The 144,179-nt window shown below is 42.3% G+C and overlaps 4 protein-coding genes and 1 non-coding gene across 20 annotated transcripts; 2 read left to right on the top strand and 3 right to left on the bottom strand.

Annotated features, from left to right (window-relative positions):
• The first annotated feature begins 24,362 nt into the window (after positions 1-24,362).
• On the top strand, positions 24,363-46,949 carry ALAS2 (5'-aminolevulinate synthase 2). Its single transcript, XM_002720030.4, has 11 exons — positions 24,363-24,466; positions 29,309-29,504; positions 30,137-30,259; positions 30,996-31,106; positions 33,354-33,576; positions 34,129-34,313; positions 37,286-37,465; positions 40,001-40,165; positions 40,731-40,999; positions 43,495-43,657; positions 46,664-46,949. The coding sequence occupies exons 2-11, from the start codon at positions 29,324-29,326 to the stop codon at positions 46,825-46,827; spliced, it is 1,764 nt and encodes a 587-aa protein (XP_002720076.1). The 5' UTR covers positions 24,363-24,466; positions 29,309-29,323; the 3' UTR covers positions 46,828-46,949.
• Positions 46,950-47,874: 925 nt separating this feature from the next.
• Positions 47,875-56,124, bottom strand: APEX2 (apurinic/apyrimidinic endodeoxyribonuclease 2). Its single transcript, XM_051827717.2, has 6 exons — positions 55,854-56,124; positions 55,080-55,163; positions 53,670-53,850; positions 53,023-53,169; positions 52,326-52,395; positions 47,875-49,179 (listed from the first exon to the last, which is right to left on the bottom strand). The coding sequence occupies exons 1-6, from the start codon at positions 56,008-56,010 to the stop codon at positions 48,262-48,264; spliced, it is 1,557 nt and encodes a 518-aa protein (XP_051683677.1). The 5' UTR covers positions 56,011-56,124; the 3' UTR covers positions 47,875-48,261.
• Positions 56,125-57,946: 1,822 nt separating this feature from the next.
• Positions 57,947-126,207, top strand: PFKFB1 (6-phosphofructo-2-kinase/fructose-2,6-biphosphatase 1). Of its 8 annotated transcripts, XM_008272669.4 has the most exons (15): positions 57,980-58,355; positions 91,089-91,180; positions 92,427-92,552; positions 94,712-94,805; positions 95,652-95,718; positions 97,271-97,345; positions 97,810-97,866; positions 100,685-100,806; positions 102,507-102,714; positions 105,677-105,823; positions 111,587-111,691; positions 122,218-122,347; positions 124,430-124,492; positions 125,495-125,559; positions 125,899-126,207. In XM_008272669.4, exons 3-15 carry the CDS (start codon positions 92,459-92,461, stop codon positions 125,956-125,958), a joined length of 1,287 nt encoding a protein of 428 aa, XP_008270891.1. In that variant the 5' UTR covers positions 57,980-58,355; positions 91,089-91,180; positions 92,427-92,458; the 3' UTR covers positions 125,959-126,207. The 8 variants fall into 8 exon arrangements, with proteins under 8 accessions (XP_008270889.1, XP_069923455.1, XP_008270891.1 ...); XM_008272667.4 differs by lacking the exon at positions 91,089-91,180 and having other exon boundaries at positions 57,947-58,355; XM_070067355.1 differs by lacking the exon at positions 125,495-125,559 and having other exon boundaries at positions 58,065-58,355.
• Positions 126,208-127,488: 1,281 nt separating this feature from the next.
• LOC100350354 (trophinin) lies at positions 127,489-138,637 on the bottom strand. Of its 9 annotated transcripts, none has more exons than XR_011385677.1 (14): positions 138,557-138,633; positions 137,166-137,239; positions 135,696-136,877; positions 134,924-135,028; positions 134,753-134,816; positions 134,408-134,487; positions 133,829-133,920; positions 132,725-132,804; positions 132,590-132,632; positions 132,131-132,193; positions 131,452-131,566; positions 130,537-130,644; positions 127,880-128,224; positions 127,489-127,720 (listed from the first exon to the last, which is right to left on the bottom strand). XR_011385677.1 is itself a non-coding variant. In XM_051827708.2 (13 exons), exons 3-12 carry the CDS (start codon positions 136,788-136,790, stop codon positions 127,891-127,893), a joined length of 4,491 nt encoding a protein of 1,496 aa, XP_051683668.1. In that variant the 5' UTR covers positions 136,791-136,831; positions 137,166-137,239; positions 138,557-138,637; the 3' UTR covers positions 127,489-127,720; positions 127,880-127,890. The 9 variants fall into 9 exon arrangements, 7 of the variants coding, with proteins under 7 accessions (XP_051683668.1, XP_051683666.1, XP_008270892.3 ...); XR_011385676.1 differs by lacking the exon at positions 138,557-138,633 and adding an exon at positions 138,001-138,258; XM_051827708.2 differs by having other exon boundaries at positions 127,880-130,644; positions 135,696-136,831; positions 138,557-138,637.
• LOC127485065 (small nucleolar RNA SNORA11) lies at positions 131,802-131,930 on the bottom strand. Its single transcript, XR_007912264.1, has one exon. It is a non-coding gene; the product is annotated as a small nucleolar RNA SNORA11 (small nucleolar RNA).
• Positions 138,638-144,179: the final 5,542 nt, after the last annotated feature.

Here is a 144,179-nt window from a genome sequence, read left to right as displayed (position 1 = left end):
TGCGGGAGGGGGAAGCCATTGTAATCCATAAGCTGTACTTTGGAAATTTATATTCATTAAATAAAAGTTAAAAAAAGGTAATTTAAAGTGAAAAAAAAAAGAGAAACCAAGAGACAAAATAAAGAGAGAAAGGGGGCCAGTTTATCCCATTTTCCAGGCTATTCCTTCCCAGGTGTTAGGCATGTGAATGCATCCATATCAGACCATCCACACCAGATCAGTGACCTTCTGGAAACAGTTTGAGACATAAGAAAACTGAAACAACAGACCCCATGACTCTGCTCTGAATAGTCTAGTCATTATGATCTTTATATTGACAAATAAATTTGTGCAAAATCTCTCTCTAGTAAGAAAAAAATCAAAGTTATTGAAATCAAATGGTATCCAAAGATGTCTGGAATTCCAATATTTAGGTCACAAATAGAAGAGAAAAAGTGATGAGGCCCTTTAGGTAAGAGAACTAAAAACTAATCTTCCAAAATAAGAAGTAAACACATGTGTCTAAAATTGGAATTGATGAAATATTTTCAGAAATTTAAAATTTATAAAGAAGAATACCAGAAGAAATAACTAAAAAATTAGGTTGAAGAATATGAGGATGAGGAAGAATGACATGGCAAATTGCTATTTTTTGAGCTATTTTAAGCTTTGTCATAGTTTTAAACAGCACTCTGGCCTCAGAATCAGCCCTTAAGGCATTCGGATCCAGCTAAAAAGCCTGTGAGAGTTTCTCAGGCATGGAAAGCCAAGACACTCTGGCAAAAAAAAATTACCTAAATGAAAGATCTCTGTGAGTGAGATCCCAGCAGAAAGATCGGGCCATCAAAGAAGGAGGTACCTTTCTCTGAAGGGAGGAGAGAACTTCCACTTTGATTATGGCCTTGTCTAAATAAGATTGGAGTTGGTGAACTCAAGAGGCTTCCATAGCCTTGGCAGCTTATGACAAGAGTCTCAGGTGATTACTGACATCATAAATAAGAGTGTCAATTGTTAAATCAACAACAGAAGTCACTGTGCACCTACTCCCAATGTAGGATCTCTGTCCTTAACGTGTTGTACTATGCGAATTAACGGTACCCTATACTTTGTGTGCCTTTGTGGGTGCAGTCTGTTGGAATCTTTACTTAGTATGCACTAAGTTGATCTTCTGTATATAAAGTTAATTGAAAATGAATCTTGATGTACAATAGGATGGGAGAGGGAGTGGGAGATGGGATGGTTGCAGGTGGCAGGGAGGTTATGGAGGGGAAAGCTGCTATAATTCAAAAGTTGTACTTTGGAAATTTATATTTATTAAATAAAAGCTGAAAAAAAACTTCTGTGCATCTTGGTAAAATAAACATATTATATAAAATGCACCTTAAGATAATCAGTAACAATTAGCATAGCTACTAATTCATCTCTGTCAACTGATATAATTTTTTATGTAATCTTGAATTTTCAGGCTGACTATTGCTTAAGTTTAGGCAATTTTCTACTCAATGTTTGATAGATCTTAACAGTAACTCAGATATAAAGGACTTTCACATAGAAAAAGGAACACATTTCATTATCAAAGTAATGACTTTTACTTTCCAGACCTAAGATTTTAGGAACTTAAAGGACATCAAGTTCAATGTAGTTGGGAAAAGCTTTACTTGAAAATTTTTCTCAAATAGATCTAGCATGGTATTTAGTACAGGTCTAATTTTTAATTCTTTCTGAATATTTGTTTTTGTTTCCACAGCTGCCATCTAGGCTTTCCATACATGAAGCTTTTTTTTTTTTTTTTTTTTTTGGTTTTTTTTTTTTTTTTTATCTTTTATTTAATGAATATAAATTTCCAAAGTACGACTCATGGGTTACAATGGCTTCCCCCCCCATACCGTCCCTCCCACCAACAACCCTCCCCTTTCCCACTCCCTCTCCCCTTCCATTCACATCAAGATTCATTTTCGATTATCTTAATATACAGAAGATCAGCTTAGTATACCTTAAGTAAGGATTTCAACAGTTTGCTCCCACACAGAAACATAAAGTGAAAAATAATAGATGATTTTTTTTAATTGATGATGAAATCAGATCAGACCTATTGTCATGTTTAATCCCAGTGAGAGTCAAGTTGGGAATTGAAAATTTCTTTCTTTCTTTCTTTTTTTTTTTTTTTTTTTACAGAAGATCAGTTTAGTGTACATTAAGTAAAGATTTCAGTCGTTTGCACCCCCATAGAAACACAAAGTGAAATATACTGTTTGAGTACTCGTTATAGCATTAAGCCTCAGTGTACAGCACGTTAAGGACCGAGATCCTACATGAGGAGTAAGTGCACAGTGACTCCTGTTGTTGACTTTACCAATTGACACTCCTGTTTATGGCATCAGTAATCTCCCTATGCACCAGTTATGAGTTTCCAAGGCTATGGAAGCCCCTTGAGTTCTCCGACTCTTATCTTGTTTAGACACGGTCATAGTCAAAGTGGAGGTTCTCTCCTCCCTTCAGAGAAAGGCACCTCCCTCTTTGAAGACCTGTTCTTTCCACTGGGATCTCACTCACAGAGATCTTTTTGCCAGAGTGTCTTGGCTTTCCAGAGGCATAATGTTTTGCATGGATGCTAATGGACAACTTAATACATTATCCCTCATAGTATTTTTTTTGTCTGTTCTACTTAATATGACTGGTTTAATTCTGTAATTATCACACAGTTATTCTTAAGTGTTGAAAATTAACCGAAATGTGATCCCTGTTAAACATAAGAGTGGGAATAAGAGAGGGAAGAGATGTATAATTTGGGACATGCTCGGGCTGACTTGCCCCAATTGGTAGAGTTGGAAACATACCAGGGGATTCCAATTCAATCCCATCAAGGTGGCATGTGCCAATGCCATCTCACTACTCCAAGTGATCAATTTCAGTTCACAATTGATCATAATGAAAGGACTAAGAGTCAAAGGGAGCACATAAACAAGTCTAGTATCTGCTAACACCAACCGATAGAATAAATAAAGAGGAGAGTGATCCAACATGGGAAGTGAGATACTCAGCAGACTCATAGAATGGCGGATGTCCTAAATAGCACTCTGGCCTCAGAATCAGCCCTAAAGGCACTCGGATCTGGCTGAAAAGCCCATGAGAGTATTTCAGGCATGGAAAGCCAAGACACTCTGGCAAAAAGATCTCCATACATGAAGCTTTAAAGTAATGATTATTCCAGGGCAATACCTACTAAATCAGAATCTATGGGGATGGATCCCAGACATTCCATTTCTCCTTTTTCATATGCCCAATAGAAGATTCTGAGCACAGCTGAGGTTGAGAACCAAAGAGCACACTCCATTTATGTCATCTTGATTTTGTGGCTATAATCTGATTCTATATCCAAGTTTGTTATCATGGTAATATGTGAGGGTAGTTCAGAAGGCTCATAGAAAAATGGAATTAAAAGATAAGTTCAGGGACCAGCATTGTGGTGCAGTGGGCTGAGCCACTGCTTACAACACCCATATCCCGTATTGGAGTGCCTGTTTGAGTCCTTGCTGTTCCACTTCCAATATATCTCCCTGATAATGCACCTGGGAAAGCAACGGAAGATGGCCCAAGTACCTGGGCACCTGCCATCCACAATGAAAGACCCGGATTTAGTTCTAAGCCCCTGGCTTTGGCCTGGACCAGTCCCAGCCATTGCAGCCATTTGAGGAGTGAACTAGCAGATGGAAGAGCTCTCTCTCTCTCTCTCTCTCTGCCTTTCAAATAAAGCTTTTTTAAAAAATATAAATTTACTTTTTAATTTCAAAGTTTTTGAAATCCATGCAGAGTACTTTCATAATATGCTTTTTTCATGAACTTTTTGGAGTGTCCTCATTATTTCATTATCAAGGTCCCCTTTCAAGGGTCATTTTTGCTATTTATATAGCTCTTCTAAGTGAAAAGACATCATTATTCATATTTTTAAAAAGAATTTCTAAATAGTTTCCCTTTTCTTACTTGAGAGTAGGGAGTGGGACAGAAGGGCCTCACAGGTGGAAAGGGAACTGGCATTCCGTTGCCTTGGTAACCACACTGCTGCTCATTTACACTGAGTCACTCAGCTCAGGCAAGGGGCCCTTTGAGTGAAGACCAAGGACAGGTGGAAAAACAATGCTCCCTCCTTCTCTTTCTAGCCTCATGTCTATAAACTGAAGCAAACAGCTAAGGATGGTTGCCAGGGAGACTGAAGCTGAGTCTATCAAAGTCATGAGGGGAACAAATGTTCAGCACAATATAAAATGGAAGGTGGATTATAGTGATCCACCCACAGACATGGAATTGTGACTCATGTTTTCATTCCAAGGATTCTTGTACATGTACATATGAGAGTACTTCAAAAAGTTTGTGGGAAAAGGAATTTAAAAAGTTTATTTGAATGTAAAAATATTTTAAAATCCATGCATAGCTTTTTCATAATATACATTTTATAGGCTAGATTTCAAAATTATTTTGCACCATGGGGCATGGATTTGGCCTAGCACTTAAGACATTTATGTCCAACATTGTAATACCTGAGTTCAAGTCTCAGCATCACTCTTGACTCCAGCTTCCTGCCAATGCAAACCCTGAGGGATAGCAGTGATAGCTCAAGTAATTTGGTCATACCACCCATACAGAGACCTGTATTGTATTTCCATCTCTCAGTTTTGGCCCAGCCCTGGCCATTGTAGGCATCTGGGAAGTAAACCAGCAGATGGGATCTCTCTCTCGTTCTATTGTTCTCACTGTAACTCTATCTCTTCCTTTATGCCTTCCCCAATCTCAAATAAATTTAAAAGTTTTCTACACCCAAATAAACTTAATAAAATTGCATTTTAATTCAATTTTGCACAAACTTTTTGAAATACCCTTGTGTACATATTTACACACAAGCAAATCTTACTGCACAGGATTATCACAGTGACTCAGATTAGCCAAAGCATAAAGTACCAAAGTAGGGAGTAGGGAAGACAAAGAGAATTAAAAGATAGGTACCCCAGAAAATTAATGGGTAGAAGTACTTTTTAAAAAATCTTACTTGGGGCCAGCACTGTGCTGTAGTAGGTAAAACTGTCATCTGCAGCACTCAGCACCAACATCCCATATGGGTGTCCATTCCAGTCACAGCCACTCCACTTCTGATCCAGCTCCCTGCTAATGGCCTGGGAGAAGCAGCATGTAGGAGACCCGGAAGAAGCACCTGACTCCTGGCTTTGGATCGGCCTAGTTCTGACTGTTGAAAGAAATATCACTTTTTCTTTGTATTTAATAATCATAATAGGACATATCTGAGCTTCAGGATCCTGTGATAGCTTTGTGGTAGCTCTGGTGTTCATCAGATATTGAATGACACCTGCACAGAAGTGTCAATCAGACCAGTTGATCTTCATTTATGCCAGCCTCTAAGCAAAAGGGAAGAGAAATCTTTGTATCCAGCTACAGTTCGCTATTGGGCCTCTGGAAATTCCTAAACTACAACTGTCTTACATTTATCTTATCCTAAATTCTGAGAGAGGTGAGAAGAAACAGCAAAACCTTCAGCCTCCTCTCTTAGTAATAATGTATTCTTCCTTCCTGCCCTCAATTTGTTCTACCTTTGCTCTACCTCATTAAGATCTGAGGAACCTTTGACCATTCAGCTGTCCCTGAAATTCTTCCACTACCAGGATCCCAAGGAGAAGAGAAAAGAAAACAAGATCCAATGAGTTCCCAGACCCATGCTCTATAAAGAAGCTCTGCATTTCATTTTCTGGGAAGCCACATTCACTTTTTTACTTCGTGTTCACCATTTAGAACTCTGCTTTGCTGTTACTTCCTTCAGGGCACCTTATCTGGCCTCTGCCTCAAGTTATGTACAGATAACCTTCTTCTGTGCTCCCGCAGCAACTTAAATTTCCCATATCACAGTTCCAACCCCAATCTGCTGTAAACACATGGCTACTCTTTTATTCACACACTAGCCTAGAAGCTGGTAGAAGCAAGGCACTCTTGTCTTATTCACAATTGTACCACAGCACCCAGTAGAGAAGCCTAGATCTTAGTAGATACTCAAGTAGCCATTGATTGAAATAATCATGTTCAGTACTTTATAAACATCTCATTAGTGCACTGACCATGAATAATTCATATTATTTTACATATTAATAAGAAATAAAATGTAATTCAAAGTGTTTTTAAAAGCATACCCAAGGACATACAGCCAATAAAATGCTAAAGGACAGAATTGCTTCCAGGTCCGCTTATCTGATTCTCAGCCCCTCAGGAAACTTGCAGAGACAGACATCATGATTGAGAAAAATTCACACAGTCCAAAGAGGTAATATCACATGTCCAGCTTAGTCCCAGGGATCAAGTATCTCTTGTAACAAATCTTTATTGATCACTTACTATTCAGGTTTTATTTTCTGTGCAAGAAATAGAGCACAGAACAAAGCATGCAATTGACTTCTTTTAGGTAAACTGGAACTGAAACAACACTAGAAAAACAGATAATAAATACGGAGTGTGAATGGATCAGTCAACCACAGATAGAGCAACAATCAAGGAGTCAAAGGCCTGTCTTCTGTTCCTGCTGCTAACTTATCCTAGCTCTGCGGCTTGATGGAATACTATCAGATGACCTAACATATGTGTCTTAGGAGTTCCTGAAGGTGTAGAAAGACAGAATGGATTAGAAGGCCTATTCAGTGAAATAATAGCAGAAAACTAATTTGGAGAAAGATAGGGACACCCACATAGAACTCCTAATAGTCATGACCAGAAAAGATCTTCACCACAACACATTGTAGTCAGACTTTCAATAGCAAAATATCAATAAAAGATTCAAGGGCTGGCACTGTGGCATAATGGGTTAAGCAGGCCTGCAACACTGGAATCCCACATAGGCAATGGTTTGAGTCCTGGCTGCTCTGCTTCCAATCCAGTCCTCTGCTGATGTGCCTGGAAAGGCAGCAAAGGATGGCTCAAGTCCTGGGGTCCCTGCACCCATGTGGGAACCCAGGATGGGGATCTTGGCTCCTGGCTTCATCCTGGACCAGCACTGGCAATTGTAGCCATTTGGGGACTGAACCAGCAAATGGAAGATTCTCTCTCTCTCTCTCTCTCTCTCTCTCTCTCTCTCTCTTTCTCCCTCCTTCCCTCCCTCCCTCCTTCCCTTCCTCCCCTCCATCTCTACCTAACTCTGCCTTCCTAATATCTAAAAATAAATGTTAAAAAAAGGACTAGGGCCGGTTCTTGGCTTAGCAAGTAAAACCACCTCCTGCAGTGCTGGCATCCAATATGGGTGCAGGTTCCATTCACGGCTGCTCCACCTCTGATCCAGATCTCTGCTATGGCCTAGGGAAGCAGTAGAAGATGGCCCAAGTCCTTGGGTCCCTGCACCTGCATGGGAGACCCAGAAGAACCTCCTGGCTCCTGGCTTCAGATCAGCTCTGCTCCAGCCATTGCACCCATTTGGGGAGTGAAGCAGCGGATGGAAGACACCTCTCTCTCTCTCTCTCTCTCTCTCTCTCTCTGCCTCTGCCTTTCTGTAACTCTGCTTTTCAAATAAATATATGAATCGTTTTAAAAAAAAAGGGGATTCTAAAATGTGCACGAGAGAAACACCAGATTACCTTCAGAGGTTCTCCAATTAGATTGACAACTGATGTCTCATCAGAAATCTTACAGACTAGGAGAGAATGGAGAGACATAGTCCAAGTCCTAAAAGAAAAAAAAAACCTATCAATCCAGAATACTATACCAAACAAAGTTTTCATCTATAAATGAAGGTGATATAAATAACTTCTAAAACAAACAGAAGTTGAAATAATTTGTTACCAGCCATCTAGCCTTACAAATGATACTTAAGGATGTGCTACAAACAAAAACACAGGAAGATATTATTATCATCAAAGAATGTGAAGGCAGAAAATCTCCTAATAAGGCTGGTGCTGCGGCTCAATAGGCTAATCCTCCACCTGCGGCGCCGGCACACCAGGTTCTAGTCCCAGTCAGGGCACTGGATTCTGTCCTGGTTGCTCCTCCTCCAGTCCAGCTCTCTGTTGTTGCCCGGGAGTGCAGTGGAGGATGGCCCAGGTCCTTGGGCCCTGCACCCTCATAGGAGACCAGGAGAAGCACCTGGCTCCTGGCTTCGGATCAGCGCAGTGCGCCGGCTGCAGCGCACCGGCCACAGCGGCCATTGCGGGGTGAACCAACAGAAAAGGAAGACCTTTCTCTCTGTCTCTCTCTCTCACTGTCCACTCTGCCTGTCAAAAAAAAAAAATCTCCTAATAAAAGTACAAAGGAAATCCAAAGCAAACAATAGGAATATTTATGCAAAAATGGCAGGGCCAAGTCATTACTTATCAATAATAATCTTGAATGTAAGTGGTCTAAATTCTCCAATGAATAGGTACCAACTGGTTGAGAGGATTAAAAAACAAGACCCATCTACTTGCTGCCTACAGGAAATACATCTCACCAACAAAGATACACGCAGACGGCAAGTGAAAGGATGGAAAAAGATATTCTATGTAATGGAAAGCAAAAACGAGCAGTGTAGCCATCCTAATAATCAGAAAAAAATAAATTTTAACATAAAAACTATTAAAAGAGACAAAGAAGAGTGTTATGTAATGATTAAGGGATCAATTCAACAGGAAGATATGACTATAGTAAATGTATATACACCCAATGCCAGAGTGCCTGGCTATTTAAAACAAATGTTAATGGATCTAAAGGGAGACAAACTACAATACAATAGTATAGGGGGAATTCAACACACCACTTTCATCAAAGGACAGATCAACTAGACAAAAAATCAACAAAGAAACAACAGAGTTAATCTACACTACAGATCAAATGGACCTAATTGATATCAACAAAACATTTCATCCCACAACTACAGAACACACATTCTTTTCATTAGTGCATTCTTTTTCATCAGGATCATTCTCTAGGATAGGCCATATGCCAAGCCATAAAGGAAGTCTCAAAAAATCCAAAACTATTAAAATCACACCATGTATCTTTTCTGACCACAATGGAGTGAAATTGGAAATTAACACCTTAAGAAACTCTAGAAAATAAACATCCTTTCATGATAAAAAATTTTCAGCAATTGGGTATAGAAGAAACATTCTTCAACAAAATCAAGGCAGTTTATGAAAAACCCAAAATCACCATCATATTGAATGGGGGAAAGATGGAAACACATCCACTAAGATCCAGAACCAGACAAGGATGCCCACTTCTACCACTGCTATTCAACATAGTTCTGAGGGTATGAGCCAGAACAAATAGGCAAGAAAAAGAAATCAAAGGGATACAAATTGGAAAGGAGGAAGTCAAATTTTTTTTAAACTTTTATTTAATGAATATAAATTTCCAAAGTACAGCTTATGGATTACAATGGCTTCCCCCCCATAACGTCCCTCCCACCTGCAACGCTCCCCTTTCCCACTCCCTCTCCCCTTCCATTCACATCAAGATTCATTTTCAATTATCTTTTTATACAGCAGATCAGTTTAGCATACATTAAATAAAGATTTCAACAGTTTGCTCCCACACAGAAACATAAAGTGAAAAATACTGTTTGAGTACTAGTTATAGCATTAAATCTCAATGTACAGCACACTAAGGACAAAGATCCTACATGAGGAGTAAGTGCACAGTGACTCCTGTTGTTGACTTAACAAATTGACACTCTTGTTTATGGCATCAGTAATCACCCTAGGCTCTTGTCATGAGTTGCCAAGGCTATGGAAGCCCCCTGAGTTCACTGACTCTGATCATTTTTAGACAAGGCCATGGTCAAAGTGGAAGTTCTCTCCTCCCTTCAGAGAAAGGTATCTCCTTCTTTGATGACCCGTTCTTTCCCCTGGGATCTCACTCGTGGAGATCTTTCATTTAGGGTTTTTTTTCCCCAGAGTGTCTTGGCTTTCCATGCCTGAAATACTATCATGAGTTTTTCAGCTGGATCCGCATGCCTTAAGGGCTGATTCTGAGGCCAGAGTGCTGTTTAGGACATCTGCCATTCTATGGGTCTGCTGTGTATCTCACTTCCCATGTTGGATCATTCTCTCCCCTTTTTATTCTATCAGCTAATATTTGCAGACACTATTCTTGTTTATGTGCTCCCTTTGGCTCTTAGTCCTATCATTATGATCAATTGTGAACAGAAATTGATCACTGGGACTAGTGAGATGGCATTGGTACATGCCACCTTGATGGGATTGAATTGGAATCCCCTGGTATGTTTCTAACTCTACCGTTTGAGGTAAGTCAGCTTGAGCTTGTCCCGAATTGCACATCTCTTCCCTCTCTTATTCCCACTCTTATATTTAACAGCGATCACTTTTCAGTTAAGTTTCAGCACTTAAGAATAATTGTGTATTGATTACAGTATTCAACCAAAAGTATTAAGTAGAACAAACAAAAAAAATACTAAGAGGGATAACATATCAAGTTGCTCATCAACAGTCAGGGTGAGGGCTGATCAATCACCGTTTCTCATAGTGTTCATTTCACTTTAACAGGTTTCCTTTTTGGTGCTCAGTTAGTTGTCACCTATCAAGGAAAACAAGTGGTATTTGTCCCTTTGGGATTGGCTTATTTCACTCAACATAATGTTTTCCAAATTCCTAACAGAGATCACTTTTCAGTTAAAATTTAAACACCTAAGAATAATTGTGTGTTAATTACAGAGTTCAACCAATGGTACTAGAACAAAAAAATACTAAAATGGATAAAGTATTACATTGTACATCAACCGTCAGGACAAGAGCTGATCAAGTCACTGTTTCTCATAGTGTCCATTTCACTTCAACAAGTTTCCCCTTTGGTGCTCAGTTAGTTGTCGCCAATCAGGGAGAACATATGATATTTGTCCCTTTGGGACTGGCTTAATTCACTCAGCATGATGTTTTCCAAATTCCTCCATCTTGTTGCAAATGACCAGGTTTCGTTGTTTTTGACTGCTGTATAGTATTCGATAGAGTACATGTCCCATAATTTCTTTATCCAGTCTACTGTTGATGGGCATTTGGGTTGGTTCCAGGTCTTAGCTATTGTGAATTTAGCTGCAATAAACATTAATGTGCAGACAGCTTGTTTGTTTGCCAATTTAATTTCCTTTGGATAAATTCCAAGTAGTGGGATGTCTGGGTTGAATGGTAGGGTTATATTCAGGTTTCTGAGGAATCTCCAAACTGACTTCCATAGTGGCTTAACCAATTTGCATTCTCACCAACAGTGGGTTAGTGTCCCTTTTTCCCCACATCCTCTCCAGCATCTATTGTTGGAAGTCAAATTATCCCCATTTGCAGATTACATGATCCTATACATAGGAAAATCAAAAGACTCCCCAAAGAATTTTGCAACACATAAGAGAGTTTGGTAATGTTACAGGATATAAGATCAACATATAAAAATCAATAGCCTTTTGTATATACAAACAATGCCATTGAAGAGAAAGAACTTGTAAGATCACTATCATTTATAACAGCTACAAAAAAATCAAATATATGGGAACAAATTTAACCAAGGATGTGAAAGATCTCTGAGGCCGGTACTGTGGCTCAGCAGCGCAGCAGGTAAAGCCTCTGCCTGCAGTGCCAGCATCCCATGTGGGTGCTGGTTCGAGTCCCAGCTGCTCCACTTCTGATGCAGTTCTTTGGTGTGGTGTGGGAAAGCAGTGGAAGATGGTCCAAGTCCTTGGGCCCCTGCACCCAATGTAGGAGACCAGGAAGAGGCTCCTGGCTCCTGGCTTTAGCTCAGCTCTGGCTGTTGCAGCCATCTGGGTAGTGTACCAGAGGATGGAAGAATTCTCTGTCTGTCTCTGCCTCTGCCTCTTCCTTTCTGTAACTCTGACTTTCAAGTAACTAAATAGATCTTTTAAAAAAAGAAATATACAGTGAAAATTACAAAACATTGGGATTAAACATGACAATAGGTCTGATCTGATTTCATCATCATTTAAAAAAAATCATCTATTATTTTTCACTTTATGTTTCTGTGTGGGAGCAAACTATTGAAATCCTTACTTAATGTATGCTAAGCTGATCTTCTGTATATTAAGATAATCGAAAATGAATCTTGATGTGAATGGAAGAGGAGAGGGAGTGGGAAAGGGGAGGATTGTGGGTGGGAGGGATGGTATGGGGGGGAAGCCATTGTAATCCATAAGTCGTACTTTGGAAATTTATATTCATTAAATAAAAGTTAAAAAAAAGAAAATTACAAAACATTAAATAAAGAAATAGAAGACATAAAAAAGAAAAATTTTCAATGTTTGTGGATTAGAAGAATTAATACCATCAAAATATCCATACAATCCAAAGCAGTGTATAGTTTCAACGGAATCCCAATCAAAAACCAAGAACATTCCTCTCAGATCTAGAAAATAACTTTGCTAAAATTCACACAGACACACAAGAGACCCCCTAATAGTTAAAACAATTTTAAACAACAAAAAACAAAGCTGGAGGCAACACAATACCAGATTTAAAGACATAATATAGGGTAGTTATAATCAAAACAGCCTGGAACTGCCATAAAAAGAGATATGTAGGGGTCAGCCCTGTGGTATAGCAGGTTAAGCTACTACCACTCGCAGCACCAGTATCCCATATGGGTGATGGTCCAAGCCCCAGCTTTTCCACTTCTGACTCAGCTCCCTTATAATGAGCCTGGGAAAGCAGCAGAAGATGGGCCAAATGCTTGAGCCCCCTGCAACCATGTAGGAGACTCAGAAGAATCTCTTGGCGCCTGGCTTTGGTCTGGCCCAGTTCTGGCATTGTGACCATTTGAGGAGTTAACTGGTGGATGAAATCTCTCTCCCTCTCTTTCTGTCTCTCCCTCTCTCTTTCTGTAACTCTGACTTTCAGATAAAATAAATAAATCTTTTTGAAAAAAGACATGTAGATCAATGTAACAAAACAGACACCCCAGAAATTAATCCACTCATCATCATCAACCAATATTTTACAAATGAGCTAAAATCAATCCCTGAAGACTAGACAGTTTCTTCAACACATGGTGCTGGATCAGAAGTGAAGCAGCCAGAACAGGAACTGGTGGTGCCTGCATGGGATGTCGACAATGCAGGTAGTGGCTTTCCCTGCTAAGCCACAGCTCTAGCCCCTTGTTTGTGACTTGCACACCCTGGGGAGTGGCAGGTAATGGTTCAAGTGGTTGGTTCCCTGTCACCTACATGGGATACCTGGATCAAGTTCCTGGCTTCTGGCTTCAGCCTGGCCCAGCCCTAGTTGTTTGTTTAAAAGTGAACCAGTGGATGGAAGTTCTGTCTCTCTCTATTGATCAAGTAAATTACATAATATGGGGGCTGGCGCTGTGGCGCAGCAGGTTAACACCCTGGCCTAAAGCGCCGGCATCCCATATGGGCGCCAGTTCCGGTCCCAGCTGCTCCTCTTCCAATCCAGCTCTCTGCTGTGGCCTGGGAAGGCAGTGGAGGATGGCCCAAGTCCTTGGGCCCCTGCACCCACATGGGAGACCCGGAAGAAGCTCCTGGCTTCTGGCTTCGGATTGGCGCAGCTCCGGCCGTTGCAGCCGATTGGGGAGTGAACCAGCCTCTCTCTGCCTCTCCTCTCTCTATGTAACTCTGCCTTTAAAATAAATAAATAAATCTTTTTAAAAAATTACATAATATGATAAAATAGAACATTTCCATCATCACAAGGATCTCTTGTGTTGTGTTATTATAGCCACATATACATCTCTTCTGCCCCTACCCTCTTTAACACTTGACAACAATTAATCTGTTATACAATTATATTTATATGTAAAAACATTAGTTATATATAAAAGATTAGTTCATGTTATTTTACAATTTTAAGAATGCTATATGAATGGAGTCTCACAATCTATAACTTTTGGCATTGATTTTTTTCTTTTGCTATAATTCTTTCGAGATTTATCCAAATTGTACCAATAGTCAAATTCTTTATATTGCTGAGTAATAGTTCATGTTATTGTTGCACCACAGCTTGTTTAACCAACGTTTATGTATATGCCACTGAACAATATTTGGAATATTAGAAACAATCCTCAATTCAGTGGTGCTGGCGGTGGAACTTAATGAGAGGGATTAAGCCACGAGGTAGAATGTATTAATTCTGTTATGGGAATGGGCTTGTTATTGCAGGGTTGAGTATGTTATAAAAGGTTGAACTCACTGATCCTTTAATTTTTCTCTCACCCTCTCTCTGTTGTTCTTCCATGGGATGATGCAGCAAGAAGTCCTTGCCAGATGCAAACCCCTTTATCTTGGACTTCCCAGCCTTCAGAACCATGAGTCAATAAATGTCTATGTGCTATAAATCTTTATTAAAAATTGTAAAAGAAAACATAGGAAGAAATCTTTGTGTCATTGGATTTGTTGATTATTTGTTAGATATGACAGATAAACTGGAATTCATCAAAATTAAAACTTTCAGCACCAGTGTTGTGACACCAAAGGTTAAGCTGCCACCTGCAACACCATCATTCCATATCAGAGTGCTGGTTCAAGTCTCAGATGTTCCGGTTCTGTTCTAGCTCCCTCTTAATGCACCTAGGAAAGCAATGTAAAATGGCTCAAGTGCTTGGGCCTCTTCCACCCACATGGGAGAGACTTCTGGCTGTAGCTTGGCCAAGCCTTGGCTGTTACAGCCCTTTAGGGAGTGAACCAGCAGGTAGAAGTTTCTCTCTCTCTCTCTCTCAAATAAATATAAATATTTTTAATATTAAAATTTTTCTTTACACAGCATTCAAATAGAAAAATTATGCTCTAACTTGTCTACAGCTGCCTAAAGCATGCATTCTACACTTGTTACACTAGGGGCAGCAAAGTATAAAGAAAGATGACAGTTTCCAATTACATTTCCTGGAACTCTTTCAAAATACTTGGCTAAAAACAAACATATTAATTGGACATTGAATATTTTATATTTTGGGGGGGCTTAGGGTAATTTATAGGGGCAGCAAAGTATAAAGAAGGATGACAGTTTCCAATTACATTTCCTGGAACTCTTTCAATACTTGGCTAAAAACAAATATATATTAATTGGACATTGAATATTTTATATTTTGGGGGGATTTAGGGTAATTTATAGGAAAACATTTCATGGCTGGCGTTTATACCTTTGTTTTAAAAGCTAAGTGAAATGATACCTTCTTTTTCTCTCAGTTTTCTCCCTGTAGCTCAGAAACGCTACATAGACACTATAAGATTGGAGAAAATCTTATTAAGGACTCCATCAGACTCAGACATGAGGTGTACTGGGAGATTGGCAGCATAGGGCCAGCAGAAAGAATAGAAGGCAGTAGGGGCAGGATTCGTGGCCATTCCATAGAGTGATTCTCAACTAAACCTCTAAGAAAATCTATGTTGTTTTTGTGTGTTTATAGCATATGAAAAATAATTGAAAGGACAAATGAATATGTGTTTGGTTAATACCCATCCTCCATAAGGTTTTGATTTGGAATAGCAATTTTGTTTTTATCTCAGAAGCTCATGAAGCAAGCAAGCATACTTAGCTTCAGTTTCCTTGGTAACCGACCTCTGCTTCCTGTCTAGACTTCTGGTCATGAGAGAAAAAAGAAAAACATAAAAGGGGGGAGGAAGGACTAGAAAATGTTGTCCCTTATCCCCTCTCTCCTTCCTTACCACAGTCCATTTCTGTATAACTGCAGTCATCCTCCACCAAAAATGAACAAAGTCTGTTGGTGAGGTTGAGTGAGATTAACCCCAGCTGTATATTCCCCAAGCTTCTTGCCCTCATTTCTGCATCAGTTTGGTATCAGCTAGTCAACTCACCCATCTGGGATTATATCTAAACTATTTTAACAGATCCAGAGACTAAGACTCCTTGGAAGAACAGATTATCTTTCTTTGTACCCCATCCTGCCTCTCGCTGCATCTGGAATATAGTATTCTTATCATTAATCATGGGTAAAAAGATCCATCTTTTCTTCTCCTGACTCCTCCCTTTCTATCTATAGAAATAAGTGAAGGCAGAGATGACAGCTGATACGAGAAGAGAAAGCCAGGGATATTCCTGGAACCACTCATTTTCAGGTATTCCAAAACTTAGACTTTGGGCTCTCCCACCACTGCAATCACACTGGATTCTGAAGAGAGGAGTCATTCTGGAGCCCTGCCCCCATATTCACCAGCCCAGCATTGTATTCTCACTCTAAATTACCTCCATATCACCATTCCATTCCCCAGCATCTATCACAACTCCTCCCACAGTTGCTTTCTCTGTGGCCCTTATCACATCCTGAATGTGCTTCCTATGACTTCTACTTTTTCCAATAAGTCTCAAAGCTAGCAAGCCCCAAATATGAGTATTCTGCCTTCAGACCAGCTCTGCAGTCCTGGCCTCAAGACTCTTCACTTCTGGAGGCTGGTCTTTAGTTGCCACAGGAGTCAAGCAAACACTCAGGTCCTACTTTTTCTGGGGACCTGGACCTCAGGAGTTCCAAATTCTCTCCCATCTCTCCCTTTTCTCTTCTTCCTGCCCCACACCCCCAGCTCTCCAGAGGGCCATAGGAAGATATTAAGATCAAGCTATCACTACCAATATCCTCCCTGGGGAAAACAGAGTAATGAAAGGGAGGGGACCAGAGGGTAAATTTTAAGGAAAGAGCTTGAAGAGGTCAGGCTATGTCCCTAACTTGTCCTCCACTCACAAATGACTCAAGTGTCTGTGCTCATACAAGTTCATGCCTGCCCTCTCTTTCAGAAGCCTACCTGTCCACATTCCTACACTGATGCTAGGACCCTGCAGTCCACTCCACATCAGCTACCTTAACCTACATCTGCAAATGAAAAACAACAACAGGGGCATATATTGTGGCACAGTGGGTTAAGCTGCTGCTTGGAACACCTGCATCCCATATCAGAGTGCCAGTTAGAGTTCTAGCTACTCAGCTTCCAATCCAGCTTCCTGTTAATGAATCTGGGAACCTGTAGATGATGGCGCAAGTAGTTGAATCCCTGCAGTGTACAGGGGAGACCTGAATTGAGTTCCTGGCTTCTGGCTTTGGCCTGACCCAGCCTCAGCTGTTCATTAGTGAGCATAAGCCAGCAAAAGAAAACTCTCTCTCCCTCCCTCTCTTCCTCCTTTTCTCCTCCCTCTCTGTCATTCTTCCTTTCAAATAAATAAATCTTTAAAACAACAATAAATTTCTCCTGAATTATCTTCGTATAAAGGTGAAATTCTAAAAATATAATGATATGATAATCTGAAATAGCATAAGTAAAAACATACCCAAAATCAAAGGAAGTATCCAAGTTCATACTTGGATTAATTTATATTTTCAAGTGTTTTCCTTTTAAATAAAACAAACTAAAATTAGATTATCTGAATTTTCAAAACTGTACAGCAAGCAAATCTAAGAAAAGCAAGAAAAATAGGGAATAGCAATCTTTTGGCTTAGTAAATGGAGAAACAATTGTTAACTATTTGAAAGAAAAAATATCTCATATAAGATACCAAAATAACTATCTAGTCTACTCAGAGATTTAAAATATAAGGACATAGCTAAAAGAAAACATAACAATGTGCATCTAACCAGGTAAGAATTCATTAAAAAGGAAACAAACCACAATGAAAATTATTGACCAATTTGATTTTGTAAGCAGAGATGAAGATGTGAAGCAACCAAAATCCTCATACAGTGCTGATGGGAGTGTAAATTTGATGGAGTGTAAATTGAAAAACTGCTTGGCAGTACTTACCAAAATCGAGAATATACATATCAGATATAACTCAACAGTTCATCTCCCAGGTATGCACACAACAAGTATGCACACATATGTTCATCAAAAGATGTGCACATGAATATTAAAGTGGCATAACTAGCTCTCAACTGGAAATTTCTCAAGTGTTTAGTAACAATAGAACAGATAAATAGAGGTATATTTACACACTGGAAAACTGTGAGATAAGTAGAATGAACATAATATTTAAGGATGGAATTTCCTTCATATGACAAAAGCCAGGAACAGATTCTTAGAAACATGGTATTGATACATTGAAGATGACACTAAAATTGTCTTTCAGTTTTGAGTCCATATTTAAACTTTAATCATATAGCAAAATCATCTATTTAGTATTAGAAATAGCTAGTTGACAGTTGATACTTTCCAAACTCAAGTTTTTATGTACAACACAGATTCAGTTGCTATATGTGAACAAGGTGAATATTTTAAACTTTAAAGCTGGAATCGGCAGAAACCTTAGGGAAACCATACAAATCATATGGGAAGACATGCTTTAAAAAAAATTGGGAGGCTGGTACTGTGGCGCAGTGGGTTAAGCCACCTTCTGTAGTGCCGGCATCCCATATGGATGCTGGGGAGACCTAGAAAAAGCTCCTGGCTACTGGCTTCAGTTTGGCTTAGCCACAGCCATTATGGCTATTTGGTGAGTGAACCAGTGGATGGACAATCTCCCTGTCTCTCCTCTATCTCTGTAACTCTTTCAAAAAATTTTTTTAATTTTTATTTCCACTTTATTTGAAAGGCAGAGAGAAACACACATGAGAAAAAGAGAGAGAGAGTGATCTTCTATCCTCTGTTTCACTCCTCAAATATCTGCAACACCTGCTGTTTCCCAGGGTGCATATTAGTAGGAAGGTGGATTGGAAGTGGAGTAACCAGAACTCAACTTAAGCACTCTGATAACAGATGTGAGTGTCCCAGGTGGAGTCCTAACTACTGCACCAAATGCCTACCCCAAATATAGACTTTAAAAAACTTGGGGCCAGTGTTGTGGTGCAGCAGGTTAAGCCACCAGCCATGCTGGCATCCATATGAACTCCCACTTCCTGCTAATTTGCCTAGGAAAGCAGCAGGGGGCCCTTACCATCCTCGTGGGAGATCTGGATGAAGTTCCAGGCTCCAGGCTTTACCTTGGCCCATTTGGGGAGTGAACTAGTGGGTGAAGATTCATATTCATTCTCTCTCTCTCTCTTTTTCTCTCCTCTCTCTCCCTCCCTCCCTCTCTGTAATTCTTCCAAATAAATAAATCATTTTAAAAAAAATTTTTTAAAAACTATTGAGGCAGGCATTTGGCCTAAGAGTTAAGACCCTTGTAAAACTCGTAGCCTCCAGCTTGTAGCATTTAAGACCTCTGTTTGCCTCCCAGTCCCCAACTCCTGACTCCAGTTTCCTGAGTCAGTACTGAGGCAGCAATGATGGCTCAAGCATTTGAGTTCCTGCCACCCACATGGGAGACCTGCGTTGAGTTCTCAGCTCCTGGCTTCAGCCTGGCCCAGACCTAGCTGCATGTGGAGGAGTGAACTAGCACTTGGAAGCCCTCTCTTTCTCTGTGCATCTTTGCTTCTGAAATAAAATTTTAAACATTTAATAAAATAAAATAAATTGTAGCATTCTGTTAGAACTAGAATTAGAATACTTATTACTCATTCACAAACCACTGTCATATATTCTTGTTATTTTTGATAATAAGTTTACTTATTTTAGGCCAGCTTATATTGTGAGAACACATTTAGTAATTGATACATTTGTTAATCCTATTCTTGTCCTTCAAATATCTTTCAAGTCTGTGAGGTCTGTCATTGAAAACTAAAAAAATTTTAAAAATGCATTATTTTTACAAGATAAATTTATTGGAATCTGAAAAAGAAGTCAGGATAGAGGCAGGGTAATTAAAAATGGACATTGGAGAGATATGGGGATGATGGTCATGTTATATTATTTTATTTATATGCTGCTTCCACAAGTATGCTGATGTGAAAATATATTGACCTATATACTTCTGACTTATGCACTTCTCTCTATATATGCTGTACTTAATACATAGCATTTTTAAAGAATATAAGTATATGAAAAATGCAAATAAGGACTTCAAATATATTGGCTACATTTTTGAAATACAAAAGACAAAAATAAAATTTTAAATGGCTACTAATAATCAATAAGCTTAAAAACCAAAAGAAAAATGTGTAGATAGTATAAATCAGCAGTAAATTAATAAAGGAAATAACTCAAATGATCAGTAAATTAGCTAAAATATTCAATTTACCCATTAACACAAAAACCTGAAAACAAAAACAAAGCATTACTTTTCTGGTAAATCGAGAAAAAGTTAAAAGTAACACAATTTTAATTATCAAGACTCTTTGTAACTATTTTTAAGTGATAATAAATTTTTCAGTTGGGTTCTTCAAAATATAAAGCTTAGTAAAAGAGAAAAACATAGTAAGGTATCATCTTACCCCAGTTAGAATAGCTATCATCAGAAAGTCAAAAAATAACAAATGCTGGTGAAGCTGCAGGGGAAAAAAAATGGAACACTAATACAATGTTAGTGGGAATGCAGATTAAGACAGCCATTATGGAAAATAGTATGGAGTTTCCTCAAAATATTAAAAATAAATCGACCATATGTCCACCTATCCCACTTCTGGAAAATATGCAAAGGAAATGAAATAAGCATATGACAGAGATACCTGCACTCTCATGTTTATTATAGTCCAATTCACAACAGCAAAGATGTAGAGTCAACCTAGATGCCTATCAGTGGATGACTGAATAAAGAAAATGTAGTTTCAAAATTTTCTAAGTATGATGCTCCAAATGCATTTAGATTCAATATTACATATTTGGAATTCATATATTGCAAATGTTAAAAATAGTTATTTTATGATTAGGAAATTTGTTGTAGAAGTTTAAGTATGAATTGATGGAACAGTGACATAATAATGAAGATGGTCAGCAGTGAATGGAATTGAGATATATTTTTAAAGTAATATCTGTAATATTTGTCAAAATAGCCAAAAGATGGAACAATCCAAGTATCTATTGAAGGATAAATGGATTTTTAAAATGTGGCATATACATACAACAGAACATTGTTAAGCCTCCTAAAAGAAAGGAATTCTGACACTTGCAACAACATGGATGCACCTTAGAAACATCATGGTAAGTGAAATAAGCCAGCCACAGAAGGACGAATACTGTGTGGTTCCACTTATATTAGTGTGGTACCTGGAGTAGTCTTATTTATGAAAATATAAAGTAGAGTACGTGTCAGGGGTTGGAAGAAGGAGAGATGGAATCAATTGTTTAATAGGTACAGAGTTTCCATTTGGGAATATGAAAAAGTTCTGGAGATGGGTGGTTATGATATTTTCACAACAATATGATTGCACTTAATGCTCTTCAACTGTACATTCTGAAATGGCAAGCATGGTAAATTTTCTGTTACATACATTTTAACACAGCAAAAAAATAAACAACAAAACCCAAGGTTTGTTGTGTTCTTCCCTCAAATATGAACTTGATCTCTGAACTTCAATAGTATTTTAGCTAGCATTTACTGCTTTTAATTTCTTCATTGAGAAATAGTATTCAGCATTACTAACCAATCAAGTTGACAGGACCTTTGGTGGAACTTAGTCTCCCATACAGTGTTGTACTCAAAGCTTTAGCCTTATTAGGCATTCGATTCTTGTTGGATTGTAAACACTATAATTATTGCCTTAATTTTATAATTTCTAATTTCGTTCAATAATAGATAAGTTAGAAGGTCTTAAATTGGTCATTTCAATCAATCCTTTCCTCCTAGTCAACTCTTCTTGTGCTTGTTATCTTAGTAAGTGGTACTGTTACCTACTCAGTCACCCAAGCAGGTGTATACAATTATAACATAATATGATAACTACTAAGATAGAAGTAAAATGTAGATATACATACACAATGGAATATTACTCAGCCATACAAAGGATGAAATCCTGATATTTACAACAGAATGGATGGAACTGGAGATCATTATTCTAAGTGAACTAAGAAACAGAAAGAGAAATATACCTCAAAGACCCAGTCACTTTCCTCCATGAAAGCACTTCACATTCTTCTCTAGGTCAGGTAGGAGGTCTGCCAACCTTAGTGGGTTTTGTCCTCACAGTGCCTTTCCTGAGTATAGGCAGAGCTGGGTGGGAGGATCGGAGAAAATGTAAATGAATTTAGCAATCATTTCTGGCATCTGCTGAGATTCCAGATCTCTATCCTCATTCCAGCTCAAAGTCTGATGGGGGAGGAAGACATAAAACAAGGTACTGACAGTACAGTGTGATAAATTCTGGGAGGGAAGATGTGAGAGCTCAGAAAAGGGGACCAGATCCAGTATGGGAGTTAGGGAGGGCTTCCCAGAGGCAATGCCATCAGAGCTCAATTTCCAATGTGACAAATGGTGAGCCAGCTAAAGACTGGATACCGGGGTTACTGCAGCTTTATTTAAAATGCCTTCCAGAAGAGTGAAAGACAATCTTCAATTTTTAAAGATCGTATGTATACCATGATATATTCCTATTCCCCAATTCTATGCAGCTGTATCTCCAGCCACTTAGTACAGTACCTGGCACACTGTGAAACTTGATACATATTTGTAAAATTAATGAATGAATCCAGAAAGAGTAATAAATGTCACAGAAAAAGAGCTGATATCCATATTATTCAATGGCTTTCTGCAACTCAAAAAGAAAATTATAAATACCAATTAACAATAGCTATACCTCATTCTCACAACACTCCTAAGGGGTACATTCTATAACTTTCCCATTTTATAGATGAAGAATCTGAAGCTTAGTAAACACCACAGCTACTAAGATAACTTGGATGAGTCTGACTCCAGAGCATATTCTTCTAGCCTTTTACTGCCAACCCACCCCAAAAATGAGCAAAAAGTGGATCAAATGATTTGGAGGAGAAATAGAAAAATGATCAAGAAACATATGAAAACATATTAAATCTAATTAATAATAAATGAATAGCAAATCAAAGGAACCAGTTTTTGTTCCTTTAAGATTAACAAAGATTCTAAAAATTGATAATAACAAATGGTAATGGCATGTTTGGGAGAAAACAGACACCAACAGCACTGCTGTGGATATACAACGTATGTACTGGGAAAATTGTTAGTATCAAAACTTTAAATGTGTATATGCCTTTTGACCTAGGAATTTTTTTAGGATGTCACCCTATAAAAGATACTGTCACATATGCCCAAGGTTATTTATTGCAACATTATTCATAATAGAGCAGGAAAGTCCCTGGGAATAACCTAAATTTCAAACAATAAGGTAATGTTTAAATAAATTATACTGCATTCAGATTTAGTAATATTATAACTGCACTACACAGAATGAATTAATATGGGAAGTCTTCTGTGGAATACTGACATGTGGCTGAACAGAAAAAAAGGAAATTGTAGATCAATATGTAGCTTATAATGTCCTTTTTTAAAGATTTATTTCATTTATTTGAAAGACAGAGTTATTAGAGAGAGGTAAAGACCGAGAGAGAGGGGTCTTCCATCTTCTGGTTTACTCCCCAGATGGCCGCAAAAGTACCTCCAAATGGTCACAAAGGCTGGAGCTGAGCTGATCCAAAGCCAGAAGCCAGGAGCTTCTTCCAGGTCTCTCTCACATGGGTGCAGGGACCCAAGGACTTGGGTCATCCTCTGCTGCTTTCCCAGGCACATTAGCAGGGAGTTGGATAGGAAGTAGAGTAACCGGGACTCGAACTGGTGCCCATAAGGGATGCCAGAGCTGCTGGCCCAGTCTTTAACCTGCTGTGCCACAGCTCCAGCCCCCATGATGTCCTTTTTGTAAATGTAATATTAATGATGATACTCTTTCTCCACAGATAAAATATAGTCTTGCTGCCTTAGAATTGAGGAGTGAAGCAGCAGAAGACAGTTAATAAAAGAGATAGGAAAAAGGTAATAGAAGACAGAGAACTTCAAACTTTAACTGCATATCCTGAAAGGGAAAGAAGTGGGTGAGTTTTGGCACAAGACTACATTAAGTTTATAGTCGGGTGCTATATTTTCTAGATGGATAATTATCAGTAAGTTGCTCCACCTTTCTGAGCCTCAATTTCTTCATGGGGATAACAGTGTCTATCTCTTAAGGTCTTTAGAAGGCTAAATTAATCCATGTAAAACACACAGAAAAGGCTCTTGTGCAGAGTAAGCACTGAGTTGAGTGTTTCCTACTAGTAATGTTATTGAATTGTTACAACAGCCTGGGATGTAAATTCTGGGGAAGCAAACACTGTATTTTATGGTCTGACTCCAGAGCCCTTCCCACTTGTGCTACAGTAGCTTCTGGGTTTTATTGCCCTCCTATTATGGTTGAGGAGATTTAGGGTCAGAGAGGTAGTTTTGCTCAAGGCCCCCTTGGTCTGTATGGAGGGTCCAATTCCGAAGCTCTGTTGAGCCCATTTTACCACTCCAGAGGGATAAGAGAAAGAAAATAGAGGGAAAAGCCATAGCTGAGGAAGGGGGAGGTGAAAGGGGACTCCTTTATGTTTTATCTCCAGCAGAGGCCTGAGATACCTTAGGGGCCAATGCAAGGCCTGGGCAACAGAAGGCAGGGTGGGTGGAGCTGAGGCAGGGAAGGGATAAATGCCAGATCCTAACCCACAACACCCACCCGTGGTTCGTTCGTCCTCAGTGCAGGGCAACAGGTAAGAGCTCCTTTCAGCCTGGTGCCCTCTATCTGGTCCGTCTGCCCTGTTCAGGGACCCCTCACACTGAATCTCTGGTCTGACCAGATCTTTCCCTTTGTCTGTTTCTTACCACCTGTCTCTTTGTCATTTTGGTGTTTGCTCCTCCCCCCCCCCATCTCTCCCTGCCATTTCTTGTTTTCCAGCATTTTCTCTTTTCCCCTTTTCTGTCTTTTGTTAAGTTTTCAAAACCACTCACTTCATCACTAACACTCTCGCTTGCTCTATTTTTCCTTCTTCTGAGTTCTCTACCTTTGCTCCTAAATTTCTCTTTCTCTACGCCCCCTCTCTCCCTCCTCTTTTCTCTTTCCTCAGTTTGTGTCTCTAGTATTTCTTTCTCTCTCTCTTCTGCTTCTCAATTGAGAAAGGTGTCTTAATATGTCTTCCTGCAATTCTCCATCCCTCCTACCTTTGACTCCTCTTTGTCCAGCTAGCAGCAGAGGGTCAGAACCTAGGGACCAGAGCTAGGAAGGGAAAACTGAGGGGATGTAGGAGGCATGGGAATGAAGAATTGAGTCATGAAAGACTTGGGAAGTCGAGAGACAAAATTGACAAAAATAAGGGGGGAGGTGGAAGAGGAATGTTGTGTCATTATGCAAAAAAGGCAACAGATTTGTATTCTCACCCTAAGTTGCTGCGAAAACTTCAGCTTTTCATCCTCTGAAAAAGAGGGCTTGGTCTATGATTCCCACAACTTTTCTCATTTTTATTTTGTGGTCTTCCAAATTTTTCTGTTTCTCAGAACGTCTGATTCCAGGTATTTAAAAAATCTGTATGTCTTTTTTAGCATGACTTGATCTTTGTTTCTTACCATCTGCCAAAAGATGGTGGGTTGAGGGTGCTAAGAAGGAAGTAAGACCTGATGCCTATGACTCCTGAAGGGAAGTGACCATTTCCCCTCCAGACTTAATTGATTCATGCAAAGCAGGGCACAAAAGGGAGACAGAGGAGCAAGGAATGCTGTATCGAATAGTTTTTGGTTCTCTGCTGGGGTAGAGTTGAAGTTGGCTCTGGTACTGTGGATTAGTTGCTGACATAAGGAAGCATATTAAAGGTGCAGGGCACTTCCTAAGACCTAAAATTTCACCATCATTTCTTTGGCTGAAAACATTGTTTTAAACGGACCCCTGGCAAGGATTACCACACAGTGGGTACATAAGTTGCTAAATGGGGGGATGAATGAATGAATGAATGTTCAATAGTACCTAATCTGTTCCATTGGTAAAGGCATTGGTCACAAAAGGCAAATGTCCTGGAAATTGACCTAAGTTAACAAAGCACAAGGGATAAATATCTGGATCAGGTCTTTAATCAAGAAAATGTGCAGTAACATTTGAATCATGGATGCACAGTCTCTGGAACAAGACTGCCTAGGTTCAAACCCTTCTTTTTCCGATTCTTAGCTCTTTGACATGGATAAGTTACATAATATTGGGGGTCCTTGGTTTTCTCATAACAAGGTTGTCATGAGGATTAAATAAGTTGAAGAATGTGAAGCATTTACAACAGAGCCTGGCACAGTGAGGGATCTGTGAGTATTTGATTATCAGAACTGGACGGGATCTATGGAATTATCTAATCCCCTGTCTGCAGAGAAACTAAGACCCAGAGAGGGCAAGTACTGTAAGTTAACACACTAAGTTGTAACAGGATTGAGACAGGAATCAGGTCTTCAGCTTTCTAGAACTGGCCTAGATGTGACTGACCTTGGCTGTACTTTATAGAAAGTGGAGAAAATAAAAACACTGGCTGATACTTGTTCAGTATTTATCCTGGGATAGGTACTCTTCTAAAAACACTTTCTATGGATTATATGACTGAATCCTCACACATCCCTGTAAAGTAGATAGTCCTTGTTATTATCTACAATTTACATAAATAAGATATAGAGCAGGGAAGTGACTTTTCTAAGGTCCCAAAGTTAGCAAGTGGTGGAGCAAGGCCTGATTCGAACCTAAGTAGTCTGGTTCCAGACTTTATGTTCTTAATACTCTAATTACCTAAAATGCTTCCTTGATTCAATTTTACTCACTCCAGTCTCTTGGCAAGTAGTAGGATAGAATGAAATAGATTCCAAGGTACTTTGACTCAAGGTTATGGGTCATAATGAGGGCTAGGCAAGTGAGGCAGGACAAATTCCAGGAAAGGAATATCAGAACAAGAGAAATCGGAACTGCAGCTTGAAAGAACTTGAGAACACAACAAATTCCAAGAAGCAGTCTATATTCCCCAGGACCCTGAGCATATTATCATCACCAAAAGTCTCTTAGAGGTGGTGAGCATATTAAACTCTTATTATTTTTATATATGAAAGGTGGGGCTTAATCTGCTACCATCCCAAGGCAGGATTGGACTTTGCCTCTAATCTTGGGATATTCCTCAATGTCGTTGTCATGTAAGTCTTGCTGTTGGGTGGAAGGAATGTACAGGATAATGGAAAATGGCCATCTGCCTTGCCTGTCTGTTCCTGGGTATCCAGCTCTTTTACCACCAGTACCAGGGCCAGAGCCAGCCCCAGCCAGATGCTCAGACATGATTCCAGGAAGGGGCTCCTCTTCTCTCCCACACCCTAGTCTCAGCTTAGGGAGTGGTCAGACCCCAAAGATGATAAACTCTGGGAGCTTTATCTGTGGTTTGCAGGCTCATCTCCCAGCGCTTCAGCCTTCACAGGCAGGCAGGGGTGGGAAACTTGTAATTCTAGATATGAGGTAGGCACTGGATCCAATCCATTACCTATCATGTAAAGTAGGCATAATTACTTTTTATTTGACAACTGATGAAAGCCAAGACTCAGGGAGGGGAAGTAACTTCTTCAAGATCATCCAGTTAGGGGGTTGGAATTTAAATAAGAAAACCTAACATCTACATTTATTGAAAACTTACTCTGTGCCAGGAACTATCCTAAAGGCTTAACATGGGTTATTTCATGTATCCTTTCAACAACCTTTCTACCTCTGCCAATTTCAAGACCAACATGCCCCCAGTTTACATACCAACCCAGGCTGCTATGGAAAGCTGTGAGAGTTGGGGAGGGGGGTAGGAATGCTCTGGTATAGAACATGGGAAGGAGACTGCTTTGCGAGGCAGGGGAGAGGACTTGCCCTATGAGATTAAGGAAAGAAGGAGGTTGCCATATGAGGACAAGGTCACAAGCTCCTCCTGTTCACCTGTCCCTCCCAACATAAGGCTCTATACACTGAGGGTACTGTTAGCATCTACTCAGTAGCTTTCTAAGGCTGTTCCAGGGTCTTAGTCTTCCCATGTGTTCCCATTATTCTATCCTTTATCTTGTTTCACCCTCTGATTCTGGCTCTCCAACTTGCCCTTTTTATTTAAATCTGTTTTTCTCTCTTGCTTTCTCCAGTTGTCTTTCTCTTGGAAACTCTCAGCCCCCTCTCCTCCCAACCCTCATCCTTCCCTGTAGCCACCTCTCAGTCTCTATCCTTTGACCTAATCATTTATTCTACTCCCTCTGCCCTTCTGTCTGTCTCTCCCTAACTTCTCTGCTTAGCCCACCCTAAGGCAGCATTTCTCCTTCATTTTTGTGTCTGACTGACTCTGTCCCTGCAGGATTCTTCTCTCCTGCTCTTGTTTTTATGACTCTTTGTATGAGCCTCCAGGCTCTTGGATCTTTCCTCATGTCCCTTTTGTGTCCTTCTGTCCCTGCTTCTCCTGCTGCACTGGCTAGTCTCCCATGCCTTCCCTCTTAACTAAGTCTCTTTCCCCATCCTTCTATATTTCTCATCATCTTCTTGTTCTCAGTTTGTGTCATTCCTCCTCTTCACATCTGTTTGCATCTCTATCCTGTATCCTTTCCCTCTGTTTTGACCTCTTTCTCTCCTTCAATTTCTGTTTTTCTGATTCTACCACCACCATACCTTTGTTCCCTACACTTTCCTCCTTTTATTTTTTCGAAATTTTATTTCCTTCTGACTACTCTTGCACTACTCTCCTTTTCGTTCCTCCATCAGAGTACCTGTTCATTCATTTATTCACTCCCAAATTCAACAGCTATTTCTTGAGCACCTATATGCAATTTGGTTTCTCTTTTCTTGATCTCCTCTCTGTCCACTTCCTCTCCTTTTCCTCTTTCAGTGACCCACAGAATATGTTTTTGTGTCTTGTCTTCCAGCTCCATTGGGCCCTGCTTTCACCTCCTCCTTTATCTATCTGTGCTTATCCAAAAACCAGAAGCAAATCCACAGGCTGAAAAATACCATCTGGGGACAGAGAGTCGGCAGTCCCTACTTACCCTTTTTTCCTGTTCCCTGGACTTCCTGAGGCTGGTCCCTGTGGTCTCAAGCTCCTTCTCCATCTCTGGCTAAGTTTGATTAGGAAACACCCTGGATAAGCCTCAGAGGTTCTGGCAAATGGCATCTGTTTGCACTAGCAGGCTGAATCTTCACTTGGCCGAAGTCAATATTCTTAGACTCTTGGCCTCACGGGTTGGTGGTTTGTCAACTCTCGTTCTGCCTTACACAAACACTTTGGTGATCCTCACCATCACAGAAGGAGTGGGTAGCAGAGTCTGAGTCAGAAGCCAGGCTTTCTGACCTCCAGTTCAAACTCTTTCCTTCACCAGTTTGCCTCATGGTCAGTTTCCTATTTCTTTCTCTCTGATACCCTAATGCTACATTTTAATATTGGGAAAGAAGTTCTTTCTTTGAAAGAATAGTAAAGGTATCTCTAAGGGCAGCAAGCTTTGGATGGGGAGCTAGAGACAAAGGATCAAACACAAGAATGATCCTTTGCTTTTGGTCAGGCCATCATAATCCAATCTCATCCCCTCCATGTCTTCTGCAGGACTTCGGGCTCAAGATGGTGGCAGCAGCCATGTTGCTACGATGTTGCCCGGTGCTTGCCCAGAGTCCCACAGGCCTCCTGCGTAAGGTGACTAAAGCTCATCAGTTCCTGTTTGGTATTGGACGCTGCCCCATCCTGGCTGCCCAAGGACCAGCATGTTCTCAGATCCACCTTAAAGCAACCAAAGCTGGAGAAAGTAAGAAGAGGCCACTGGTAAAAAGGGAAGAATATTTGGGCCCTCAAGACAAGGTTTCAAATCATACTGGCTATCACTGCCTAACAATTTGGAGAGTTCATGTGAAAAGTATCAAGGCAGAATAAAGTGGTCTAAATATTTACCCAGCATCTGTCTTCTCCCAGAATTTCTAGAAAGAGCTTCAATCCCATACCCCTCATATACTACACACTAACCATGCTGAAACTACTTAAAAATGCCCAAATCAACCCTATAGTTTCAAGATTCTGTGCCTTTGCTCCTGCCAGACTATTCTCTCTAATACTCTATGCCAGAGTAACTCATATTTCTCATTCAACACAGAACTTGAGCATCATCTCCTCTGTGATGCCCAAAAACTCCAGCTTGTCCCATTCTGATTCTGGGTCATGTCCCCTGCCTCTTCTAGACTTCTGTAGCCCCTGTCCTCTCTTACATCCCAACACTTCACACAACATGTCTTCAGTGTGTGCTATTCTCACCAGCTCAGGAGAACCCTCTAGCACAGAGACTAAACTCTATCTCTGTGTCTCCATTGTAAGTCTCAGTAATCATTGTTAAACTAAACTTGTGACTAGAAATGTACCCACAACTAATTTCTTATCTTTGCATAGACTCTTCATCTTGGGCCAAAGGCCACTGTCCCTTCATGTTGTCAGAACTCCAGGATGGGAAGAGCAAGATCGTGCAGAAAGCAGCCCCAGAAGTCCAGGAGGATGTGAAGGCTTTCAAGACAGGTTGGAGTCAAGTTCTACCTTATCCATTTTCTACTCCTAATGCATGAATCCACCTCATCATAGTCCTAAACTAGGTTAATACAAGGACAGCCAGTATGAATCCCATAATGGGAAGTCCAATCTTTTCCAGGTAGCATAGTAGGCAACACCTTAGACTGTGCACTGCATTATACCCTTCCAAACACACATATGTAACTTTTGAACCCTCTAGAGTTTTGCCTCCTCTTTCCCAGATAGCTAAATGGATCCCAACAGGCTGAGCTTCCATATTTAAGCAATTTTATAACAATCTAAACTTGCATAAAAGAGCAAAGGTTAAGGGTAGATATAGCCCTTAGAAAGGCAGAGAACCCTGAGTAAACTCAACTTAATCCCACTTGAGAGATGCGATATCATTAAGAACAAAAATTTCAAAATTGAAATTTAACAATGTTCAGAAAAGAATAATAAGGTACACTTCCCTGTATCTACCTCCCAAGTGCTAGACTCAGGACGGATGCCCATTACCTTACCTAAGGAAAAATCATAGTTGGGAGAAGTATGAAGTCATATTTCCTGACACTATAGGTCTTGCCAACTGGGGAGATGAGTAGGACCTCTTCTTTCTCTTTAATAGGCTTTTCTACTTTATAAATCTGAATTTTCATACATTGCATTGAGCTTAAACAGGACAATATATGTTTCTTTTTTTTTTCCCTGTCTCCTTATGGCCAATGAATTCTACACTCCCTCTCAGACCTGCCCCATTCCTTGGCCTCAACCAGCCTGAGGAAGCCATTCTCCAGTCCCCAGGAGCCAGAGCAGATTTCAGGGAAGGTCACACACTTGATTCAAAACAATATGCCTGGTGAGTTTGCTATGGTTGCAATAAAAGGGTTGGAATAGGGAAGGAGTGCTGAAAGGCATCTGGCACAGCAGAGGAAATGGTATGAAAGAGCTTTGGGTTTGAAGGGAATCTGAATTGAAGTTTTAATGCTGAACTTGCAGGATCTGTGTGCTTTGGCAAGTAAGTCATTTTTCTTCAGTGGGTTTTTAATACCTACCTCAAGAGGGTATCATGAGAAAATAAAATTATGTTTATGGAACTGTTTCCAGCTTGTTATGAGATGTCAACAAATATTAGGCTTACTCCCATTATTTCTTCTCCATGCTTCCCTCAAAAACTCACCCTCAGAGAGCCTTTTCTCCTCTCTTATATGTGTTCATATTCATTTGTCATAATAAAATCTGCTTTATTTTGTAAATACAAAAGAAATACAAATTATTGTAAAATAGTTTTCAACAAGTACAGGAAAGCATAGAGTAAAATTTAAAGCACTCAGAGTTCCACTATACAACATTAACTTTTTGTTCTTTTTGTTATATTTCCCCCCAAGTATTTTCCTATGGCTAAAATATACACAACCCCCCTCTGCTCTCATCACCACACATACATGATCTTATTCTACTCAGAGTATGTTATGATATTTTGTTCACTTAATAATACATTGTGAACATCTTTCCATGTCTTAAACTTAAAGCTGCACAATGATTATTAGTGGTTGAACTATTTTCTATGGTAAGGATGCAACATTGGTAAGTTAATCGAGTATATATAATTTACATTGTTGTCCTCAATTTTTGTATTATTTTAATTTAGAGCATATGTTGGTTTTATAAACACATAAACAACGAAAACACAGAGTATTATCGTTCTTAGTTTTTTTAACCTTGAAATCTTACCATAATATACTACTCTGCAACCCTCTTTTTTCCTCACTGAACAATATTCCTTGGAGATCTCTCTCTCTGTCTCTCTCTCTCTGTCTCCCCCTCTCCCTTTATCTACGTGTGTGTGTGTGTGTGTCTCACTTTTCAATACTTGCTTCCTAATATTTTTATTACAGATGTATTATCAAACTTTTAAGTCTATCAATATGATATGTGATTAAATATCTTTCTACATTTACTGAACTGTCTGTTCAATTCTTTGCCCATTTTTCTACGAGGCTGGAAATTTTCCTGATGTTTTCAGAAGGTTTTTTTTTTTAAATAAGTTCTGGATATCAATATTTGTCTGTTAAATATGCTGCAAATAATTCTCTAGGTATGTCAGGATGTGCATTTTTAAAATTCTTGATGCATAATTACAAACACCCCTACAGCAAGGATGTTACCAATTACTACCCCACTCCTCAAAAGCCACATAAGTTGCTGTGTGCAACAATGATGTCTCATGTATAGAGCTCTAGAGTGTAATAAACCCTTTGGAATATATTATTTCAATTTATCCTGAAAATAGAATTGACACATTTTGTAGTTGTAGTAGGCTAAAGGAGTGAGCTCTGAGTCTCTTACTTGCTAGATATTTACCTGATGCATGACCTTGGTCAAGTTATCTGCTCTCTTTATGCCCCAGTTATCTCATTTGCAAAATGAGGATACTAATAGAACTTTCCATACAGAGTTGTCGTGAGAAATAAATAAAATAATATTGATAAAGTTCCTGGGAGAGAATCTTGCATGTATTAGAAACTCATTAAATGTTACCTATAATAATATAATTAAACATTAGCTTCTGTTATTATTACTCCTACTGCCAAGACTAAAATAGTAATAATACAATTACTATGCGCCAGACGTTAGCTCAGGTACATTATGTGCTGTTTGTTATCAGATGCTCACAACTGTGCAAGGAAGGTATTAAGCCCCTTTCAACAGATGAAGACACTAAAACTAAGAGAGGACTCACTACTTGCTCAAAGTCACACAACTAACATAACTAGACCCAGAAATTAGAGCTATCAACATTGCTTCCACTGAAACTGAAAGTAGTAACTCTAGTCAGAATGCTTCCATACTAACCTGGGGAAGAGTGAGATGGCCATGCCAAGCATAGGAAGCCTGAGTGAATGTGTGAATGAATATTGAGCGAATGACTGAGTGAGTGATCATTGAATGAAGTAGTACAGAGTTAACAGTAAATCAATGACAGAGTAAATAAATGAATACATGGAAAGAACATTAGAAAACTCAAAACTCAACAGCATGGATACAATACAGATTAGTCAGAAAGAGATTTGAAATGAATTCTTTTCATCCTCATCTCCTACAGGAAACCAAGCCTTTGGTTATGACCAGTTTTTCAGGGACAAGATCATGGAAAAGAAACAGGACCACACCTATCGTGTGTTCAAGACTGTGAACCGCTGGGCTGATGCATACCCCTTTGCCCAACACTTCTCTGAGGTGTCTGTGGCCTCAAAGGATGTGTCTGTCTGGTGCAGTAATGACTACCTGGGCATGAGTCGACATCCTCGGGTCTTGCAGGCCACACAGTGAGTAATAGAGTCTGGGCCATGAGCTATGTGGGCACATCCAGAAAGGATCTGAAGCCACAGATGAAAGGAAAAGGCAGAACTTTGGAATCCTGAGTTCCATTGTCACCCCTTTTGTCCAAGATCCTGCAGCTTATCTAATCCTCAGATATGAACTGAGACAGTTAACACATGTTTTCTAAAGCCTTGAGTGTCCAGTGCTATGAAGGAGAAGGATGGGAAACCTAACAGGTCCTACTCTGTGTGAGTTCTTAATCTAGCTGGAGAATGGGTATTGCTGAAGATGGTGTGTAACTTCCTTTATGCCTTCCAAACTGCTCAAGTTCCACCCAGTTCTTCTTCCATTCTTGAGTGCTTCTAGCCCTAAAAGGAAGGTTCATGTGTCCCTATCCTTCCCATTCTTCCCTCTACTTTGTCACATAGGACACAATTAATAGAGGATTATTAGATCACATTGAACTTTACCAAGGAAGGGAAAAATACCTTGTTCCTCAGATACTAACAAGATTTTTTTCTGCTTTTTCTCCTCTCTGTTTTTTTTTTCCTGGCCAGGGACACCCTGAACCGTCATGGAGCAGGAGCTGGTGGCACCCGTAACATCTCAGGCACCAGTAAATTCCATGTGGAGCTTGAGCAGGAGCTGGCTGAGCTGCACCAGAAGGATTCAGCCCTGCTTTTCTCCTCCTGCTTTGTGGCCAATGATTCCACTCTTTTCACCTTGGCTAAGATCCTGCCAGGTAAGCCTGAGGCCTGATCTTTGTTCAGGGCTATATGTTGCAACAAGGCATCTAGTCTCATTGCCACCTTTGCTCCTCCCCTCTAATCTGAGTTTTTCCTCCCATTGCTCTTCTTTCTTTCCCACTTTGCATATCCTCAACACTGGATAATTATATCCCTCTGCTTTCTGCCTTGGTGAGCCTAAGCTGAGTACCACTACTGGACAGTATAATATCACCCAACTTCAAAGAATGGTAACATAAATTCATCACCTCCCAAACTCGACTCAGCCCTTAACACTTATTAAAAAGTCCTTTTATGTCTTCACAGAAGCTTTTTTGAAACTTCTTCCCTCTTCTAAAATCTCTGACTACCTCCTCCTTCACTCTTCGCAAATAACCTCATATTCTATTTATTAAAGAAAGCAAAGCCACAAGAAAGGAACTTTATTCCCACCAATCCAATGAACTTATTTGATTATTCACTGGCATTTTCACATTCCCTCCTTCTACAATTGAAGGCATATCTTTCCTGCCTAAAGCCAACTCATTCATCTGCATGCTGGATCCCATCTTCCCACTGTCCCATTCTCCAGCTAATAATGTCCTCACTGCAGGACATTATTATGTTATCCTTTCATCACAGCCCCAACCCCTAATGATAGCTTCCCACTTTTCCTAGTCAATTTTGGACTCATACAATTGCTCTGATAAAAGACAGCAAAGATTCACATTCCCCAGCTTCTACTGGGTCCTCTGTGCTTTCTGGCAATCTTGTTTCCTGGGTCAGCTCTCCAAGCCACTGGGAAGTTTTACCAAACTCCCATTCTCCTCAGCCTTCCTATACCTCCTCACTATCCCCCTCAACAGAAGACTTCACCTCATTCTGAAAACAGAAGATCCCAGACATCAATGTCCTCAACTCCTAGCTGCAAAGTACCTACAAACTCACAAGAAACCCCTCCTGTTCCCCATTCCTTCTCTCCTGTTATATTGGAAGAGGTGCCCCTTTTCCACTGATGCTCAATGTCCCATTCCCCTCTCCCTCCTTAAGAACCTAATCTACCAGCTCTCTCCTTATCTTCAGCTTCTCCATATCTTTAAATATGTTTTAATCTCTTGAATCTTAAAAAACATTTTTTCCAACCCCGTCACCTTTTATCTACTGTCCTATTTTTCTCTTCCTTATAACACATTTTGTAGTTGTAGTAGGCTAAAGCTGTGAGCTCTGAGTCTCTTACTTGCTAGATATTTACCTGATGTTACCTTATAACAGACAAAGTGCTTGAGAGACATCTTCACACTTGTTACCTTATTGCTCACTTCCTGATTCTTCAGCACATGAAAAAATATCACCCCCACTTCTTAGAAAACTTTTCTAAGGTCACCCAAAATCCTCAAGTAAACCCAACATCTTTGGCAGGTTTTTATTCAGTCAATTCCCCCTCAGCCATTAAAATCTAATTTCTTTCCATCTCTGCTGATACCATCTTAGCCTAGACCAACATCATTTTCTTGATTTCACCTTTGCCTTCCTACAATCTATTGTCCCCAGCAGTCAGAAGCATGTTTTTAAAATGTAAAATCTGGCCAGTGCTGTGGCTCAATAGGCTAATCCTCCACCTGTGGCGCCGGCACATTGGGTTCTAGTCCCAGTTGGGGCGCTGGATTCTGTCCTGGTTGCTCCTCTTCCAGTTCAGCTCTCTGCTGTGGCCCAGGAGTGCAGTGGAGGATGACCCAAGTCCTTGGGCCCTGCACCTGCATGGGAGACCAGGAGAAGCACCTGGCTCCTGGCTTCGGATCAGCGTGGTGTGCCAGCCACAGCACGCCAGCTGCAGTGGCCATTAGAGGGTGAACCAACAGTAAAGGAAGACCTTTCTCTCTTTCACTGTCCACTGTGCCTGTCAAAAAAAATGTAAAATCTAACTTTGTCACTCCCCTGGTCAAAACCTTTTAATGGACCCACATTGCCCACAGTACTAAATGCAAATTGCTTATCATGGCTTCTACAGCTCTCATAAATCTGGCTTTCATATATCTCTCCAGCCTTATCTTTTGATAGCACTCTTCTCACTCACTCATGCAATAATATAATCATTCATACACTGATTCACTCACATAAATCAAGTCACTTGTTTATTCAACCATGCATTCAAAAAATGCTTACTTTCCATCTACTGTGTACTTAGCCTTATTCTAGGTACCAGACACAGAGAGTCTAAAAAAGAATGTTCCTTCCTTCAGGAAGCCATGGCTCATTTTCTCAAGTAGATGCTATTCCTTACTCTCATGAAAGCCATAGTTCCTTGATGTCAGTGAAGTGTTGGGGACCAGGAATCAACTGCATCCACCAATATACCACCTCCACCTGTCCTTCCAGCATTGCCTAGTAGAAAACCCTGCATTTCTCAGTTTCTAGAGAAAGGCCTTCTCTTCTCTGGACCTTAACTTTCTCACCTGAACAGCAAAGGAACTGGATCCCATGTTTACTAACTGCTCTTCCAGTTCTGACATGCCTCAATCCTAGGATTCCAAAACTGAATTCCTGGTGAGTATCCATATCTGTAACTATCAGCAGATGTATGCACCTGAAAGAGGTAGAATTTAATCTAGATCAAAGGCAAATCAACAAGCACATCCTAGGAAAGATCCCTTTCCAAGTCTTGATCTTATGTGTCAGGGAGAAGGAACAAGGGCCCTATCCTCAAGAAATTCTAAAAAATTCCTAGGAAATTAAATTTTCCCTCACTTCAAGATAGCCGAGACAATATCAGGATTAGAAATGACTGGAAGGTATAGAGGTCAGAATTTTATGACTGAGGAATTCTTCCAAGGGAGGAAGAGTTGTCACAAAGACTTCTACAAGAAAAAGGAGCACAGCAGAGCCTTAAAGGGAAGAGAGGGCTGTCCCTTTTCCCCTTTCAGGTCATACTTGAAGGTTGAAGTGGGATCACTGAGACAGAAGTTTAAGGATTATGCATCTGATTCTTCAGGTTGCGAGATTTATTCAGATGCAGGCAACCATGCTTCCATGATCCAAGGTATCCGCAACAGTGGAGCAGCCAAGTTTGTCTTCAGGCACAATGACCCTGACCACTTGAAGAAACTTCTAGAGAAATCCAATCCTAAGACACCTAAAATTGTGGCCTTTGAGACTGTTCACTCCATGGATGGTATGTATATGTGTGAGTGTATGCTTATTAATATATGTCTCATAAAAACCATGCTGATAATGTAACAGCTAAAATTCATGGAGTACCTCTTATGTTCCATGCATAATTATTAGAATTTTAATCAGATTAATCTTCTTAATCTTCAATGAGTTAGGTGCCATGATTTTTTTTATGAGGAAACTGAGATATGAACAATTGGAATAACTTGCCCAAGTCCATACAGCTAGTAAATGCCAAGGGATAGAAGCAGCTATTACGCTTACCTTATAGACAAAGAAATTAAAGTTCAGACAGAATCCAATTTGTCTTAGGTAGCTCAGCAAAGTGAGTGTTTGCACCATATGGCATATAACTCCAATTCCTTGCACTATACTCTGTCCATTAGAAATGATGTGCAAATCAATCACACTAGTATCTGGTTTCTACAAAGGAAAATTTCACAAAACATTATCTAGGAGTCTTTCAAGGTCCAGTATGAAGCACTGGAACCAAAACAGGTTTTTAAGTCAGACCTTAATTCAAATCCAACCTTTCACATTTACTGCCTAGATGATCTTGGGTAACTGTTTAGTTCTCTCAGCTTCAATTTTCTCAAGGTAAAATATCAACTTGTAAGAACCAGACATGATGGAAACCATTCCATTTATTATGCTTCAGTAAAAATAAGTGAGTTTTAGTTTTCTATATCTTTTCTTCTCCCAACTGAAATAACCCCAAAGCTTTCTGTTGCTGGCCCTATTGAGTAGAAGTCATGTGTTTTAGGCACTCCCTTCTCTGGATTTATTTAAGTGAAGAGCTGCTCATTTTATTTCAACTTTTCACTTTTGCAACTGAAAAAAAAAAACAGAGTCCATAGTCTTCCCTGTGTTAGCTAAAGTAAGTGCCACTGGAATCATACACAGGGCTAAGACACCAGACTATCCAATTTCAGATCTCATCATGCCAATGTACTAATTTGGTTAAGTTTCTTAATTTCTCTGTGCCTCAGTTGCCTTATTTGTAAAATGGAGGTAATAATTATAGAATAGCTGTAAAAGCTAAATGAGTTAATATATATACAGAACTTACTATCATGCCTACTTCTGTATTTCTACAACTAGTGATAAAGTAAAACTATCCTTTTCATATAGTTCTAAAACTTAGACTATTCAAATTAATTATTCTTCAATTGCAAACCACACTGGGGACATTCTACCTCCTTACATTTGCGAATAAATAATTCCTTATTTTTTAATAGAAATTCTGCCTAAACTGTCAATACTAGTGAGTTGACTTCCTCCCATGGAAATGATGCTTGAACCATCTGTCTTTTTTGACTCAGAACCGATCACCTGTATGTGGCTCCCCTCATGTTGTCCTATCAATTACTCTTTAATTCTTTAATCCTGTCCTGGTGCCCCTGATTCCACCTAAAGATATTTCATCAGCATTCCAACTCCCTGCACCTCAGAAGTTTCCAGGGAGCATAGAATGATGAGGAATGGCTCAATGCATGTGTTCTTGTATGCAGAGTGCTCACACAATCTATATATGAGATTCACAGCTATTTGATGATCTTATAAATGACTGTCAGTATGGACAAAGTCTAGAAAACATTGAAAATATGGTTGGAAAATGGAGGCATACATAGAAATTAGTTCTAATTTGCCTTCATTTGATATATTGAGACTGAGTCTGTAAGAGGGAGCCTTCAGGGAACTACATTGATAGAGACAAGAGAAAACACACTCCCCCAGAGACACAGAAAATATAGAGGCACAAGGAAATTCAGAAGGAGACACAAGGGTACAGAGAAAGGCATTCAAGAGCAGAGAGATAGTCATAGAGGCCAACAATAATGAGAGAGAAGGGGGAAGGGAAGGGAAAGGGAAGGAACAGGAGGAGAGAGGAGAGAAGTGGGGGAGGAAACTGAGAAAGAAAGAAAAAGAAGAGAGAAAGGGAGGGGAGAAGGGGAAAGGAGAGGAAAAAAGGTAGCGACAGAAAAAATAGAGACATAGAAAAATATGGAAATGGCACAAAAAAAGAGAGTGCTAGAAAACCAGAAAGACAGAAGGGGAGGCAGTGAAAATAAAGATATTGCTAGCACCTGACCAAGGGAGTGAGGTCTACAATAGGACTGAAATAGCTAGCACAAAAGGTGACTTTTTTCAATTTACTTAAACAAAGACATTATACAGGGTAGTGCCAACTCTATATGGAAATGCACAGACTTGCAAGGAAAAAAAATATAAATGAGGCAGAGACCAGAAAAATAGCAGAAGAGGACAAACATAGTCAGAATGAAGTAAAAATAGAAAGAGAACCAAGACTTGATCTCAGGCTGGGGAAAACACACACATGCAGTTTGGGCTGAAGTGGGTACAGGCAGTTGATGTACACAAAAAGGTTTCTAATAGTACCAAGTGAGGGGGCACACCCTCTTCCTCTCTACAACACCTTTTTCCAATCCAAATCAGGTATGGATGGGAAATTCCACACAGGAGATGGATCTGGGGAAGGGTTATAACCTCCGACTTATCCCCTGGCTTTGTTCAGGTGCCATCTGTCCTCTGGAGGAGTTGTGTGACGTGGCCCATCAGCACGGTGCCCTGACCTTTGTGGATGAAGTCCATGCTGTAGGATTGTATGGGTCCCGGGGCGCTGGGATTGGGGAGCGTGATGGAATTATGCACAAGATCGACATAATCTCTGGAACTCTTGGTGAGTGAATGCCTTGGACAACTCTTAGATACAATCCAGAGAGGAGGCCCCTGCAAGAACCTTTTGTTTCTCTTCCCCAAAGCTGCGGGAGCTGTTTGGGTAGAATTCACAGCCCCAAGTGACTCTCCTAGATTGCTTCCCTCTACTTCCTTCCCACTGCAGAGTTGCTGAGAAAGTCTGAGAGGGTGTTTTGAAAAGATCCCTGAGGCTGGGCCAAATAGCCAGGTTAGACCTGAGTAAGTGGAGACATAGTTCCAAACTCTTCCCCCATCCTAACTCCAAGCTTCATCTTAGCGCCACTCCTGGCCTTAACCAGCTAAAAGTCCCCGCCTAGCTCCTGCCTATCAAGTCACTGCACATGGCAGGACTCAAAAGTTCTATCACAAAGCAGCAGAATTATCAGCCCTGCCTGCTTCGTCATGGACAAGAGAGATGAAAAGAGGGCTGGGAAGGGAGACCAGAGTTCCAGCTTCTGGTGCAATTCCTTGTGTTACCTGGGGGCATGAACCTGTTCTTCTAGGGACTAATTATGGGTTCTGGACATGTTGTTCTTTTCTGTCTCTAGGCAAGGCCTTTGGTTGTGTGGGTGGTTACATCGCCAGCACCCGTGACTTGGTGGACACAGTGCGTTCCTATGCTGCAGGCTTCATCTTCACCACCTCACTGCCCCCCATGGTGCTCTCTGGGGCACTGGAATCTGTGCGGCTGCTCAAGGGAGAGGAGGGCCAAGCCCTAAGACGAGCCCACCAGCGTAACGTCAAGCACATGCGCCAGCTACTAATGGATAGGGGTCTTCCTGTCATCCCCTGCCCCAGCCACATCATTCCCATCCGGGTGAGAGCCCCACCTTGTCCACTGCACTCCCCACCTATCTCTTCTGGAAGCCTTCCCATGTCCAGCAAACTGATTGCTCCTGTCAACTCTTGGTTTTCCTATTAACCACCTATTCTGGATTAACCAATCTTTTTTCCTTTTGTACAACCTATTACTTTGTGTTTATTAGACTGTGCCCAGACCCTCACTACATTGAGTAGTTATAGCCTATATTTCAGGTTTTTTTTTTTCACACTGTGGCTCACGATTATTAGTGGGCCATAAAATCAGTTTAGCAAGTTATGACTAGCATTAAAAAATATAGGGCTCAGCATGTAGCCTAGCAGTTAAGATGCCCATATCCTATATCAGAATGCCTGGGTTCAATCACTGACTCAGGCTTCTTATTCCAGCTTCATGCTAATGCAGATCTTGGGAGGCAGTGGGGATGTTGAAGTAATCGGTTTTCTGAAATCTAACACAGGAGACCTGGATTGCATTCCTAGCTCCTGACTTTGGCCCTACCCAGCCTCAGCCATTATGGACATTTGAGGAATGACTAGTGGATGGGAGATCTCTCTATAATGAATTTTTTAAAAATAGAATAGAAAAAGTTGGAGACTATCACACATTGTAAGGGTATCATTTTGTGAGAAATTTTCAGTTTTACATATATGTATATGTTGGTATACATGTATATGTACAGTGATGGTATAAATGCATTTCTTACTGAGAATTGAGGTCAGAAAGATAAAATTAAAAGCCACAAGCCTAGATGCTATTTTGGATCACCATGTTTAACTATGTTTGGGTATTTACTGGCTTTAAAAATGAACTGCTCATTCTTTCATAAATAACATCTATTTGTGCTAATTAGTAAATAGGGTGTGGGAAAGACACTTTTGGTGACAATTTTATAGATGAGAAAGAAATATTGTCATCCCTCAGTATCCAAGGGATACCATGCTACAAGGATGATCAAGTCCCATACAAAAAATGCCAAAGTATTTGTATATAACCTACACAATTCTCCCATGTACTTTGGATCATCTCTAGATTATTTATAATACCTAATACAATGTCAATGTTAGGTAATTAGTTGCCTAATTACATTGTTTAGGGAATATTCAGTACAGAGGCATTTTTAAAAACATTTTTATCTGCAGTTGGTTGAATCCAGGGATGTAGAACCAGAGGACATGGACAGCTAACTATTTTGACTGATCCTCAGGCCAGCCCAATACCACCCCCTTTTTAAAAAAAAAAAAAAAGATTTATTTATTTTACTTGAAAGTCAGAGTTACACAGAGAGAGAAGGCGAGGCAGAGAAAGAGAGAGAGAGGTCTTCCATCTGCTGGTTCATTTCCCAGTTGGCCGCAATGGCCAGAGCTGTGCCAATCTGAAGCCAGGAGCCAGGAGCTTCTTCTGAGTCTCCCACATGCGTGCAGGCGCCCAAGGACTTGGGCCATCTTCTACTGCTTTCCCAGGCCACAGCAGAGAGCTGAATCGGAATTTAGAGCAGCTGAGATTTGAACCGGCGCCCATATGGGATGCCGGCAATGCAGGCAGCAGCTTTACCCACTACGCCACCATACCGGCCCCCCAATATCCCCTTGAAAGACTGAATTTTAGGGCTGGCACTGTGGAGTAGTAGGCTAAGCCGCTACCTTCAGTGCCAACATCCCATATGGGCACCTGTCTGAGTCCTGGCTGTTCCACTTCCAAACCAGCTCCCTGTTAATGCACCTGGGAAAGAAGGGGAAGATGGCCCATATGCTTGGGCCCCAGACTGAATTTTAAAATTCCCGTTATCTGAATCAAGCCAATGATGCACACAGAAGTAACCTGGGGAATTTGTCTTTTCACTTAGAACTACCCTCACATTCACCTACTAGCTAAGTAAAACTGGTGTGCTTATTCTGAAATCAGCATCAAGATAAGGCTGCTGGCGCCACCTCCACCTCACTCCCTTCAAACCTAATTGTTAGCTCTGAGTTCCTCTTTGATAGAAATTCTGGAAATGCCACTAAGGGCCTTTTGAATGATATGTCCCCCAAATTCAGTGTTATTCCTCAATCTGGTTCCCTTTACCCACTTTTTTTTTTTTTTTTTTTTTTTTTTTGGACAGGCAGAGTTAGACAGTGAGAGAGAGAGACAGAGAGAAAGGTCTTCCTTCCGTTGGTTCACCCCCCAAATAGCTGCTACAGCCAGCGCACTGCGCCAATCTGAAGCCAGGAGCCAGGTGCTTCCTCCTGGTCTCCCATGCAGGTGCAGGGCCCAAGCACTTGGGCCATTCTCCACTGCCTTCCCGGGCCATAGCAGAGAGCTGGAGTGGAAGAGGAGCAACCAGGACAGAATCCAGCGCCCTAACCGGGACTAGAACCCGGGGTACTGGCGCCGCAGACAGAGGATTAGCCTAGTGCACCATGGTGCCGGCCCCCTTTACCCACTTAATGGAACTAGGGATCGCAGGATGAGGGGTGACAGGTTACTAACAGCCTTTCTCTTGAGCCTAGGTGGGTGATGCAGCACTCAACAGCAAGATCTGTGACCTCCTACTCTCCAAGCATGGTATCTATGTGCAGGCCATCAACTACCCAACTGTCCCCCGGGGTGAGGAACTGCTGCGCCTGGCACCCTCCCCACACCACAGCCCTCAGATGATGGAAGACTTTGTTGGTAAGTCCACAATATGGGTGCCTACAGTACTTCCCCAGCCCTCATCCAGGAGCTGAGGAAATTGAGAGGAAAGATGACACTCAATTAAAAAAATATATTTCTGGAACACCTACTGCATGCCAATCTGTATATTAGGGTCACAAATGAATGAGAAACAGATTCCTAAATTTTTAGGAGCTCCATTTAGTTGGGGAGACCATGGCAGGCACAAACAATAACAGGAAGCAGTTATCAAAACTAAACAAAGCGCACTGGGGAGTTGTGGGAGCAGAGGGGGGGGGGCCTGGCCCAGCCTGCAGGATTCAAGATAGGCTTCCTACTTGACATGTTACCTGAGCTGAGTCTTGCAAGGTAAGCAGTATTGAGCCACAAAAAGAGGGTGTAGAAGAGGTATTCTTAGCAGAGTACACAGCATTATGAAAAGCAAGGAGTAGAGTTAAGAAGCAGCTTGAGGTATATTAAGGACAATAATCAGGTATAACTGGAATGCAGGATAGTCAGTATATAGTGGGGAGAGAAGTGTTAATCCATGAAGTCTGCAAAGACAGTGAAAGACAGGGACTGGATTGAGAGGCTTGCAGAGTTCAAGTTTTACCCTGAAAGCTATTAATTTAGCCTTTCACCTAAAGTTTACTGAATTCTTGGGTGCAGTTTTCAGCCCACGGCCAGGCATAGGGAAGCTTCTCATTCCAGGCCCACAGATGAAAGACATGTAGGCAGGCAATAGTTTAGCAGAGGGTACTGGTTCAGTGTGATACATTGTAGTGTTATAGTTACAGAGTGCTCATTTACAGCTAGAAAGGCTAAGAAGGCTGAAATTGGAGAGGCACTGTGGGTGAGGAAGCCCTTGTACATGGATATGGTCAGTAACCTCCTTCCAGAATAAGGGAATGCCATGAGGAATGACCTATGGACAGGCGAGAAGGCCGTGTTGACAACACGTGTTGACTCACTCCTCTTCAACTTCTCAACTTAACTTAGGAAGCCTTTCATTCATTATTTCAATAAATATTTATCAAATACACGCTATGTGCTAGACACTATTCTAGGTGCTGGGAACCCAAGAGTAAACAAACAAGACACAAAATTGTTACCCACTGGAGCTTAGATTCTAACGGAAATAGTCAAAAAGTATTTTTAAAAATAAGCAAAGTAAATAATACATGAGTTTTTCATTGCTATAATGAAATACCTGAAACAAATTAATTTTATAAATGAAAGAGATTTATTTGGCTCACAGTTCTAGATGCTGAAAATCCAAATGGCAAGGAGCAGGCTCTGGTCAGGGCTCCCTTTGACTGCATGACCTCATTGCAAATTGTAATGGTGGATTACAATGGGAGGAAATTATCACATCTCAAAACAGAAAATCAGAGAGGGCGAGAGAGAAAGAGAGAGAGAAAGAGAGAGAGAGAGAGACTGATTCAAGGGTCAAGTTCAAGCTTAATAACTCATTCTTGTGAGCACTCACTTCAGGAGACCAGTATTTCTTTCCAAGGGGAGCATGCTTAATGACCTAAGCTCTCCCACTAGGCTCCACTCATAAAGGTTCCATCAGCTCCCACGTTGCCACATTGAGGCCCAAGCTCCCAACACATGAACATTAGCAGACACATCAAAAACTCAACCAAATAATAGCAAGTCACATATTTCTTCTAAGTACAATGGAAAAAAATATAAAGCAGAATAAGGGGGACAGTAAGCACTGGAGGCAGGGGTTAGGTTGGAAGAAGGTTACAGTATTACAGTGGCAAGGGTAGAGATCCACTGAGGTCACACTTAAGCGAAGATCTGAAAGAGGTAAAGAAGTTAGCTGGGCAGATATCTAAGTGAAGGGCAACCAGGTAGTGGGAACAACCTAAGGCAGGGAAGACTCTGAATTCCTTTTATATTTGAGGAACAGCAAGATGAGTATACATGGAGTGGTGTAAACAACTGAAAGAAAAATTGAGCAGAGAGAGGCAATGTGGGGCCAGATTATAGAGTAACTAAGTTATTGGAGATTGTGGCTTTTAGTGAAAGCCTTTGGAAGGATCTGAACAGAAGACTGACATATCTGACTTAGTTTTTTTTTTTCCATAATTCACAATTAGCCCAATGAAAGTTTTAGTGGAATCAGAGTGATGAGAACAAAACCAAACTCAAGGGAGTAGCTATCTGACTTAGTTTTAACAGAATTGCTCAGACTTCTATGTTGAGAACACAATGAAGAGAACAAAGGGAGCAAGAAGAGAAGCAGGCAAACACAACAGGGGGCTGCTGCAATATTTCAGCTCAGATTTGATCACAGCCATTGAGATGCTAAGTGGCCCAATTTTGAAGGTAGAGCGAATGGTATTTGCTGATATATGGGGTAAGGAAGAGAGCAATAAAGATGGCTCTAGCAGTTTTGGACTGAACTGGAATTGCCATCAACTGATATGGGGAGAGCTGAAAGTAAAGCAGGTTTAGAGGGTAGAGACATGAGTAGCTCAGTTGTGCTTGTGTTAAGCTAGAGATACAGGAGGGCCACTTATAAACAAGTCAGGAAATCAAGCAAAAGGTCTGGGACAGAGATGAGAATTTCAGAATCATCAGTATATGAGATCACCAAGAGCATAAGCATAGAAAAGGCACTTCCTGCAGTGGGTCCTCTGAGTTCCCATCCTCAGGTTCCCTTGTCATAGCACTGATGACACAGTATGATGACTATCTGTGTCATCTTCCTCACCAGGCTAGGAGTTTCCAAGGTGACAGGTTCACTTCATCCACAGTATGTCCTGTACTGAGATAGTGTGAGGTGCCAGACAGGCCAGTATAGCTTCAAATTGTGTCAAGGAATCCTTCCCAGTCTTTTACACAGACCAGTACCCACAAATGGTAGCACTCAGAGCACACGCTGGAGCAAAGATACTACTTTCAGTTTTGAGGTAACTCAAAAGGTTGAAGGATCAGTATCTTGGTACATCTGGGGATTTAGAAGACCTAATCAGTTTTTTCTCTCCCCTTTCTTCCCACAACCTACAGAGAAGCTACTGGTAGCTTGGAACGAGGTGGGGCTGCCCCTTCAGGATGTGTCTGTGGCTGCCTGCAATTTCTGTCACCGTCCTGTGCACTTCGAGCTCATGAGTGAGTGGGAACGCTCCTACTTTGGGAACATGGGGCCACAATACGTCACCACTTACGCCTGAGAAGCCAGCTGCCTCATATTCCTCCTTCACTTGTAATTCACTTAAAGCTGGGCCTCCTCCTGTCCTCTGCTTTGCTGTGTGCCTCTAGCTGACTTGAGTCTGAAAATAAAGAGCAAACTGCAGCATCTGTAGCCTTTTCCTGGACAGCGGACAGGCAACTACACATCTGACTCCCTCAAACAGTAGACTATAGCTCACTTTTTGGCCTGACCACCCCCGTTTTACTGACAGAGAAGGGGAAGGGAATGACCACTGATTATACAGTGAATTGCCCAAACAGCCAAGACACTTGGCAGATTTACCTGAAATGGCTTTTTACCATTAGTCCCAACAAAAATCCAGAGATTGACCCTACCTGGACACTTAGGTCCAAGGTAGGCCCTGAAGCCTGGAGACAGTCAGCCCTAAGCAAACTGCCTGGAGGGAAGAAGTGGCTCCCCAAAACTGAGGAGGTAATTTCCAGAAGGGGAACAAATATCTTCCTCATCTGTTAGCCTTCTTCCCACCCACAAGATCTTATAGAATAGCTATCACCAGCCCAGTTTCCAAGATAAGACAAGAAGTGTGGCTCTAGCAAGCAACATGTTCAAAGCAATGTTCCCAAACTTTCCAGGTCACAGCACATGGGCAAAATTGACAATAACACACTTGGAAGAATTAATATTACTTGGCAAAGAGGCAATCTTCTGAGACGAGTGTGACTCCAGGCCCTGACTATCAACTCAGAGGGCTGAGAGACCCATTTCTTTCTACCTTATAACCTATTTGTGTCAGCTGAGGGACACCCTCCTGGGAACCTCTGGCTTGAGGCTACACAGCCCACTACACTTCTGCCACATTATACCCACATCCCTTACTGATCCAACCTCAGTAGTACACGAAGCCCATACAACCCAGCAGGGCCCTTTATGATGAACATCGCTTGTCCCTCCTCCCCTCTCTCCGGGAGTTATACCATGAGACTGCAAGCAGTTGGAAAACCAAGTGTTGAGATAGCTTCTCTGACTCAATGTTATGGAGCACATTCAAAATGTCCACTCAATGCAGTGCACTGAAACAAAGACACAGACTTTATTTATTTAAATATATACAAAAACATTCCCCAGCAAGGACAGAAGGAGTTTCGAATCACAACTTTCTGGGGAAGCTGGCTCCTGTGTCCTTCTAATAGGTTGGTGGGAAGTGGGGAGGGGGATTGGGTAACAGCATTAGGGCACAAGAAGCTCGCCAACAAGACAGAGCTAGGCAGGAGGAAGACGAAGAGAAACACTGGAGGAAGACGAGAGGAAGGAAGAAGAGAAAGATAAGGAGGCAGAGGAGAGGAAAGGAAGAAAGGGGCCTTGAAGGAAGAGATATACCAGACGCTCAGCAGAGCAGCTAACTTCAGATCCTATGAGGGGTGATGACATCACACATTCTTATGCTTCAGTTGGCTCAGCTGGGCCTGCTCCAGAGGAAAAAGTTACAGCGGGAAGAGGGGTCAGTGGGAGGACCCCGGGGCCTGGCACACATGTAGAAGCGGCGGCCCAGGTTAGGTCCTGGCTTCTTCACAGTACGCATGACACATGGCTCCCTGTGGCCCCCACAGAGGGGCATGGGTGAGGGTCCCCCCAGCACAGACTTCCAGAACAAAGTCTGTACCTCCTTGTCATCTTTGACCTCTGAAGTCTTGGCCTGTCCCTCTACCACTTTGGTGATCACCTCCTGTTCTGGAGTCTTTGGCATCACAAGGATGTCCTTCAGCGGCAGGCGAGGCACCTCCAAGGCACGAGAGGTTTGGGGATGGCTCGAGGAAGGCTGGAAGTAGCTCATCAGGTTCTTCTGGCCTCTGCTGGAACCAACCTGACTTGGCCGAGGCCTGGCTGAGCGGACACGGGCCTTGTTTTGGTGTGTCTGTACCCGAGTTTGACTGCTGAGCTGCAATGCTGACTCGTCCAACACAGGACCTTGTTCACGGGGAACTAGGAAGCGAACGATCTTGAGCTGAGTGCCTGCAAATTCAGGAAGGAAGCGGGTGCACAGAGGCGGGCACTGTTTTGCAGGTACAGAGGACACATTCAACACTGCACCCACAGGGCAGTGGTCAGAGCCCATCACCTCAGGCAAGAGGAAGGAGCTCTGGAAAGTATCTATAACCAAGGTCTTATCCCCCAACACGTAGTCAAGCCGTGAACCATAGTTGAGGTGACGGGCACCAGTGACCAACGACCAGCAGGTGAAAGCCCTTTCCTGCTTTGGCTGGAAGCAGCGGAAGCTATCAATAAAGGGCCCTGTGTGGGACCCAGCCTGACACCCCGGGTTACTGAGCAAGCCGTCCATCCATTTGCGACCTGGGTCCTCTTCAAAGCATTCCTGGGGGAAGAGACAGGCAGTAGATGCCTAGAACTGGAAGAAACCTAGACCGATTGTTTCATTTTACAAGCAAGAACAGCCTCTGGGATGGGTCTGTTAAAGGAGGGTACAATATACATGCTATGGTCTGAATATGGTTTGTCCCCTCTGAAAGTCATTTTTAATCCTTGCTGGTAAATATTAAGAAGGTGGAAACTGGCCAGCGCCGTGGCTAAATAGGCTAATCCTCCACCTGCGGCACCGGCACACTAGGTTCTAGTCCCGGTCGGGGCGCCAGATTCTGTCCCGGATGCTCCTCTTCCAGGCCAGCTCTCTGTTGTGGCCTGGGAGTGCAGTGGAGGATGACCCAAGTGCCTGGGCCCTGCACCCGCATGGGAGGCCAGGAAAAGCACCTAGCTCCTGGCTTCAGATCAGTGCAGTACGCCAGTTGCAGCGTGCCAGCCGCAGCGCCCATTGAGGGGTGAACCAATGGAAAAAAGGAAGACCTTTCTCTCTGTCTCTATCTCACTGTCCACTCTGCCTGTCAAAAAAAAAAGGTGGAAACTGAATCCAACTATGGTGTTTACAGGAGGGACTTTTGAGGAGTAATCAGGATTAAATGAGGGCATCAAGGTAAAAACCCCATGATTGAATCCTGGTGGTTTTAAAAGACACCAGATGATACATACACATACACACACACACACACACACACACAAGTTCACTCCCCTTCTCTTACCATGGGCTGTCCTGTGTCACTTAGGGACTCTGCCAACAAAAAGGCCATCACCAGATGCAGGCTTTCAACCTTGGATTTCCAGAACCAGGGGCCAAAATAAATCTTTTTTCTTTACAACTGACCCAGTCTGTGATATTGTGTTACTACCAATAGAAAATGGGGCTAAGTCAGTACTCAAAAAACTTAAGGGGAAATCAGAATTGGGACCATAATATCAGCAGGAGGTGACTGACACAGTCCACGTAAGCAAGAGGTGACTGTAGCCTGGACCAGACTGGAGCCAGAGGAGCCAGAAAAATGAAATTAGGAGATGAGTTAGAACTAGAACCAATAGTACTCACTAACTGAATGTGGAAGCACATTAAAGAAGGATACTATAAGCACCATTCCCAAGCATCTTGTTAGAGTAACAAAGGGGATGATGGTGCCAGCCAGAGAGATGATAAGACTAGAAAAGCAGGTGTGCTGGGAAGTGAACATGTTCTGCTAGTCTGGAAATAATATGTTTATTCTCTAAGCTGCTATTATTACTTCTCTTTTCCTAGAAGGAAGAACAGAAGGAGGTGGAGTGTAGAGATCTAAGACAGCTTTGAACTAAGTAGAAAAAGCATAAAGGTGCACAATGCTATCACAGAAACTCAAAAGAAACACAATGAGTGGGTGCCTGATGAGGAATGAGGCAGAGAGAGACCTATGGTTCACACTTTATAGTGTTTATCCCCACCGTGACTGGATCACCATCACCATTTTTAAAAAGATGCATTTATTTATTTGAAGGCAGAGTTACAGAGAAGAGAGGGAGACACACAGAGAGATCCTCCATCTGCTGGTACACTCCCCAAATGTCCACATTGGCTGGGGCTGGGTCAGGCTGAAGCCAGGAACTTCCTCTGGGTCTCCCATGTGGGAGTAGGGGCCCAAGGACTTGGATCATTTTCCATTGCTTTTTCAGGCATATTAGCAGAAAGCTGGTTCTGAAGTAGAGAGCAACCGGGAGTAAACCAGCACCCATATGGGATGCCGGTGTCACAGGCAGCAGCTTAACCTGCTGTACCACATGGCCAGCCCCACTATTTTTTCATTCTCTCATTTCTACTCATTGTCCCAGCTGGCAGCCATATCTGTTTTATGTTATCCTTCAACAAACTAATCAAGGGATCTTTCCACAGCCCCTTGACTGAGCCAAGCTCAGGGCTGAGTTGAATTGTGCCAGAAGTTACTGATATCCCCATCACAAGGCAAGCCAAGATGAGAAGTGACATATAGATTCTGAGGCAGCAGTTCTCATGGTTGGCTGCACAATAAAGTTACACTGGGGGTTTTCAAAATATACTATTACTCCGGTCCCGTCCCCCAAGAGAATCTGATGTCATTGCTTTGGAGTGTTACCTCCACTCCCATATTCACTGCTGCACTACAAGTAGCCAAGATAGGGAAATCAATCTACGTGTGCCCGACAGATGAACGAATTAAAGAAAATGGGGTGTATCTCTACAAAATGGAGTATTAGTCAGCCACAAAAAAGAATGAAACCCTGTTATTTGCAGCAACATGGATTGAACAAGAGGACATTATATTAAGTGAAATAAACCAAGCATAGAAAAACAAATTCCACATGTTATCACTCATATGTGGAAGCTAAAAAGTTGGTATCATAAAAGCAGAGAATAGAATCACCATTATCAGAGGTGGGTTGGGGAACACAGAAGGGCTGGTTTAACAGGAACAAAAATATAGTCAGATAGGAGGATTAGGTTCTAACATTCTATAGCACTGTAGGGTGACCACAGTTAACAATAATTTGTTGTGTATTCCAAAATAGCTAGAAGAGAAAATTTTAAATGCTCTCAACACAAAGACATGATGTTTAAGATGGATTTGAAAATTACCCTAATATGGGTCATAAATCATATATATAAAATCATATATATTATTAATCATAAATTATAAACATGTATCAAAATATTACAACAAGGGGCAGGTATTTGGTACATCAGTGAAGACACTGGTATCTTATATTAGAGTGTCTGAGTTTTAGTCCCCATTACACTCCAGCTTCCAGCTTCCTGCTAAGGCACACCCTAGGAGGCAGCAGGTGATGGCTCAAGTGGTTGGGTTCCTACCACTCACATAAGAGACCCGATTGAGTTCCTGGCTCCTGGCTTCTTCCTGGCTCAGCATTGGCTGTTTCAGGCATTTGGGGTGAACTTCCAGCAGAAAGATCTCTTTTTCTCTCAAATAAATGAAAAGCCATAATGGTTTTTGTAATTACAACTTACCACCATAAATATGTATAATTATGTGTCAGTTTAAACAAAAGAATAGCATTTAACACTAAGTTACTCCTGGGCCAAAAATCCAGCATTAGTTGGTTGAGTGAATAGAACCATAGTAAGGAGTGGGGCCAGAGCTCTAAAAGGAGACTTACTATGTTGATGGCATCACAGTGGTCAATGGGGCGGTGGGCTGTATTCAGGTCACCCAGAATGATAACATGGCTGAAAAAAAGTGGGATTGTCAAATGGACATTGAAGAAAGGGAAGCAGCAGTACTGGCCAACATAACTTTTTCCCAGGCCCATGAGCTCAGAGAGGCCACCTCCCACATTGTTGCTTTCTAACCAAAAGCCTATCCCACCAAACTTATCATAGCTGGCTGCCTTTCACACATGACCAACCTAACCTTGATGTCCAAAGGTGACACTGGTCTCTTTTTGGCATGACTGCCTCACTTGTCCTTCAAAGCTAAGCTTAGATACTACTTCCTCCAGGAAGCACCCCTTGATAACTCCAACTCACCATCATTTCCTATCCTTCCCTAGAATAAGACTTTCATTTGTTCCTAGGCACTGTACCATCCTCACCTCCTTTCACCCTTAAAACTATTCTGTGAGGTAGTGATGCATGCACTCATTTGACAGAAGAGAAACTAGAACAGGTGTTCGAGAGTATAAGACCCATGTTTGTGTCACTTTATGTTGTTCTCACAGCTCTTGAGAGTAGGTCCTATTCAAGTGGGTCTGCAACTAGTGTGAAGAAACTCAAAAACAAGATTCTATATGACTTCCAATGGAGTTTGACATAGGGCTGGGCAGACAAGAGAAGTTCGAGGAAACCTGGTGGTACCTGCCAGCAGCCAGGAGGGCTTCTGCTCGGATCTGTAGCAGGCGATAGAAGCGCATCTTAAAGGTCAGCCGTTCAGGCTTCCCAGGATCCGCGTGGGGGCAGTACACGTTGATAATGGTCAAGGTCTTCTCATTTCCTTCCCGAGTACTGCAGACACGAGAAAGCCCCCAAAAGGGATCAGTTTCAAGACTCTTCTCCCCTCCCCATACCATGTGGTTTCCACTTAGTGGTGAGATGGAAGAGACAGAAGGAGATCTAGAGAGACAAATAAGCAGGCATGCATTGGACTTGGGGACTGACTACAGGTAAGGCAGAGATGGGGCATCTAGGATAACCAGATAAACAGGTGATGATGCTGCCATTCACAGATAGAATAGCCAGAAAAAGAGCACCTTAGGGCAAGAGTTCAGCACTGGCTAAGTTTAGAGGTGCATAAGACAGCTGTAGAGATGAGAACTAAAGGCATAGAGGAGAACATGATTTGCCAGCATAAAACAGTGAGCAACCCAATCAGAATGAGAGTCCAGGAAAAGCAAGTATGGGAATTTTTGCACAATGAATGCTCATTTGTAAGGGAAGCCTTAGAATCTCCACGTTCACAGGACAGAACCAGCAGTGTTCAGTGACAGGGGGATATGGGCCATTACCAGATCTTGTGTTGTGTGAGGAGAGCCCGGCCTTCACTATCCAGAGCCCGGAGCTCCTCTTGGGTGAACTCATCCATGTTTCCATAGCAACCCACGTCCCCATTCTGAGTGGCAAATAGGCCACTCAGGCCTTCTTCAGCAGCCACGGGGGTAGCGCTGTCCTTACAGAAGGTGGCTACACCTGGAGACAGGTAAAGTTACTCTGAGCAGGTCTGGCAGCCAACAAGCCTATTACACTTCAATTATTCCCACTTAAGTCACCTGAGTCATCTTCATAAATTGTAGCTGTATATTTTTATGTATTGACAACTTTGCCAACTCAAAGGCCATGATGGCTCTCTAGAATCTGGAGCAAATCTACTCAGACCTCCCTACTCAAACCCTGAAGGCTCAATTCCCTCATCTGAAAGACCACAGAGGGGCCAGTGTGTGGTGCAGTGGGCAGACACCTGTAATGCTGGCATCACACTTGGGCCCCGGTTCATGTCCCAGCTGCTCCACTTCCAATGCAGCTCCCTGCTAATGTGCCTGGGAAAAACAGTGGAGGATGGCCCAAGTGCTTGGGCCCCTGCTATCCATGTGGGAGACCAGGAAGAAGCTCCTGGCTCCTGGCTTTGGACTGGCCCAGCCCTGGCCATTACAGCCATCTGGAGAGTGACCCAGTGGATGGAGACCTCTCACTGCCTCTCCTTCTCTTTCTAACTCTGACTTCCAAATAAATAAATAAATCTTTAAAAAAGGGGCCGGCGCCATGACACAGTAGGTTAATCCTCCGCCTGTGGCACCAGCATCCCATATGGGCGCCGGCTGCTCCACTTTCAATCCAGCTCTCTGCTATGGCTTGGAAAAGCAGTGGCGGATGGTCCAAGTCTTTGGGCCCCTGCACCCATGTGGGAGACCTGGAAAAAGCTCCTGGCTCCTGGCTTCAGATCAGCACAGCTCTCGCCACTGCAGCCATTTGGGGAGTGAAGCAACGGAAGGAAGACCTTCTCTCTGTCTCTCCCTCTCACTGTCTGTAACTCTACCTCTCAAATAAAACAAAATAAAAATATTTTTAAAAAAGTTAAAAAATTAAAAGACCACAGAATAATAACAACATGTAATATTCTAGTGGTTTTAGATTGATACATAAGAGCTTAAAATTACCAGCTATTATTGTCACATGCATTAATTCACTTATTCCATGTAACATGCTAGGAGTCTGGTTCCAGAGCTCACATAATTAACCTCCACATTCAGCGGTCCAATAGAATAATTTCATATATAAGAATTATACTTCATATAGTTTTAGCCCATAACTCTATGGACTAAAAGCTTAAATTTCTTATTACCTTTTCATCAAATATTGGAAATTATTTCTCTCTATATGCCTCCATCACAAATTTGAAGTTCCCAGAAAGCCCCATTTACCAGAATAGCCACTACGGTTTCTGCAGAAGCTGAAATAGGAGTTGTAGCCCTCGACGATAGCCAGGGGCTCTGTCAGCACATCTCCTGGAAAAAAAAAAGATTAAGTCACAAGTAAAACTACTACCAAGAATGCACAAATGCTAGGAATCACAGTTGTAAATTAATTCCTTGCACAGACCCAGAGTTTAGAGTGAGAATAAAGTCTCTCTGATTAGAGGAGGAGCTAGGAAAGTAGGAAAAAATCAGAAGGAATTGATATCTGAAATCGAAGGCAAAGGAGGGACAGACACTATGGAGTGGGAAGTAGAAAACCAAGTGGAAAGCAGATCAAATCAGAGCTAAGCTTGGAAGTCTAGGTGATGGGAGAGGCTGGGGGTGGGAAATGGGAATATGGAAGAGGGAACTGGGAAGCTGAGCTGGGGGTGGGAAGTGAGAGGGAATTAGGGGATCTAAATTGAGAATGGAGGAATAGGGAAGGAATTGGGCGGTTTGAGAGCATGGCTGGAAATGGAGGGGGGGATCCGAGTGGATATGGGGATTTCAAGAGGGAGATAAATGAAGTTCTGCTGAGGGAAGGAGACAGAGTGGGAATTAGAATTAGTGGGTTGGGAAATCGGAGTTTGGGGGTGGGGCGGAAAGGGATCGGGATCCTGAGCTGGGTCTAAGAGTAGCCTCTAAGGATAAGGAAATGGGAAAATTAAACGAGATATAGCTGAGAGGGAAAGTTAGCGGGATAGTAAAGTATGGTAGGGATTCTAGATTCTGAGTGCTTACTCGTTACTTTTGTCTCCTGGAGACAGACGATATCGGCAGCCAGCTCGCCCAAAATGCGTCCCATGGCCAGAGCGGCACAGTTGCCGGGTTCCTGGCATACCACCCCTTGTACGGGGCTCCGGATCCCATTGATATTCCAGCTCACCACGCGCAACATATTAGAAAACCGGAAGGCCGGCCACTCGGCGCCTAGGCGCGGGCAACTTGGCGCTCGGAAACTAGACGTGCCCCGCCTCCTGTGCGTGTCTGCGTAGGTGTTCTCGTACGTGACGCAGCAGCGGGGAAGCGCACGCAGGGTGGAGCTTCGAGCCCCTCCGTTCTTATTGGCGGGAGGAGGGACTGGGTGGAAACTGCAGGGGGCGCATCAGATACCTAGGAGAAATGAATTGTCAAAGGAAAATGTCTGGTTGGTTTCCTGCTCCTCCGGCCGCACAACTAGCCCAGACGCCTGAGTCTGAATGGGTTTCTCTTCTGGTCAAAAGTCCCCCTGCTCTTTCCGGTTACTTACAAACAGGATTTCGCCAGTTTTTAAGCGGCTGAACGGTGTAGCAGCTGAAGCCCCGCCCCCAGTGTAACTGGTCGGCCGGCAGGCTGCGACGCTTGTGCCCCAGGGTTAGTGTATGCTAAGTGATCGATTGGGGTGAGACGAACCGAACTTCTTGGTTGGAGATGAGAACTGAGCTACTGGGCTGAAACTTAGGAGAAGAGCCTCAAGCTTTATTGGGGGAAGGGGCAGGAAGAGGCTGTCTCAAACGTGCCCCATAGCCATTATTTGTCTTGGACCTCATATAGCATCCTGAAGGATGTTGCTGGACACGTACGTGCTCTCAGCTCCATTTCTCAGAAGAGTAAAGTCGAGGCCAAGAGAATTTAAGCTCCAAAACAACATTGTCTCCCGATGCAGTTGGCTCTTCTGTATACATTATCGCATCTCATTCTCAGAACAACACAGTAAGGAGCTAAATAGGAGAGGAGGCGTGAACTCAACTCAGTCTCACAGAAGTAGTAGAGCCAAGATTCAAACCCTATATTAGTCAGTTAAAGGAAGTTATTTCTTAGGTTTTCAGTGTCCACACACCTCACTACTTATGCCTCCCCCCCCACACACAGGTGGTCCCCACAGCACTCTATGGTCCACTCTCCCACAGCACTTATCCCAAAGCACATGTACATTTATGTCTATTTCTGTTAACAGTAGACTGCCAGCAACATGAGAGCAATGACCATGTCTGATTCGTCTTCATAGGGGCAGGAAGCCCCTAATACTGGACACAGCATTATATATTAGAGGCAATAAATATTCAACGGATAAATGTGCAAAAGGCAATAGAATATGAGCATCAGAAGGTCCATACCTGTTTATGAGAGTACAAAAAATAAAAAATAATAGACAAATCTAATGTCGACAGAAACACATAAGGTGGCATCCTTGGATTTCTTTTTTTTTTTTTTTTTTTTTTTTTTTGACAGGTAGAGTTATAGACAGTGAGAGAGAGAGACAGAGAGAAAGGTCTTCCTTCTGTTGGGTCACTCCCCAAATGGCTGCCACAGCCGGCACTGTGCCAATCCGAAGCCAGGAGCCAGGTGCTTCTTCCTGCTCTCCCATGAGGGTGCAGGGGCCCAAGGACTTGGGCCATCCTCCACTGCCTTCCTGGGGCCACAGCAGAGAGCTGGACTGGAAGAGGAGCAACTGGGACTAGAACGGGTCCCATATTGGATGCTGGCGCAGCAGGTTGAGGATTAACCAAGTGAGCCATGGTGCCGGCCCCTCCTTGGATTTCTTACACGGAATTGCAACATAATTATTTTTCCCTACAGAATTCCACAGTCTTAGAACCCTCTTCCTCCATGACTTCAAAAAAAGAAAAAACTGGTTGAGCTGCTTTTCCTCCTCCAGGACTTGAAAGTTATCTGCCAGTTGTTGTCATTGGAAAATAACTCTGTAATTAAAATTTTTTAAATCATGCCTTGAGCTTTTTCATGCTTTCGGGGTTGTTGAGTAAGAAACAAGTCCCAAGAATGGGATAACTGGGACAAAGGAAAGGAACATGTTTGTTGCTCTTGCTTCATATTGCCTGATTGCTTTCCAGTAAGGGATTATGCCCATTTACAGTGAAAAGCGACCTGAAACTCAGCCCCAAGGAAATGCAGACCTTGCCTGTCTCCAGAGCTGGCTCTAAGTTCCCCATTCTGCTGTGGCTTGTTAATATTAGTTCTGACCTTTGGGGTAACGTGAACACATGGTTGGACTGAAGAGAAAAGGCTCCGGTGGCTCAGGAACTTCTTTGGCAACTACAGCTGCTGATATTTCAACAGAGCACACACACATACACACACATCCTTAACAAGGGTGCTTCCTCAGCCTTCCCAGGAACCAAAACGGAACGCCTCCAGGCTCCCTCTTTGATGCCACCCACTGGACCTGCTTTGGGGGGTCAATAAATGCAAGACAACCAAGTGTTGGATTATTAGCGATGGAAGAAAAAACCTTAAGGAGAACAGGTAGGTGAGAAAGAAGACAAAGTAGACAGGAATTTCAAAAATCCAAATCCATTCTTTAGGTTCTCTTGGAAGCTTTCTTTGCATATGTGATCAGTTAAAGTGTGAATTAAAGGGTAAGGGGAGTTGGGAAAGGATGATCTCCACAACTGTATCTAATCTATCTATCCATGTGCTTTTTTCTATTCATTCTGATTTGCCTTTATAGGACACTGGCCCAAAGGGCAATTCTCTAGTACCTTTGAAAATCTCTCTAACTTGATCTATTTCAATTTCAAATGAAATGTGTACTAGAGATTAATCTCTTACCTCCACACTGGTGTCTAAAGTAGGGTTAATTTGCGGTGACACACTGAACAAGATCTGTAGCTTCTCTAGGCATCAGCAGCTCCCTTAGTAAAATGAAAATCAAGGTTCCTAACTGTATTTCTTCAGAGCACTGTCTGCAGATAAATAAAGAGCAATGGGAGGACAGGTACCAAAGCGTTTTGGAGACATTTCCATATCTCCATGCTCAGTCTGAGATTAGTGATCCTCCTTTTTCTATAGCATCCGCTGGTAATACCACTCACAACCATCTGACTGTTCTTCCTGAATGACTACGATCTGTGGAGAGTTACTCCTAGGACTAGAATGCAATAAGCTTTAGGGCCCTGGGTGTGGGACTGAAAGTAGTTGGGGGACGGTGGGCCAGAGCGGTGGTTGGGAAGTAAGTGTACCCTATGTTACTGCCACAATAACCAATATGCATATACTTGGCCTTAAGCATATGGCTAGTCTGCCTTGAGGCTCCTAAAACAACTCCCTCCTATCCCCACACACAAATGCTTCACCCCTATATACTCTGAGAATTACCATTACAGAGACCTCATTTGTGATTTTATTAATCATCACTGTCTTGGTGGTGAGATTCACCCCATATCCCATACTTTAGGAGGGCAGATTAGGATCTGAGGGCCTCAGGAAGTCACACGGTTTACTTTTCCTCCCTAGAAGTAGCCTCATTTTAGAATTTTCACCGCAGTTATTGGTCTCGAGTGAAAATCTTATACTGAATGAGCCTTTTTCCAGCAGTTCATTGGACCTTTTTCAGAGGAGACTTCATTCCCTTGTTTATTCTGTTCTGTCACATTTGTGGTTGAGAAACCTTTCTAGATGCTACCTTCTACCTCGGACCAAATTAGTTTCCCGATGCAATTCCCTCTATACCTCTCTGTTATAACATATACCTTGTTGGACTGGGATTACTTGTGATCATGTTCATTTCATCTAAGGCAGAGATTTAGACTATGCATGCTTGTTGAGCAAGTATCCCCTCTGTACCCAGCTTGAGATGTACACTGGAAACACTGATCACCAGTCATTGAGATCAAGGCCCCATGCTCAAGGATCTCACAGTCTAGCTGGGTAGCAGCAAGGAATATAGTTTTGGATACTTACGCAAATAGTTGGGAGCATATGTGCTATATCAGAAACAAAGACAAAGCCTATCCCAAACATACAGAGACAACTTCCTGGATAAGGGGAACATTGAACCAGGTCTTCAGGAGTGTGTCAGATTTCGTTGAGAATAGGAAGGAAGAGAAGGCATTCCAGACTGAACAAAGAAAGGCACAACGACAGTGTGTCTCGGGACCCAGTGAGTCAGCCAGTTCAGTTTAAGCATGGTATCTGAGAGGAGACATGACTAGATAGGTAGGCTGGGGGCTTGATTGAGATGTGCCCTCAGTGCCAGACTGGGATCTTTCCATGAAGTTTGTTTTGTTCTCCTTCTCTTTCTGTGATCAAAATTGGTAACACTGGTGAGGAATGTCATAGCTAGTTCCAGGCAGTTTTAAGTTGGGTTTTCAAGCCTGGAGTCCAGGTTTACTCTCTCAGACCTTGTCAAAACCCCTCTAACTACCTGTCTCAAATTTCCTGCTGCTAAAATTATCTTTATCTTCTTGGCAGGGTCATGAGGACAAAATTGTAAACATAGAAGAGGCATTCATGTGACTGGCTAGATTACCTTAGACAAGCCACCCCCACACAAGACCTCAGTTTCTCTGTGAGGTTAGAGAGGATGTTTGTAAGCAGATAAGAGTACAGGATATGTGTTGCTTTGTGAGCAATGGAAAACATGAAAAAAGTTATCAAGGTTATTGTCATTAACAGTTATACTAGTTAGGAGACTTATTAGGATTAAAAGGGTTGTGTCTTCTAGAGTCTAGTTCTGAGACTTTAGAGGTTTTAAAATAATCTGGAAGAGAAGAGCACACTCTTTTTTTTTTAAATTATCTTTAGTTGGCACATGATAATTGCACATATTTATGGGGGTACATGTGTGAGAACCAGATCCATTACTTCAAACATTTATCATTTCTTTGTGTTTGGAACATGCTGAATACTCTCTACAGGCTACTTGAAAATATACAATCAATTATTGTCAATCATAGTTAACCTACTGTGCTATAGAACCTTAGAAGTTTCTCCTATTTCAGTTGCATCCCTGTCCCCATTAACTATCCTCTCTTACCCACAACCCTTCCCAGGCTTGGGAACCCATACTTTACTCTCTGCATCTATGAGATCAACTTTTTAAGCTTCTATATATAAGTAAGAACACGAGGTATTTTTCTTTCTGTGCCTGATTTAGTTCATTTAACATAATGTACAAGACCACATTCTTAAATCAGTCTAGCTTGATTAACCAACCAAAGAAAATTCCTGTACTGGGAGATATCAGGTTCCCAATGTTCTACTCCTGCGTTGACCACTGATTTGCTACGTGACCTTAGGAAAATATTTCTCCTCTCTAGACTTCAGTTGTCTTACCTTAAAGCCTGAAATAAAATGATCTCCAGGGGATGTCTCAACTTAAATGTAAGTCCTTTCACAAAACCAGAAAAAGCAAAAATGAATTCATATGAGTGAGATGGTGAAGTATTTGGATTCATAGCAGCTCTTTATATTATAAATGTAAACTCTGCCATAATACTTGTTTCCATTACTGATAAAAGTTGCAAATTAGTCAAATAGTCAATTAAGCATTTATTTCACAAGGGGAGTAGCAGTGTTACTTAATCCAATTTAGCATTTCCCAAGTTGTTTTACATGTATGAACACATTGAAAATTTTTTTAAAAAACATTTATTTATTTATTTATTTGAAATGCAGAGTTACAGAGATGGGGCAGTGGAGGCAGGGGTGGAATTAATCTTCCATCCACTGGTTCACTCTAAATGGCTGCAATAGCCAGGTCTGGGCCAGGCCAAAGCCAGGAGCCAGGAACTCCATCTTTGTCTTCCATGTGGATGACTGGGGCTCAAGTTCTTGGGCCATCTTCCGCTACCTTCCCAGGTGCATTAGTAAGGAGCTGGATCAGAAGCAGAGTAGCTGGGACTCGAACTGGCATTCATATGAAATGCCTGTGTTGCAGGAGGTAGCTTAACCTGCTGAGCCACAACACCAGCCCAAACACAGTGAACTTTTTAATTTTAATTTGTAATTTGTTTTTAACAGATTCAATATGATTTGTAGATAAAATTCTAAGAACATAATGACATTCCCTTCCTCCTTCCCTCCCCCTCGCTCCCTTCCACCCTCCTTCCCTCTCTCTTTCTTTTTTTAAGGTTTTGAGATAACATTTTAAATTTACATTACAGTAAACAGGCTTAGTACTTAATCGAATAAGAAGTTTAACAAGGAAAAAGACCCTAGTTTAGTGGAAATATAAATAACTGCTATAAACAATAATTGGATGGAAAAATGACAATTTCACCCATATGCAGTAAATTTCAAAGTAATCACAGATCATTAACACCACAGTAGTACAACATTCTTAATCATTGGTGTGACAAAGCTATAAAAGCTTTACAAAACTATATTTGCAGCCTAAAGCTGTACCTATGAAATTTGTATTCATTAAATAAAAGCTTTCTTAAAAAAGCTATATTTGCAGCAATACTAATATACACATGCCAGACTTTTTTCTTTTTTTCCTTCTTTTTGTTGTTTGCTTTTTAAGTTTCAAATCCCACAATAAGGGAGAACATGTGGTATTTGTCTTTCTGGGTCCAGCTTATTTCACTGAACAAGATGTCCTCCAGTTGTGTTCATTTTGCTGCAAATAGTAGAATTTCCTTCTTTTTATCGCTGAATAATATCCCATTGTGTATATATACAATATTTTCTTTATGCATTCATCTGATGATGGACACCTTGGTTGATTCCAAATTTTGGCTATTGTGAACAGTGCTGATATGAACATGGTGGTACAAGTATATCTTTGATACACTGTGTTCAAGTTTTTGGGGTGTATGCCTGGTAGTGGGATTGCTGAGTCATATGGCAAGTCTATTTCTAGTTTTTAAAGAAATTTCCACACAGTTTTCCACAGTGGCTGCACTAATTTACATTCCCATCAACAGTGTCAAAATATCCCTCTTTGTCCACATCCTCGCTAGCATTTGTTACTCTCTGGGATTTTAGCCATTCTGACGGGCTGAAGTGATATCTAACTGTGTTTTTTTTTTTTTAAGATTTATTCATTTACTTGAAAGACAGAGTTACAGAGAGACAGAGGCAGAGAGAGAGAGAGATCTTCCATCCACTGGTTCTCTCCCCAAATGTCCACAACAGCTGGAGCTGGGCCTATCCTAAGCCAGGAGCAAGGAGCTTAAACTGATTCTCCCACGTGGGTGCAGAGACCGGAGGACTTGGGCCATCTTTTACTGCTTTCCCAGGCCATAACAGAGAGTTGAATTAGAAGTGGAACAGCTGGTGCCCATAGGGGATGCCAGCACTGCAGGAGGTGGCTTTACCTGCTACTGCCACAGTGCTGCTCCCTCTTATTGTGGTTTTGATTTGCATTTCCCTGATGGTTAGTAACAACACATTGAATTTTAAACAATCCTAATCTCTCTCACGTTCCAGGTTTAAAAAAAAAAAACCCTGAGACACTGAACTTTTCATTAAACCCATAGCCCACAAAGGACAGAGGTGGGATTCTACTCAGGTACTACGGCTCCAGAGCCCATTGCTCTTAACCACTGTGATTGCCTGCTTCAGTAGATTTATTTAGATATGTGGGCTTGGAATGTGTTGGAAGTCTCACATGATTTCTACATAGAAACTGGAGGGAATCTAACCTTTGTGTAGACTAGGGCTCTGAGAATATATTTTAGGGAACTTTTTTAAAGGAAAAGTGGAGCTGAGAGCATTTGAGGGCAGAGATTGGAGAATTCTATCCCTGAGAGATTACTCTTGTGTAGCCCAGCTCAGTGGAAGAAAGTTGAGCTTCCTCATAACCAATCACTGGAGGTTCATCAAGGGGTGGGGAGGTTGCAAAAGAATGAAGTAACAGCACACTTGGACATCTTCCAGGCAACAAGCTCTGCAGTTACATGAGTTCTGCAGATAAATGCCTCAAAATTACTGGGGGTGGGAGAGGTAGAGGAGCACTGGTGGATGAAGGGGAGGCATCTGGGTAATAAACTTGTCCTCCTTTGAAGCTATTACTCCTTGCTCCCCACACCCTGCTATAGCCTCCAATCTCTTAAGGCTCCATACCCAGACTTTGCATGAGGAACTTTAGGCAGGTTTTGGATCACATCACAATGCCTTTCTCCCTGGGGCATATGATGGCAGCTGGCTGCCATGTGGGCAATATTTACCATCTCTCCCCCCAAGCAATGGCTGTACTCACTCCTCTCCCCAAGGTGTCAGGTTTACTCTGATTTATTTAGCCTTGGCTGGAGATAGTGCAGGATCAGATAGTTCCCATCTCTCCAAGAGTGCCCTAAGCAGCAGATTTTAGGAGGGAGAGGACATGAAGCAGGGAAGGCAGCGGGATCCAGGGGAGAGCAACATTGCAATGTTATTTTGGGTGGGGGTAGCCATGAGGTAGTGAACTGTCTGTTTCCAGTTTGGGCCTCTAATTGCTAGCTCAAAACTTTGCATTTTTCAGTACAGTCTCTGTGTTTTTGTACTTGACAACTTTGTACTTCGGGTGTGGGTCTATTTCTGAGTTGAAGCTTGACTTTCTACTTGGGCCTTTTTTTATTTCAAAGCTGTGATAGCTGCTGAGACTTACCTCCAACACCTTTGCCTCCCCACCCCACACAGGATGTAAGCACATGATCTTTGGTCTTCTATTTGCATATTCTACTAGTCCTGTCTTCATTGGAGGGAAGCGACTGGCCAGACCTGGGCTGTCTTGCTGGCTCCCTTCCTTGCTGGGCTCCAACTTATCTCCTATGTACACAGCCCTTGCAGTTCGGAGGCCTCTGCTGACCTCTGTTCAACCTCTCACTCTCTGCACCCAAGCCCCCACTGATACAGACAGGAGCAGAGACAGGCTAGGACTAGAGGAAAGAGGAGAGGGGGCTGGAGATAGGCTGTGAGAGGACTCAGAAGCCCAGTACGCCACCCCTTGTCCCAGTACTGTACACCTGCTGCTGTGGCCACAACAACTGAAGGGGCAGCTAATAAGTTAGGAAGTGAGGCCAGGTATCTTGTGGGCAGTGGTATCATTAGCTGCAACGCCTAAGATGTCTCAAGAGATGGGAGAACTCACCCAAACCAGGTTGCAGAAGATCTGGATTCCACACAGCAGCAGCAGCAGCAGCAGCGGGCTGCAACGGAGAAGGGGCTGTAAGTGGGGTTTGCTTCTGTGGGCTTCGATGTGGTGGCGGTGGTAGAATGGGTGTAGACAAGCCAAGGACTTCCAAATCTCCCATCAAGTCCTACCCCAACCTAGAGGCTGGAACACAGGAGCAGGTGGATGAAATCTCTGTGGGGATAACAGGAGGCTAATATCAGAATATATGAGAAAAAATGAAGTGAAAGACAAATGGAGAGAAAGGGATGAAGACAAAGAGTGGGGAGTAGGTAAAGACCATCTTAGACACAGAGAACTTTGACTAGGAACTTTTCCTTTTGAATTTAGAGTTCTGGAATACCTCTGGTTTGAAATTTAAGGTTTTCAGTTTAGGACTGTTCAGTGTTAGGCTGGAATGTTTCCTTTTGGTGATTTCTGTGTGAAGTCTGTGGAAATTGGTGTTGTCTGATTGTGCCGGGGTGAAATAAGGTGATGGGTTCTGGCACTATGTCTCAGAGAACAGGTGCTGGGTACACAACAGCCTCATTTCACTGGTCAGTATTGCTCTGCTACTTTCTCAAACCTCCTCTAATAATTCTTTACCTGCCTGGGCTGGGAAAGGCTGGGTGTCCTTGCTTCTGTACCACTTTTGTGGCACATAGGGACCCACTTATTCTTCTGGGGATTTGAGAGAGAAGACAGTCTGTCAGGGCCATCTTGCCAGTGCAGTGTTCAGTTTGAAAATGTAAGAAAGAGCAGGGGCAAAGGAGAAACCAAAAAAAAAAAAAACACCTCTAAATGCTTTAAAAAAAAAAAACTGGAGAATACCATTTCCCATAGATAACGGGTCAGTTGTGGAACAAGGTGCTTCCAGCTCAAGGATTATGGCCTGCAGAGCCAGAAGGTGGGTGGAGATAAGAGCACTATGGACTGGGACCCAGACATCGCAAGGACCAGCTGGCCAAGCTTCCATGCTGCTTATGCTAGAGGAGGTCCAGGTTCAGGGCTTTTGAGGGGGAGCAGTAATTGCCTAGAGGATCCAGGAAGATGTAAGTTGTTAAACATTGTGTGTGGGATATAGAGTATGGCTTGAGGAAAAAGAAGAAAGAGCACAGGAACCAGCCTCCTGTATTCCTTCCTTCATCAGAAATTTCACTCGCAACTGGAGATCTAGAAGCCTGGATGAAATTGAGCTACATCCCACCCCACCCATCAAGCCACTCTTTATTCTTTCCAGGGAGATGTTGGGCTTACCTGACAAGCAGGCAAGGCAATCTCTGCAACCGTGGATCCTCCAGAATCAGATCCCTCACATTCCTGGGAACTATTTCAAGTTGGAGAGATAATATGCATAAAATTACCTAGTATTGTGTCTGTCACATAGAACGTGCAAAATAATTATGTGCTCATTTCATTCTGAGCCTTATTTTGCTGTGCTGTAAAGCGGGATTAATACCTACCTCCCAGTGTTGTTGAGCTGATTCACTGATTCAGAGATTCTGGATCTAGACTGCCTAGGTTTCAGTCGCAACTCTGCCACCTTCTGCCTCTGTGACCTTAGACAAATCTCCCTGTGCTTCCCTTTCCTCACCTGTAAAACGAGTAATCGTGTTACTGTGAAGAGTAGGTGAGCAGAAACAGAGTGTCCAGCATATAGTACACACTCAATAATACCTAAATGTTTAGGTATTATTATTTAAACAAGAAGGTGAATGTGTGATCTTCTTAATCATCATATCTACAGCATCAAGCACTGAGCCTGGCACATACACATGCTTAGTGAATGGTCACCCTGTGTGATGTCACTGTACCACTCACTATAACCAGGAATGGAACTCTGTATACACAAAAGTCATTCATTAGTGCTTGACTGAATTTCATCAAACCACAGATTAAAAACAACACAAAACAACAAAAAACCCAGTGGTCACCAAGTCTTGCCTTGGAAAATATCTACCTCACCTCCCCCATACTGGGGAGGCAAGGCTATTGACCCCAAGAAGATCTATGTTGCTTGCTTGCAGCATCCTATTTAAAAGACACACAATCACTTAATGTTGTTTGAGAATTAAATGGATTAATGTATGTCAAGTACTTGAATATCCATATGTATTATTTTCTCATCCAACGTTATGTTCATGCACGACACTTATATTATTGTGACAGGCAGTTGTGGCTTGTCTATTATTACTTGTTGTGAATACCCCACAGTTTATTTATCCATCTTACTGTTGGTAAGCATTTAGGGTCACTTCTAGTTTTTAGTTACAAACAATAGTTTAATGGTCATTCTTTTACTTTCTTGAGGAATAAGTTCCTCCATCTTGTCCTTCTTGGACTGTCTTCACTGTGTTTGGCCCATCACACTCCCCATAAATTTTGGAATAAGCTTTTCAAGGTAGACACACATACCAGATAAAACTTTTGGGATTTTGTTTAGAATTACGTTTGGTCTGTAAATCCATTTGAGGACAGTTAATATCTTGGTGGTATTGACTTTTCCATAAACATAATATGTCTTTATATGCATTTAGACTTTTTTCATGCTATTTGAGTGTTGTTTTGTAGTTATAAATGGCTTGCACATCATTGGAAATTGGTTTTTGCTTACTTTGCTGTTGTTATAATGAACAGTAAGATTTTAGAAAATTACATTTTGTAATAGTTTGTTGCTAATATGTACAAATGTTTTTGTACAATGAATTTATAACTAGTAAACCTACTAAACTTCCATAATAGTTTTTGATAAATTATATGTAAATGGAAGCTTTCATTTTTCCTTTCCATTCCTTATGGTTTTCTTTCTATTGTGTTACTGCACTGCTAAGATCTCCCATAGCTATCTCTCTTTCTGACTCTCTGTTTCTCTTATACACACACACATGCAAACGCACACACAGTATGTGCAATACAATGCTGAATAGAAGTGTTAATATTGTGCATTTTTATGTTGATCCTGATTTTAAAAGAAATGCTTTGAAAGTTTAGCTATTGAGTAAATTCCTGACAGTCTTTTGGAAGATGTCATTACACAGATTAAGGAAATTCCTGTTTATTCTGAGTTTGTCAAGATACTTTTTAAGATGAGTGACTGTTGAGTTTAATTGTGTTTTCTGTGTTCACTGAAATGATATGCTTTTTTAAAAAAAGTGATTTATTTATTTGAAAGGCAGAGTTAACAGGGAGAGGGAGAGGGAGAGGGAGAGGGAGAGGGAGAGGGAGAGGGAGAGGGAGAGGGAGAGGGAGAGGGAGAGGGAGAGGATCTTTCATCTGCTGGTTTACTCCCCAGATAGCCACAATGGTCAGAGCTGCGCTGATCCTAAGCCAGGAGCCAGGAGTTTCTTCCAGGTCTCCCACACGGGTGCAGGGACCCAAGCACTTGGACCATCTTCTACTGCTTTTCTAGGCCATAGCAGAGAGCTGGATCAAAAGAGGAACAGCCAGGAATCGAACTGGCACCCATATGGGATGCCGGCACTGCACGCATGGTGTTACCCTCTAGGCCATGGCACAGGCCCTAATATGTAGACTTTTTTATTTTAACATGTTAATGTGACACATCAGATTAGAGATTTTCTTCTGTTTAACTAATCTGGTAGTTCTTGGATAAATAAAACCTTCTAAATTGAATTCATTCATTCTTCTGTTTTGTTTTGGATTTTTAGCATTTTGTTCAGGAATAAAATTGATCTGTCATTTTCCTATTCTCATGTTGTCCCTGTTGGAGTTTGGTATGGAGGTCATACTAACCATAAAATGAGCTGAGAACTATTTCCTTTCAGTCTGTTCTCTGGCAGAAGTTGTCCAAGGAACTATCTGTTCCTCAAATATTTGGCAGAACTTTCAGGTAAAACCATCTGGGCATGGTGTCTTCTTTAAAATTGTAACTGATACAGTTTCTTTAATAGTTACAGACTCATTCCATTTTTCTATTTCTGCTTAAGTCAGATTTGTTAAGTTATGGCTTTCTAGACATTATTCTACTTCACATCATTTTTCAAATTTATTTGTATGAAGTACTATTCCATGTCTTTTTAATCTCTGTTACATTTGCAACTATGTCCTCTGTTTTGTTCAAATATTGTTTATTTGTTCCTTCCCTTTTTTCTTCTTCATCATTCTTACCAGAAATGTGTCACTTTTAAATTCTTCTAAGGGAATCAACTTTGATACTTTCTATTATATCTTTATTTTGTTAAATTATTTTTCTTTTCACTAATCAGTTTCTTGCACTTTCTTTGGATTTATTTTGTTCTGTTTTAACTTTTACAGTTGGATAATCAGCTCATTAATTTTTATACTTTCTTATTTTCTTTTATTATTTTTTTATTTTTATTTATTTATTTTTGACAGGCAGAGTGGACAGTGAGAGAGAGAGACAGAGAGAAAGGTCTTCCTTTGCCATTGGTTCACCCCTCAATGGCTGCTGCGGCCGGCGCACCGCGCTGATCCGAAGCCAGGAGCCAGGTGCTTCTCCTGGTCTCCTATGGGGTGCAGGGCCCAAGCACTTGGGTCATCCTCCACTGCACTCCCGGGCCACAGCAGAGAGCTGGCCTGGAAGAGGAGCAACCGGGACAGAATCCGGCGCCCCGACCAGGACTAGAACCCGGTGTGCTGCACTGCAGGCAGAGGATTAGCCTATTGAACCGCGGCACCGGCCTATACTTTCTTATTTTCTAATATAAGCATCAATACGATAATTGATCTACCAAATAGGTAGATAGGTGCATATTGAATAGCTATACAAAGTTTTTAAACACTTCCAGACAACCTGATAAATAGGTACTACCCCAGCCTGTCTCAGTCTTTCCAACACTTACACATTTGTCCTGACAAACGCAGTTCCTTTCCCAGGACTGGTGTGATCTACTGATAATCAGCAGCTAAAGGGTTAATGCACAGCAAAAGATTTCCAGTACTTGGCACCATCCCTAAGTCAGACTTCTGTTTTGACAGATCAGTAACCTTGCCATTTCCAGCTTAATTCCATTCTGGTTAAGGAACAAATTTTGCATTATTTCAGTTCTTTTAAATCTGTTGAAACTTGCTTTATCAACCAACATATGGTCAGTTTTGGTAAATATCCCATGAGCAATTGAAAAGAATTCTACACTTGTGTTTAGTGCAGTATTGTTGTGGGGTGAAAAGTGCCCAAACAAAAAAACCAACCTGACTTAACTGTGGTTAAGTATTTTAGTCCACGTTCTTTGCCTCTGCATGAGATGAGAATTATAAGCAGAGACATACATAAAATGCAAGAATGAAAGCATGATTTGTCTAAAGAAGTAGAGGAACAGGGCCGGCACTGTGGTGTGGAGGGTAAAGCTGCTGCCTGCAGTGTCAGCATCCCATATGGGCGCTGGTTCGAGTTCTAGGTGCTCCATTTTCGATCCAGCTCCATGCTATGGCCTGGAAAAGGAGTGGAAGATGGCCCAAGTCCTTGGGCTGCTGCACCTGTGTGGGAGACCTGGAAGAAGCTCCTGTCTCCTGGCTTTGGATAGGCCCAGCTCCAGCCATTGTGGCCATTTGGGGAGTGAACCAGAGGATGGAAGACCTCTCTCTCTCACTTTTCCTGCCTCTGCCTCTCTGTAACTCTGCGTTTCAAATAAATAAATAAATCATAAAAAAGTAGAGAGACAGTACACATTCAGATGTGAATACAGTCAGCTCCATCAAAGAGATGTGCACCATGAGGAAAGAAATGCCCATGAGTATAAGAATGGGCCCTTGAGGAGAGAAAATATGTCCATTCTCAGTTCAGTGTTCACGTTCATTGGGTAGAGGGTACTGCCCAAATGTAATATGCAAATAGAGTGAAATTTGAGCTGAGTTCAGTGTGCCTGATGGCCTATTTGATGGTTTCCACAGTGTTTCCACATGGAGCTCAGTGTACACCTGTTCCTCATGGCATCTTCTTCATGATGGAGAAGGCTTAGATGCATCATGGGAAAGTGGGTGTGCTGAATTGACAAGCAAGAAATGGAGTTACAGGTGCAGAGATACAAAATTGCTGGAAATCACTCAGCTCCTTTGTTCACTGACTCCCTTCCTAACTCATATCAGTATATGGTATAAGTCTTATTTGTTTGTTTAAGATTTATTTATTTGAAAAGCAGAATTATGGGGAGGGAGGTGGGAGGAGGGAGGGAGGGAGAGAGAGAGATTGATCTTCTATCTGCTGATTCACTCCCCAAATGGCTACAGTGGCCAGGGTTGGACCAAGCTGAAGCCAGGAGCCAGGAACTCTATCTGGGTCTCCCATGTGGGTGGCAGGACTTGAGCCATTATCTGTTGCTTTCCCAGGCACATTAGCATGAAGCTGGATAGGAAGTGAAGCAGTTAGGACTCAAACATTCATTCTGATATAGAATGCCAACATTGAAGGTGGCAGCTTAACCCATTGCACCATGATGTAAGCCCCAAGTCATATTTGTTAATCTGGCTCAAGTGTTCTATATTCTTATTATGCTTTGGTTGCCTGTTGATATGGAAAACTTGTTAGTGTCTTCTTCTAATGGTGTCAATTTTGAAATTTTGTAGATAAAAATTTTAAATTCCTTTATCTCCCTAGTGAATTAAGTATTTTATCAATGTATATTTTTAAAGATTTATTTTATTTATTTGAAAGAGAGTTACAGAGAGAGGTAGAGAGACAGAGAGAGAGAGGTCTTCCACCCACTGCTTCACTCCCCAGATGGCCGCAACAGCCAGAGCTGTGCTGATCTGAAGCCAGGAGCCAGGAGCTTCCTCCAGGTCTCCCATGTGGGTACAGGGGCCCAAGGATTTGGGCCATCTTCTACTGCTTTCCCAGGACACAGCAGAGAGCTGGATCGGAAGAGGAGCAGCCGGGACTAGAATCGGTGCCCATGTGGGATGCGGCACTTCTGGCCAGGGCTTTAACCTGCTGCACCACAGCGCCGGCCCCAATATTTTATCAGTGTATAAGCAAATTATATCTGGTAATTATCTGGTAATCTGGTATCTCTGGTGTATTTCCCCTAACCAATTTTTTACTATTAATATCTAAATTTGCTTTATTTACCTTTATGCGTCCTGGTATATGAGGGATCTTCATAAAGTTCATGGAAATGTGTATTATGAGAAAACTATAAGGGTGGGCATTTGGCCCAGTGGTTAAGATGTTACTTGGGATGCCTGCATCCCACATCAAAGTGCCTGGGTTCGAGTCCCAACTCTGTTCCTGATTTTAGCTTCCTAATAATGTGCACCCTGGAAGGCAGTGGGTGATGGCTCAAATAGTTAGGTCCCTGACACTGACACTGGAGACCTGGATTGAGTTCCCAGCTCCTGGCTCTGGATGTTGTGGGCATTTGGGGAGTGAACTAGCAGATGGGAGATCTCTCCCTCTCTCTGTCTCTGTCTCCTGCTTTGTTTCTCTGCATTTCAAATAAATAAAATAATTTTGTAAACTTTTGTATAGATTCCAATTTTTTTAAAGATTTTTATTTGTTTATGTGACAGGTAGAATTACAGACAGTGAGAGAGAGAGACAGAGAGAAAGGTCTCCATCTGTTGGTTCACTCCCCAAATGGCCACAACGGCTGGAGCTGCACTGATGTGAAGCCAGGAGCCAGGTGCTTCTTCCTGGTCTCCCATGTGGGTACAGGGGCCCAAGGACTTGGGCCATCTTCTACTGCTTTCCCAGGCCACAGCAGAGAGCTGGATCGGAAGTGGAGCAGCTGGAACTAGAACCGGTGCCCATATGGGATGCCGGGACTGCAGGCAGCCATTTTACCCACTACACCACAGTGCCGGCCCCCACTCATTGAATTTCTGTCTTTGTATTGTACAGTGCGCCTATGTCATGTGGCTGTGACCATTTCTCCCTTCTCTGGCTAAAGCATCCATAGTCTGTTTCCTTAAAGCCCTTTCTCCTGTCGACTGTGGCTTCTGCCCTGCCCCACTTAGTTGAGACATGAAAGTTGATGTAGGCTGGTGTGGGACAGATTTCTCTTCTTCTGGCTGTTGTAAAATCAAAATTGCAAAGCACCTTCTTCTCAAACTCAGACCTTTGTTAGAGAGAAGAGCCTAGGAGGGGTTCCCAATTTTATTCTTGTCGTTCAGTTAATGATATCCCAAGGGAGCTTTTTTGTATTCTCTCTGTAAAAATTTTATAGGAGGGCCAGCATTGTGGTATAGCAGGTAAAGCCACTGCCTGCAGTGCCAGCATTCTATATGGGTACCAGTTTGAGTCCCGGATGCTCCACTTCTGATCCAGCTCCTTGCTAATGGCCTGGGAAAAGCAGCAGAAGATGGCCCTCATGTTTGGGCCCCTGCCACCCACAAGATCTAGAAGAAACTCCTGACTCCTGGCTTTGCCTGGCTGAGCACTGGCCACTGCAGCCATCTGAAGAATGAACCAGTGGATGAAACATTCTCTCTCTCTCTCTTTCTCTCTCTCTCTCTCTCTGTGTCTGTGTGTTCCTCTCTCTCTCTGTAACTCTGAATTTCAAAAATAAATAAATAGATCTTTAAAAAGACTTATAGGGTCCCTGAAAAAAAGTCCTGTGAGAGTGTGGAGACCCCTAACACTGCAACCTCTGGGAGCTTCTCACTCATGTTAACCTACACTCAACTTCTAGCAGTTTGTCAAAATTGCTGTTTATTCCTACTGGCTTCTAATATATATTGCCTTTTTCTCTAGATAAGCAGATCTCAGATGCTATTTGTGAAAGTACCTGTTTCTTCAGATTTCAGGGTGGAAGTTTCCTCCATACTCTTAATTTTCTAATGAATCCAAGAAAAATCACTGATTTTCAGTTTGACCAAATTTTTATTGTTGTAAAGGTGAAACCAACAACTTCAAAGCTCTTGGAACTCAAACTTAAAACCGCTTGGTTTTTCTCTCCTTTTTTAAAGATTTATTTTATTTGTAAGGCAGAGTTTGGGAGAAGGAGAGGGAGAGGGAGAGGGAGAGAGAGAGAGAGAGAGAGAGAGAGAGAGAGAGATATCTTCCATCTGCTGGTTCACTCCCCCAAATGATTGTAATAACAGGGGCTTGGCAGGTGGAAGCCAGGAACCTGGAACTCCATCCAGGTCTTCCACATGGGTGGCAGAGCTCCAAGAATTTGGTCCATCTTCCTTTGCTTCCCAAGACACATTAGCAGAAGGTGAATAGAAGTATAAGAACCAGGGCTCAAATAAGGGACCCATATAGGATGCTGGCATTGCAGGAGTCAGCTTAGCCTGTTATGCCACAAGGCCACCACCCCACCCCTGCAACCGCTTGCTGTTTTATAAGTCCACAAATTAGACATCTTTATGGTTTTTGTTTTTTAAAGTCTGTGTTGATTTAGCTTTACCCACATGTTTTATGTTTCATTTGATCACCATTCCTTCTTGATTCCTAGCCCTTCCATCTTGGACTGTTTTTCTTCTGCCTTAAGTACATCTCATAGAGCCCCTCTTATTGAGAATCTGTTGTTAATAAATTCTCTCTGAGTCACTTGCCTGAAAATATGTTTACTGCATACTTGTTCTTGATGATAGCTTTTTTCAGAGTGCATAATTCTGAGTTAATAGTTATTTTCTCACAACACTTTAATGATATTATTCTACCATCTGTGATTTTTATTATTGCTGTTGAAAAGTCAACTGCAAATCTAATTGTTTCTCTTGTAAGCAATCTCTTTTCTCCATGACTGATTTTAAGATCTGTTTGAATGTAGTGTTTTGGAATTTTATTATTATTTCCCTAAATGGTGCTTCTCTTCTTCCTCATCTTCTTCCTCTTCTTCCTTTTCTTCTTCCTTTCCTACTCCACTTTCCTAACCTGAGGACTGGTTTTTTTCGTCCACTGTAAAAAATTCTCTTACATATAATTTATTCAGATACTGCCTCTCTCACATTCTACCTCTCTTTCTGGAACTGCAATTAGATCTATAATAGACCTTATCATTAAGCTCTATTTCATATTTATTTATCTTCCTATTCCTATATAACCTTCTATATAATTTTTCAAGACTCTTAGTTTCCTAATTATCTATTCATCTCTATTTAATTTGCTATTCAACTCATACATTGAAACTTTTGCTTCACTGCTTTCATTTTTAATTTCTAGAATTTTTATTTGATTCTTTAAAAAACTCATGTGATTTTGTTTTGATAGTCTCGTGTTTTTCTGGCATAATTTTGATAATTTTTTCCATCTCTCTGAACGTATTGTTACGAGGTGTACAGGGTCCCCAACTGGATTTATTAAAAGTTTTTGTGTCAGCATTAGAGATGTATTTAAAGCAGAGACATAGATAAAGTGCATGAATCGGAAGAGGATTTTTTTTTTTTAAATATTCTCATTTTCATGGCCGGCGCCTCGGCTCACTAGGCTAATCTTCCACCTTGCGGTGCCGGCACACCGGGTTCTAGTCCAAGTCGGGGTGCCGGATTCTGTCCCAGTTGCCCCTCTTCCAGGCCAGCTCTCTGCTGTGGCCAGGGAGTGCAGTGGAGGATGGCCCAATTACTTGGGCCCTGCACCCCATGGGAGACCAGGATAAGTACCTGGTTCCTGCCATCGGATCAGCGCAGTGCGCGGGCCACGGCAGCCATTGGAGGGTGAACCAATGGCAAAGGAAGACCTTTCTCTCTGTCTCTCTCTCTCACTGTCCACTCTGCCTGTCAAAAAATTCGGGACATGCTCAAGCTGACTTACCTCAAACAGTAGAGTTAGAAACAGACCAGGGGATTCGAATTCAATCCCATCGAGGTGGCATGTACCAATGCCATCTCACTAGTCCCAGTGATCAATTTCTGTTCACAATTGATCATAATGATAGGACTAAGAACCAAAGGGATCACATAAACAAGAATAGTGTCTGCAAATACTAGCTGATAGAATCAAAAAGGGAGAGAATGATCCAACATGGGAAGTGAGATACACAGCAGACCCATAGAATGGCAAATGTCCTAAACAGCACTCTGGCCTCATAATCAGCCCTTAAGGCATGCGGATCCGGCTGAAATGCCCATGAGAGTATTTCAGGCATGGAAAGCCAAGACACTCTGGGGAAAAAAAAACCTAAATGAAAGATCTCCACGAGTGAGATCCCAGTGGAAAGAATGGGTCATCAAAGAAGGAGGTACCTTTCTCTGAAGGGAGGAGAGAACTTCCACTTTGACCATGGCCTTGTCTAAAAATGATCAGAGTCAGTGAACTCAGGGGGCTTCCATAGCCTTGGCAACTCATGACAAGAGCCTAGGGTGATTACTGATGCCATAAACAAGAGTGTCAATTTGTTAAGTCAACAACAGGAGTCACTGTGCACTTACTCCTCATGTAGGATCTTTGTCCTTAGTGTGCTGTACATTGAGATTTAATGCTATAACTAGTACTCAAACAGTATTTTTCACTTTATGTTTCTGTGTGGGAGCAAACTGTTGAAATCTTTACTTAATGTATGCTCAACTGATCTTCTGTATATAAAGAGAATCAAAAATGAATCTTGATATGAATGGAAGGGGAGAGGGAGTGGATAAGGGGAGGGTTGCGGGTTGGAGGGACGTTATGGGGGGGAAGCCATTGTGATCAATATTCTGTACTTTGGAAATTTATATTCATTAAATAAAAGTCAAAAACCAAACCAAAACAAAACAAAACAAAATTCTCATTTTCCAAATTCTTTTTTTAAAGATTCATTTTAAAATGTATTTCTTTGAAAGGCAGAATTACAGAGAGAGAGAGAGAGAAAGAGAGAGAGAGAGACTGACTCTTCCATCCACTGGTTCACTCACCAAATGGAAGTGCAGGCTTACTGGTAGAGGCCTCTTAGCTCTTTGTCCCTCACTAACTCTGCTTAGCCCTATCACTATCACTCATGCTTATTTTGCACTAGGTAACAGAAAATTCCAGTTGTTTTTTTTTTCTTTTCTTTTTTTTTTTTTTTTTTTGCAATTCAGCTTCTTCAATTTGTTGTTCCTATTGATTTTTAGTAAACATCTCTCTCTCTCTCTCTCTCTCTCTCTCTCTCTCTCTGTATGTGTGTGTGTGGGGGGGGGGGTGTCTGGATGTGTATGGGTTGGCTTATTTTTTTTTCCTGCACAGCTAATGTACATTTCAGCTCTAAACTTGCATACATGCAAATAGAATTAGGAAATCTCAGAAGCCTCTATTTTGTCTTTTGTTTCCCTCCACCAAGCCAAAGTTGAGAGAGTCTTTCTCAGTCAAAGGCTTCTTCTTCAACCACTGTCATATCAAGTTTGTTGGGTCCTTACTTTAGACAGGATCTGAGATCAACCTTCTACTTTGAATGCATAGAGTTTTGTTTATTGTCCTGTGTGCATGCTGTCTTTAAAAGTCCAAATTTTAAACCAGAATATCATCAGTCTTTTGATAGTGACCTACAGAAAAAAAACATTCAGTTTGCCATTCAATAAGCATAAACATATATGTGCATGTATGTTTAACCAAAAAATGCTTTTTTTGTCATCCACTATATTTTTCATGTATTGTTATATAGCAAATTACTCAAAAATGTAATGGCTTAACACATCAAACATCTATTATCTCACAGGTTCTATGAGATCAGTGAATATCTGCCTCAGGATCTATAACTAAGCTACAAATCAAGGTATTTACTGGGGCTGCAGTCATTTCATGACTCTCTTGGTTGAGGAGGATGTACTTCCAAAGTCATTCACATTGTTGTTAGCAAGATTCAGTTCCTTGAAGCACGAGGTTTTTTGTTGAGTTTTTTCTTTGCCAAATATCATCTTCAGCTCCTTCTACATGGATCTTTCCACAGAGACACTCACAACATAACAGCTGGCTTCCAGCAGAGAAAACCAATGAGAGAGCAGGAGAGGACTAACAATATGGAGGTCAGAGTCTTTGCACTAAAATCTGAAAAGCGGTATCCCATTACCTTTGCCCTATTCTGTGAGTTAAAAGTGATTCACTAGATTCAGCCCACATCCAATGAGACCACACAATGTGTATCTACACAATAACAAGAGCTAGAGATCAATAGGGATGATATTAAAACCTGCCTAGTGTACCCAGTAAATTGTTTACATGACTGCTAAAGAATCATGAACCATAGTTTGTAAAACATTGCTCCAGGCTACCAGCATAACCATGGATTTTAATGTATGTTTATCGCTTTGATCTATACTTCTTGCCCCTCATTTCTGGCCTCTGAGGATTTTCATTATTTTCACACCAGCTCAACCATGTTTAATTGGTTTTGATTTCAGTATTTTTAGATATTTTGTACTGGGAAGGGTTCAAAATATCACCAGAAATAGAAATTTCTAATATATGCTTTTTACCACATACAATTTGCATAAAATACTATACTTTGGTATTAAGTAAAACAAAAAAAAACACTAAAAGGAATAAAATAGTAAGTTGTTCCTCAACAGTCAGGACAAGAGCTGATCAAGTCACTGTTTCTCATAGTGTCCATTTCACTTCAACAGGTTTCCTTTTTGGTGCTCAGTTAGTTGTCACTGATCAGGGAGAACATATGATATTTGTCCCTTTGGGACTGGCTTATTTCACTCAGCATGATGTTTTCCAGATTCTTCCATTTTGTTTCAAATGATCAGATTTCATTTTTTTACTGCTGTATAGTATTCTATAGAGTACATATCCCATAATTTCTTTTTTTTTTTTTTTTTGCCAGGCGGAGTTAGACAGTGAGAGAGAGACAGAGAGAAAGGTCTTTCTTCCGTCGGTTCACCCCACCACATGGCCGCTACAGCAGGCGCGCTGTGCTGATCCAAAGCCAGGAGCCAGGTGCTTCTCCTGGTCTCCGATGCAGGTGCAGGGCCCAAGCACTTGGGCCATCCTCCACTGCCCTCCCAGGCCACAGCAGAGAGCTGGACTGGAGGAGCAACCGGGACAGAATCCGACGCCCCGACTGGGACTAGTACCCAGGGGGCCGGCGCCACAGGCAGAGGATTAGCCTAGTGAGCCATGGCGCCGGCCATCCCATAATTTTTTTATTCAGTCTTCTGTTGATGGGCATTTAGGTTGATTCCATGTCTTAGCTATTGTGAATTGAGCTGCAATAAACATTGAGATGCAGGCAGCTCTTTTATTTGCCAATTTAATTTCCTTTGGGTAAATTCCAAGGAGTGGGATGGCTGGGTTGTATGGTAGGGTTATACTCAGGTTTCTGAGGAATCTCCAGACTGACTTCCATAGTGGCTTTACCAGTTTGCATTCCCACCAACAGTGGGTTAGTGTCCCTTTTTCCCCACATCTTCGCCAGCATCTGTTGTTGGTAGATTTCAGTATGTGAGCTATTCTCACCCGGGTGAGGTGAAACCTCATTGTGTTTTTTATTTGCATTTCCCTGATGCCTAGTGATCCTGAACATTTTTTCATGTGTCTGTTGGCCATTTGGACTTCCTCTTTTGAAAAATGTCTATTTAGGTTTTTGGCCCATCTCTTAAGTGGGTTGTTTGTTTTGTTGTTTTGGAGTTTCTTCATCTCTTTGTAGATTCTGGTTATTAATCCTTTATCGGCTACATAATTTGCAAATATTTTTTCCAATTCTGTTGGTTGCCTCTTCACTTTCCTTACTGTTTCTTTTGCAGTACAGAAACTTCTCAATTTGATGTAATCCCAATTGTTAATTTTGGCTTTGACTGCCTGTGCCTCTGCTGTCTTTTCCAAGAAGTCTTTGCCTGTGCCTATATCTTGCAGGGTTTCTCTGATGTTCTCTAATAGTTTGATGGTGTTAGGTCATAGATTTAGATCTTTAATCCATGTTGAGTGGATTTTTGTGTAAGGAGTAAGGTAGGGAAGACACATGCTTCTTTATTATTATTATTATTTTAGCCTATTTTTTTATTTTTAACAGGCAGAGTGGACAGTGAGAGAGAGAGACAGAGAGAAAGGTCTTCCTTTTTGCCATTGGTTCACCCTCCAATGGCCGCCGCAGCCGGCGCGCTGCGGCCGGCGCGCTGTGGCCGGCACACCACGCTGATCCGATGGCAGGAGCCAGGTACTTATCCTAGTCTCCCATGTGGTGCAGGGCCCAAGCACTTGGGCCATCCTCCACTGCACTCCCTGGCCACAGCAGAGAGCTGGCCTGGAAGAGGGGCAACTAGGACAGAATCCAGCACCCCGACTTGGACTAGAACCCGGTGTGCCAGCGCCACAAGGCGGAGGATTAGCCTAGTGAGCCACGGCACCAGCCCAGACACATGCTTCTGCATGTGGAGATCCAGTTTTCCCAGCACCATTTATTGAATAGACTGTCCTTGCTCCAGGAACTGGTTTTGTTCTACTTAATACCGTTGGTTGAACCGTTTAATTAACACACAACTATTCTTAGTCATTTAAATTTAACTGAAAAGTGATCCCTGTTAAATATAAAAGTGGGAATAAGAGAGGGAGGAGATGTACAGTTCGGCACATGCTCACTCGGACTTACCCCTAATGGTAGAGCTAGAAAGGGGATTCCAATTCAGTCTCATCAAGGTGGCATGTACCAATGCCATCCTACTTGTTAAAGTGATCAGTTTAAGTTCATAATTGATCAAAAAGATAGGATTAAGTGTCGAATGGATTACATAAATAAGACCAATGTCTGCTAATAATATTTGATAGAATTAAAAAGGAGGGAACGATCCAACATGGGAAGCAGGCAGATGTCCTAAACAGCACTCTGGCCTCAGAATCAGCCCTTAAGGCATACGGATCCAGCTAAAAAGCCCATGAGATTATTTCAGGCATGGAAAGCCAAGACACTCTGGCAAAAAAAAAAAAAATGACCTAAATGAAAGATCTCTGTGAGTGAGATCCCAGTGGAAAGAATGGGCCATCAAAGAAGGAGGTACCTTTCTCTGAAGGGAAGAGAGAACTTCCACTTCGACTATGGCCTTGTCTAAATAAGATTGGAGTTGGTGAACTCAAGAGGCTTCCATTGCCTTAGCATCATGACAAGAGCCTCGGGTGATTACTAAGGTCATAAATCAGAGTGTCAATTGTTACATCAACAACGGAAGTCACTGTGCACCTGCTCCCCATGTAGGACCTCTGCCCTTAATGTGTTGTACTATGAGAATTAATGGCAAAACTACTACTCAAACAGTTCCTTATACGTTGTGTGTCTTTGTGGGTGCAGTCTGTTGAAATCTTTACTTAGTATATACTAAGTAGATCTTCTGTATATAAAGATAATTGAAAATGAATCATGATGAAGAATGGGATTTGAGAGGGAGTGAGAGATGGGATGGTTGTGGGTGGGCAGGAGGTTATGGGGGGAAAAGCTGCTATAATTCAGAAGTTGTATTTTGGAAATTTATATTTATTAAATAAAAGTTGGAAAGAAAAAGAAGATACTATACTATTTAAAATTACCTAGATGTATGCAAAAGAGCTTGGGAAAATGGTAACTGGTTGTCATATGAACCGTTTCTAAAAGCAAGATTTGATGGTGAGAGAAATAAAGTTTACCCACTTTAAGGTACTATCTAAAACAGAGAAAAATCTCAGAAAAGTAATGGCTGCCTAAGCCAGTCATGAGAGTAAACTTTTTATTTGTTAACTTTTTATCTTGAAATAATATTGATTTTACAGAAATATTAAAAAGAAGTCTTGTGTAACCTTCACCCATATATATATTATAATATTATAATATACATTATATATAATATTATATATTCCACTAATATTAGCACTTTATATAAACATAGTAGATTTGTCAAAACTAAGAAATTAATATCACCACATGACTATCGACTAAACTGGAGAATTTATCCAGATTTCTTCAGTTTTCCATTAATGCCCCTTTTATTCCAAGATCAAATCTAGCATTCCATCTTGGATTTAATTGCAACATTTCCTTTGAATTCTCCAGGCTATGATAGTTTTTCAGTCTTTTTTTTTAATGTACTTGACAATTTGGGTCAGGTGTTTTATGGAGTGGTCTTCAACTGGGGTTTTTTTTTTTTGGTATTTTCTCGTGTTTATACTGACATTCTATACGGGTTTTAGGGGGAACATGGTTTACTACTGATGATGTTACCCTTGAACACTTTATTAAGTATTATTATTAAGTGAGATCTGTCTGGTTATTATTTTTCTTTTCCAAACTCTATTCTTTGAAAATGAGTCAATTAAGTCCAGTCCACACTCAGGTGAAGGGGAATTAAATGCCACATCCTGGAGGGAAAAGTATTAAATATTTTTGGAAAATATTAAAGCCACCATAATAATTTGGGTAAAGTTCTTAGAACCTATGCAAATATTCAAATTCTCCTTAAAGTCTCCATTACAAACTTTAGCATTCATCAGTGGATTGCACCTGCAACAATTACAGTGGTATTCTAATGGTGTTTGTCTGTTTCCCCCTTCCTTCTAATGTATATTATTCAGAATATCTCTGTAAAGAAGATTTTGCCCTTCTCCACTGTTTGTTTATTCAATTATTTACATATAACAGTATGGGCTCATAAATATTTAACTTAATCTTTGAATGATAATTCCATAGTGTATTTATTTATTTTGTCGGTTAGCTTATTCCATCTTTTGCTGTTAGAAGCTCTCTTAAGTTGGCTTCTGTGTCTTTTTCTAAAAATAGACTTTGGTCTTCAGAGCAGTTTTAGGTTTGTAGTAAAATTTCCCATATACCACCTGCCCCCACACATATGTAGTCTCTCCCATTATCTATATCCTCCACCAAAGTGGTATTTTGTGCAATTGATGAACCTACTTTGACACATTAGTTATCACTTAGTGTCCATAGTTTACACTAGGATTCACTCTGGTACACATTCTATGGGTTTGAACAAATTTATCATACAGAATAGTTTTACTTTTCTAAAACTTCTTTGTGCTTTACCTATCTATATTGCCCTCCTTCTTCCTTACTTTTTCACACAAAATCCCTCAGCCATTTCTCTAAGGATTTGTGGGTCCTTTAATTGAAAAATGGTAATTAGAAGCTACGATCCAGGTGCCAGATGTGCTTGTTACTTCTAGAACATCACTGCTTCTCACTCTCAGAAGACAAAAATAAAGAATATTTGTGTGCATTCTAACACATGTATATTTCTGTATGTATTTATTTATATTGAAAAACACAGTACTGAATTAGTACTGATATTTCTGACCCTACACCAGAATTACAGGGCATCATTCTAGATATTCTCTCATTATCTTCAATTTGCTTATTAATGTGTTCAACCTTACTATACAGATAGTTTCAGAATTGTTAACCCATACTTCTGTGAGAAAAAAAAACTATAAATTAGAATACAGCCCTGCACAGTTATTTTTCTGTCATTTATCTGACGGTATCATTTATCTGACAATATCCAGTCAAAACACTATTTTCCATAGTTATTTATTTCTATCTATCTCTACCCTGTTTTGTGAAGTTATGCTATACACTTATAATATAATTAGATCCATTCATTGCAAACTACATTCAGTACCATGTTATTTTAGAATATTTCAGTTGATTTTTAAAAACTTGAGCACAACGAAATTTATTTCTGTTGGTTTTACAAATACTCATATAAAAATCCAGGCAGATATCCATTTCCCCAGTATCACAGAGAATAACATGACTCCAAAAATTCTTTTGTACAGCCCTTTTATAGCTAAGCTGTCTGACCTCCCTCAGCCCCCAGCAATTACTAATCTTTTTTCTATTAGAATAATTTTGCCTTTCCATGATGTCATGTAAATGGAATTATATGTCAGCTTTTGGATCTGGCTTCTTTCTTTTTAGCATTTGAGATTCATCCTAGTTGTATGAATCAATGATTCTCTTAATTGCTGAATGGTATTCTGCTTTATGCTTGTACCACAGTTTGTTTGTCCATTCATCCATTCATCAGTTGAAGAACATTTTGGTTGTTTCTAGTTTTTAATGATTTTTGATAAGACTCTATAAAGACTCATATATATATATAGTGTGTGTGTGTGTGTGTGTGTGTGTGTATTTTGGTGTGTGTGAAGTTAATTTTTCAATTCACTTGCTAAGAATGGAAATGAGTTGCTATATCTAGGAGGAAAAATACTGGGTCACATGTCCAGTACATGTCAAATTTTAAAAGTAACTGCCAAATGATTTTCCCAAATGTCTAAACCATTTTTCATCCCAACTGACAATGAATAAGTGTTCCTTTCATTTGGCATCCTTGTCAGTATTTGTTATTGTCATAGATATATACATATTTAATTTTAAATCATTTTAATAGTTATGTCTTAAAGTGTATCTCGTTGCACTTTTAACTTGTGTTTCCCATGATTGAGGATGTTTGTCATCTGTGTATTTTGGTTGGTGAAATATCTGCTTATATCCTTTGCCAGTTGCTAAAATTAGGATTTGTCTTTTTTTAAGAAGGTGGGATTTTTTTAAAAAACATTTTATTTATTTATTTAAGAGGGAGAGTTACAGAAAGAGGGAAAGACAGAAAAAAAAAGGTCTGCCATCCGCTGGTTCACTCCCCAAATGGCCACAACAGCTGGAACTGAGCTGATCCTAGGTCAGGAACCAGGAGCTTCTTCCAGGTCTCCCATGCGAGTGCAGGGGCCCAAGTGCTTGAGCCATCTTCTACTGCTTTCCCAGGCCATAAGCAGAGAACTGGGTTAGAAGAGGAGAATCTGGAAAATGAACCAGTGCCAGAGGTGGAGGCTTAGCCTACTACTCCACAGCACCAACCCCTAGAATTTGTCTTTTTTGGTGCAGTTTTAAGAGTTAAATTCTGGTTATACCAGATATGTAATTTGCAAATATCTTCTCCCAAATGGTGGCTTTTCTTTTTATTCTTTAACAGTGTCATTTACAGATAAAGGTTTTCACATAAAAGTAAAAATTTAAATTTCTATAGATTAAAATTTATTACAGATAAAAAATTTAAAGTCCAACATAACCAATTTTTTTCATTTATGGATAGTACTTATCACCAAACCCAATATTATACAGATTTTCTCCTATATTCTCTTTTATCAATCTTATAGTTCTATGTTTTATATTTAGGCCTATGATCCATTTCAAGTTTTTGCATAAGGTTTAAGGTATGTGTTGCAGTTCATTTTTTGCATATGGACTTCCAATTATTCTAGCCTCATTTGTTGAAAAGCCTCTATTTCCTCCATTGAATTATCTTTGCAACTTTATTCAAAATAAGTTGCCTGTATTTAAGTGGGTTTATTTCGGGTTCTTTATTCTATTCCCTTGATCTATGTAGACGCCTCCAAAAGTTTATGGAAAATGGAATTAACAGATAAGTACCAAAATTTTTTGAATTCGCAGCTGGCATTGTGGTATAGCAGATTAAAATGCCACCTCCCAGCTTCTTGCTTCTCTGCTTCCCATCCAGCCTCTGCTAAAGTTCCTGGGAAAGCAGCTGAAGATGGCCCAAGTACTTGGCCCCTGCTACCCACATGGGAGACTGAATGTATCTCCGGGCATTTGGCTTCTGCCTGGCCCAGTCCCGGCCTAGCCTCGGTTGTTGTAGCCATTTAGGGAGAGAACTGGTGATGGAAGACCTCCTTCTCTCTCTCTCTTTCTATCCCTCCCTCTCCCTCATCCTCTCTTTCTCTCTCTGTCACTCTGCCTTTCAAATAAAATACATCTTTAAAAATAAAAAAAATTTGAAGTCTTCACATAGGTTTTTCATAATACACATTTTCTGTGAACCGTTGAATACTCCTATATGGCTGTCTTTTTGCCAATAGCATACTATCTTTATAGTAAGTCTCAAAATCAGGTAGTTTCCTCAAACATTGTTTTTATTTACGAATTATTTTAGGCATTCCAGTTCCTTTTCCCAAATAAATTTTAGAATCAGCTTTTCTATATCTAAAAATATCCTTATGGGATTTTTGATTGGTATTATGTTAAATACATGGATCACTTTGTAGAGAATGGACATCTTTACTACATTGAGTCTTCTAATCCATGACTACTATGTGTCTTTGTACTTATTTAGTTCTTTGGTTTCTTTCAACAGCATTTCGCTGTTTATGACATACACAATCTATGCATATTTTGTTAGTGTTCCACCTACACCTAAATATTTTCTCTTATTAGAACTATGGTAACCATGATTCTAAAATCTTTTTGTGTTTAATTGCTCATTGATTATATGGAAAAATGACTTTTATGTACTGACGTTGTATCCTCAACTTGATAAACTCACGTATGAGTTTTAGGAGTTTTTTTATGGATTTCCTGGGATTTTTCTACAAAAATCATGTTTTATTTCTTCCTTTATAATATGTATGCATTTTATTTCCTTTTTTTTTTGTCTTTTAGTGTTGACTAGAAGTTCCAGTCCTATATTGACTAGGAGTGGTGAGAGTGGATGTCCTTTCCTTCTTCCTCAATTAGGGAGAAAGCATTTAGTCTGTCAAAAAAACATGATGTTACCTATAGGTTTTTCTGGTTGAAAACGTGCCGTTGTAATCCCAATTTGTTGAAATTTTTCATCATGAGTGAAGCTTTTATGTTGTCAAACCTTTCTTTCATCTGCTGATATAATGTGATTTTTTTCTTTAGAATGGATTACTTTGATTAATTTTTATATATTGAACCAATCTTGCATACCTGGGAGAAGCTATTTTATTCATCATGGTGTATTAATTTTTAATTTTATATATGATCAAATTCTAATTGCAGTTTTTGAGGATTTTTAAATATCTATTCATGAGATATAAAGATTTGTATTTTTCTTTTTATAGGATTTTATTTTATTTATTTGAAACACAGTGACAGAGAGAAATATGGGAGACAGAGAGAAAGAGTGAAGTCTTCCACCTGCTGGTTCACCTAGAGAGAGGGAGAGGCAGAATGAGGGAGCCGGAGAGGCCTTCCATCCACTGGTTCAGTGAGAGAGAGAGAAAGAGAGAGAGAGATACCTTCCATCTCCTGGTTCACTCCCCAAATGGCTACCCTTCCAGGGCTGGGCCAGGCTGAAGCCAGGAACCTGGAACTTGATCTAGGCCTCCCATTAGGGTACAAAGAGCACAAGTACTTGAGTTCTCCTCTACAGCTTTCCTAGTTACATCAGCAGGGAGCTGGATTGGAAGTGGAGCAGCAGGAATTCAAACTAGCTTCACTCAATGTGCCACAACACCAGCCCCAGCATTTCTTTCTTTCTTTCTTTCTTTCTTTCTTTCTTTCTTTCTTTCTTTCTTTCTTTTTTTTTTTTGACAGGCAGAATGGACAGTGAGAGAGAGAGAGAGAGAGAGAAATGTCTTCCTTTGCCGTTGGTTCACCCTCCAATGGCCGCCGCAGCCGGAGTGCTGCGGCTGGCGCACCGCGCTGATCCAAAGCCAGGAGCCAGGTGCTTATCCTGGTCTCCCATGGGGTGCAGGGCCCAAGCACTTGGGCCATCCTCCACTGCACACCCAAGCCACAGCAGAGAGCTGGCCTGGAAGAGGGGCAACTGGGACAGAATCCGGCGCCCCGACAGGGACTAGAACCCGGTGTGCCAGCGCCGCAAGGTGGAGGATTAGCCTAGTGAGCCGCGGCACCGGCCCCTAGCATTTCTTTTTTAAAATTTATTTACTTATGTATCTACCTACCTATCCATCTATTTTTGAAAGTGACAGTGACACAGAGAGAGAGAGACAGAGACAGACACAGACACAGAGAGATTGTCCAACCGCTGGTTCAGTCTCCAAATGTCCACACAGCTGGGCCAGGCTGAAGTCAGGAGCAAGGAACTCCATTCGGGCCTCCTATGTGGGTGACAGGAACACAAATACTTGGGGTCATCATTTGCTGCCCCGCAATCATCTGCTGCCCTCCCACAAGATGCATTAGTAGGGGGCTAGAACAGATGTATGGAGTAACTGGGTCTCAAACCAGCACTCCAATATGGCATGTCACTTCCTAAGTGGAGGCCTAACCCACTGCACTGCAATGCCTGCCCCATTTTCACTGTAATGCTGGCCTCATAGAATATGTTGCTAAGTGTTTTCTTGTCTTCTAGTTTCCTGAAGAGATTGTAAAGAATTGGTGCTATTTTTTTTCTTTTAATGTATGATAAAATTTCCCAGTGAAACAAATCTGGACCTGAGGATTTAGGCTGAATTGTTTTTATTGAAAATTCAATTGTTATAGAAGAATTCATATTATCTATTTCATTTTGGGTGAGTTTTGGCATTTTGTGCTTTCTGAGAAACTTTACTGTTAAATTATGTGCTTGGAGTTGTTAATTGTATACTTTTATTATAATTTCAATATTTATGATTTTTATCTCATTCTAGATTTTTAAAATTTCAGTTACTGTATTTTCTGTTCAAAATATCCATTTGATTGTACTTGTTTGATGGTTTTTCTATTTTTAATAGCTGTTCCAAGATCATTTGTTATCACTCATTCAATTTTTAAATAGATAATTCTAAAGTATCATATCATCATTCATGTTTGTTGATTGTCTCTTTCCATGTCAGCTAAGATTTTCATGCTAGCTGATTTTAGCTTGTATCCTAGACATTGTGAGTATTGTTGTGAGATTCTCAATCCTTCTTATATTCTATGGAGAAGGTTGATGTTTATGCTTTATCTTCTGTGTATTGTGGTTCGATTTTCAAAGCTTTTGCAGTAGTACTATTAGGTCTGTCCTGTGTGTGCACCACCTAGTGGCCAATTTGGGATTTGGGTGGAGATCTACTTGCTCGTCGAGTTTCCAAATCTTTGATATAATAATTAGGATCAAAACATAAATTAGAGATGCAGTTAACTTTTCATAATTCTTCTCTCTCCATTATCTTTTTAGTACTTTCCAACTCCTTGGGCTCTTGTTTTCTGTCCTGTGTTGAAAAACTACCCACTGTCATGGTTGTACAAATTCCAGAAACAGTTGTGTCTTCTTGACACTGTGGCTCCACCTACAGGAAGGGCTCCCATTCTGGGCCACTTGTCCTTCTGGGCCTTTGCTGTTGTTATGTCCACTGTGGAACTAAAGATGAAGTTCAAACAACAACAACAAAGAGTGCCCTCACTCTGAACCTTAGTTCTCTTTGCCATTCCTCAAGCCCAAACTATAAGGCCTCTCTCCTGCATCTCATTGTGTCTCTAAAACAATGCTCACTTCGGAGTTTCATGCCATATTGATTTCAGGCTCAGGATACTGAAGGGGAAAACTAATTTCGAACTTGCAGCTGTTTAGGTGGTACTTCAAACTGATATTCTTCCCTGATTCACCTATAAGAATTTACTTTTTCGCTTTCATATAGGAATCCATGCATTCTATGAAGGTTTTATATTTCAGTCAGAGTTAAAAGAAGGCCTCAGAATCAGACTCATTTATATGTGTTTTGTAGATACTATATTGTCAAGTCTTGCTTTCTTATCCAGTTTAACAATCTGTCTTTAATTGGTGTATTTAGGCAATTCAGATTTAAAGTTATTATTGACATTGCTGGGAAAATCTATCTTACCAACTATTCTCTAGTCATTGCATTTGTTTTGTTGTTTTTCCCATGTTTTTCTGTCTTTTCTTACTTTATTTTTTATGATCCTTTTACATTTATCATTTATATGTCTTTTTTCCCCTACTTTTTAAATGGTTCCCCTAGAGAAGGCTTGGGGAATCTTTTTTTCTGCCAAAGGCCATTTGGATATTTATAGCATTATTCACGGGCCATAATAAAAATCAACTTAAAAATGAGCCTGCTATAGATTTACTGAATTTTGAGTTCCATCTGTGGATGCCTTGGCAAGGCCAAATCAAATGATTTTGCCAGCCTTATGCAGCCTGAGGACTGGACATTCCCCACCCCTGCTCTAGAGTTTACAACATATATTTTTAGAAAATTTGAGTTCCCCTTCATATAACATTATACAGCTTCATGTGTAGTGTAAGTACCTTATAACATGTTCTTCCCAATTTCTTCTCCCTGTTCCTCATCTCATTGTTGTGTTTCATTTCATTCTTCTGTGTGCTATAATCACACAATACATCATTACTATTATAACTCTAAACTTAGTTTTTTTTAACTTTTATTTAATAAATATAAATTTCCAAAGTACAGCTTTTGGATTACAGTGGCTTTTACCCCCCCATAACTTCCCTCCCACCCGCAACCCTCCCATCTCCTGCTCCCTCTCCCATTCCATTCACATCAAGATTCATTTTCAATTAACTTTATATACAGAAGATCAATTTAGTATATATTAAGTAAAGATTTCAACAGTTTGCACCCACACAGAAACACAAAGTATAAAGTACTGTTTGAGTACTAGTTATAGCATTCATTCACATAGTACAACACATTAAGGACAGAGATCCTACTTGGGGAGTAAGTGCACAGTGACTCCTGTTGTTGATTTAACAATTGACATTCTTGTTTATGGCGTCAGTAATCACCTTAGGCTCTTGTCATGAGTTGCCAAGGCTATGGAAGCCTTTTGAGTTCGCCAACTCCAATCTTATTTAGACAAGGTCATAGTCAAAGTGGAAGTTCTCTCTTCCCTTCAGAGAAAGGTACCTCCTTCTTTGATGGTCCATATAAACTTAGTTTATAGTTAGGTCATTTAAGAATGTGAAAAATAAAGTTATGTTTTGCTTTCATATATTCCCTTGTCGAAACTCTCCCTTTAATTTTGTAGACAGTTTTCTAACCTATGTCATATTCCTTCTGCCTAAATAATTATCTTGGATATTTCTTATAAAGCAAGCCTAGTGGTTATGAATTTCCTCAGCTTTTATCTGGAAAAGTATTTTGCCTTCATTTTTGAAGGATATTTTTGTAGGATTTATAATTCTAAATTGACTTTTTTTCTTTCAATACCTCAAAGTTTTCATTCTACTGTCTTCTTGCTTATGTGATTAAGACAAGAAGTCTAGTGTAATTCTTCTTTTTGTTACTCTGTGGGTAAGGTGTTCTCCATTACAGCTCCTCCTTCCTGGCTTCCTTTAAGTTTTTATTTTTGTCTCTATTTTCTGTTTGTTTGGTTTTTTTTTGATTGGTTTGGTTTGGTTGTTTTTGGTATTTACATGTTTGGTGTTCTCTGAGCTTCCTACAGTTTGGTGTCAGTCACTAATTTTGAAAAATTTCAGCCATTATGAATGTGTTTTAAAATTTTTTTCTACTTCTTCTCTTTCTTCTCTTTGTTGTATTCTTAGAACACATACGATACACTGTTTGGGATTGTCCTACAGTTCTTGAATATTTTGTTCTGTTTTCTCTTTTGCCTTCTTTTCTCTATGCTCTTCAGTTTGTATAATTTCTATGGACCTGTCTTCAAATTCAGTGATTCCTCCTTGCTGTGTCAAGTCCACTGATGAGCACATCAAAGATATTCTTCAGGTCTGTTACTGTATTTTTTTCTCCCTTGTGCTTGCATTTCCTTTTTATACTTTCCACCCCCTACTGAAATTACCTATCCAACTACCTTTTCCAACAGAGCCTTTAACATATTAACTATAGCTGTTTTAAATTACCTGTCTGGTAATTCCAACATCTGTGTCATAGCTGAGTCTAGTCATTGTGATCATTTAATCTCTTTATACTGTTTTTTTTTCCTTAACTTCATTCTTCCCTTTGTGCTGCTCCCACAATCTTGTGCGTGTCCTACACCTAATCCCACTATTATTTTTACTGATGTTTCTTAATTTGGTAGTGGGAATAAGGGACTAGAAACATTTTGTTCTATTCTTGCTAGGTTTTAGTCTTAGACAGAATTATCCTGAGTGTTGGAATTGTGACCCTAATGAGTACTCCTGTCCCTCCTCCAAATGTAATTGCAAGCCCAACACGTTTTCCTGCCCTACTTGGTTTAAAATAGGCCCCCCTTTTTTTTCTCCCCCAGTTGTAGTGAGTTTTCACTCATCCCCCTCAGTTTCTGTTGACCTTTCTGCTGCAGATTAAGGCTTTTATTCTCTTTTGGGCGGATAACAGTAGATTGATGTAGACAAACCAATCAATGATGTTGGTAGTTTTGCTCGGCCAGCTGCAGTGAGTTTCCACAGTGCTCTCATGCTGCAGTTTTTATTGCCTTTCTTCCAGAGAATTTAACACTTTTGTTCCATAGAGAATAAAGAGAAAATGGTCTTGGCAAATTTTGATAATGGCTGCCATTCTGTTCCCTTCCCCAAGTCAAAACTGTAAGATACCTTTCTTAGGAGTTTTCTCATTCTTTCCTGTCAGCACCTGGTGAAATTCCTGGAGGAAGATTCCACAAAAGTGTATTGAGTTGCCTGTTATCAGTTCCCATGGGCTTCTCACACTAGCCCACAACCAGCTTTTAGCAATTCATTAATAATTTTTAGCTAAATCTTCTTATGAGTTTATATGTTGTGTAGTGGTATCTGCACCAGATAGGCAAAGGGTGGGTCCTGTTGCTCCCTGCAGATGCCTATTTCTACAGATTTGGGGTTAGCAGTTTGCAGCCTTAGCTATTTAATGAGGTCAAGAGATGATTTGCAGTTTTCCAGCACTTTTTTTTCTTGTTGTAATAGTGGGAGAGATGCTCTTTCCAGCTCTACATCTCAGAACTGATACCAGAAGATCATGTGAGTTGGAAAATAAGCTTTTGAGACTGTTTCTCTTCCAGCATCCGTACCCCAGTTTACCAATTCTCCCACAATGGTGATCATGGTGGGTTTACCAGCTCGAGGGAAGACATACATCTCCACAAAGCTCACACGATATCTCAACTGGATAGGTACACCAACTAAAGGTATGTCTCTGAAACCCTTTATTGTATAACCCTCTATAGGCTTAGAACCAATGAAGGTAGCAGGTCAAACCCTCAGTACCAGATATGCTTCATCACAACTACTACTAGGATTAGTAGCACTACCACTACATTTTTATAAGCTTTACAATTTCTTGAGCACACATTCTTTGTTCAACTCCATGCTGAGTGCTAGGCATAGAAAAACTATTAAGATTAAATATCTGTTCTCAAGGAGTTCTAGGACCTCAAAATAACCCTATAAGTAGCATACTATTTTATTACCATTATTATTATTAGCATACCAATATTAGTGTTTTATTAGCATTAGCATTCCTTTACCACTTCATAACTGAGGAAACTAAGACCCAAGAAGTTAAGTGCCTTGTCTATAAGCACATGACTGTAAGTAACAAAACTAGGATATGAACCAGGTCTCTTTGACTCCAAGCCTGATACTTAGTGTCAGGTCTCTTATACATGATTCTACTGATGGGGTGTGGATGGGGGAGTGGACGGCCCTGTACTGTCCTTTTATCTGTCTTGTTCTCCATTCTCTTCCCCATCCCAACATCCAATCTGTCCCTTTCCTTCCATCCATTCCTTCCTCTCTTGTTCCAACTCTCTCATCTTTCTCTCATTTCTTCATTCCCTTCATTTACTTTGTCTTTATCTAATTCACCAGTAAGGAGTTTCCCATGTGTCAAAACCCATGTTAAGCATTAAAGATAAGAAAATGGATGAGACTCAAGCCTTGCCTTGAAGAGTTTTTCAGCCTGGCTAGGAAGCATAAGAATACTTCATGTCCCCTAGAGGAGATTGTTGAGGAGGCTCACAGAAAGGATTACTAATAGGAAGACAACAAAAGCTTCCCAGATAAGGTATAGTGATCTGGGTTCTGTGGGTGGAGCAGGATGTTGGCAGAAAAGAAGTAAAGGAGCATCTCTTACAGGTGACTGCAAACTCTGAGGAGCTTCTGCTGAGAGTAGGGCCTCTGCCCTGGTCCCCTTGCTTCCTGTGTGCCTACATGCCACTCAATTCCCACAGAAGTCTCCAAACTCATATTTCAAAACACAAAACTAATCATTCCTACAGCCTCCAAGATTCACATTGACCTTCAGGTTCAAAGCCAGGCTCTGTAGCCTGTTGTTCAATGCTCTCCACAGTTGGTTCCTTCCAGCCTCTCAAGCTTCAGACACCATTACCCAAGCATGTTCTGGTTTACGCCAATGTCATACCTTTGTTTAAACTATTTCTCCAACTAGAATACCTTTGTGTCCTACCCTAACCCCATACCTTCCTGTAAGAATGCTTACCCTAAAAAAAGCTGCTTCAAATTCTGCTTCCTTCAAGAAACCTTCTCATGTCACCCCATGTAAAATTGGTCTTTTCTTGCCCTCATTCTTTTGCATGACTACATATTGTCTCTGTCAGAGCAGTTTAACAAACTGGCTGGGAACTCTGTTTACTGGTTTACTCAATGCCCCATCTGCTGAATTGTGAGCTCTCTGAGGGTCTCATCATAAAGATCTGGTTAATATCTGAAACTTCAAACTCATTTCCTGCCTGAATAAGTAGGCATCAAAAGTATTTTTGGATGAATGAATGAAAATCACCTCCTTGGGTGCTTATTCACTTTTTCCTCTTTTCCTTCCCACAACTGCAAGTGGGAAAGCATGACCTGGAGATTGGGATTTAGATTCTTCATGATACAAAAAAAATAACATAACATGGCCTCACAGTCAGGGGGTCTAGTCTATATCTGTCACCACTTCTCTGACTGTTTGACTCTTAGTGACAGATTTTGCTCCATGAATCTCTTTCTTCATCTTTCCAAAGGAATTGGGAATTTAAAGAGTTTGAACTTGATGATAAGTAGAATAGTGGAGCCAAGAAGACTTGTGTTGGAATCCAGAACCCACATACTAACGGTGAAAGTTATTTACTATCTCTGAATTTGTTTCCTCAGTTATAAAATGGGAAGGATAATGCCTACCTTGCAGAGTTGTGAAAATATATGAGCTGACAGACATAATTTAAAGTTTTATAAGCATGTTTTATAGGTACATATTATACTTTCAATATCTAAGGTCCTTCCCAACAAGGAACTATTTTGGCCCTGGTATCTTCCCAATTTCTTCACTGGGGCTCCCTGCTTTCAGTGTTTAATTTAGGCCAATATCGAAGAGAAGCAGTGAGCTACAAGAACTATGAATTCTTTCTACCAGACAACATGGAAGCCTTACTTATCAGGAAGTAAGTACCCAATATTTTAGGGATCTGTGCTCACCCCCTGCAGTAGAGGGAGGCCTTTGGTCAGATATTGGGGGAGTGGGGCATAGTAACATAGACCAGGGAGGAGGCCCCCTAGACTCAAATGGTAGTTGGGACAGCCTTTCCACCATCCTGCCCATAGCCTGATTCTGGTCATAACCATTCATGCTCAAGAGCCTTGAACAGTCTACTATTTCTGGTAGGAGATTATAGAAACTTCTCAGTCTAGTTATTGGCCCCACTTATCTCTCCAGTCTCATCAGTTCAACATCAAGGTCTATCTTCCCTACAAAACTCTGAACACTTCCAAAACTGAGCCTATGTCTTATTTATTGATCCATGCCTTCATCATAGAATCCAATAAAGAGAACTTTACTGAAAGCATAAATCTGGGGGAGCCTCCAAAATGTTCATGGAGAATGGACTTAAAAGATAATGTCTTTTCCAATGTCATGCCTTTGCAGTGTTACCAAGCCAGAAAGGCTTTTTACTTAAGCTCTGTCTGGGTTCATAGGTCAGTTAGTCATTTTAAGCCCCATTAGCCCAAATGTTAGAACCTTTAATATTTTCTTCAGTCATTACTCACTTTTCCTGGGTATGTTACTGTATACCTGGCCCTAATCTATACACATAGAGCCACTTTCAACTGTGCGATCCCTCTGCTTGGCATGATGTCTAGAACATCAAACATCCTATGTAGATGTTTAATATATGAATAATTTAGTGTAAGACATAGGAAGGATGGTACAGAAAAGTAGTGCAGAAAGAGGAAGAGGACCCCAATCTGGGGGTAGGGATTGTTTCTGTTTTTTTCTTGGTGTTTTTCAGGCAATGTGCCCTGGCAGCCCTCAAGGATGTCCATAACTATCTCAGCCATGAGGAAGGTCATGTTGCGGTAAAGAAATTTTCATTTTACCCATTCTTATCTGCTAGGATGGCGAATAGCTAATACATATTCAGCATTCACTATGTGCTATACATTTTTCTTATTACTTTGCATATATTGATAATTTAATTTCATGTTCTCTCTGTGAAAAGGGTATTGTAATTTTAGAACCCAGAAGAATGATTCACAAAGAGATTAAATAACTTCACAAGGCCATAGGTGGAATCTAAGTTCTGTAATCCCCACTCTTTTTATTTTTTAACATTTTATTTATTTATTTGAAAGGCAGAGTTACAGAGAGGCAGAGGGGGAGAGAGAGAGAGAAAAAAAAGAGAGAGAGAGAGGTCTTCCATCCACTGGTTCACTCCCCAAATGGCTGTAGCTGCACAGATCTAAAGCCAGGAGTCAAGAGCTTCTTCCATATTTCCCACACAGGTGCAGAAGCCCAAGGATTTGGGCCATCTTGTACTGCTTTTCCAGGCCATAGCAGAGAGCTGGATTGGAAGTGGAGCAGCCGGGACTCAAACCGGTGCCCATATGGGATGCCTGCACTGCAGGCAGTGGATTTATCCTGCTATGCCACAGTACCGGCCCCAATCTCCATTCTTAACCACTACACTATGCCATCTACCCCCAAAATTCAGCAGGATTAAATATTAGAATTTAAGACTGCTGTACAAAGATTTTTAAGTTCCAGTGATTTACCTAAACATGGTGCCAATTTAATCTCATAGGTCGTTGGTGTAGGGTTATCAAGTTCCAACAAGGGAAGAGATCCTGAAATATGCAAATAAACCCATTAAAATGATAGGCATAGGGAGTTATTTCTTGTTCTTGAGAACGTCTAGATAGGAAGATGATAGGGAGGAAGAAGCCTCACCTAGGACCAGTTCTAGCTCTGCTCTGTCAGTAACTCCCAGTGACTATGATCAAGACAAGTGCTGAGCGGGCGCCACAGCTCAATAGGCTAATCCTCCACCTGCGGCGCTGGCACACAGGGTTCTAGTCCCAGTCGGGGCACCAGATTCTGTCCCAGTTGCTCCTCTTCCAGTCCAGCTCTCTGCTGTGGCCCAGGAGTGCAGTGGAGGATGGCCCAGGTCCTTGGGCCCTGCACTCGCATGGGAGACCAGGAGAAGCACCTGGCTCCTGGCTTCGGATCAGCGCGGTGCGCCAGCAGCAGCGCGCCGGCTGCAGTGGCCATTGGGGGGTGAACCAACGGAAAAGGAAGACCTTTCTCTCTGTCTCTCTCTCTCACTGTCCACTCTGTCTGTCAAAAAAAAAAAAAAAGACAAGTGCTGGGCTTCATTCAGTTACTATAAAATGATCCTCATGAAAGCCTACACTTTTCCTTTTGCCTGAATGTACTCACAGGGTCTGGTACATTTCTAAGCAGACAGGGTACTTGTAAAATTGGCATAAGCTGAATTCTTGCTGTATTTTAAGACTCTGTTCAAGTTCTACTTCCTGCATGAAGCCATCCAGTTAGCACAGGGATAGACAAAAAGTAGGTGTTCTATCAGCACCGGATTCAGATTAAGCCAATGTCATTACCTGTCTCTAGGTGTTTGATGCTACCAATACTACCAGAGAACGGCGGACATTGATTCTGCAATTTGCTAAAGAGCATGGTTACAAGGTACAGTAATACTCCCACTCTTATCTAGAGCATAGGAGCACAAACCACCACAAATCCCAAAAAAAGGAAAACCAACAGTCTCACAGCAGCTAAATCAAACAACACCGGCACCACATTTTAATGTGGTCATCTGGATTTCCAGGATACTGTCAAAACTAGCAAAGCAGAACTAGAAAGGTTTGGTGCCACATTAAGCCATGGAGCATGAGGAAGAAGTGGAGAACAAAAAGCATATACAAGTATAAGAACTGCAGTGAAAACACAAAGCAACAATCTGGGGACATTCAACTTGAAGTCAGTCTGCCTCAAAAAACTCAGAAGCCTGAAACCACCACTGTGTGAAAACATTATGTTGTCAGAGATGGCTCTGGGGATGACTTAGCCACTGAGAAGGAGCCAAGCTATGCTTGAATCCTACTAAACATAATTCCTTCCTAGAAATCTCTCTTCTGTTTCTCTTGTAGGTATTTTTCATTGAATCTATTTGTAATGACCCTGGCGTAATTGCTGAAAATATCAAGGTAAGGAGCAGTTAACTTTTCTCCTTATTCTGCCTTAGGTCTGGCTCATGCCTAAAAAGACCTCTAGGAGATAAATGAAGGTATTCTTCCCTGAGCTTCTCCTCCCACTTCGTATGGAGGAGTTCCCTGGCCATCCTGGCCCACAATGATCCTATGGAGTTCAGTGAAGCCAACATGCATGAGGACACTTCAGAAAGTTCACAGAAATTGAATTAAAAGATAAGTTTATTTTGGTGCAAAAAAATTTTTTTAAAGATTTATTTATTTGAAAGACAGAGTTACAGAGAGGCAGAGGCAGAGAGAAAGGGGGTCTTCCATCTGCTGGTTCACTCCCCAAATGGCCACAATGCACAATAGCCTGGCTGGAGCTGGGCTGATCCAAAGCCAGGAGCCAGGAGCTTCTTCCAGGTCTCTCTCCTACATGGGTGCAGGGGCCCAAGGACTTGGGCCATCTTATGCTTTCCCAGGCCATAGCAGAGAACTGGATCAGAAGTGGAGCAGCCAGGACTCGAATCAGCACCCATATGGGATGCCAGCACTGCAGACCGCAGCTTTACCCACTATGCCACAACACCAGCCCCACAAAAGTTTTTGAAATCCATGCATAGTTTGTTTTCTTAATACACATTTTCTATGACCTTTGTAAAGACCCCTTGTATGGAACCCTTAGTATGCACCAGGTACTAAGCCCATTAATTTTTCACAACAAACATATATGCTAGGGATCATCTCCATGTTGGAGAGAGGAAACTGAAGTTTCCAGAATAGGAATTAGCTGTCAAATATTCACACAGCCAGCAACAGATAAAAGTGAGACTGGACATACATCTTGGCTGTCTGCCTCAATAGCGTGTGTTCTTTTTTCTTCCCCACAATTAAAACCAGAAGCATCAGTGCTCTGAGATTCTAGGCATATGGTCTAGAACAAGATCATTCACCACATTTGATTGTTTCCTACTTCATCAAATTACAGGATCTCAGGGTCAGAAGAGACCTTAAAAGTCATCTTTTTCTTTTTTTAAAAAAAGATTTATTTTATTTGTTTGAAAGACAGAGTTACAGAGAGAGGTAGAGACAGAGAGGTCTTCCATTCGCTGGTTCACTCCCCAGATGGCCGCAACGGCTGGAGCTGAGCCGATCTGAAGCCAGGAGCCAGGAGCTTCTTCTGGGTCTCCCACATGGGTGCAGGGGCCCAAAGACTTGGGCCATCTTCTACTGCCTTCCCAGGCCATAGCAGAGAGCTGGGTTGGAAGAGGAGCAGTTGGGACTAGAACCAGTGCCATATGGGATGCTTGTGCTTCAAGGCCAGGGCTTTAACCTGCTGTGCCACAGTGCTGGCCCCCAAAAGTCATCTCTTTCAACCCTACATCAGATACTTAAAATGTCACCTAAATGTTTGTCTCAATTTTCTTCATACCTACAATGACAAACGGCCATTGCTTCAACAAATGCAGCCTACTCAAGCTGAAATCTGCCTTCCTGTAATTCCACTCAGTGATCCTATTTTTACCTCTTAGAATGTACAGCATGTGAAATTCCTCTTCCTTCTTCATCAATCCATCTATCCATCTATTCATTGATCCAAGAGAAATTGACTATATACCTGGAATGGGTCATTTGGAGCTTTGAAGACATAGGGATGGAAAGAGGATAATTCTTCCCTTGAACTCAGTCTAGTGAGGGAGACTGACAAGTATGTAGACAGTTCTCTAATATCAGTGCTGAGATGAGGGAATAGAGGAAATTATGGGAGAATAGGGGTGAAGACATAACCTTGCATTGGGGGAGTATGCCAAGGAAGTTTCCCAGAGTAATAACTGAACTGCATATTGAAGAATGCATAAAAATTTAACAGCTGAAGAATGAGAATAAAAGAACAGAGTAAGCTAAGCATGGTATCTCCATGGAACTATAGATAACTTAGATTGACTAAAGAAAAGTGTGTGGAGGAATAGGGAAGCAGTGAGAGATGAGTATGAAGAGGTAATTTGGGACCCAGTCATGACAAGCTATAACCCACTTGCTATAATCATTCAAATTTTGACCTGAAAGATATGAGAAAATTGTAAAGGGTTTTAAGAAGGGGAATGCCATGGGTAGATGTTTGTGTTATAAATATCTTTCTGGCTTCCAATATGGCAAATAAATAAAAAGCAACAAGACTTTAGACAGAGTAATCAGTTACAAAGGTATTGTGAGCACAGGCAAGAGAATGGATATTTATAAAGAAAAGTAGAGCTGATTTGGTTCCTGCTAAGAGTTGATGGATGATAAAAGAAGTTATCTGGGCTTACTCTCAGATTCTATTTAGGCTCATATGATTGGGTGAATGGTAATGACACTCCCTGAGCTAGATAATGTTGGTGGATAAGGTGAATATTGGGAGATTAGGCAATACAACCTCTTCAGAAATCCAGCGAAAATATGCCATAGTCTAATGGCAAATACTCAATACATGTAAACTATTACCTGTGAGCAAGATTTCTAGTTCCTCTTATTCATTCATTTCTCACATTGCGATTTCTGGTTCTTTTATAAGTGTTCTTCTTAAGCAAAGTGTGGTCTGGGGCTAAATTTGATATAACAGGCTTTTGTTGGCCATGTAAAGATTAGGAACAAGGAGTCACACAGTCTAAATTCTCCTAAATTGTCTAATTTTATAAACTTGGACAAGATTCTTTCCCCAAGTCTCAATTTCCTCATGGTTATAATGTGGGATGTTGAAGGCAGTGGTCTCTAAGAGGCCCTCCTAAGGACATTGTCAGAATCTCCATCTCCCAGTGTTTCCTTTGTTACCTCTGTCTTTCTCTGCTTCTAGCAAGTGAAACTCGGTAGCCCTGATTACATAGACTGTGACCGGGAAAAGGTTCTAGAAGACTTTCTAAAGAGAATCGAGTGCTATGAAGTCAACTACCAACCCTTGGATGAGGAACTGGACAGGTATAAGCCAAGAACCCCACAGTCAAGAGCTGGATTATTAGCCCAGTTTTATATCGTGTAGAACCTAGGGAAATACCCTCTCTTACTGGATCTCAACGTCACTATCTATAATATCAGGCAGCTGGATATGATCTGTTTTCAAGGATCCCCCCCAACTCTAAACTTTCTGTAAGACAGTAATTCTGTAATTGTGTAAGGTGTTCATCATATGACTGAAAGAGTACTTTCCTTAGCAATATGGACAGATGTGGACCCTAATCTCTGGGAGAAAAAATACCTCCCTCCTGTGGGTGTTGCTGTTACTATTGCAAAAAGTATTCTTAGGTAACATTTCAGTTTTTGCCTTCTTTGTTGAATCTCCACAACACACCTGTAAAGGCAGCTGAGTTATGTCTTGTGGTCATAAATTTTCAAGAAAGAGAAATTGAGTCTCAGGGAGCTAAAACTACTTTCTCAAGCTCCATCCAGAAGTTAGGGGGTATAGGTAGGATTCTAAGTATACATTCTGTTTCCTAGTCATGTGTCTTCTCCCAACACTCATAGACCTCTACAGTCAATAAGTATTGACTCCTTTGAGCTATGGTATAATGTAGAAAGTGTAAATGGATTAAGAGGAGCAGTTTATATCCCCAGGTAGCTTCTATAGGCCCTTGACATATAGGAAAAAATCCATGAAAAACAGGAAATTTTCTTTCATAATACCAGCTAAAGATAGGACATATGTTAGCTGGAAGTACAGAGCACATGTCAGGTTCAGATGTAAAGTGTTCCCAGAACACTATTCTCTTTAAAATTGGTTGCAGATACTCATTCCCTTTGGGAGAAAAATGTGAAGTGTAAGGAGGCCTCAAATGATTGCAACCACCCTCAGAAATTTAAATATCATCCTTCCAGCTTTACCCAACTCAAGTACCAAGAGATGAGCATTGTTATTGCTCCACTCCTTAGGTGAGGAAACTGAGATTCAGATATAGCAAAGGCACACCTTAGAGTTGGTGACTGTTTATAATAGATGATGGTCATTCTTCATGTGTTTCAAGTATATGTTCCTGGTTTGTCTAAGAGATCTAAAAGGGTAGACATTGGGTCCCTGCTGCACATACAATGCCTGGAACAGAGGAGGGTTCTACCAGTTGTGAACCCCCTTTCCGAGTGAGGAAGGAGACAGGCACACTCAGTCACAGGTGCACATGGATACAATTTGGTATTTACCTATAGGGTTATAGATAACAATATATCATTTGAGATGTTCAAAGAACAGCAGAAGAGGAGAAAAGAGCTTGGCTCAGGATCAGAAATGTGGAATAGTGAACAAGGAAGAAGTTGTCAATGACATGTTTGGGACAGCCAGGGATACAAAGGATCACTGTTTGTCTTGGAGTATGATGAAGTGTGAATCACAGGGAAGAGAACTCCAGGGTATATAGGGTGAGAGTGACAGCGAAAAGACAGTGTGGCTCAAGTAGAGGCTGAGGGAGGAGACAGGTAGAGATGAGAGAGAATAATGAGCTCCTAGGGGTGGCCAGGAATCAAGTCTCTAGACAGGTACCCAGAGCACGGCAAGGCAGAGTATTTCCTTAAGTGAAAGCTGCATTGTGGAAGGGGATTGAAAATAGCATGTATGGTGGGGATTTCTCTTGGGACAAACCTGCCACCATCAGCACCTGAGCTGCCCTTGCTCCTGCTTGGATCTGGCCCAGCCACCTGTCCTACATCAAGATCTTTGACGTGGGCACACGCTACATGGTGAACCGAGTGCAGGACCACATCCAGAGCCGCACAGTTTACTACCTCATGAACATCCACGTCACACCCCGCTCCATCTACCTGTGCCGGCATGGAGAGAGCGAGCTCAACCTCAGGGGCCGCATCGGAGGAGACTCTGGCCTCTCAGCTCGGGGCAAGCAGGTAGGGAGAGCCCCGTGCACCCCCACGCGTGGCTGAGCTGGCCCAGGTGTGGTTGGGGCGGAGCTGGACAGGCAGGGTGGTGCTGCCTGGGTCCTGAGGAGGGGCCCACACTAGAGCTGGGCCAGGAGCAGGTTCTGCCCACGCCTGCCTTCCTCCCCATCAGCCACTCAGTGTGGACGCATCCTTGGTGGCTCCCAGGTGCCAGCGGCTTCTGCGGGTCTCCTAGCTGGAGCCCGGCCCTCCAGGCCCGCCCCAGTCTGCCTGCTCCATCACATGACCCCCCTTCACCCCTGCCTGACAGGTCCCCTCATCCCTCTCACCACGCTGTGCCTTCGCTTGTGCCCCGCCTTGCTGCCTGCGGTCCCCTCTGGTCGCTGGTCACCATCGCTGGCAGACAGCTGCCTGGAGGGCCCCACGCTGAATCCCTTCTCTGCGACTTGGGGCTGCTGCCACCCTCCCCACCGCAGGGGTCATGCGGTCAGCAGCTGACCCACTTCTGGCTGCGTCTCGCCTGCCCTCCCAGCTCCATGCCAGGCCCAGCTCCTGCTCCGTGGTTGGTCCAGGAAGCCCTCACGGTCAGGTGGCCGAGCCCGGTCTCCATCTCTCCTGGGCTGGGCCATGTGCCCTGCACATTCTGGGAGGGGCTCATACAGGGCTCTGTCCTCTCCCCCCCAATCTGGCCCTGGCCTTGTGGGCATAGGTGCTGTTCTTGCTGGAAGGATCATGTGGGGGTGGGAACAGGGGGAGAGGAGGAGTGGGGGCAGCTATGTTGTCATGTATGGGACCCCTCCTCACAGCCACAGTGCCTTCTGCTCCCGACGTGTGGCCTCATTTGATGTCCACAACAGCTTTGTGGGGTGGGCAATACCCACACCCAGATATGGAGGACGGAGCTGAGGTCCAGAGAGGGGCAGAGAGTGACCGCAGGTCACACAGCCTGGGCCAGACAGAGCCAGGACTGAAAGCCAGGCTTTCCTGCCTTGCACCTCAGTATCTCTGCTGGAGAGGCAGGAGGGGTCCCAGACAAGGCGCTGTCACTTACAGCCCAGTCCTCATGGCTCCCTCCCTGTCACTCCCCGGCTGGCAGTCTGTGTACGCTGGCCTGTGGCTCATCTGTGGCTCCTCAGGGCAGAGTGAGAGGCCATGCAGGTGCGACCCTGCCCCATGGCACCACCTGCAGCTTGGGCGCTCTTGCTGACGGGTGGCCATGGCCCTCTCATGCTGCTTAGAGCCCAGGTGGACAGTGGCCAGCTCCACATGTGCTTCCTGCTCACTAGCGTGTGCGTGCACCTGCACACACCTGGCCCAGCCTTCCGTGTGCTGGGCACAGTGCTCCATGCGCAGCTGGCAGTGCCCTCAGTGGTCACCCCCATCACCATAGCCCTCACTGTGCAGCACCCACTGTGCACCTGGGAGCAGTCTGGGTGCTGCTGACTCCCCAGGTGAAGTGACAAACACAGAGACCACAGGTGAGCGCGAGCTGCTCGCATCTCTCAGGCAAGCCGTGAGGCCTTGGAGGGCAGGGACTCGGCCCTCAGCTCACAGGGACCGTGTGAGGGAGTGGGGGCCTCACCCACGTCTCCTACCTCCCAGTCAAGCGCCCCTTCTGTCGGAGCGCACGGACGCTGACTCAGGTCCATGATGAGATGCGTGCAGGAGAGGCGTGTGGCTGTGGCTCTCAATGAGCGCCTGGTGCGTGCGTCTGTGCCAGTGTTCCCAGCGCACTCCGTCTGGGATGGCAGTCACACCTGTGCACAGCACGGCAGGTCACCTGCTCCCTTGGGCTGCCACAGCCCTTGGGGGCCTCTCTCCATGCTGCCTTTGTTTCCTGCACGGGACTGGCCGTGTCTTGAGAACTGGGACTCCCGGCACCCAGCATGGGACAACATGCACTCGGTACATTGTGAATTCTCTTCAAAGCTGAGTACTAGCAACCTTGTTCAAATATTGAGAATTTATAATATCAAAAAAACATGTCTGCAAAATCCCCTATCTCCCACTTCCAGGCCACACGCTGAGTACTCCAAACTTTAGTGTTCTTTGCTCTTACAGCCCAGAGTCTATTTCTGGTGACTCCATGGGCCTACCCCAGAGTCTATCCACTGTGGGCAGGTTGTGTCATAGGAGTGTTCACCCTCAGCCAAATAGTCACAGTTTGTGGAGCATGGGAATCATTGGAGGTAGGATGTTGATAGAATTTGGTCCTTGGCTGATTACCCATAAACACACATAAGGCATCTAGAAATACAGGATGGAGCTAGAAATGGAAAGCAATGAGGTGTCTCTGTTTGAACTATTTTTCCTAAGCCTCACAAATGTTTGTGGTGAGCCTGTTTGCTTGAATGAATAACCAAGAGGGGGATTCAGTGAGCAAGCATCAGCGAACACACAAGCACATATATACATACACATGGGCACACATAAACACACATACTCTATATCCCCTTGACCTCCAATCACATAGGGGGAAAGTATGACTTTTTTTTTTGACAGGCAGAGTGGACAGTGAGATAGAGAGACAGAGAGAAATGTCTTCCTTTTTTTTCTGTTGGTTCACCCCCCAATGACCGCTGCAGCCAGTGCTCTACGGCTGGCACACTGCGCTGATCCGAAACCAGGAGCCAGGTGCTTCTCCTGGTCTCCCATACGGGTGCAGGGCCCAAGCACTTGGACCATCCTCCACTGCACTCCCGGGTCTCAGCAGAGAGCTGGACTGGAAGAGGAGCAACCGGGACAGAATCTGGTACCCCGACTGGGACTAGAACCCTGTGTGCCAGCGCTGCAGGTGGAGGATTAGCCTGTTGAGCCGTGGCACTGGCCAGAATGTATGACTTTTTATAAATTTGGAATATTTAAACATCCCTCCACTATTCTTGGAAGATCTGAACTTTTTCTTATAGTTATACACTCCTCTCTCACCTCTCTTTTCCTCTCCTTTCTCCTTTGTACCTCCTCACCCTAGTATGCCTATGCCCTGGCCAACTTCATTCAGTCCCAGGGCATCAGCTCCCTGAAGGTGTGGACCAGCCATATGAAGAGGACGATCCAGACTGCTGAGGCTCTTGGTGTCCCCTATGAGCAGTGGAAGGCCTTGAATGAGATTGATGCGGTGAGATAAAGGGGTAAATCTGATGGGTGGGAAGGCTCAAGACCCCATGGTTCCCTTATAGGAAACCTAATTAATTTTAAAAACATTTTTTTGACAACCAGCCATGTGCCAGACACTATTTGTGTCTTTGAGATCCAGTGAAGGCCAGAACAGACAAGCTCTGTCTTCCCGGAGCTCAAAGGCAGACAATAAATAGGACATTATATCTCAGTGTGACAAAGGATTATGAGAGAAGTAAAAAGGGAGAATGGAGAATCAGAAGTTAAGGGTGATCCTGACTAGACTTGGTGGTGGGGGATTTATAAGGAAACTTGCTAGAGGAAGCTGGAGGTGAGATAAAAAGCATGCAGAATGGGGTAGGGCAGGAGTTGGGGAAATAATTTTAGTTCAGGGACAGGAAACATATCATGGGAAGGCCGAGTGGTGAAAAGAGAGCCTGGCATATTTAAGGAACTGAATTTAGAAAGAGTGGCAAAGAGGCTGGGAAAGTAGTGAGGGCTAGAGAGAAGGGACATGAGGCTGGAAAGGAGGCAAGACTGCAGTGCCTTACAGTCCGAGAGAATTGGATGCCACCCTAAACATAACGGGAAGCCATTTTCATGGTCCAAGTTAAGGAGGAGTAGTCTGAATGTAATTCTAATTTTTAATGTCTCCCTGTCTTGTGTGGAGAATAAGCGGGAAGAGGTCGAGAATGAGCATGTAAACCAGTTAGAAAATGGCTGCAGTATTTTGGCAAGATGTGACAGCCTGTGAACCAGAGTAATAACATTGGAACTAGAATTTTAAAAAGGACCTGGGGAATGTTTCAAAGGTGTAATCAACAGAGTTTGATGATGCCCTGGATATAAGAGGCGAGGAAGAGGGCAGGTGTGAAGAATCTAACCCTAGTGCTGTGGCAGTCTCTCTTAGAGTCAGGTTTTTTCCATGAGCTCTTTGATAAAGAATTTGTTTCCTCTCCATTCTCTTACCTGCACTACAGCAGTACTACTAGCAGCCCATAGGTTACAGTTGTTAGACCCCAACATAAAAATTTCACTACATGTATTGATAAGTTGCAGATGGGTAGTATTAACTTGCTTGCCGATTCTGTCCCGGTTGCCCCTCTTCCAGGCCAGCTCTCTGCTGTGGCCCGGGAGTGCAGTGGAGGATGGCCTGAGTACTTGGGCCCTGCACCCCATGGGAGACCAGGATAAGTACCTGGCTCCTGCCATCGGATCAGCGCGGTGCGCCGGCTGCAGCGCGCCGGCCGCGGCGGCCATTAGAGGGTGAACCAACGGCAAAGGAAGACCTTTCTCTCTGTCTCTCTCACTGTCCACTCTGCCTGTCAAAAAAAAACTTGCTTGCCTGCCCAATATGCACCTATAATTGTATGTGTATGTGCAAGAAGACTTCAAAATGTGCAAAAATGGAATTTAAAGGTAAAGTATAAATATAAACTTCATCTAAGAAACAATATCTGCCCTTTGATCTATCCCTAAAAAACTGAAGGTCTTGGAATTTTAACCATGTCAATACAGTCTTTTTTTTTTATTATTAACTGAAGAAAATGGTAAACTTTAAATATTTTTTTAAGATTAGGAAACATGAAGAAGTCATAAGCAACTAAATCAAGACTGTGGGGTAGATACCTAATGATTTCCCTTTGAAACTCCTCCAAAATTACCTTTTTGGTAAGAAGAATGAACAGGAGCGTTGATGTAGTGCAGTTTTCACAGGTGTTATTCTGTTAGTGCTTCCATTAACCTTCTCAAAACCCTCTCTTAATAAGCACATGTGATTGTTTTTTTATCCTCTAGAAAGTAAGAAGCAAAATGCCTCAACTATCCCAAAAGACCCTTGCTCTTGTTCAGGACACTTACTTTAACTTGGTAGTCATTGCTTTGATTGTGCTTAGTCTTCAGGATCCTACTGGTGAAGCCACATTTCATCTCTTATTACAATTTTTTGAAGAAGTGTTTTAGGACCTCAAGCCTAATTGTTTAAAATTTCCATTGCAATCTGCTCTTGCTGAACTCGGTGCAGCAGTTTTGACACCTGTCTAGCAGAAAGCTTGCTCCTGCTTTAACTTTGCAGTCAGAATTGTGTAAGCTAAGCCAACTGAGATATCTATAAGTAGTTGTTGTTCCTGCTATTAATTGTCAATCCTCTTCAGTTAGGGCATGGGCGAGATTAATTTTTCCTTGTGAATTGACATGAATGGTCTGACACTCAGGCTTCATCTTCAACATCATCTCATCCCTTCTTAAAATGATTTATCCGTTTCTAAACTATTGACTTTAAAAAATGAAAACTGCTGATTTTTTTGGGACATTGTCCCCATCAGCTTTTTGTACAACATCAATTCTTTTTTTTAAGATTTCTTTATTTACTTGAAAGTCCGAGTTACACAGAGAGAGAAGGAGATGCAGAGAGAGAGGGGCCATCCATCCGCTGGTTCACTCCCCAAATGGCTGCAATGGCTGGAGCTGTGCCAATCCAAAGCCAGGAGCCAGGAGCCTCTTCCAGGTCTCCCACATGGGTGCAGGGGTCTAAGAACTTGGACCATCTTCTACTGCTTTCCTAGGCCATAGCAGAGAGCTGGATCAGAAGTGGAGCAGCCAGGACTCGAACCGGCGCCCATTATGGGATGCTGGCACTGTAGGCGGCAGCTTTATCCAATACACCACAGTGCCAGTCCCAACATCAATTCTTTCATCATTCTTCCACCCAAGCTTCACCATGAATTTGATGTTTGCTGTTGCTTCAATTTTAGCAGAATTGATGTTGGTCCCATAGGAGCTGTTTTCAAACTTAGGCCTATTCCTCTTAGTTCCTTAAACTAGATTCTGTTAAGATATAACAAGTTAGTATGAGTTTACTTTAGTGCAAAAAAATTTGAAATCCATGCATACTTTTTCATTATATGCATTTTCATGAATGTTTTGAAGGCCTCTTGTACATTCATACCTATGTACGTAAACACAGATGTAAAGAGATGTGCATATTTTAAAAAGGGCTTTACAGCATTGTTCTACACATTTGCTATAAGATGCATGCAAGCAAATATCTAAACTCTATAAAAAGAGTTCAGTTGCTGCTTATTTCTGGCCACATGTGGTGTAAACATTCAGTGAACACCTACTTGTTTCACATTCTGGGGTGGTGCCAGAGACAGAGGAGATTAATAGGACTCATTGTTGGCTTCACTGACTTTTTGGCTAAATAGAGTACACAGGGGAATACATAGAGGAATACAAAGCAGTTTGTGTGATACAGGCTCTGTTAGGCAAGACTGTGGGTGCACAGAAGTCAGGACAGGGTATCTGACGCAGTCAGGATCTGCCTGGGAAAAGTGATGACTAGCAGAAGCCTGAGTGCTGAGCAGCAGTGAACCCAGTGGAGAGGATCCAGAATACTATTCCAAAGCAGAGAAGCCAGCATAAGCCAAAAGTATATGTGTGTGTGTGTGCGTGTGTGTGTGTGTGTGCGTGTGTGTGTAAATGCTAAGATTGCTGCAGTGGAGTTGGAGTGAGAGGGAAAAGGAATAGATTAGAAAAAGACATAGGAAGTAGAATCTCAAGAATTGACTATTGGGGGTGAGTGAGAAAGAAGGATGAATAAAGAATGATGCCTAAGTTTCTCATTTATTTTCTATGATTAGTAATAGTGGTACTTGATTCCATTGTTTGAGCCTTTCAAAGATGACTTGTACATCTTTTACATACATCCTCTATAATATTCTGTCGCTCCCCCTCTTCGCGGAGGAACGACACTAGACCCTGCGCTGTTCTTTTGTCTGCTCGGCCCTCCCCGGGTTTGCTGCTGGTTCTTCCCGGGTTGGCTACCGACCCTTCCACCTCCGTGGAAGGGTGGTGCCCCCTGCCACTTTCCCCACTTCCACAGGGGAGCGGCACACCGCACACCGCCAGCCGGCTCTCTCGGGGGCTGCTCAGATGTTCCTCAGGTGTTCTTGGTGCATGTTGTCTCTCTCCTCCTTTATAGTCCTCTTCCACCAATCCCAACTCTGCTACCCACACGCCAAGTATGCTGCTCTCCTGCAATCAGGAGCAGGATCAGCTCCTGCAGGTCATCACTCAAGTTGGCAAGAGACAGCTGCGTAGAAGCTGTTTACTCCTCTCCCAGCGCCATATTGTGGGAGAGCAGACGCATAGAATAAGTCTTAATTCCAGTAACTTAGTCTAGTCCGAGTTGCTCCCCACAATATTCAAAACACTTCTAGGAGGTAGTCATAATTCTTCTTATTTTACAGTTGAAGAAAACAAAATTCAAAGAGGTTAGGCAATTTTCTTAAAGTCAATGAGGAGTCAGTGGCTATTTTCCACAGGCAACAGGTTCCCAGCATGTCTCAGAATAGGAGGCTTAAGCCAATATGGAAGGACTTTCGGTACCCAGTATGGTGCACTCTCTTCCATAGGCAGCATCAGTTGGAGAATTTTGACACTTCAGAGTTGTTTGTAGTTTGGATTTGTGGTTCAGTTCCTCACCTCTGAGAGAACCCTTGTAGATGGGCCCAAAAGTCAACAACCAGAGGCCACTGTCTTTCCTACCAGAAGGTTTAATTGGAATCCCACGTACACAGAAAGAATTCTTAGAAACCAAACATCACTTCCTCCATGCCGCCAGCATTTAACTCACCTCTAGGGGTTTCTCAGTAGATTTGGAAGCTTCCATAAGCTCGTGAAGAACTCATTGTCTGAGTCCTCAATTCCTTCGTTGGGGTGGGAAGTGTATCTTGCCAAAGATTACTGTGAAATCATTCAAATATACTAAATTTGCTCTCTGAGGTGTCTGGATATCTGTTTCTTTGTCTGTCAGAGATCCAAAAGTAGAGGTCAGGGAAAGAAGAATAAGAAATATTTTGCAAAATATGAACACTTCTGCATTTATGTACACACATATACTCTTGTACATTCTGTCACAAGCATCTACCACAAGCATGCTTAGCCCACATACATGCACTTCACAGACACATAGGACCTCTCCTATCAATCACACCTTCACCATACATGAAGAAATGTACACATGCACAGACATGCACACATACATAAATATGTATACACTCATGGGCACACACATGCAGTATATATATATATATACACACACACACACACTCAAACATATAACCACAAATTCATACAGACTGCAGACAGAGGTACACACATACTCACACATACACATCAGAGACATGAGGGATATATACATTCATGGATATGGATATACACATGTCACAGACACACTGAGATATGTGATATGGAGAGTTATACCACAGAGATACTCTCAGGAGCATGTTCTCAGATGTTCAAATACCCTGTGCATGTTTGCACACACATACAGTCACACACACACAACATATTCTGACACAAATACATGCACAAACAAGGCATAGTCTTAAACATACTACAAGTACACATCATAAGCATGTCGCACACACACTTGCATGATAGAAATCCTTAAACTCACATATTTATTATACAAATACATACTTATATGTATAACATACACCTACAGACTTATTGGGGAAATCATAGAAAAACACCAGACACTCAGCCTGAACACTCATATTCACATACATTGACTCTCACACCCATATAGCCACATACCTCATGGTTCATGTATACATACATACTAACAGGCACAGCCCCAGAGTTGTGTTCACAGAGACCCAGGGGGCCATATGATACTGTTGAACAAATTTTGACCTCAGAAGTATGGCAAAGCCTATTTCACCACATGAATACTTTCATCTGAAAATACTTTTTCCAGGGTGTCTGTGAAGAGATGACCTATGAGGAAATCCAGGAACACTACCCGGAAGAATTTGCACTACGAGACCAGGATAAATACCGTTATCGTTATCCCAAAGGAGAGGTAAGGTTTGGAAGAGTGGCCTAACTTCTAGGACTCCTCTCCAGTATTTCCCTTTCATCTTCCAGGATTCCACAATTTCCTAGACAGGTTTAAAACAGAGAAAAGCTTATTTTGTAGCAGCTACCATCCCACAAAGCACATCAGATTCTTGGCTTTAGACAACAGATTCTTCTTCTTATTTATTTTTGTTGTTGTTGTTATTTATTTGAAAAGCAGAGAAACTGAGAGAGAGGCAGAGAGAAACAAAAGTAGATCCACTATCCACTAGTTCACTCACCAAATGCCTGAAGTAACCAGGCCTGAGCCAGGCCAAAGCCAGAAACTCCATCCAACTCTCCCTTGTGGGTGGCCCAAAGGTGCACATTAGCAGGAGGCTAGAATTTGGAGTGAAGCTGGTACTGAAACCCAGGCATGCCAATATGGGTTGCAGGTGTCCCAAGTGATGTCTTTACTGCTGTGCCAAATGTCCACCCCAGGTTATTCTCTTTAAAAACTACATATTCATCTGCTTATTCTCTCCCTGCTTTCAGGAGGGCCTATTTTATTCTAGATCTTGTCTTTATTATCCCCTCACTGGAGACACTTGAAGTAGTTCAACATATTATCTGTATTTTGTTACCAAGTTGCCTAAAGCTGCAGCCTGACTGGGCATTTGGCATCATCCCAAGGGAGAATGGCTGGTAGTTTAACCAATTTCATTGACACCACAAGAACCAGGCCATTAGTTCCCTATCTCCATATGACATGAATGTTCTTTGCTTTCAATGCAAAGTCATCACTTTAGATGGCTCTATATTTTAGAACATTTTTTAGTCATACTCCATTTGTGATACAAATTCCTGGGAACATTACCAGAAAAGCAGGACATCTGGGTAGATATAATACATGTTCTGTTTGATTTCAAAGTACTTTCACAGTTTTATCCCCATCCTCAGATATGATATTATAAAGTCAGTTTTAATATTATAAAATCAGTCTTAATTTGCCCTCATTTTCCCTTATATATTTTGAAGCTCTGTTATTAGAGATACACAAATTTAAAGCAATTATATTTTCTCATTGAATGGTACTTTTTTATTACATAGAAGGGAAATGTCTTTTGTTCTTATCATGATTTTAGCTGAAAAGTATATTTTACCTAATATAGTTTTACAATATTTCTTCTCATTTTCTTTTTTTGAAGATTTATTTATGTTTTATTTGAAAGGCAGAGTTACAGAGAGGCAGAGGCAGAGAGAGAGAGAGAGAGAGAGATCGATCTTCCATCCATCCATCCACTGGTTCACTCCCCAAATGGCTGCAAAGGCCAGAGCTGGGCCCATCCAAAGCCAGAAGCCAAGAGCTTCTTCAGGTCCCTCATGTGGGTGCAAGGGCATCTTCTACTGCTTTCCCAAGCCATATCAGAGATCAGAAGAGCAGCTGAGGCTCGAACCAGCACCCATATGGGATGCTGGCACTGCAGGCGGCTGCTTTACCCACTATGCTACAGTGCCAGGCCCCTTTTTCTCATTTTCTTGGTTCAACTTTATTCATTTGCTTTATTTTCAATTTTTATTTTATTAAATAAAAAGAACAGATTTAATAGATATATTCTAAGAAGATAACCATAACCTTCCTCCCTCGCTCAATCCCTTTCCTTCCTTACTTTCTTTTTTCCCTTTAATTTTTGCAGTAACATACTTTATTTACTTTATAATCACGGTCTCAATGCACCACTAACCATAGCGTTCAATGAGTAAAAAGTCAAAAGACCACTGTACTATAGGAATATAGACAAGGGCTATAAACAATAATCAAATCATTTACTTTGAACTTCTCTGTGTATTTTTTTATTTTGTGTCTTTTATAAACAGTTTATAGTTGGGTTTTGTTGTTCTTAGTCCAAACTGAAAATATGTCATTTGAATGGTAAGTTTTACTTTTATAGCAATTGCTGATTTTTAAAGTTTATTTCTATTATCTTGTCCTGAGGTCTCCATGCTTAGTTTACTTTTTCTCCTTTCCTGCCTTATTTAGGATTGATAACATTTTGACATTCTTATTTAAGTTATATAATCTGTTAATGTTCTTTTAGAGGTTATCCTTAATGCTTTTTAAAGATTTATTTATGTATTTTAAAGTCAGTACAGAGATAGAGAATGAGAGAGAGAGAAAGAGAGAGAGAGAGAGAGAGAGAGAGAGAGAATCTTGTATCCACTGCTTCGCTCCCCAGATGGCCAGGACTGGGGCAGGATGAAGCCAGAAACCAGGAGCTTCATCCAAGTCTTCTACATGTGTGTCATGGGTCCAAACACCTGGGCCATCCTCTTCAGCTTTCCCAGGTCACCAGCCAGGAATTGGATCAGAAGTGGAGCAGCTGGGACACAAACCAGTGCCCATATAGGATGCCAGCACTGCAGGTGGTAGCTTTACCCACTATGTCACAATGCAGGCCCCATACTCATAATATTTTAAAAACAATTTCATCTTAATCAATTGTATTCTTTTTTAAAAAAATTTATTTATTTATTTGAAAGGCAGAGCTACAGAGAGGCAGAGAGAGAGAGAGAGAGAGAGGTCTTCCATCTGCTGGTTCACTCCCCAGATGGCCACAATGGCCAGAGATGAGCCTCCCCTGGGTCTCCCATGTGGATGCAGGAGCCCAAAAACTTGGGCCATCCTCCACTGCTCTCCCAGGCCACAGCAGAGAGCTGGATCAGAAGTGGAGCAGCCAGGACTTGAACCGGCACCCATCTGGGATACGAGCATTGCAGACGGTGGCTCTACCCACTATGCCACAGCGCAGGCCCCATTAATTGTATTCTTATTAGATATCCTACTAAGGGAGAAAGATACAAAATTGTGTTTAAAAAACCACTGGAATATTTTTGTTGTTGTACAACTAATTGGAACCCTTAACATTTTCATGTGTATATTTAACAAAATCTAACATCACTATCTCCACCTTCCCCTTAAGTAATAGAAGAACTTTAAAATTCTGTTCTCTTAGCTGGCACCACGGCTCAATAGGCTAATCCTCTGCCTAGCGGCGCCGGCACACCAAGTTCTAGTCCTGGTCGGGGTGCTGGATTCTGTCCCGGTTGCTCCTTTTCCAGTCCAGCTCTCTGCTGTGGCCCGGGAGGGCAGTGGAGGATGGTCCAAGTGCTTGGGCCCTGCACCCACATGGGAGACCAGGAGGAAGCACCTGGCTTCTGGCTTTGGATCAGCGTGGTGTGCCAGCCGCAGCACACTGGAAGCAGCAGCCATTGAGGGGTGAACCAATGGAAAAGGAAGACCTTTCTCTCTCTCTCCCTCACTGTCCACTCTGCCTGTCAAAAAATTTTTTTTTAAATTCTGGTCTCTGTTTTTCCTAATTTGCATGTTAATTGTTTTGTATTTTAATTTAATATTAACCCCCAAATGAATTACCATTATTATTATTATTATTGTTACATAAGTCAATGCTTATTTATATTTAACCACTTGTTTACCGAGTCCTTTGATCATTCTTGACCTTTGAATCTCATGTCTTCTTCCTGGGTTCATTTTCCACCTTCCTTTAGAAGATTCTTGTTTGTTTATGTTTCAGTTTGAAAGGCAGAATGAGAGAGCAAGACACACACACACACACACACACATACACACACACAAATCTTCCATCCAACTGGTTCACTCCTCAAATGGCCACAATGCTGGGACTGGGCTAGGCAGAAGCCCAGGAACCCAGAATTCCATCTGGGTCTCCCACATAGGTAGCAGGAGCCTAAATACTTGGACCATCTTCCACTGCCTTAGGAACATTAGCTGGATTGAAAGCAGAGCAGCCAGGACTCCAACATGGGATACCAATAATGTAGCAGCCAAGAGCTGCATCACAATACCAGCCCCTAGAAGATTCTTTAGTGAGAATCTGTTGATAGTAAACTCACCATTGTTTTTGCATAGAAATAACCTTGGGGTGGGGGTAGGTCCTCAATCCTAGATTATATTTTGGCTGAGTATAAAATTCTAATTGACTTGTTTATTTTAAGCACTTTTAAGATATGTTTACTGTCTTCTAGCTTCTATTGTGGCTAAGAAATTTACTCTTGTTCTAATTGTTTCTTTTCTCTCCAGCTGTTTTTAGTCATCTTTGTTCCCTTTATGTTTCACTCTCATATGTCTACATATTAGTTTCTTTTTATTTATCTTGCTTGGAATTGGCTGGAGATTAGGATTCTTTATCAATTTTGAAAAACTCAGATATTTTATTTTATTTTTTTAAAGTGATATTTATCCTTTTGGGTCTAGCTTTTTTTTTAGATTTATTTATTTGAAAGTCAGAGTACACAGATAAAGGAGAAGCAGAGAGAGAGAGAGAGAGAGAGAAGTCTTCCATCCGATGGTTCACTCACCAATTGGCCGCAATGACTGGAGCTATGCCAATCCGAAGCCAGGAGCCAGAAGCCAGGAGTGTCTTCCTGGTCTCCCACGTGGGTGAGGGGCCCAAGGACTTGGGCCATCTTCTACTGCTTTCCCAGGCCATAGCAGAAAGCTGGATCAGAAGAGGAGCAGCCGGGACTAGGACCAGCACCCATATGGGATGCAGGTGCTTCAGGCCAGGGCATTAACCCATTGTGCCACAGCGCCAGCCCCTCAGATATTTTATTTTTAAAAATTCTCCTCTTATATTCTCTCCATAATCTCCTTCTGAAAATATAATTAGATGTGTTTTAGTCTTGTCCCCTCCTTCATGTCTCCTTTTACTTCTTTATTTTTCTATTTTTATCTCCTTGCTGTGTTCTAAGTAATTTCTTCAGCTTTATCTTCCAAATTTCTATTATTCCTTAAATTATGTCTAATATATGTTTACACCATGCATTGAATTATCTAAATATGTTTAGTTACATAAGTAAGGAGATCACACACATGCATATGATATAAAACACAGAACTTGCCAAAGCAATACAGGAAAAAGTAATTCTTTTCATCCCTGTTATTCAGTTCTCCAATTCTCTTCTATACAAGTATCCATTCATATTATGCTATTGTAAGTCTTTTCAGAAATAGCTGATAACTCTATGACTGTGAACAAGTTACTTAACTACTCTTTTGTTTTTCCTAAGCTATAAAACAAATTAAGATTACTATATTTCAAGATATGTAGATTTCACCTCACTTTTATTTTTATCCAAAGAATAGTATCTTCTAATCATTATACTATAACTTGATTTTTGAAAATATTTCTTATTAGCTTATTCCTTATCAGTTATATTTAAAATTGTCTCTGTCCTTTTAAAGACTGCTGAGTATTCCATCATATGGATATAAGACAGTACTTCAAAGAGTTCATGAAAAAATGGAACTAAAAGATAAGTTCATTTTGGTACAGAAAATTTTGAAATCCATGCATAGTCTTTTTTTAATAATACACATTTCCACAAGCTTTTTGAAGACTTCACATACGCATGGATTTCAAAATTTGTTGTACCAAAGTTTATCTTTATAGGCAACATTGTCACTTTTCAATATATGTGTGTAATCTTTATTCATTAAATAAGGGCAATCTATATTTCCCCTTCTTTAACATTGCTTTATTATTGCAAGCTTGGAGCTTCTTTCTTCTCTTAGTTCATAAAATAGTACTAAGTTACTTTTACCTGTAGTCTCTCACTATGCTGAGTTACACTAGGAACTTATTCCTTTGATCTAACTCTCATTTAGTACCCATTATCCAAATTCCCTCTATCTCCCACAACCACTCCCAGCCTCTAGTAATCACTACTCTATTCAGTCTGAGGCTTTTTTACCTCCCAAATATGAGAAAGTACATGCAATGTTTGTCTTTCTGTGTTTTGCTTATTTCACTTAACATTATATCCTCCAGTTCCATTCATTTTGCTGCAAATGACAGGATTTCAGTATTTTTATGGCCTAGTAATATTCTATTGTGTATATACATACCACTTTTCTGTATTCATTCATCTGATGATCAATACTTTAGCTGATTGTATATCCTGGCTGTTGTGAATAGTGCTGCAATAGACATGAAGGAGCAGGTATCTCTTTCATTCAATGATTTCATGTATTTTGGGTATATACCCAATAATGGGATTGTTAGATTATTTGGTAGTTCTATTTCTAGATTTTTTAAGAAATCTACATACTGTTTTCCATGGTGGCTATACCAATTTCCATTCCCATTGACAGTGTGTAAGAGTTTCCCTTTGGGTCTGGCATTGTGGTACAGCAGGTTAAGTCGCCACCTGTGGTGCCAGCATCCCATTTTAGAGCACTAGTTCTATTCCTGGCTGCTCCACTTCCAATCTATCTCCCTGCTAATGTACCTGGGAAAGCAATAGAGGATGACCCAAGTATGTGGGCCCCTACTACTTGCATGGGAGACTGGATGGAGTTTCAGGCTCCCAGCTTCAACTTGGTCCAGCCCCAGCTGTAATGGCCATTTGGAGAGTAAACCTGAAGATGTAAGATCTCTTTCTCTGTATTTCCCTCTGTCTCTCTGTTGCTCTTTCAAATAAATAAATAAATTGTTTTTAAAAAAGAATTCCCCTTTCTGCACATTCTTTCCAGCATTTGTTACTCTCTCTCTTTTGGATAATAGCCATGTGATAGAGGTAATGTGATATAGTTTTGATTTGTATTTCCCTGGTGGCTAGTGATGTTGAGCATTTTTTCATACATTTTTTGGTCATTTGTATTTCTTCTTTTGAGATTTTTCTATTTAAGTTCTTTGCCCATTTCTTAACCAGATTGGTTGTTTTTGTTGAGCTTTTTGTTTCTGATCTATTCTAGATATTAATCTTTGGTCAGATTATATATGTTGCAAATTTTTTCTCTCATTCTATTGGATGTTTCTTCAGCCTGTTGATTGTTTCCTTTGCTTGGCTGAAGCTTCTGAGTTTGATAAAATCCCATTTGTCTAGTTGCACTTTTGTTGCCTACACTTTTGGGATCTTCTCCAAAAAATCATTACCTACATCAATGTCTTGGAGTGTTTCCCCTGTGTTTTCTTCCAGAAATTTCATAGTTTCATGTACTATCTTTAGATCTTTGGTCCATCTTGAGTTGATTATTCTACATGGTGAAAAGTATGGATCTAATTTCATTCATCTATATATGTATACCCAGTTTTGCCATCACTATTAATGAAAAAGACTATCCTTTCTCCAATGTATGTCCTTGGCACCTTTGACAAAGATCAGTTGGCTATATGTGCATGGATTAATTTTTGAATTCTCTATTCTGTTCCATTGATCTATGTGTGTTTTGTGCCAATACCCTGTTATTTTTTAGCTGTGTAATATGTTTTCAAATTGGGTATTATAATTCCTCCAGCTTTGATTCTTGGTAAGCACAGAAGTATATCCAATGCCAACAGTGTCTATGAGCACCACAGTTGTCTAGTCTGCAGCAGTTCATGGAGGTAGTACTATGGCTTAGAAGTGGGCATGAGCTTCCAAAAATGTGTATCTTCATGCTTTAGGGAGTTGGTTATCAATACTTTGGAGTTTGTGATAACAGTAGCCACATTACCGATGCTATGAGACAGAGTGGGTAATCCCTTGTCCCACTAGGAAAGCCTTGTGGCACCAATAACTGTTGCCCTTGAACTGTGTAATGTGTATGGGTTCTTTCTTAGGTCCTGCTGCATGGGCATGGGTGATACTGGAGCTTAAAACATCAAAAGCCCCAGTCCCAAAACTGGACAATGTGAAAGGGACCTTGCTCAGGTCCCATGGAATGAATACAGATTATACTGTGGATTGTGCACTGGCAGATGTAGGCCTAGAGCAGTAGAATGCAAGTAGTTTTTCCACTATAGAAGGTCCTGCCAGGTGGATTCAGGTGACTCTGAGAATGTGGTACTAATAGTTACAGTTCTGGAGCTGCAGGATAGGAAGGATACCTTGCCCAGGTCCCACAGGAAAAGTATATATTATGCTGGGGATTGTCCCCTGACAGCTGTGAATTTGAAGCAGTAGAATGGAGATGGGCCTTCTCCAGTTCCCACAGGGCAAGTGCAGGTGTTCCTGGCATTTGTAGAGCCCACAATCACAGTGCCAGAGTTGCAGGATGCAGTGGAAACTTTACCCCAGTCCCACATTTTACACACAGGTTATGCTAGAGATTGCACCCTGGTGGGCACAAGTGTATAACAGTAGAATGCAGGTATTGCCCCCCCCCCAGGTCCCACAAGATACACTCAAATAGCTTGTGAAATATAACTCCAATAATCCCTGTCCTAGAGCTGCTAGATTCAGCAGACCACATGAGGTGAACACAGTTTATGCTGGGGATTAAGCACTAGTGGGTACAAACCTGGATTGACAGGATGCAGATAGGGCTCTTCCCTAGCCCCACAGGGTGAGCCCTGGTATCCCTGGGACATTTAGAATCAGCAGTCATAGTCCTAGTGCTGCTGGACTTGGAAGGTAACTTACCCAGATCCCACAGGATGGTGGCAGGTTATACTGTAGACCATGCACTAGCAAGCGCAAGCTTGGAGCAGAGGAATATACAGAATCAGTGGTCACAGTTCCAGAGCTTAAGGATGTGGTGGAGGTCCTTACCCAAGTCTTACGGAAGTGCATGTTATAGCTTAAGGATGTGGTAGGGTCCTTCTCATGGAAATGCATGTTATGCCGGGGGTTGTGGATTGGCAGCAACCAGCCTGAAGCAAAGAAATGAAGATAGGCCCCTTCAGGTCCCACCAGTGAGTGTGAGCGTAGCACCAATACCCATAGTCCCATAGCTGCAAGGACACAGAAACCCTGAGAACCCACAGGGCACACAGGGGTGATGCTAGGGCTTGTTTTGTGGTCACCCAACACCCTGTGCTGAGAGCTGCAAAAGGGGCTTTGCTCAGATCTTGTACTCTGGGCTTGTGTATTGGCTACTACTGGTGCCAAGATCCAAGAAGCAAAGAGGGACCATCCCTAGATCTCAGAGTAATCATGGCTCTAGGGCTTGTGGCCAGCAGTTCTGCAGCTTCAGGATGCAGAGAGACCTGCTCTTTGTCCTGTGAAGTGCCCCGGCTCTGCCTCTGGGGGTTTCTGGTAGTGACTGGGCTGCTTACTGACCCTAATATAGAACAGCGTTTATGAGCAGCTGTACTGCAGATGCTCAGGTTTGGGAGCTTTGGATGGGAGGCAGTGTGGGTTCCTTTTTAGGAACAAAGCAGTTGCTTGGATGCCAGTCAGCTTTGTAAAGTCAATTTAAAGCCTGTGAGAACTGTGGAATTCTCCTGTAGTTGGACCTGCCCGTCTGTAGCGACTGTGGGGGATTGTAGGCCTCTCCAGTTACTATTTCCCAGCAAGGAGCTGTGGTGTGCTTTATTCTTCTCTCTCTGCCTCTCTGCTGGGTTTCTGAGTCTCTGTGCTGTTTAGAGTTCCCATAACTTCTTTACTAAAACTTCCCCTCAGCCAATCTCTGGGAAACTCAGCCCTTTCTTTATTGTTCTGGTTCTCTATGGTGGAGGCTAGTGTGGGTGTGTCTCTATTCAGCCATCTTGGATCACACTTAAATTTATCTCCAGGTTATCAGCTTTAGTGATTATATTTTTCTGAAATTCTATTTATCTTTTTCTTCAAATCTACATTACATAATTGATAGTGCCTAGCTTCTTCCTGACATTTTATCCTTTTATTTCTTCAAAGATTTCAAACATACTTACTATACATTGTATATCCTTTATCTTGAGTTTTTAGGGTTTTCTACTTGATACTTCTCCTTATTCTCTCTCATGGTAACTTATTTCCTTATGTGTTATGTGAGTTGGAGTTTGGCAAGAATTTATCTCTTGGGAACCTCTACAACAAGAATTGAGAGCTTCTATTTGCTTCTCCAAGGCATTCCTTGGAGCAGATGGCTTGGGACTACTTTTCATTAAACCCCCAGGATGACATTTTTCAAACCACATGGGTAATGTAATTCTGAATCACTAACCCACCTAAGTGAAGGTTTGTGGTGATAAATTCTCATAGGAGGCTTTTCCTAATTTCTATCAAGAGCCACAGAGAGACAGAAACATTCTCTTGTTCCTTCCCTTTGCCTGTGGAGGGACATTTTCTAGTTTGCACTTGTATTGAGGGTGTAATCTGAGAGTCTGTCCCAACACCCTACTTTTTTTGCACATCTAAGGCATTGTTTCCTGTATCTACAAGGTTTTTAAAACTCAAACCTCTTTGTTACTGATTGGGAAATATCCTCCAGTGAAGCTGGGCTTCTATGCCCACTTATCACTCTTTTTTTTTTTTCAAGGATTTCTTTGTTTTGGAATCCTATATTCAATACAGCGAAGAAGACATTTTGCAGTAGGGAGTTGTTTTGTTGTTATTGTTACTTATTCTACAGTACTGATTGCTCTCCAGTTAACAGATGAGAGACTGAAATCCTAGGAAAGGAAGAGAGTTGCCTGAGTTCATACTACTGGGTCAACAATGGAACTGACCCCAGAACCAAGTTTCCCTGATTCCTAGTCTATTTCTTCCTCTCGGAGAAAATGTCCCTTATCTCCCTTTTTTTCCAAATCTTTCCCTCACCTTTAGTCCTATGAGGATCTGGTTCAGCGTCTGGAGCCAGTTATAATGGAGCTAGAGCGGCAAGAGAACGTACTGGTAATCTGCCACCAGGCTGTCATGCGGTGCCTCTTGGCCTACTTCTTGGATAAAAGTTCAGGTACCACATTCTCTCTGTTCCTAGTGTGGGGATCTGGATATGATTTGAGACTCTAACATTGGCAATTGGGGGTTTTATATATCAGTGGTCAAACTTTAGTAAATAAACTTTATCTAGAACAAATATGCCTGGGTTCAGATTCTTCCTCTAACACATACTATCTTTGGTAAATTACCTTAACTACTCTGGCCTCAATTTCTGCATCTGTAACATGGGGAAAATAATGATGAAGTTTAGTTAAATAATAAATACAAAGAGCTTAGAACAAATAGTTCATGACACAGTTATGAGCTATTTATATAAGTGTTAGCTGCTATTGTTAGTATTAGTATTATTCTGAGCTCGTGTTTTGAATGTTTTCAAAGCTAGCATTAAGTCTGCTTCCACCTGAAAAAGCTGAGCTAGTATTTCTCTGAAACATGCTGTGTCAGGAAATGGCAGTGCCTTTTGTGGCTTCATGATCTTGGTCATACATTTCTGTCTTTACTGTAGGGATGGTTTCCACAAGATAGTGATATTTTCATTTTTTTCCAAATAGTAATTTATTTTTTTAAAGATCTAGACATTGTATTTACAGCATCTCTACACCCTGACTACATACACTGTTCTGAAAACAAGGACAGGTGGTCTGGCAAGAGACTGTTGTATCGCCTATAAGTGTGAGAGTACATTTCTCATGTGGGTATGAAGTATTAGCATTTCCATGACATTTTGAAGATGTTTGAAGACCCTGCAAAATTATATTTGCTGCCTTCAATGCCCTGCAGTCTTATATCTTTTCTCCTACGTTAGTTTCAAAATAAAGAGTATTTGACATATGGAGTCTTCCAGAATCAGAACCCAGGGAACTTGAGAACTTGTCATTGGACAAGCCATTTCCTCTGCCTGGGCCTCGGTTTCCTCATTGGAAATGGGTGGATTGGAATGTGTGATGGGGTTCCTTGTGCTGATAGATTTCTGATCTGTTCATATCTGTATTGTTTTCAGGGCAATTTTTTGAGACCCTGAGGCAGGCATTATAAACTCCCTTGTCCATATGAGGAGATGGAGACTCAGAGAGGTGAAGTGACTTGCCCAAGATCATGGAGTTCAGAGTGTCAGGGATAGGAGTTTATCCCAGGTGCATGCCAGAGGCCCTCTCCTGTCAGATATTCATAGACTGAGTAGGGGACACAGGCAACTCCCATTTTTTTCTGCTTCCTACCTGCTTTCCACATAGACCATGCCATCTGGTAGCCAGACAGGGCATGGCTGGGCACATGTTCTTACCCCCCATTACTCAAGCAAGTGATGGAATGAGGCCCAAAGATGTGATGTGACTAGAAATGCAAACCCACAGATCCTCAGAGCTAGGGTACCCTCAGATTACATCTAATCCAATCCTGGCCTGTGAGATGGGGACACTGAGGATTAGGGAGAGAAAGGGACTGGTTCAAGGTCTCCAGCTGAGGCAGTGGTGTGGCTGGGTCACAGACCCCAGGCATGTCGCTTCCCTTCTCTGAGTCTGTTCCTCACTTGGACAAGGGAGACTGTGCGCCAAGAGCCCTCGCCCAGGGTCGAGGACAATGAGGACCAAGTGGGGGAGGAGCAGGATGGAGGCCCAACCTGGTGTCCCAGGAGGCTGGGCTGGGGGGCAGGCTGGAAAGCTCAGGATGATCCTTAGGGGCGGGGAAGCAGCCAGCGGTGCTGTTCAGGGTCAGTGAAGGGAGGTGGGGCCCTGAGCCTGCATCCTGACCAGGGAGCCTCCTGGGGTCTGGTCCCCGTGCAGCCACTTCCTGCTGTGTGACTTCAGGAGGGGGGTCTGCAGTCTCCTGATCCATGGGACGGGCGGCCCAGGGCCCGCCTCCCTCCCCACCCCTGTCTGTGCCCTTCCTCAGAGCCCCTTTGCTCCTGCTTTCCCCTCCCCCACTCCAGCAGCTCTCATCTCTCCCACCTGCAGACTGTAGGGGATAGGCCCCTTGTGCAGTTCAACTTGGGAAGGGGAAGGGGGAGGGGGAGCACTCAACAACCCTGGAGCCTGGGGAGGGAGGGTGTGCCTGCCCCACACCCTGTCTCTGAGGGGTGCTTCCTCTTCATTTCCAGATGAGCTTCCCTATCTCAAGTGCCCTCTGCACACGGTGCTCAAACTCACACCTGTGGCTTATGGTGAGTGTCCCCCGCCCTCATCCCAGAAAAGGCATTTAGAGGCAATAAGCATATCCCTAGAGCCTGTCATTTTCCCAGGAGAGTTCTGGGGGAGTTTACCTGAGTATGTGGTGGATGTCCTGGTACAGGTGGGACTCATGGTCCTAAGTAACAGCAAAGTACTCTGATGGCTTCTAAGTCTGAAGCATAGTTCCAACTTTCTCTGTCTCTGCAAGAGCACTAAGCATAGAACTCCAACCCATTGAAGGAGGGATTCCCAAAGGGGACCAGAGGCAAATTGTATGCTAGGGCCATATTGAAGAAAAAGCTGATAGACCAACCAGAGCAAGTTATCTCCCAATCCCTCTTGACATAAGTGAGAAGTGAAGGGACAGAATCAGATCTGTTATGGGGTGTGAATGGAGCAGAATGGCATACAGAAGCCTGAAGTAAAGTGACTTCCCCGGGGTTGGAGCTAAATGGGCCTTGGACCTTTTCTAGAAGCCCCAAGCCCTAGCGATGCACCTTCCTACTTCAGGTTCCCTCATATTCCCTTGTAACCTTCCACACTTCTGGAGTTCTGGTAACACACCGTCCTTAAATAAACTGCCTGGAACTGATCACCCAAGGCAATGACCCCAGGGCTCTCCCACTTCTTCAGCACCGACATGGCTGGATGATCCACAGAGCTCCATAATATCATAGGTTAGATTGCTGGCTCCTAGTCCGTGTGAGTCGGGGGAAGCCACACAGATCATGTTCTCTCATCTGTATCCCCACCTACAGATGAGCAACTGAAGTTCAAAGAATTCTGAGACAGAGGCAGAGCTGGGAGGGGGACCCCACCCCATTAGTGCCTCTTAGGCCTGGCGTCTGTCCCACATACCACACAGCTCATCTTAACTCCCTTCCCTGCAGGGCAGTCACAATCTGACAGTATGGGGCTGAGGGGTGGGGGATGCCTCAGGGAAGACCTATGCTTACCTTGGGAGCTTACCCACAGATGGGTTGTTCTTTTCTGAGGCTGCAAAGTGGAGTCCATCTACCTGAATGTAGAGGCTGTGAACACACACCGGGAGAAACCTGAGGTAGGTGAGGGATTCCATCCCAAGCTGGCTATGCACACAGCACGTGGTGCAAATCTCCCTTTTCCAAAGAAAGGTCACCCCAGCTCCTCAGAGCCAGAGTGTTTCCCACTATCAGATGGAACAACCAGCATCCAGAAATGCAGCAACCACGGTCCAGACCTGAGACACCGTATCGATGTAGTGCTAGAGCAACCACTGCCAAAATGGCTTAAGACTGAGACTCCCCTCAGGCCTGCCTCAGATGGGAACCTGGCTGTGAAGACAAGGAGGGTAGGGCTGGTGGACTGGGGTGCCAAACTGCTGACTCCTTCCTATTAATTCTGCTTTCTCTCTTCTCAGAATGTGGATGTCACCCGGGAACCTCAGGAAGCCCTGGACACTGTCCCTGCCCACTACTGAGCCCTTTCCAGGAGGCCAAAATGCCTCTGCCCTTTTAACTTCTATCCTTGCTCTTCTCCACCATGAGAAGTCTCTGCCTTGGCCTCACTAAGAGAGCTCTGCTCCCAGTGAAGAAGTCCTCATGAGCTCCAAAATAGGTCTCAATCCTGGCCACACTCATGGAGCTGTCTAGCTCTGGATGGAGCTCTTCTTTTCTTAATTCCTATTCTGTAATCAATAAAGACTTCTCTTATTGCCTACAGAAAGAAAGGAAGCAGTCATGGTTCCCTTGTTTTCAAGAACCTTATCTTGATCTTTATCTAACTCCTTTGCTCAGTGTGTGAGGATGTCCTGAGTAGCACCTGCAAAAATGAGCTCCCTGTGAGTATCTGTGGGCCTGTTCCTTGGTGGAAAGGGTAGCTGAGGAAATGCCACCTTCATCCTGAAGTTTAGAGCATCTGGCACTTGTGGTAAGTTCTCTTTCAACACTTGCTGCCATTCTGAGTGATTTCATGGTCCGTGTGAATGACCCAACCAGTATCTTGGTCTCCCAATCCCCTAATCCCCTTAACTCCAACCCACCATCTCCCACTCAGCCGCCAACTTCATGGACCTTGGTATAACCTCCACGGTCTGACTTTTTGAATACATGCATTATCTGACCACTGCCCATATACTAGGCATGCATGTGGTATCTGAATGAACAATATTTATTCTTATACTGCATCAAGACTATATCCTTCAGTTATTCTATTGTCTCCCAATCCTTCAGTCCTTTCCCTCTAGAGTATTCTTCCATCTCTAACCAACTTGGATCCCATAGTCCATCTCTTCAGCCACCCTACATGCATCTAAAATGGCCCAGGTACCAGAAACCCAGCTGGTAAAGAGAGATTAATACACTCATTGCCTTTATTCTCTGTCCTTCCATCACAACCACCCAGCAAGGCCCAAACCCTGTATAATCCACATCCCTTTTTTGGATCTATTACAGGACTGCTGATTGCTGCTTAAAGCATATTTGTTTTCATCTGCTTTGACAGATACCATTCATTCCTGTTCAAAGACACAGCCACCCTCTATTTTCTGGAACCCTATCCCATCCCACCTTCTTACAGATGGACTAAAATAAATTCCCAACTCTTCCAATATGTATCTTTTGTCCCTGTCTATGGATCTGGCCCCGGCCCCAGTCTATGCAAAATGCTCAATTTTTTTCCTGTACCAAAAAGACTTTCCCTTGTTTCTGTGTCCAATTCCAGTTACCCCCATCCCTCCGTTCTTATGTAAATGATCCAAAATGATCTCTACTTACTGTTCAAAACCCTCTTCCTTTGCATCTGTCCCAGTAGTTCCCCTTCCATATTTTTGCTCTAATCATTATGCACTGGCCTTACATGCTTTCCCCAAGCCTCTCTACCACTGAAGAAATATTTGCCTTCTAGCTGGAGCCCCATGCTTCTTCGAGGGCTATGCTGATCTTTTTAGCTCTTCTGTAAAGCCAAAGAGTTACTCACAACCATGTAAGCACAATTAAACAACAGAATGAACTCCAATTAATTTTGCAAATTTAATGTCACTCTGATACCAAAATATGACAGCACACAGAAAGCAAACAATAAAGCGGGAACAGCAAATAGGTTTTTCATAGTGTGTCACCCTCAGCTGATTGGTAATAGCTGTTTAGATCGCTGTGTGGACAAAGATTCCAAAGCTATCACTTAGCTCCATGGAAAGGACTGCTGCAGTTCATGAGCGGTTTCTGTAAACATGGGGGATAAACCTAAAAACAAAACACCAAACAAACACATTTTTAGCATCACATATACTGTTTACTTATACTTCCTTCACTGCCCGATATTCCCACTCAAAGTTTCTTACAACATCTTGCAGCCCTTATACCCATCCCTGTGGGCCTTAGCCATAGAAATACTGCAATTACCTGAAATCTCACTAGCCATAGGAGAAGCCACAGGCACCAAGGCTGGTGGCTCCACCACCAAAGCCAGCATCAGTGCTTGGTCCACCGCTGAATCCAGGACCAGTGCTTGGTCCGCCGCCGAAGCCAGCACTATTCGGTCCACTGCCGAAACCAGCTCCGGTGCTCAGTCCGCTGAAGCCAGCTCTGGTGCTCGGTCCACCGCCAAAACCACTGGTGCCTTGTCCACTGCAGAAGCCAGCACCAGTGCCTGGTCCACCGCTGAAGCCAATAATAGAACTGGGTCCACTACTGAAGCCGGCACTCGTGCTGGGTTCGCCAGTAAAGCCAGTGCTGGTGTTGGAACCACTGCCAAAGCCAATGATGGTACTCAGTCCTCTGTCGAAGCTGGCATTAGGCCCACCGCCAAAGCCATCGCTGGTGCTGAGGCCACCACTAAAGCCAGCACTGGTGCCAAGTGTGCTGCCAAAACCAGCATTGGTGCCTAGTCCACCACCAAAGCCATCGCTGGTGACCAGTCCGCCACCAAAGCCAGCACTGGTGCCTAGTCCGCCACTGAAGCCAGCGCTGGTGCCTAGTCCGCCACCGAAGCCAGCACTGGTGCCTAGTCCGCCACCGAAGCCAGTGCTGGTGCCTAGTCCGCCACTGAAGCCAGAGCTGGTGCTTAGTCCACCACTGAAGCCAGCAGCAGTGCCTAGGCTGCCATCGAAGCCAGTACTGGTGCCTAAGCCACCACTAAAGCCAGCACTGGTGCCCAGGCTGCCACCAAAGCCAGCACTGGTGCTCAGTCCACCAAATCCAGCACTGGTGCTTAGCCCACTGCCAAAGCTGAAACCAGCACTGTTGCTGGGTCCATCACTAAAACTGGCACTGGTAACACCACTAAAGCAGGCACTGGTGCTAGGAGGGCCACCAAAGCATAGATTGGTATTAGATGCACTGCCAAAGCAGAGGCTGGTGCTGGGAGCACCAAAACAGAGGCTAGTGCTATGAGCACCGCCAAAGCTGATGCTGGTGCTGGGAGCACCGCCAAAGCCAATACTGTTGCTGGGACTACCACCAAAGTCAGTAGTGGTACTAAGTGCCCCACTGAAGCCAGCACTGCTGCTGAATGCACCGCCAAAGCCGGGATTGGTGCTGGGTGTACCACTGAAGCTAGCACTGGTACTGATGGCACTGCCAAAACCGGCACTGGTATTGAGTGCACCACCAAAGCCGGCACTGGTACTTACGGCACCACCAAAACCAGCACTCGTGTTGAGTGCATTGCCAAAGCCAGCACTGCTGAGTGTACCACCAAAGCCGGCACTGGTACTTACGGCACCAACAAAACCAGCACTGTTGTTGAGTGCACTGCCAAAGCCAGCACTGGTGTTGAGTGTGCCACCAAAGCTGGCACTGGTGCTGACAGCACCACCAAAACTGGCACTCGTGTTGAGTGCACCATCAAAGCCAGTAGTGCTGTTCAGTACTCCACCAAAACTGGTATTTGGGTTGAGTGCACTGCCAAAGCCTGCACTGGTGCTGACGGTACCACCAAAACTGGCACTGGCACTTGTGTTGAGTGCACCATCACAGCTGGCACTGCTGTTGAGTGCACCGCCAAAGCTTGCACTGCTGAGTGCACCACCAAAGCTCACGTTGGTGCCAGGAGAGCCACCAAAGCAGACACTCGTGCTTAATGTACCGCCAAAGTCAGCACTGGTGCTGGAACAGCCACCAAAGGAGACACTGGTGCTGAGTGTACCACCAAAACCAGTGCTAGCGGTAGGAGAGCCACCAAAGCAGATACTGGTACTGAGTGTGCCACCAAAGCTGGCACCAGAACTGGGAGAACCACCAAAGCACACACTGGTGCTAAGTGTACCTCCAAAACCAGTGCTGGTGGTAAGTGCCTCACTGAAGACCGTGCTCGTGGCGGGCGCACTGCTGAAGCTGGTGCTGGTGGTAAGTGCACCACCAAAGCCAGCGGTGGTACTGAGTGTGCTTCCAAAGCCAGAGCTGGCTCCACTATTGAAGCTGGCACTGGTACAAGGTGTACCACCAAAACTAATGCTGGCTCCACCACTGAAACTAGTACTAGTGCTGGGTGCACCACCAAAGCTAATGCTGGCTGTGCTGCTAAAACTAGTGCTAGTGCTGGGTGCCCCACCAAAGCTAATACTGGCTCCGCCACTGAAACTAGTGATAGTGCTGGGTGCACCACCAAAGCTAATGCTGGCTGCACTGCTGAAACTGGCACTGGTGCTGGGTGCACCACCAAAGCTAATACTGGCTCCACCAGTGAAAGTATTGCTAGTGCTGGGTATGCTACCAAAGCTAATGCTGGCTGCACTGCTGAAGCTGGCACTGGTGCAGGGTGCACCACCGAAGGTAATGCCAGCTCCGCCACTGAAACCACCACTGGGACTGGGTGCACCACTGAAGCTAACACTAGCACCATCACTGAAACTAGACCTGGTGCTAGCTCCTCTGCTGAAGTCGATGTTGGTGTTGGCATCTGTATTTTCTTGGGATCTGGCCTCAATTTCAAATGAAAATCTGCTCCAGGCCTGAGCATCATCGCCTAACTCTTCCCTGGTTAGGCAGTCAATATCCATGTCATCCCAATTCCAGGGCCCAGCCACAGCTTCCTCTCCAATCCCCATTTGCGCTCTTGCCTCAGCCCTGGCCTCAGCCTCAGCCACAGCCACAGCTGCAGCTTGGACTTCCATCTCTACCGCCTCCCGATACTGAGCAGCCCAGTCCTTGGGATCTTTCTTCTGTACCTGAAATGGGAATGATAATAATTTTAAGAAAAATATCCCTTGTTTGCATAATACCAGTAGCAAAGTAATTTAATGAGTTTTTATTTATTGAGACTCTATCATGGATCAGTCCTGAGATCTAATTTCTGCTATGGTAACTTAGGTGTTATAAGATCTTGGACAGGTTACTTAACCTCAGTGAGCCTGGACAGGTTACTTAACCTCAGTGAGCCTAAGTGTCTTCATCTGTAATGTGGGAAATGATGCACTGAATATTTGTGCCTCCCCAAAATTCTTTTGTTGAATCCTCAACCTCCAGTGTGATTTTAATTGTAGGTAAGTCCTTTATGGAAGTAATGGCAATTAGATGAGGTTAGAAGGGTGGCACCCTGATCCAACAGAAATTAATGTCCTTATAAACAATAAACTAGGGAGCTTGCATTGTCTCTCTAACATGTGAGCACATAGTGAGTGAGAAGGCAGCCATATGCAAGTGAGGAAAACAGCCTTGGTCAGAAACCTACCCTGCCTGATCTTGATCTGGGATTCTCAGCCACCAAAACTGTGAGAAAATAAATTTATTTTTAATCCACCTGGTCTATGGTATTTGTTATGACAGCCTGAGCCGACTAATACAACGTATGAAGAACAAATCAGACTATGTAAACTGTATATAATCTAGCAGCATTCTGGGACACATATGAGGTTTCATATGTTTATATATGAACCATAGGTTGTCCTATACCTGCTTATTCCTGCACATGGTATGTCCCAGCCAATGGCATCCCATTCCCTTAATATGCCAAGCTCAGGCAGCTCTCCTATTACCTTGCATGCAAACTTGAGGACTTTCATCTTGCTAGTCTCATGGTAGGACCGCAAACCCCAGAAGAACTCATACTCAGGTGGTCTGCTGTTGGGGACTCTCTTGTACTCCAGGTACCTTTGAAAAAGGAAATGAAACTTTGCTTCTAAGCAAAACAAAACAAAACCCTAATTTTCTGAACACTAGGCCCCGGAGCAATCTCCTCCAAGCAAATACTGAACAGCCCCTGGAGAAGAACTTCTAAGATCTTCTAACCCAGAATCACCCACACAGTTTATGGTCTTGGCCTCCAATACTTAACCATTTCCCATTGGCCCTGTGCAAATGTCACTTGAGATGCTGCAAGAAAGGCATGTATAGGGCATTGAGTCACAGGAAGGCCCGAGTATTCTGCCACCTGTGAGGAATAAACCCAGATTTCTGTTGGGTGTGTTGTAAACAGAGGAGCCATTCTTCAGGCCTCCTGCTCTGAGCACACCCCATCCCAAGGGTCTTGTGTTTGGTCTGGTCCAGTCCAGGAAATGTCCACTACAGAAATTTTAGATAGGGCAAAATTCTAGGACACAGGATGTCCATCTCTCTCAAGCTAGTATAAGAACAGCACTGACTGAACACTTTCTGAACCAGACCAGTATCCCCAGAACACTTCAGGGCCAGACAAAGGCCTCAAACACCACTTACTTCTGCTTCACAAACTCGTCTGTGATGAGCTTCCTCACTTCCCCAAAAAGCGAATGCCTCACCCTGACAATGGGAAAAATAATCTATGAACACAGATCAGAACTGCCCAGATGAGGGCAGAGGCATTTCCCAGCATGGAACAGGCCTTTCTAGAACATGGGACAGTCTTAGTGAAGCAAAGAAAGTAGTGAGCATATGTCCACTAGAAGCAAGCAGCAGAGGCCAGATGGTTCTTTGTCAGGGATTCCCTGAAGGTCTTATATCTCAGCTTTTAACAGAAGAAAGAGGGGAGGAAGGGAGCAGAGAGTTCAGAATCATTTTCCCATCCACCGAGGTCAGAACTCTGGCCCAGCACCCTCCACCCGCGCCACCAGACCACCAGGTGGTTGCAATCCTGGGACCGTCCTCTCTTGCCAAAGGACAACACGGACAGCAAGCGCTGAGAGAGCCCAATCATACCCAGGGCGCAGCCCCAACTTGCGCAGCACCTCCCAGATGACAGCTGCAGGGGGAGGCAAGAGGAGACAGGGCCGAAAATGAACACACGGAATTCAGACCCCAGCCACCCGTTCAGCTGCGTGCCCCGCCACTCACCCTCACTGGCCTTGTTGCCATTCATAAAAATGACACTCAGAATCACCATAAGAAGACCCAGCTTAGGTGTATCCTTGGTCCTAAGGGAACAGGGCACAGAGAAGATTTATGTCCAGTAACCATTTTCAAAAGACACACCAGCCAGCTGACTAGGCTACACTCTCCCAGGTTCCTCAGATAGGGGAAGATTCTGCCCGATATGCTTCAAACTCTATCTTACTCCAGGCAAGGAATTCAGCTTCGTAAACTTTGGGTCTCCTATTCAGTAAAGTGGGGAAATCACATCATTCCTCCCCAGGTTGCCAAGAAGATGGACGAATGTACCTGTCAGCCTTGCACAACATATGCATGCAGTCAGACTGAGCCCTCTTTTTCTCTTTCAGACCTGTTTCTAGGCAGAACCCCACTGATGACACAACCCATAACTTTGGGAAAGTTCCCTGCTCCCTCCAGGGTTTAGTTTCCCTATCTATGCAGTAAGGAGGCAAGGTCACGGCAGGATCTCTTTCATATGTGTCTATGGTGATTTTGTCATCTGACTTTACATCAAAGCCATGATTCCATTCTTGGTCATTCCTTGAATGGACTGGTTATCGTCTAGAAATGAGTCTAGCCTTCATATTTAGACTAGGTACTCTTTGAAGGCAGGGCCAACATTTTTTCCCCTTATAGCTCACCATACAAGGGAGTAAGCATCACACAGAGAGGTATAAAGAAGCACATCCAACCCTTTCTTGCCTTTCCAGCATCATGATCTACCCACATCAGGAAGCCCTCCCTTAAGAGCCATTCTACCAAGGCCAGACCAAGTATTCAGTAGGAAGACACAAAAAGTAACAGGCTGCTTTCTTGGAAGCTTGTGGAAAGCAAACCTGAAAGTGGAAATGCTCTATCCCAGGCTCCTACATCATCCTTCAGTCAATCACAACCAAGCACCACTACCACAAGTAGAACTCCAACTATGTGCAGGAGCTGCAACAGTGGTTTATTCCACCCTATATTTCCCGACTCTCTTAAGAGGATGTGGGGAGAGAGGATAGGGAAGTGATGGTACCACCACCAAAATTAAGTCTCCCTTTCCATCCCAACCCTGTCCCAACTTACGTTCCCAATATGCCTGCAGACGATTCCTGAGTGCTGATGAGAATATACAAGCTACTCTGCTTATCAATTTCCTTCAGATTGACTCGAAACATCTGCCAAGTAAAAGAACAGCTTGTGAAATCACAAATTTCAGCTTCTTTGGCATCCCACAACTCCCTGTGTACCTAAGGGTTGTGTATGTGAAATCAGTAAAATAATGCAAGTGAAGCACATAGCCAAGTGCTCCAAACACATTAAATACACAACAAGCATGCTAACAATATCAACATCATCTTTGTCACTAACGGGAATATAGGGAGACAAGAAGTAAGCATCTGAAATACAACAGGATGCACCCAGCAGCAGACTGAAGCCAGGAGTAAGTTGGGTAGCTTAGGTCTTAGCTGTGCTTTCAGCACTGTCTGTGTTATCTGTAGCTCATCCATGCCCCCTCCCTAAACCACCGCACAGTCTGCCCATCTGCACAGTCATGGGCCGGATTAGCAGGTATCTGCCTGGTCCCCCCTAGATGGAACACATGCACTTTTGTTTGAGTCAAGGCTTCTGCACTGTGCCCATCCCCCAGGGCTACCCCTTCACCTTCTCCAGAGCGTAGCTTGCCCGTTCAATGATCTCTGGGAAATATTCATCATATTCTTGGATGACATCCTTCAGCATGTCTGCAGGAAGGGAGAGGTGGCCGCAGCTGGGCTGAGCAGGGACCACAGACCAGTAGCCCTTTTTGCCAGCCCTGTGGGGTCAGTGCAGACAAAGTCCTGAACTGCATTAATGGGAAATGGCAGCTATGATGGGAGTGTGAGGAGGGCAAGGGTAGAGATATGAAAGAACAAGAAGACCATAAAAGTAAACAGTTACACCCTCCACAGGCTATAGCGTATCAAGAGAGTGGAGTGAGCTCTGGAAGGAGGGTTGGTGGGACACTACCTGAGCGCTTTATGGGGATCTTCGTCTGGTCTTTAACCAATAGGTATTTCACCAACTTATTTGCCTGGAAGAAGAGGAATAGATGCAGAGATCTCAATGTTTCCAGAAAACTTGGTAAAGCAGAGGACTGATAAGGAAGAAAAAAGAAACGGGGCAGCATTGCATTCCTACCCTTTCTTGCAAGATGGCCACATCTCTGGGAGGTGAAGGTCTCCGGCCCCATGGGATCCGCCTGTAATTACTGCTGCTTCTCTCATCCCCATTTGGATGCTTGGCCTTCATCATCAGAAAGAAGGAAGGTCTCAAATCACCAGGTGCAAGAGATGGCTTTGTCTCCTCACTCTGCCTCCTCCAGAAACCCCCTAGCCCCTCCCCTATAGTGAGAACTGACCCTGCCATTGGCCACCCTGAGTCCTGGGCTTGTCTTTCACTGTCTTTCAGGCAGGAGTGTCATCCCTCCTGCAGGCCAGGAGCAACCCAAGGGCAGGGCCTGGGGCTCCTCCTCTTCCATTAGCCAACACTGGATTCCACTTCACTTCAAGTCACTTCATTTCTCTGGGACTCAGTTTGTTTATCTGTAAAACTAGGACCTTTGATCCCCAGTTAGTAAGAGTTACCTTCAAGACATAAAGATATTACCTGTGTAGATGTACCCAGTACAAAACCTGGTACAAGGTAACTACTATGTAAATACAAGATAAATTATATACAAGTTTCAGTTTTGTGTGTAGATGGGTACCTTTCTCCCCAGCAATCTCTGAACTGCCAGTGAGCAGACACTATTCTTCTCAGCATCTCCCACAGCTTACCTGAACACAGGGACTGATTTAAAGTAAAAAAAAAAAAGGCTCAGTAAACATTTAAATAGAAGAAGTGAACAAACTAGAAGGGTAAGAACAGAAAAACAGCACAAGGTTAAGGATAGTGATATCAGAGATCTTACCTTTCGGTTCCTCTTGCCTCGGGTCCTGGCTGTGGGCTCCAGACTCAACTGAGCCAGGTAGTCATCTGCCAGGGCCTGGACAGCAGCAGCAATCTGAGTCTCAAGGGCACTCATGCTGGTCTGAGAGGTGGCTGTCTTGGCTTGGGTCCCTTGGTCAGCAATCGGAGTCTGGCTTTCAAGTGCCCGACCCTTAGCAGCTGCCTTCCGAGTCCTAGACCCTCTCTTGACTCGAAGGGTGGCTGCTAAGGTTTGGTTTGTGACCATATGAGTAGTAGGCTGGGCCTCAGAGATCTCACCAGCAGAATTTAAGCCCTTATTGGCAGCCTTCTTGCTTTTGGCTTTTTTGGGCCGGATAGCTGCTGCTGAGGTCTCAGTCTGCCTGGTTGCTGCCTCAGTGATATGTGGAGCCTCCACATGCTCAAGTTCAGTATTTGTGGCCTTCGAAGTTGTCTTCTTAGCTTTGGGGGCTTTCTTGGCTCGGATGGAGGTTGCTGTGGCATGGATATTAGTTGTCTCACTGATAATCTGGCCTTGGGTGGTAGCCGTATGGGTGGCAGTTAGAGCCTGTGAGATCTCAGTGGCACTAGTCATGGCCTTGTTGGCAGCCTTTTTAGCTTTGGATGCTTTCTTAGGCTTGGTAGAGGCTATCAAGTTCAGGGAATTGGCTGAGTCACTGGCTATTGGAGCCTGGATACTTTGTGAGACAACTGGTAGACTTAGGGCCTGTATGGGTGACTTGAGCTGTGTGGTCACAGCCTCACTGCCAACTGAGGACTGAGAACTTTGGGCTGCCTTGACAGTAACTCTCTTTGTCTTGTTGGCTTTCTTAGGTTGAACACTGACTAAAGGACCCTGAATATTGGCTGCCTCAGTGGTAGCTGAATCCTGGCTGATCTGGGTGATGATTGGCAGGTTTAAAGCCTGCAAAGTTATTTTGGGTTTGTGGGTGGCAATCTCATTGGCAGATGGGACTGGAGGTGTGACCTTAGTAACAACTTTAATAGGGGTCTTCTTGGTCTTGCTTTTCTTAGGTCGGTTGGCAACTGGTGAGTCCATAGCCAGGGGGTCCTTGGTTGCCGCCAACAAAGTATGCATCAGCAAGACACTGTCCTCTTCTGTGGTCTCAGTCTGTACATCTGGAGGAAAGGGAAGCCCCAGGCTCCCAGGGGGAGGCAGAGGGCCCTACACACTTAGGATTACAATCATCTGGGCCATCTGCCCTCCCTCCTGCCCACTATTTCCCACAAAGGCTTCCCCTTCCTCTGAGCAGTGAAAGACTGAAAGGGGTGGAGGAAGGGGAGGGGGAGGGGACAGAGTCAGGCAGCTTTCCTCTCCTCCCCCTTCACCGTGCAGAGTGGAGAGGTGAGACAGATTAGGCAGGGAATTATGCAAATACAGGGCGGTAGGGGGCTCAAAAGCACTCAGTGAACTCAGGACAAAGCAAATGGTGAGAATGCTGAGACGCCTCACCTGGAATGGGGACATTCTATAACCATACTCATTTCTCCTATCCATCTTTCCGGGAGACCGAATAACAGCTGAGCCTGAGTTAGGAGAGAAAGAGGGAGAGGGAGATTCATCAGATGTGCTACCTCTCCTAAAGGGTGAGGGAATCTCATCTACCCTTGCACCCCAAACCTTTCAATTCTCGGGTTCTCATACCTAGAAATCCAGACCATCTGTTTCGAAGCCCTACCTCCTTTTGCCTCCAAGATGGCAAGTCCGTTTGAGGATCCCGCCTCTTTACCTTACACACACCCCCTACTGCAAACTGATAGTGCGCATGCGCACCGACGAGAGGCCCCCCCCCCCAGCTCGGGCCCACCACTTTCCCAAAGAACCCGTTCGTCAAGGTACTCAGCACGCATGCGCCTTGGGGAACCGGACAGTCTAACCAGCTCCTTCCCACATATGCCGCCGCTCTCAGAGCCGCGGAACATCTCGGCCCTGACCTCTGACCCACTCTTTATAACTGCATCACATCTCGTTCCATCCCTTCCCCCAACACCGGCCCCCTCCCTCCGCTCTGCAGTACCGCTTCGCACCGCCCCTTCCCCAACACCGCCCACCTCTCCTCCGCAGTACAGCCACGCACCGCCTCTTCCCGATACGCCCCCCTCCCTCCGCTCTGCAGTACTACTCCGAACCTCCTCTTCCCTTAATAAGCCCCCTCCCTCTGCTCCGCAGTGCGTCTCTGTACCGCCCCTTCCCCAACACCGCTTCCCCCGCCTTCCACGTCTGCAAGCGCCCGGCCCCGCCCTTTCTGCAACATGGATACCCCACCCCCAAATCCAACGACATTAACCTGTGTATTCCTTGTTCTGGAACCCTACCAAGTGCCGTCTCTTCCCTTTGCAAACCATAATCAGCCGGGTCCTAGCACCTCTTCTCCTTCCTGAGCCTGGCCCTTTTAGCTGCTCCACAAGGATATTGTCCCCTCCTTTCTCTGGGTCCCGATCTTTCTGCAGCGCGAACCAGGTCCTGCTCCCTTTCTCCAGCATGGACGGAGTCCTACCACTTCCTATCTCGCTCCCGAACTGGGACCCCTCCCTTCTTGCTACCGCCTGAACAATTTCTCGATCCTTCCTTTCTGCGGTCCCAACTGGGTCTGCGTCCCTTCTTTCTACACCCGAAACGAGTTCACATCTCTCCTTTCCATGTCCCTAAGTGATTATGCTCCCTCCGCTCTTCCATGCCAGCCAGGTTCAGACACCTCCATAAATAACCACTTCGATGTGGTTAGGTCCCAGATCCCCAGCAGGTTTTCTCTAAACCTTAAGGGCGTATAGAGTTAAGCACGTCGAAGCCGCAGCCTGGAGGCCCCCACAGGGTCTTCACTAACGCCGGCCACCTCAGCTCACCTCGTTCTCCTGAGTCCAGAAGGCGTCCGTTCTCTCCAAGCCTCTCCGTAGGTCTGAGCCTGCCCCCCCCCACCCCCGGCCGGAAGTGGTCCTGCCTCTTTCCGCCTCCAGAGGGGGTCTCTGTCCCTGCCGGTCTGCGCCCCCCCCCCCAACTTTCCATTCTGCTGTACATAGCTCCTTCTCTTCTGTTTACTACCCCCTATTTAGCAATCATTTCCTCCTGTTTTCCATTTGATTTTTCTATGCCCCATTCTATATCCCCGTCAGTATTTGATTCTCCAGGTCCCTCTAGGAGGAATGTATTTATTTGAGTTTCCACACCAATACTTCCTACAGCCCCTTCTTTCTCAGTGCTACTTACATACAGTATTGTTATACTACGTGTCTAAGTCTCTCTCCCAGGACGGGTAGGGGACTAGCTCATATTCACTGCTGTCTCAAATATGACCAAAGTAAGGCATTTACAGGTTGTAAACACCAAAAGGTAAGGTACACTGACATCTTATGTATTCAGAATAAAAACGTAAGAAAGGTTTTTGTTTATTCTATAATGACTATCTTGATTCTTTTTAAAAATCAACTTGTTTGAAAAATATTGGCTCCGTGTTTATCCTTTATTGGTGCACTAAGCAAGTACTGGTCTCTGTCTTGTGATATACTGCACTGCTCCTCAGTGCAGAAAACAACTTGCAGCCTTTATTTATTCGTTCAATCATCCTCCCCCAAAGCAGAGGTAACTTTACTTGTGTCAGATAACATATACTGTAAGAAAACAACCTAAGGGCAAAGTCAGAAGGAAATAAATTATAAAGACCAAAGTGGAAATAAATTAAATAGAGACTGATAAAACAATACAAAAGAACAGTGAAACTGAGAGTTGAGTTTTTAAAAAATAAACTACCAAATCCTTGGCTAGATCAACTAAGAAAAATGAAAGAATACTTAAAATCAGAAATGAAAGAGAAAACATTAATATCAGAGAAACATAAAGGATCATAAGAGACTGCTAAAAATAATTCTAAGCAAAGAAATTGGGAACCTAAAAATTGATAAATTTCTAGACATGTACAATAACCAAGGTTAAATCATGAAGAAATAGAAAGTCTAAAAAATCAATAATGAGGAAGGTGATTGAATCAATAAAGAAGTTCTCCATCAAAGAAAACCCCAGTTAAATGGTAGAGTAGGAAAATTGGGATCATGTTAGTCAGACACCGAATTTCAGTTAGATATGAAGAAACAGGTCTTTTGATTTTTTTTTTGTCCCCACCTGGTAACTGAATGCCAATCTAATCATCAAGTTTTTTTTTCCTTTGAAATTGTACTTAAAGCTGACTGCCACAAATCCCCTTTGGGTTTTCCTCTCTTGGAGACCCCCTCCACACCGCTCTGGCTGGAGGTCCTTGATTCTAATAAATACTTTTAAATCTCAAAAAAAGAGATATGAATAAATACAAATTTTATGGCTGTTTGTATTTCCATGAGTACATATTTACTGGCTTTTATTCTGGCCAGTTCAGACAGCTTTATTTCTTCCTCATAGAATCTTTGTTGAGGATCCCTAGTAGTAACCAACACATTCTTATAGTCTATACTTTTCTAACAGTGTGCTCTGCTGTAATCTTAGTAAGCATAGGTGCTGCATCCCCAAATACAGGAAGTTCAGTTAAAGTAACCTCTCTGTTTTTGTTACAAGGATTGACAGCTGTGAGGGGTCCTGGTAATACCAATCTTGATGCAATTAACTTTCATGGTTATATTATTTGTTTTAGACAAGTAACACTTTTATATATTTATGGTGTATAATATATATAGTAAAATATATGTATATAGAATGTATATATAGTAAAATGACTATAGATACATATATATTGTAGAATGACTAGATAAAGCTACTGTATGCATTACATACCTATCATTTATTTTATGATGAGAGTTCTTAGCATCTACTATCATAGTTATTTTCAAGTATACAACATATTGCTATAAAGTATAGTCACCACAAAGATGATAGACATCTTGTACCCATTCTTCATATACCATGGTCTCATCACAAAGTAAATGATAAGTGCATAAAGTAATGCATGTACAAAGTAGCTTTATTTAGTGATTTTACTATACACACATATACACATGTTCTACACCATAAATACATAAAAGTGTTACTTGTCTAATAAAAAGATAACCATGAAAGTTAATTGCATCAAGATTGGTATGACCAGGACCCCTCACAGCTGTCAATCCTTGTAACAAAAACAGAGAGGTTACTTTAACTGAACTTCCTGTATTTGGGGATGCAGCACCTATGCTTACTAAGATTACAGCAGAGCACACTGTTAGAAAAGTATAGACTATAAGAATGTGTTGGCTATTCCTAGGGATCCTCAACAAAGATTCTATGAGGAAGAAATAAAGCTGTCTGAACCGGCAAGAATGAAAGCCAATAAATATGTAATTATGAAAAAACAAATTGAAATAAAAAGATCTATTATTTTTACCTGTCAAAATGGTAAAAACTAAAAAGCCTTGAAATATAATTTCTTTTAAGAAGATTGATAATGCATAGTGTTGAAGAAAGTATCAGCATCTAGATATACATTCATGGAGCAATACGTTTGTACAACTATATTTCCTAGTACAATAAGATAAATATAATCTACAATCCCAAATCTCACTATTAGATAGCATCCAGGGAAACACATGTCTACGAATCCATTAAAATGAATGGTTTTTACAATATTGTTTGTAGAACAAAATGTAAAAGCTACAAAAAATTAAAAGAAATGGACAATGTGTGTCATATTCATTCAGTGAGACACTATACAACGGTTAAAATATGTGTCAAACTGGATGTTTACCGCCTGAGATGTGATACCATTTATATGAGTTTTGGAAACATGCAAAGCTGTCATACATCATTTATGGATACATACACATATTATAATGGTATAATAATATAGAGAAGGAGGAAAGATGAAATGGGATTTGGAAGGGGGTATACAGGTATCTTTAACACTAAAATATTCCATTTATTTATTTATTTATTTGAAAAGCAGAATTACAGAGAGAGAATTCTTCCAACCACTGGTTCACTTCCAAATGGCCTCAATGGCCCAGGCTGGGCCAGACTGAAGCCAGAAGCTAGGAGCTTCATCTGGGTCTCTCACGTGGGTGCAGAGGCCCAAGGACTTGGGCCATCTTCCGCTGATTTCCCAGGCACATTAGCAGGGAGCTGGATTGGAAGTAGAACAGCCGGGTCTCAAACTGGTGCCCATATGTCATGCCAGCATTGCAGGTAGCAGCTTAACTCATTATGCCACAACATTGGCCCCCAAACCTGTTCGTAAACAAACCTGGAAACAAATCTTATAAAATATTATGATTTCATAGATATGGATAATTTGTTCACATGTATTTTATAATATATACTTTAATGAATCTTAAATATTTCACAATAAAACAATTATATGAAAAAACATAAAAGACGACCTGAGTACACATGGAGACACATATTACATTTATGAATAGGACGATTTAACTATTAAAATACAATATCTCTGAAATTTATACATAGATTTATACCATCCCAGCTAAAACCCCAGAAAAGATTTTCTGACAGCACAATCAGACAAACTAAGACTAAGGTAATGTAGAAGGATAATGAAACATAGCTAAGATAATTTTGTAAAAGAAAACTGATGGACAGTCCCTACCAGATATAAAAATAGGACAAATATACAAATACATATGGCTTTTCTTAAAGTATACTAAAGCATAGTAGCAAACCAATAATATAGTGAAAACAGAATAGATAATCCAGGAACAATTTCATGTTATATTGATATTAAACATGGTAGAGATAAATCATTAAAAGACTCATAGAATATGTGGGAAAGAGTGCTGGGAATATTGATATATATATTTGTATAATATATATTTTGCATATATATGTTTTATATATATAAAATATTTTAGCTCATCTCTCATGTATAAATTGTTTAACTTTGAACACTATGTGAGAAAATAAAAAGTAGAATGCTAGTAGAGAGTATTATTAATCAAGCAGGACTAAGCTCAAACTCATGCAGATGTTGACACCCCAAAGTTTTATGTTAACAGTTAATGAAATCGGCCGGTGCCGTGGCTCAATAGGCTAATCCTCCGCCTAGCAGCGCCGGCACACCGGGTTCTAGTCCCGGTCGGGGCACTGGATTCTGTCCCGGTTGCCCCTCTTCCAGGCCAGCTCTCTGCTGTGGCCAGGGAGTGCAGTGGAGGATGGCCCAAGTGCTTGGGCCCTGCACCCGGCATGGAAGACCAGGATAAGCACCTGGCTCCTGCCTTTGGATCAGCGTGGTGCGCCGGCCGCAGCGGCCATTAGAGGGTGAACCAACGGCAAAAGGAATACCTTTCTCTCTGTCTCTCTCTCTCTCATTGTCCACTCTGCCTGTAAAAAAATAAATAAATAAAAAATAAATAAAAATAAAATAAAAAATAAAAATAAAAAAACAGTTAATGAATTAATGCTAATGGTTGCTGGATAAGAGTGGAGAGTTGATGTAATTATGATGACTGAGTGATAGGTCTGGTAGGAAGTCTTCAGGTCAGCGGAGGTTTGCCTTGACAAGCCAGTTCTCATGAGAGAGTTGGTTGTACAGAGTGCCTCCTGTCTCTTCGTCCCTTTGCCTCTCTTCTTGCTAGCTCACCATGTGATCATCCCTCCATACCTGCTCCACCATGGCTTTCCATAACCAGATGATCCTGAACTATGAACCTCCAAACTATAAGGTGAAATAAACCTTTTCCTTCAAAAGAAGCTCCTCTCAGGTATTTTAGTTAAGATAGTGAAAGGATAATACAGAAAATTGGTTCTGCAAAGTGGGGTTGTTACTATTAACTATACTTGAAGATGTGGAGGAGTCTTTGGAATTGGTTTATGAGGAAAGATGGGAGGGATAGGCTAGAATGCCTAGAAAGCTATATGCAGAATGTTATAGGCAATTCTGGTGAGGGCTCAGAAGACCAGCGTGCTGGTAGATATGTGGACATTATGGCCACACTGGTGAGGTTTAAGATGTAAATGAAATTTCCATTAGGAATTGAACGAAAGGTAATCCTTGCTACACTGTGGCGAAGAACCTGGTTGTCTTGTGTCCCTGCCCTGAGACTTTGTGGCAGGCTGAATTTAAAGGCGCTTGTTTGGCAGAGGAGGAGTTTCCAAGGCAGTAAACTGTTCATGTTACCAGAAATGGCTGGAACATAAGTTTTTGTTTTCCTATAAGAAAAAAAAATTCCAGATGTCCGACAGAGATCAACAATAAGCATGCTATCCAAGGGTTTTTTTTTAAGATTTTATTTATTTATGTATTTATTTGAGAGACAGAGTGAGAGAGAGCCAGAGAGAGCCAGAGAGCAAGAGCGAGAGTGAGAGAGAGAGAGAGAGAAATGTCTTCCATCCACTAGTTCACTCCCCAAATGGCTGCAATGGCCAGAGCTGGACTGATCCGAAGTCTTCATCAAACTTGGATAGGGGCCAGAGCTGCCTGCACCGGTTTGTGTCCCGGCTTCTCCACTTCTGATCCAGCTCTCTGCTATGGCCTGGGAAGGCAGGAGAAGATGGCCCAAG

Source organism: Oryctolagus cuniculus, chromosome X (genome assembly GCF_964237555.1).
Source record: "Oryctolagus cuniculus chromosome X, mOryCun1.1, whole genome shotgun sequence".
NCBI classification, from domain to species: Eukaryota; Metazoa; Chordata; class Mammalia; order Lagomorpha; family Leporidae; genus Oryctolagus; species Oryctolagus cuniculus.
Note: the sequence above shows the minus strand (reverse complement) of the source record. Positions and strands in the feature narration are given on the sequence as shown.

Coding starts and splice junctions, on each gene's coding strand:
- ALAS2 (XM_002720030.4), top strand. CDS start 29,324: ATGGTGGCAGCAGCCATGTTGCTACGATGTTGCCCGGTGCTTGCCCAG. Junction 33,577..34,128: donor CGGGTCTTGCAGGCCACACA/GTGAGTAATAGA, acceptor TTTCCTGGCCAG/GGACACCCTGAACCGTCATG. Junction 40,166..40,730: donor CATAATCTCTGGAACTCTTG/GTGAGTGAATGC, acceptor TTCTGTCTCTAG/GCAAGGCCTTTGGTTGTGTG.
- APEX2 (XM_051827717.2), bottom strand. CDS start 56,010: ATGTTGCGCGTGGTGAGCTGGAATATCAATGGGATCCGGAGCCCCGTA. Junction 53,170..53,669: donor CTCACACAACACAAGATCTG/GTAATGGCCCAT, acceptor TCGTGTCTGCAG/TACTCGGGAAGGAAATGAGA. Junction 52,396..53,022: donor GCCCTCCTGGCTGCTGGCAG/GTACCACCAGGT, acceptor ACTTTTTTTCAG/CCATGTTATCATTCTGGGTG.
- PFKFB1 (XM_002720028.5), top strand. CDS start 64,883: ATGTCTCAAGAGATGGGAGAACTCACCCAAACCAGGTTGCAGAAGATC. Junction 92,553..94,711: donor GATAGGTACACCAACTAAAG/GTATGTCTCTGA, acceptor CCCTGCTTTCAG/TGTTTAATTTAGGCCAATAT. Junction 97,867..100,684: donor TAATTGCTGAAAATATCAAG/GTAAGGAGCAGT, acceptor CTCTGCTTCTAG/CAAGTGAAACTCGGTAGCCC.
- LOC100350354 (XM_008272670.4), bottom strand. CDS start 138,196: ATGCTGGAGAAAGGGAGCAGGACCTGGTTCGCGCTGCAGAAAGATCGG. Junction 135,029..135,695: donor GAGGCAAGAGGAACCGAAAG/GTAAGATCTCTG, acceptor CTGATGATGAAG/GCCAAGCATCCAAATGGGGA. Junction 134,488..134,752: donor GATCCCCATAAAGCGCTCAG/GTAGTGTCCCAC, acceptor CCCTTCCTGCAG/ACATGCTGAAGGATGTCATC.